General features: G+C 39.0%; 1 protein-coding gene, 5 non-coding genes and 1 pseudogene across 6 annotated transcripts; 3 read left to right on the forward strand and 4 right to left on the reverse strand.

Annotated features, from left to right (window-relative positions):
- Positions 1-44,242: 44,242 nt before the first annotated feature.
- On the reverse strand, positions 44,243-96,700 carry LOC148570901 (uncharacterized; annotated as a pseudogene).
- LOC148570902 (small nucleolar RNA R71) lies at positions 56,512-56,615 on the reverse strand. Its single transcript, XR_015908233.1, has one exon. It is a non-coding gene; the product is annotated as a small nucleolar RNA R71 (small nucleolar RNA).
- LOC148570903 (small nucleolar RNA R71) lies at positions 68,256-68,359 on the forward strand. Its single transcript, XR_015908244.1, has one exon. It is a non-coding gene; the product is annotated as a small nucleolar RNA R71 (small nucleolar RNA).
- Positions 78,349-78,452, reverse strand: LOC148570904 (small nucleolar RNA R71). Its single transcript, XR_015908389.1, has one exon. It is a non-coding gene; the product is annotated as a small nucleolar RNA R71 (small nucleolar RNA).
- A 13,743-nt stretch (positions 96,701-110,443) lies between the features above and the next one.
- Positions 110,444-116,410, reverse strand: LOC107616752 (uncharacterized). The gene is made up of 8 exons (XM_088507169.1): positions 116,407-116,410; positions 114,270-114,817; positions 113,560-113,664; positions 113,168-113,233; positions 112,815-112,874; positions 112,092-112,201; positions 111,948-111,995; positions 110,444-110,576 (listed from the first exon to the last, which is right to left on the reverse strand). The coding sequence occupies exons 1-7, from the start codon at positions 116,408-116,410 to the stop codon at positions 111,974-111,976; spliced, it is 915 nt and encodes a 304-aa protein (XP_088363295.1). The 3' UTR covers positions 110,444-110,576; positions 111,948-111,973.
- Positions 116,411-127,258: 10,848 nt separating this feature from the next.
- On the forward strand, positions 127,259-127,366 carry LOC148570905 (small nucleolar RNA R71). The gene has a single exon (XR_015908460.1). It is a non-coding gene; the product is annotated as a small nucleolar RNA R71 (small nucleolar RNA).
- A 12,753-nt stretch (positions 127,367-140,119) lies between these two features.
- LOC148570906 (small nucleolar RNA R71) lies at positions 140,120-140,227 on the forward strand. Its single transcript, XR_015908843.1, has one exon. It is a non-coding gene; the product is annotated as a small nucleolar RNA R71 (small nucleolar RNA).
- Positions 140,228-144,179: the final 3,952 nt, after the last annotated feature.

The raw sequence follows: 144,179 nt of genomic DNA on the forward strand, positions 1-144,179 counted from the left end.
ACGGTGATCCACCAACACACAGCTTGCCGTAGGGGGACGTGCGTGCGTGAACAAGAAGACAGAGGAAAGCAGAGATTCAGAAGACAAAGCATCTCCAAAACTCCAACATATTCTCCATTATTGCACAACAAGTAACTTCTAATTTATGCTCTACTGGTTACTCACAATTCAATTGATAAACATAATTGACTTCCTGACTAAGATTTACAAGATAACCATAGATTGCTTCAAACCAACAATCTCCGTGGGATTCGACCCTTACTCACGTAAGGTATTACTTGGACGACCCAGTGCACTTGCTGGTCAGTGGTACGCGTTGTGAAAAGTGTGATTCGTAATTTGTGCTACCAACTACTTAATTCATTCCCCCTTCAATCCTTGGGTTCAATAGCATCAGAAATGGGTTGGATTGGGCCCAAAATGAGCTGCAAAATCGCTGGGGGCGATTTCATTAAAGTGGGCCACGGACAGCATCGGCGCGCGCGCGCAGAGTGCGTGTGCGTGCCCCTGAACGCGAAGCAACATATGGCAAAATTTATATCATTTCGAAGCCCCTAATGTTAGCTTTCCAACGCAACTAGAACCGCCTCATTTGGACCTCTGTAGCTCAAGTTATGGTCATTTGAGTGCGAAGAGGTCAGGCTTGACAGCTTTACGGTTCCTTCATTTCTTCATTTGTTCTCCCACTTTGCATGCTTTTCTCTTCACTTCTTCCATCCAATACTTGCCTTATGAACCTGAAATCACTCAACAAACACATCAAGGCATTGAATAGAATTAAAGTGAATTAAAATCATCAATTTTAGGGCCTAAAAAGCATGTTTTCACATTTAAGCACAAATCAAGGGAGAATTTCAAAACCATGCTATTTCATTGAATAAATGTGGGAAAAGGTGATAAAATCCCCCAAAATAAGCACAAGATAAACCACAAAATCGGGGTTTATCAAATCTCCCCTCACTTAAATCAAGCATGTCCTCATGCTAAGAATAAAGAAGGACAAGAAAAGGGGTATGAACATTTATTCAATGCAAATAAACTATATAAACCTATCTACATGAATGTAACTAAATGCAATATGACTCTATCTACTTGGTCAAAAGTAAATCAATCTCCAAGAGCATGTATGAACAAGTAGGGCTAAGATCATATGATGATTTATGAATCCTACCAATTCAAATATCAAAATGAGGTACAAATAGACTTGCAAGAAGAAAAGCTCACGAAAGTCGGGAACAAGGAATTGAGCATCGAACCCTCACCGGATGTGTATCCGCTCTAGTCGCTCAAGTGTATAGGGTCGATTCACTCAATTCTATTCTACTCATGCTTTCCAAGATTTGTTTTTCTTCTAACAATCAACAATTATTCAATGCATGCATACATTCATCATGAGGACTTATTCATAGGTTGTAATGGGGTTAGGGTAAAGGTAGGGATTCCTTTGGCAAGTGAGCTTGAAATTTGAATCTTTGATTAACCTAAGCTCTCACCAAACACATATGAAAACCTATACAATTCTAATACACAACCTAGCTACCCATGATTCCCACTTTTTCACATGCTCATGCATTCTTTTTAATTCACATTCCATATGCATTGATTTTTATTGATCTTTACTTTGGGGCATTTTTGTCCCCTTTTTATTTCTTTTTCTCTTTTTTTTTATATTTTTTTTATACATATATATATGTTCTTTTTCTTTTTTTTTTTCTTTTTTTTTTAAAGTATATACAAACGTATCAATGCATATGGTTTTACATATAGTGCATGAATATGTACCCAATTCCCAATATTTTTAACAAAAATAAAAATTACACTTTTACCTCAACCAATGTCCCAAGTTTCCCATACCCAAATGATACACACCCTCACTAGCCTAAGCTAATCAAAGATCCAAATTAAGGATATTTATTGTTTTTCACTTAGCGGTAGTGATGTGCTAAAATTAAGAACAAAAGGGATTAAATAGGCTCAAAATTTGGCTAACAATGGTTGATGAAAGGTAGGCTATTTGGGTAAGTGAGCTAAATGAAATGATGGTCTCAATCATATAAATATATGTATACATGGAATAATGGACATAAAGAATCAAACAAACCAAAGATTACAATCATAGAAAGAGAATAATGCACACAAGAATGAAAATAAGTGGTTATAAAATGTAACCACACAATTAGGCTCAAATCTCACATGCTTGTGTTCTTAGCTCAAAAACCATGTTCCAAAATAAATTCTTCAAGCAAGTTTGTCACAAATTTTTTTTAAATGGTAGGGTGCCCTAAAACAATTTTTCTTGGAAAAGAAATCATCACCCTAACCAAGTAGTCCTGACATAAAAAGAAATGATAGAATATGTACAAATTCTAACTAACATGCAACCTATCATGAAATGCAACAACTGATCTAAAAATTGGTGTTGAAAAAAAAAAGTTGTTACCCATGGAGATCGGTCGGACGACCTCCCCACACTTAGAAATTTGCACCGTCCTCGGTGCATGCAAAGAAGAGCAAGGTGGACGGGTTGCTACAATTGATGAGCTCCTTCAAAAGGTTGTGTGGGTGAACTTGTTTGTTACCCCATTTAGAAGTCTTCCCATTCCTTTCCTTCTTGGTGGCCAACCTAAAAGGAAAGAGAAAGAAGGATAATTAAGCCTATATCAAAGATATCAGAGCAAGTAGAATATAGGCGGGGGCTAATGCCAAATAAGAGTAAGGTTCTCATTACATGTTAGCTACGCATGTAAGTGAGAAAACAATTCAATCAAAGGCATATCAATTAATACTCGATGCAAGAGTAAAGTCAAAGCATGGGTACTTGACATGAAGAGCATGTCGCATCAAGCTTAATCAATAATTGACACAAACAAGATTAGTGATAAGCATGGGAGCATTTGGTCCCATCCTAACTCAATGATGATGAAGTATAAAAACAAGGGGTCATGAGTCAGGAAGGACTAAAGCACTAATCTAGTGTGTAGAGCAAATATTACAATTAATGTCAAACAAGTCACAAAGCACCAAGATTAACCAAGAAATCCTCAACAATTGAATATAAGAATCTAACACCATTATTAAAACAAGAACTTAGAAAAGAAAATAAGAACAAGCTATAAAAATAAAATTAAAATGCAATGAATGATAATATGCAAATGCAACATAATAAAGAAGATGAAAATAAGAAAAATAAAAAGTGGAACTTTTGAAAAGAAAAGAAGAAGGGAAAGAAAGTAAGAAAGGAAGAAAGAAGAAGAAAGAAGAAGGAAGAAAGAAAACAAGGGAGAAACAAGGCCCGGAAGGCGACGCGTACGCGTCACGCACGCGTGCGCGTGGGTGGGCAGACGGGACAAGCGACGCGTACGTGCATAGCACACATATGCGTGGGTGTGAAGATGGCGACCGACACGGACGCGTCATGTACGCTGCTGCGTCAGGTCGCGGCGCAAAGTGGGCACAACTTTGGCACAACTCTCTGGTTTTTGTACCAGGAGTGCGATATGCATCACCGGCGCGCGCGCGTACAGTGCGCTTGCACGCGGATGCCCTTTTTTTTTTAAAGAATCACAAAAATAGAATTTAATACTCTTCTAATCTATAAACATTCTAAAGCAACCAAAATTCAAATTTAACAACAAATCTTTTTGGTTTTTGAAAAATTTTCAAATACACTAAGAACAAAACTTATACTACAAGCAAAACACTACTCAACAACAACTAAACTACAACTTAAGGCATAAATCTAAGCAAACAAACCAACAACCAAAATATTAAAACAAGAGTATGCAAAGAAGAAAACTACCTAACAATGGCAACCCAATTCGTCCATTGATTATATTTACAAGAGAATGGAAAGAGTTCACCATAGTAGGGTGTCTCCCACCTAGCACTTTTAGTTTAAGTCCTTAAGTTGGACATTTGGGAAGCTCCTTGTCATGGTGGCTTATGCTTGAACTCATCTTGAAACTTTCACCAATGCTTGGACTTCAAGTAAGCTCCAAAATTCAAGATCAATGGCACCAAACTTTGATGAAGTTCCACACAAGCTAAGGGCTTCCAAAATTGGTCTTCATATATTCCCGGATCCCAAATCTTGTTTCTACACCCATTTTCAAGTTGATCATCACAATTCCAATTGGGTGAGAAGTGATCCGAATCCTCAACTAAACACCAAAGGATCTTCCTAGACCCCTTTAGTTGAGAATTATACCAATCATTGCACTTATACTTTAAGCTTTCAACCATAAGGAACCTTGATTAGAATTTCCACCCACTACTCAATTTCCTTTTGTTGTTAACCCCACAAAGAGCTCTAAGTTGCCCATCCGTCTCAATCAAACCATATTCAAGTGGGAAAGTAAAGATTAGAGATAAGGATTTTACCCACTTGAATGTTGTGTTGGATGGTGACTTAGGAAGGGACGTCTCCAATGGTCTTGTAAGTTCCATTCCCTTGTGCTCTTCTTTGAATACCTCCACCTCTTGGCAAGCTTCTTCCATGTTCACCTCTTGACAAGGCTCTTCATGTCCAATTACTTCCTCACCAACCTCTTCTAGCTCTCCTCCATTCTTCATATCACAACTTGGAGGTAATGTAGAACTTGTCTCAACATCCACCTCAATTTCAAGAGGAGAAGATTCTTCAAATACCAAAGGATCATGTGTTGGTGTGGGCTCATCTTTAAGAGGAAGATTTGTTGCTTGCTCACCTTCTTCCAATTCTTCATCATTCATTATATGCTTAGGAGGTTGCGCACCCTCCTTAACATCGCCTTCAAGCTCAATGGAAGAAGGTTCAACAACTCCCACAAAATCATCAACAATGTTACTTGGTGTGGAAGTGTTCTCAAACTTGGAATCCACCTCTTGTTCAACTTCCTCTAACACTTCAACCACTTCTTCTTCTTCAACAATCTCTCCCTCCTCCACTTGTTGCAAGACATACCCCATCTCTTTATCCTCATATTGAGATTCTAAAATCTCCTTCATGCTCCTTTCTTCGGTTGATTTCTCACATTCATCCGTGGAGATGCTTTGCTTATTGCATGAGTCCCATGAGTCCAAGTTGGCTTTGATTTTGGCAAGGTTAGCCTCAATAGCTTCATAATTCCTCCTTTGGGCTTCCTCTTGCTCCTTTTGACGGATTATTGCTTGAAGCCGATCCATTTCTTCCTTGAGACGATCCATTAACTCTTGGATGGATAGATGTGGGTGTTCTTCCTTGGAGGGTTATGGTGGAAAGGGAAATTCATTATGTGGTTGAAAGTTATCATACATGGGAGGTGATTCATCTTGGTAAGGGTAGTGAGGTGGTGGTTCTTGAGGGTATTGGTGGTGGAATTGGGGTGGTTCTTCATATGGTTCATATGGTTCACAAGGTGGTTGGTATGGTAGATATGGGATGGGGTCATATGGAGGTGGTTGGTGAAAAGGGGCTTGTGAGTAAGGTGGTTCAAAATTATGTTGAGGAGGTAGTTCATAGGCATATGGTGGTGGTTGTTGACAATCATAATAAGGGTCACCATATCCATTAGATTGATATGCATTAGGATGAGAGTTATATCCATAAGAATCCGGAGGGGGTTGTTGCCAAGAAGGTTGATCAATCCCTTGAGGCTCCTCCCATCTTTTATTGTTCCATCTTTGATGCACATTCTCATTGTAGTTCCCATTTCCTACAACATAATTTAAACCAAACTCATAGCCAAAGTGATGAGAATTCATAGTAGCAAAATATAGTTTCTAAACCAACAATAGTCCTCTCATGCAAAAATTTAGGTTGTCACTAGTAACAAACCCCAAATGAATTTATAACCGGAGTATTTGGACTCTGGGTCGTCTCACAAAGAGTTGAAATGAAGTGTTTAATTATTGGCTATGAAAATGCAAAGGGGGGGTTGATTTGATATTTGACAAGAAAATATAAATGACAAGAAAGTAAAACAACAAGAACTAATAAAAGAAATAGTAAGAACTCTTGGCTAAGACTTAGGTAATTGAGATCATCATCCTTGTCTACATACCAAATATTGACAATTATGAGAGGCCAAGCTCATTAAGTCTACTTCCAAAAGTCTTAAGTACGTAATATCTACTCCTAGACTTGAAGTACGTTAAATGGCTTTGATCACATCAACCCATAAGTCCCAACCTACCTACTAATTAGATTAGTAGTGGGTTGGCGTCAATGAGTATCAAATTGATCACCAAGGGTTCTCAAATCACCAATTCAATGAGACCCAATGACTCAAGGTCACTCAATTCCCTTAGCCTAGGCCAAGAGTCAAGAAAACTACCCAAAAACTAGTGAAAGAATTTTAACAAACACTTAGAGTGCAAGAAAAGTAAACATCATAAAATGAAAAAATTAGAGGAAACCCATAACTATCAATAGCAAGAATTCAATAATAACAATGAAGATGAACATAAAAGAGCATGGAAACATAAAATTGCATTAAAGAAAAATAAGATCCAACAATTGTTCTTAAACATAAAAGAGAGCAAAACAAGAAATTAACAAGAGAAACTACAAGATCAAAGATAATAGAACACTAAAACATAAAGAGAATTGAAATCAAAACAAGAATTAAAAGAGAAATTTGAGAGTGATTATCATAACTCTATCCTAATTTCTATCCTAAATCTAGAGAGAGGAGAGAGCTTCTCTCTCTAGAATTCTACTCCTAAAACATGATGAAAACTAAGCTATGACTACTTGGTTTATTCCCCCTTCAATCCTTGGGTTCAATAGCATCAGAAATGGGTTGGATTGGGCGCAAAATGAGCTGCAAAATCGCTGGGGGCGATTTCATTAAAGTGGGCCACGGACAGCATCGGCGCGCGCGCACAAAGTGCGCATGCGCGCCCCTGAACGCGAAGCAACATATGGCAAAATTTATATCATTTCGAAGCCCCGGATGTTAGCTTTCCAACGCAACTAGAACCGCCTCATTTGGACCTCTGTAGCTCAAGTTATGGTCATTTGAGTGCGAAGAGGTCAGGCTTGACAGCTTTACGGTTCCTTCATTTCTTCATTTGTTCTCCCACTTTGCATGCTTTTCTCTTCACTTCTTCCATCCAATACTTGCCTTATGAACCTGAAATCACTCAACAAACACATCAAGGCATCAAATGGAATTAAAGTGAATTAAAATCATCAATTTTAGGGCCTAAAAAGCATGCTTTCACATTTAAGCACAAATCAAGGGAGAATTTCAAAACCATGCTATTTCATTGAATAAATGTGGGAAAAGGTGATAAAATCTCCCAAAATAAGCACAAGATAAACCACAAAATCGGGGTTTATCATTCTCCCATAGAAGTCGAGAGTAGGTGCAGTAAAGTCACCAAGCACCTTCCTTGCATTGTTAGCATTGTTGTTTTCGGCTGCCATGGTTTCTTCTTCTTTGAAGAGCTCTGTTAGGCCCTCTAAAGAGAATTGTTCTTTAGCTTCTCTTAGCTTTCTCTTCAAGGTCCTTTCAGGTTCAGGATCAGCTTGAACAAGTATGCCTTTATCTTTGTTCCTACTCATATGAAAGAGAAGAGAACAAGAAAGTAGGGAATCCTTTATGTCACAGTATAGAGATTCCTTGAGATGTCAGAGGAAAAGAAGAATAGAAGGAGGAGGTGGAGAAGAGGGAATTTGAACTTATCAAGAGGGACAGAGTTCGAATTGCACCTTGATGAGGAGTCTTAGTCCTTTAAATAAAAGGATGTGAGAAGAGGGGAAGAATTTTCGAATTAAAGTAAAAAATTTTGAAATAATTAAAAGAAATTTTGAAAATTTGATTGATGATTTTTGAAAACTAAAATTGGGAAAGAAATTAAGTGATTTTTGAAAAAGATTTTGAAATTAGAAAGCAAAAAAGATATGATTGAGAGTTAATTTTGAAAAAGATGCGATTGAGAAGATATGATTGAGAAGATATGATTGAAAATTAAAAAGAGAAAGTTTTAAAATTAAAGTTGATTACTTGACTAACAAGAAATTAGAAGATATGATTCTAAAATTTAAAATTTGATCCTTTCTTAATAGTCAAGTAACAACTTGAAAATTTTTGAAGTAAATCTTGAATTGAAGCAAGGATTTTTGAAAATAGTAAAAATAAATATAAAATGGAAAGAAATTGATTTTGAAAGAGATATGATTGAAAAGATATGATTTGAAAAAGATTTGATTTTGAAAAATTATGAAAACTTGAAAAAAAATGTGAATTAAAAACAAAATCTTCCCTCTAGTGTCATCCTGGCGTTAAACGCCCAGAATGGGCATTTAACGCCCAAATCTCTACCTTTTTGGGCGTTAAACGCCCAGCCAAGTACCCTGGCTGGCGTTTAAATGCCAGTTTTCTTTCTTCACTGGGCGTTTTGAACGCCCAGCTTTTTCTGTTTGATTCATCTGCTGAATGTTCTGAATCGTCAATTCTCTGTATTATTGACTTGAAGAGACACAGTTTTGAAAATATTTTTGAATTTTTGATGATGAGAAACAACAATAAAAAATGCAACTAAGATCAAATAAACAATGCATGTAAGACACCAAACTTAAAAGTTTGTATACTAAGGACTATAACAATGTAAAAATGCATGTAAGAAACAACAAAACATACAAAACAAGAGAATTTGAAGATCAGAGCAATGAAATCACCAAGAACAACTTGAAGATCAATGAAGAACAATATGTATAAATTTTCGAAAATTAGAAGGATAAAGACATGCAATTGACACCAAACTTAAAATTAGACAATAGACTCAAAAAAGAAACATAAAATATTTTTGGTTTTATGATTTTATAATTTTTTTGTATTTTTTTTTTCGAAAATTATATAGAAAAGAAAATAAAGAGGATCAAAACTTTTAATGAGAATTCCAGGAATCATGCAATGTTAGTTTAAAGCTTCAGTCTAAAAAGGATTAGACATGTTTGGCCAAGCTTCAGCAGGACATTACATTCAATAGCTAAATTGATGAGAATCAATCAGCTTTTGTGATGGTGGGAACATCACCTTGAAACTCTAAAATTCATTCTTAAAAATTATGAAGAAAAGATACCTAATCTAAGTAATAAGATGAACCGTCAGTTGTCCAATCTCGAACAATCCCCGGCAACGGCGCCAAAAACTTGGTGCACGAAATTGTGATCATCAACAATGGCGCCAAAGGACTTGGAGCTCTCAAACGTGAATCACACTTTGTCACAATTCCGCACAACTAACCAGCAAGTGCACTGGGTCGTCTAAGTAATAAACCTTACGTGAGTAAGGGTCGATTCCACGGAGATTGTCGGCTTGAAGCAAGCTATGGTCATCTTGTAAATCTCAGTCAGGCGGATTCAAATGGTTATGGAGTTTAAGGTGATGAAAATAAACATAAAATAAAGATAGAGATACTTATGTAATTCATTGGTGGATTTCAGATAAGCGTATGAAGATGCTTTGTTCCCCTTGAACCTCTGCTTTCCTATTGCCTTCTTCCAATCATTCATACTCCTTTCCATGGCAAGTTTTATGTTGGGCATCACCGTTGTCAATGGCTACATCCCGTCCTCTCAGTGAAAATGGTCCTGATGCTCTATCACAACATCGGCTAATCAGCTGTCGGTTCTCGATCATGTTGGAATAGGATCCATTGATCCTTTTGTGTCTGTCACACGCCCCACAATCGCAAGTTTGAAGCTCGTCACAGTCATCCCTTCCCAGAATACCACAGACAAGGTTTAGACGTTCCGGATCTCAGGAATGGCCGCCAATAATTCTAGCCTATACCACGAAGGTTCCAATCTTAGATTAGAAACCCAAGAGATACGCATTCAAGCCATTGCAAGTAGAACAGAGGTGGTTGTCAGGCACATGTTCATAAGTGAGAATGATGATGAGTGTCATGGATCATCACATTCATCAAGTTGAAGAACGAATGAATATCTTGGAGAAGAAATAGACTTGAGTTGAATACAAAAACAATAGTACTTGTATTAATTCATGAAGAACAGCAGAGCTCCACACCTTAATCTATGGTGTGTAGAAACTCCACCGTTGAAAATACATAAGAACAAGGTCTAGGCATGGCCGTGAGGCCAGCCTCCAAACGTGTCTAAGATAGCATAAGACTTATCAAAGATCAAAAGTACAATAGCAAAAGGTCCTATTTATAGAGAACTAGTAGCCTAAGGTTTACAGAAATCAGTAATTAATGCAGAAATCTTCTTCCGGGCCCCAATTGGTGTGTGTTTGGGCTGAGCATTGAAGCTTCCATGTGTAGAAACTTTTCTTGGAGTTAAACGCCAGCTTTTGTGCCAGTTTGGGCGTTTAACTCCAGCTTTTGTGCCAGTTTTGGAGTTAAACGCCAGAATTCTTGAGCTGACTTGGAACGCCTGTTTGGGCCATCCAATCTCGAGCAAAGTATGGACTATTATATATTTCTGGAAAGCCCAGGATGTCTACTTTCCAACGCAATTGAGAGCGCGCCAATTGGGTTTCTGTAGCTCTAGAAAATCCACTTTGAGTGCAAGGAGGTCAGAATCCAACAGCATCTGCAGTCCTTTTTCAGCCTCTGAATCAGATTTTTGCTCAGGTCCCTCAATTTCAACCAGAAAATACCTGAAATTACAGAAAAACACACAAACTCATAGTAAAGTCCAGAAAAGTGAATTTTAAATAAAAACTAATAAAAATATAATAAAAACTAATTAAAATATACTAAAAACATACTAAAAACAATGCCAAAAAGCGTATATAGATTTTCCGCTCATCAGTAAGGTAAACTATAAATAACATCCACCTTTGCTGGATCTACAGAAATGCCAGTATTAGACACAACATGTCCTAGTACAATACCTTGTCTTACCATAAAGTGACATTTTTCAAAATTCAATACAAGGTTTGTACTGACACATCTATCTAATACTCTAGATAAACTATCCAAGCAAAGGCTAAAGGAATCACCATAAATGCTAAAATCATCCATAAAAACCTCCATACAGTCCTCAATAAGGTCAGAGAAAAGACTCATCATAACCTTTGGAAAGTAGCTGGTGCATTGCACAAGCCAAAGGGTATTCTCTTATAAGCATAAGTCCTAAAAGGACATGTAAAAGTAGTCTTTTCCTGATCTTCAGGAGCTATATGAATCTGGAAATAGCCTGTGTAACCATCTAAAAAGAAATAATGTGATTTACCTGACAGGCAATCCAGCATTTGATCAATGAATGGAAGAGGATAGTGATCCTTACGAGTGGCCTGGTTTAGGCGCCTGTAATCAATGCAGACCCTCCAGGTGTTTTGTACTCTGGTTGCTATGAGCTCTCCATGCTAATTCTTCACTGTAGTGACTCCAGACTTCTTGGGCACCACTTGTACTGGGCTTACCCATTCACTGTCTGATAAACCCATAATTTATGATATATTTTGTGCCTAATTTAAGTGATTTATTCAATCCTTCACTCACTTATTCATGTTAATAGCATGGTTTTACTTTCCCTTTCCTTATTATGTGATGTATGTGAAAAAAATGTTTCCTATGCTTTAAAAGTAATTATTTTAATTACCCTTTATTTCCATTCGATGTCGTGATTCGTGTGTTGAGTAGTTTCAAATCTTCTAAGGCAGGAATGACTTAAAGGATGGAAAGGAAACATACAAAAATGGAAGGAAAGCATAAAACGGAGTTTTTGGAGAAACTGGCAATGACGCGATTGCATGGACGACGCGGCCGCATGCCAGCGCAAAATGGCAGTGACGCGACTGTGTGATTGACGTGGATAAATGACTGAAGCGACCGCGTGATAAGGAAAACTCCAGATGACGCGAACGCGTGACCCACGCGGACGCGTGACAAAGGCCACGCACCAAAAATTACAGAAAATGCTCCCAGCAATTTTTGAAGCCCTTTTTGGCCCAAATCCAAGTCCAGAAGGCACAGATCAGATGTTATGAAGTGGGGGAATGCATTCATTCAGAGAGAGTCTCCAATTAGTTACTTTTCTTGATTTAGATGTAGTTTCTAGGGAGAGGTTCTCTCCTTTCTCTTTTAGGATTTAGAATTAGGATTTCTTTTGCTTACAAGATTATCTCTTTTTATCAGGTTCAATATTCCTTTTTACTTATTTTCTCAATTTAATTTATGAATTCTTCTATGTTACAGATTATTCTTTGAATTAATGTTATTTGAGGTATTTCAGTTTATGATTGCTTTCTTTTATTTATATTACTGTTGCTTCCAATCTGAAGACATTTTTATTCAAGTAGATTTACTTTTTCCCTTTTGGTCTTGGTTAAGAAATCAGTAACTCAGGAGTTATCAAACTCAACATGATTGATAATTGTTATCTTTGCTAATTGAATTGAACTTCAATAATCCCAATCTTTCCTTAGGGATTAACTAGGATTTGAAGATCAAACTAATTAGTCACTTAACCTTTCTTTGCTTTAAGTAAAGGCTAACTAAGTGGAATTAAGATTCAACCTTCATCATCATTGATAAGGATAACTAGGATAGGACTTCCAATTTCCCATACCTTGCCAAAAGTTTATTTTACAGTTATTTATTTATTTCACTTGCCATTTAAATTACTTGTTCCTCATCTTCAAAACCCCAATCTACAATCTTCATAACCAATAATAAGAACATACTTCCCTGTAGTTCCTTGAGAAGACGACCCGAGGTTTAAATACTTCGGTTATCAATTTTTAAGGGGTTTGTTACTTGTGACAACCAAAACGTTTGTACGAAAGGATTTCTGTTGGTTTAGAAACTATATCTACATCGCGACTATTTTTATAAAATTCTTTACTAGCAAAAATCCCAACGTCAAAATGACGCCGTTGCCAGGAAACTGCAATCATGTGCCTTATTATTGGTTATTGTAAATATTTTTCTTTTACTTGTTTATTTGTCTTTATTTTCTCCTTTTATTTCCATTAGCTACTATGAATTCTCACTCCTATCGCTTTGAGTTTGGTTTTAATATTGTTGAAAGGAGTGAAAGTTATAACAGGAACATGCATCAAGGTCAGAGCAATCAAAGATGGATGGAGCCAAGAGGATCTGATCAACCCTTTAGGCAATAACACCCTCCAAGATATCATGGACAAAGACCATTCTACAATGCATACCAAGCCAATAGACATGGTGGACAACCTTGTAGTTACCAACAAGCTCCACCCTGTGCTTATAGGCCATCCTCTCAACATAACTTCGAACCACCACACTCACAAGCTCTTTTTCACCATTTACCACCCTATGATCCTCATTTACCCCAATTCCAATCTAATTACTCCGAAACACCACCACTTCCCCATGTACCACGTCCAAATCCATCACCCCGAGAATCAGAGGTTCGCCTAAAAGAAATAGCAGATCAACTTCAAACAACCCTTCATCAACTGGAGCAAGCAGTAAGTCAATTATCTTCTAGACGTTCGAACATTCAAAGACCTCCCACAGCCCCATGTGGACAATCTAATGAAGAGCGTAGTATGAAGGAGATACTAGAAACTCCAGTGGACAGAACAGGGCATGACTTCGTACTGGAACAAGTAGAGGAAGCTGTCATTATAGAAGAAGAAGAGTTGGTTGAAGACTTAGGAGAAGCTGAACTTCCATGGGAATCCAGAATTGTGGAAAATTCTGTCAAGGACATCACAATTGATGTTAAGGAGGATAGTGCACAACTCCCACAGAAACTCTTTTATGAAGAACTAGACGGAATAATCCAAGAAGCAAGTTTCCTTAATGATGATAATCTCAAGTCAAGTTCTCCTAGTAATGAACTTGCATCCGCAAGTGAGTTCTTTGAGATCGAAGAATCTTCCCCAAGTGAATATGAAGATGATGCGGAGATAGATTTCTCTCAACCTCCCGTTTATGACTTAAGTGACGAGGAAGACATAGAAGGCTTTGATCAGGACATGGATGCATTCGAAGAAGTCTGCAAGGAAGTGAAGAAATTCACAGAAGAGCACAAGGGAGTAGAACTTACAGAACCACTGGAAACACCCATCCCAAGGCCATTACCACCCAATACAAGCTTCAAGTGGGTACAATCCTTAACCTTTAGCTTTATTTTTCTACTTGAATATGGGTCGCTTGAAACAGATGGCCAGCTTAGAGCTCTCTGCGGCTTTAAGAGTAAGAGGGAAATGGCTTGTACTTAGAGCTGGTGCACAAGGTTCAATAAGGTTCCACGCTTCAACTCGAAGTGCACGGATTGGCATCATGATCAATCGAATGGATCTCGGAAAATGTTTGGTCATCTTGGTGAGAATCTAATTTTTAAACCGCCCGAATGGAAAAATATAGATCAATACAAAGGCGGATTTAAAAGCAAAGTTTGGGATCCTGGAATCTATTATGACATTTGTCACCCCGGGAGCCTGAGAATCTGTTTGAAGCTGCTCAGAAGCTTTACATGCCTAGTTTGGGACCCCGGAGGCTATTGGCATTCCAAGCATTGGTGGAGATTTTTGGATGAATTTAAATATAAGCCACCATAATAGGAAGCTCATCCAATGTCCAACTTAAGGACTTTAACTAAAAGTGCTAGGTGGGAGACAACCCACCATGGTATGGTCGTTTCTTTTTCAGTTTTATTTCGTGTTATTTATTTTTATTTCCTTTTCAATTGAACCTGAATATTATTCACTCGCATTGCATACTGCATAATTGCATACCTGCATAAAAAAAAAAGAGAAAGGGCGCGCAACGCGACCGCATCACTCATGCGATCGCGTCAGTTGCGAAAAACACTTCCCACGCATCCGCGTCATTCACGCGGCCGCGTGACCTGGAAATCGGCGTAAGATTTCAACGCCCAGAAAGTTTTGCTAGAATCGTGCGGCCGTTGTGCGTTTCGCACAAAACGACCCACGCGGTCACGTCCTTGACGCGATCTGTAACAACCCTAGTTTTTGAAAATCAAATAATTAGTTAGTTGTGATTTATTTTATTTGTTGATAATTTTATTTTAAGAAAATTATTTTGCTAAAGGTAATTAAATGGAGTTTCATGACAATTGAAGTTTAAATTAATTAGAATTTTTATATAATCTTTATTAGATATTTGGTATAATTGAAATTATAATTTTGATAATTGAAAAATAAGAAGAATTGTATAATTTAATTTAAATAAATTCTATTTTGAATGAATTATGTTATTAATTTGAACTCTTAGGAATTAATTTATTAGAAATGATTAGATAAATTTTTATAAATACTTAAAGTTTAAGTCAATTAATATTTATGTACAATGTTATTATAATTAATTATTTTATAAATTGAAATTAAAGTTTCGGAGATAGAAAAATAATCGAGATTTGTATGATTTAATCTAGAAAATTGATATTTGAATTTAAATTGTACTTTACAAAATATAATTAACTTGTTCATTTTATAATTTAAATTAGAAATAATTGATTGAACTTAGCAATATGATGATAAATAATGATCCTAAATATTTTTAATAGAGCATATTTGATTTTAAAATTACTCTACCCTCCAATTTTATCAAAATATCTATTCATATCTATCCATATTCTTTTATAAAATCCCTAATTTCTAACCCTAATTCCCAAATTGGAAACCCTAAGTTACTAATCAGAAACCCTAACCCTCCCCCACTTTCTTTAGTGCCGTCACCCTCATCACAAGCGTACAGACTCCCCTTCTCTTCCTCAGCTTCACTGCGGCACACATACACACTCAGGACACCACACTCATTCAGCCCACACCCCTTCTGTCACACACCCACACCTTGAGAACGAAGCTGCACCACGTCCAGCCCGCCTCGCCATCGCCGCCGTCATTATTGCCAACGAAGAGGACGCCGTCGTCGCTGTTCAAGGAGGAAGGAAGAACCGCGCGAGAGCCAAGGCAGGAGGGAACCTTTGCTGTGTCGCCGCCATGCCTCCATTGCCACCGAACGCCGTCAAGCGCAGAGAAAGAGCTAGACACCACGAGGAAGAAGCCCGCGACCAGCCTTGTCGCCATCAGTACTGTGGGTTACCGTCGCCATCCACGCGAGCTGCCACCGTGTCGCCGTTACTGAGCTGCAGCGCCGCCGTTGCTGCACCCTGCTGCTGCCGCGTCTCACCAAGCCATCGCTAGAGGAGGAAGTTGCTCTATCACCCTCCGAGCTTGCTGTTGTAGTTGCCTATACCGCTGCTGTAGCTTCTTCGTTCTGTTATTACCTTCTAATAGTTTTAAGACATTCGTGTTCTGAATCATCACTTGATGTTTTTGTTTATTCCATTGCCATTTTATTAGCCTTGCTCTTGTTATCAATTTGATTTTGCCCTGAACTTCCAGAATTGAACTTCTAGAATTGTTACTCTTATCCGATTTGAATTCATGGTTTTTGCTTGCTGTCGTGGCCACCTCACGTCGCTGCTGGCTCTGTTTGAAAATGGCTGCTACTTCTAGAATCTCAGATCGGAGAGGAGAGGAGGCGTTTAACCTTGTCATTGTTGCTGCCCCAGAAGAAGTGAGGCTGCTGCTGCTGTTCCGGCCGCATTGGCTGTTGAAAACTAGGAAAAAGAAAGGAATCGTTGCATTTAAATTTGACGGTTTCGACTAATTGAGGTAGGGGATTTAACGTTTTTAATTTAGAATGCCTAAAAAGTTAATTAGTTAAGTGCAAATGGTTAATAATAGTTAAGGACTTCTTAATTTACATGAATGACTTGAAATGTGTTTGAGAATGGTTAGCTATTGCAATTTTTCTGAGTTATGATTTGAATTAAATATGGTAGTGAATGGTGATTAAGCTTGTGTTACTTACTAAATTGAAAATATGCTGAGTTACTTATTGAGAAAAACTGACATGTTGATGATTGATGAGTTGAGTTTGAATTGTGATTGGTTAATGCTATGACTGATATTGGTTTTATGATTTTAATGGATTTGTTGACAATTCTGATTTCATGTGATATTGCTGAATTGGTTGAAATGTGGTTGTGGTTATGACAAACCCATATTTTATGATGTATTTTGTGCTTAATTTGAGTGATTTATTCAATCCTTCAACCACTTATTCATGTTAATTGCATGGTTTTACTCTCCTTCCTTATTATCTGATGTATGCGAAAAACATGTTTCCTATGCTTTTAAATTAATTATTTTAATCACCTTTAATTCCATTCGATGCCGTGATTAGTGTGTTGAGTAGTTTTCAGATCTTCTAAGGTAGGAATGACTTAAAGGATGGAAAGGAAACATACAAAATTGGAAGGAAAGCACAAAACGGAGCTTCTGAAGAAATTAGCATCCACGCGATCGTATGGGCGACGCGGACGCATGCCAAGCGCAAAGAAGCAGTGACGCAGTCGCATGACTGACGTGACCGCGCGCCTAAAGCAGAATGTATATGACGCGGTCGCATGACTGACGCGACTGCGTGGCAAGGAAAAGCTCCGAATGACGCGACCGCGTGACCCATGCGGACGTGTGACAGAGGCCACGCACCAGAAATTGCAGAAAATGCTCATAGCAAATTTTAAAGCCCTTTTTGGCCCAAATCCAAGTCCAGAAGGCATAGACCAGAGGTTATGAAGTGGGGGAATGCATCCAATCAGGGAGAGCTCGCCAATTTTCACTTTCCATGATTTAGATTTAGTTTGAGAGAGGTTCTCTCCTTTCTCTCTTAGGATTAGGATTTAGGACTTCTCTTAGTTTTTAAGAGTGACTCTCGATCCAGGTCTAATATTTACTTTAATCTATGTTTCTATTCTACTTTTACTTTAATGCTTTTATTCGTATCTATAAATGTTGCCAAATTGGCTTATGAACCGTTTCCATGTTATGATTTGAATTAATGATTATTTGAGGTATTTCAGTTTATTATTGTTCTTTTTGAATTAAGATATTTTTGCTTCCCATCTAAGGACATTTTTATTCCAGCAATTTTACTTTTTCCCCTTTTGGTCTTGGTTAAGAAATCAGTAACTCAACATTATCAAACTCAGCATAATTGATAATCGTTATCTTGCTAATTGAACTGAACTTCAATAATCCAAACTTTTTCTTAGGAAATAAATAGGATTCGAAGGTCAAACTAATTAGTCCCTTGACTTTCCTTTGCTTTAAAGGTTAACTAAGAGGAATTAAGATTCAACTTTCATTACTGTTGAGAGGGATAACCAAGTTGGACTTCCAATTTCTCTTACCCTGCCAAAAGTTGCTTTACAGTTATTTATTGATTTTAATTGCCATTTAAATCACTTGCTTCTCATCTTCTAAACCCCGATTACAACCTTTATAGCCAATAATAAGAACATACTTCCCTGCAGTTCCTTGAGAAGACGACCCGAGGTTTGAATACTCGGTTAACAATTTTTAAGGGGTTTGTTACTTATGACAACCAAAACGTTTGTATGAAAGGACTTTTGAAGGTTTAGAAACTATACTTGCAACGAGGATTCATCCGCAATTTTCTAGACCATGCAAAAGTTCTCTCATCAAAATGGCGCCGTTGCCGGGGAACTGCTAACGTGTGCCTTATTATTGGTTATTGTAAATATTTTTCTTTTTCTTGTTCATTTATTTTTGTCTTTCCTTTTTATTTCTATTTGCTACCATGAAATCTCACCCCTCTCGCTTTGAGTTTGGTTCTAACTTTGTTGAAGGAAATAGAAGTTACAGCAGGAATATGCATCAAGGTCAGACCAATCAAGGATGGATGGAGCCAAGAGGACCTAATCAACCCTTTAGGCAACAACACCCTCCAAGATATCATGGACAACGACATTCTACAATGCACACCCAGCTGATAGATATGGTGGACAGCCTTGTAACTACCAACAAGCTCCACCCCGTGCCTATAGACCATCCTCTCAACATAACCTCGAACCACCACACTCACAAGCTTTTTTTCACCATTCGCCACCATATGATCCTTTTCCACCCCAGTTCCAATCCACTCACTCCCAAGCACCACCACTTCCCCGTGTTTCATATCCAAATCTAGCACCCCGAGAATCAGAGGTTTGCCTCAAGGAAACAGTGAATAAACTTCAAACAACCATTCGATAACTGGAGCAAGCAGTAATTCAATTAGCTTCTAGACGCGCGAACATTTAAGGACCAACCACAACCCCATGTGGACAATCTAATGATGAGCGTAGCATGAAGAAGATATTAGAAACTCTAGTGGACAAGACAGATCATGAATTCATACTAGAACAAGTAGAAGAAGCTGTCATTGTACAAGAAGAGGAGTTGGTTGAAGATCTAGGAGATGCTGAACCTCCATGGGAATTCAGAGCTGAGGAGAACTCTGTCAAGGACGCTACAGTTAATGCTAAGGAGGATAGCGCACAATCCCCAAGTGATGAACTTGCATCCGCAAGTGAATTCTCTGAGATCGAAAAATCTTCCCCAAATGAATACAAAGATGATGTAGAGGTGGATTTCTCTCAACCTCCAATCTATGACTCGAGTGATGAGGAAGATATAGAAGACTTTGACCAGGGTGCAGATGCATTTGAAGAATCTTGCGAAGAAGTGGAGAATTTAACAGAAGAGCACAAGGGAGAAGAACTTACAGAACCTCCAGAAACACCTACCCCAAAGCCATTACCGCCTAATACAAGCTTCAAGTGGGTACAATCCTTAACCCTTAACTTCACTTATTCACTTGAATATGGTTTACTTGAAACAGATGGCCAGCTTAGAGCTCTCTGCGGCTTTAAGAGTAAGAGGGAAATGGCTCGTGCTCAGAGCTGGTGCACAAGATTCAATAAGGTTCCACGCTTCACCTCGAAGTACACGGATTAGTATCAAGCTCAATTGCATGGATCTCGGAAAATGTTTAGTCACCATGGTGAGAATCTACTTCCTAAACCACCCGGATGGAAAAAATATAGATCAAGACGGAGGCGGATTTAAAAACAAAGCTCGGGATCATGGATTCTATTCTAACATTCGTCATCCCGGAGGCTAGTTTGGGACCCCGGAGGCTATTGGCATTCCAAGCATTGGTGGAGATTTCTGGATGAATTTAAACACAAGCCACCATAACAAGAAGCCCTTCCAATGTCCAACTTAAGGACTTTAACCAAAAGTGCTAGGTGGGAGACAACCCACCATGGTATGATCGTTCTTATTACACTTTTAATTTTATTTAGTTTTGTTTTTGAGATTTATTTTGTTTTATTAAACCTGGGATCATGCATAGCATTCACATTAATCACTGCATTCTGCATTTTTCATGCGTAAAAAAAAAAGAGGGATGCGCGACGCGACCGCATCACCCATGCGATCGCGTCAAATGGCGAACTACACTTCCCACGCGACCGCATCATCCACGCGACCGCGTGATCTGGAGATCGGCATAAAGATCCAACGTCCAGAAAGTTAGGCTGGAATCATGCGGCCCTGGTGCGTTTAGCACAAAATGGACCATGCGACCGCATGCCCCATGCGATCGCGTCACATGCACACAACCAATCCCACGCGACCGCGTGAGCGATGCGATCGCGTCGCATGAATTGCACATCACCCCAGAAGGAGACAGAGAGTTGCGCTGAAACAACACTGGAGTCGTGCGTTTAGCACAATTTCCAGCGACGCGATCGCGCGGCCCACGCAATCGCGTCATCCCCTCTTCTATCCCTTTCATGCGATCGCGCGACCCACGCGATCGCGTCCCCTCCATTTTCACCTCCACCATGCGACCGCGTCCCCCACGCGATCGCGTGGATTTGAAAATATAACCCCCCAAGCCACACAAACCCTATCAGTCGCGCAGCCCCCCAACCCTCTTCTCCCTCTCTTCTTCTTCTACTCTCAACCACCACTCATCCACCATTCCCGCCGCCCTGACCACCGCCTGACACGGCCGACCACCCAAACGCCACCGCCACCCAACCCTTTCTTTTCCCTCCCTTTCTTTCTTCTTCTTTCTTCCCCTTTCCCCCCCCTCTCTGCCACTGCCCTCCGCGAACTACCACCCAACGCCACCGTCCGTCCCAGCCACACCCACCCCCTTCCTATCTTCCCCTACCCCCCATTATCCCATCCCCTCCCCCCTGCCCCAAACAGCCGTGCCAGCAACCGCCATGCCCACCGCCGCCAGCCGCCGCGCCAGACGTCACCGCCACTACCCCCAGCCACCTCTGTACCCCAACCTCCTTCTTTCGCCTTCCAGGTTCCGCAACATGCAATCCTTTTTTCCGTTTGTAGTTTTTCTTATTTTTTTTCCGTTTATGATCACGTTAGGATAGTTAGATATGCATGTTGTAGTGGATTTTAGGGTGTTAGGTAGCCTAGGACGTGGTTAGTGGATTTAGGTCTGTTTATTTGCACTGTTCTTGTTTCTGTTTTATCATATTTGCAAATCTGCTGTTGCTGTAATCTTGTTCATATGCTGTATTTCTTGTATATTGCTGCTCTTTACATTGATTTTCATGTTTATATTCATTATATGTACCTGCAGCTTGATTTTTTTTCATATGAACTATTTGTTTGCTGTTTATTTTTCGGATAAATCCAATTTTAGCCGGAATGCTGCCCAAATTTTTATAAATCTTTTTGACTTCCATTCATGTTTTGATTTTGGGATCTTGAACTCTGTTTTCCACTGCTTTAACCAAACCATTCATGAATGCCAGGGCATGCATTCTTATCCTCTTTGATTTCTTGGTTCCTAAACTGCAATTTCGATGTTTGATTCCTATTTTTGCCTTCTTTATCTCTATTTGAATCATCATCAAACTGTCTTACTTGTTTGAATATGAGTTACCTATAGCTTCTACTTGTGATTACTTGTTACTTGAACTATTTTCATTATGCCTCTTACTTTAACACATTTTTCACTAACTCACTAATTTTAACTCTAACCAACCTAACCTTTCTTTCACTTTCTTTTAACATTCTACCAAAGGCATGATGTTAATTTTTTCTATTTAACTTGCATTCAATAACATTTTGGATTGTGATTTCTTCTTTTCACTCCTATACCAATCCTAAATGCACATTTTACTTAACTCATATTCCTTATCCTATTGCTCCCTTGCCACTTTGCACTTTCTTTGATTATTTGTCTATTTGCTTTCCCATTTTTATTATATCCCGGTTTTCTGCTTTTCAGGATGTCGGATTCCCATAGAAAGAGAAAAGGCATTGCCACTACTGGCAAAAGGAAAAGAGGAGAAGCCTCCGTGTCTATCATCGACCTCATGCATGATGCCTCCTTGCGGGAGAAAAATTTTACCCAGCAGGAAAAGGCTGACCAGCTGCTCCCTGCTACTGATCCAACAAAATTTGCAAACCGATACTGTGAGCTGAGGTATCCGGTGTTTGCAAACTCTAAGCGCCTATACCTGGAGCGGACTTTGAAGATCCCAGAAGAACTCTAGCAATACACCTCTGATCAGATCAAACAAAGAGGCTGGTTCTTTCTAGAGAGACCTCTGACTGAGGTTAATACATCTTGGGTTAGGGAATTCTTCTGCAACTACTTCAAAACTTCCCTAGATGCAGTGAACCTCAGAGGGAAACAAATTTTAGTTACTGAGGAGGCAACAGAAGAGGTTCTGAAGCTTCTGCCTAAGACTGATCAGACAGATGGCTATCAGAAAGCTGAGGAGGACATGCGCTATATGCGTTTTGACTGGGATGCAGACAAGGCCCGGATTGCCCTTGACCCGTCAGTTCCTTGGATCATGGGTCAGAACAACACTATGCCCAAAGGGATCAAGCGGATTTACCTGAACGATGAGGCTCGGCTATGGCATCAGATATTCAGCAATTACATTATTCCAAGTACTCACGAGACTGAGATACCTGCCGCTATGATCACCCTCCTTTGGTGTGTGATGGAGGGTAAGGACCTGTACCTGCCACGCTTTATTCGACACTATATGGCCAGGGTCCACATCCGAGGCACTCTTCATTTCCCATACTTGGTTACACAGCTGGGCCGTCGAGCTGACGTGCCATGGGAGGATGTTGATGAGAGGCCACCCGCCGCAGACTGCAGGAAGATCATTCCTCACAGCAGGAACTTCCTGGCCTTGGGTTTCAGACCTCTTTTCCTGACTACCACTGCTGATGATACAGCTACACCATCTGCCGGTCCCTCTTCCTCCACTGCACCACCTACCCCTGCCACCACTATTGCACCTCCACCTGCCACAGAGCCTGTCTATCATCTGGTGCACCGCTTGTTTCAACGACTTGACTAAATGGAGCGTTGCAACAAGCGACGCTATGAGCACCTGAAGCTGATGATTCGATCCGGCGACATCCCCTCCGAGCCCGACACACCATCTGAGGCATCTGAGGAGGAGGCGGATGAGCCTGAAGCAGAGACCCATCCCCAGGGAGAGGCAGAGCAGGCAGACACCCAGCAGGCAGCACCCCAGCAGATCCAGGCTGCAGATCCTGAGATCCCCATCCAGACAGCCCCTCCTCCGCAGCTGTCAGACCCTCAGCCAGTCACCACCACAGAGACACCAGCTACCATTCCTACCAGTGATGATACCCCTTCACACCCGGCTTGACTGAGCATCAGGGACGATGCTTCATTTTAAGTGTGGGGAGGTCGCCATCTCTGGCATTTTATTTTGGTGAACCACTACATACTCTTTTCTTTTATTTTGGATATTTTTTTTGTATTTTTCTTTTTATTGTTACTTTCTGAGTACTTATACATTGCTACTTTTATGTATTTTTACTCTATTTCTGCATTTTGCATTTTAGTCATATCTTAGTTATTTAGTTTAGTTTGCAATTCTAACTTATTAGTGGATTAACTAGTATAGCTTACCCTTTTTAGCATAAGACAGCTTAGTTTAAATTGAAAAATATAAAAAGGAAGTAAGCTAGGAAATTGAACATAACAGATTTAAATCCATAAACCTTGTATATATAGCATTACATCACATAGTTAAGTTAACAACATTTCATCAAGGAGAAACACTAAAACTTTAAAGCCATTCAATATAAGTTTTACATTGAGAATAATGAGAATTTTTAACTAAACCTGCATGACATACATAGTGATAAATGATTTTTTAGCTAGAGAACACATAGCCTGTGAGTTTTGAGCTTAATTGTATGGTTACATTTAAACCATAATTTTTATTCCTGTGTGTTCCGCCCTTCTTTTACATTCTGATATTCTTTACTTTGTTTTAATCTATATGTCCAATTATAGAATATAGAATATAGAATATAGATACATACCAAAAGAGTGATTGAGGCCATCATTTGATTTTAGCTCACTTATCCCAAAACAACCTACCTTTCACATTACCCTTGTTAGCCCCCTTGAGCCTTTAAATCCCCTTTTATTCTATCAGCCACACTACTAGCCTTAAGCAGAAAAACAAAATAAAATCCCAAGTTGAATCCTTGGTTAGTTTAAGATAGAAAATTATGAATAGTTTAAATGTGGGAAACCTATTGGGAACATGGATGATAAAAACAAAAGGTAGAAGAATTGAAAAGAATAAAATAACTCAACTAAGAAATTTTTGGGAAGCATGCTCACGAGAAATCAAAGTGATTAAGTTACCATGTGCATTAAAAAAATTTTTTTTTTCAGTATTTAATAAAAGGGATACAAAAGAATTCTCCAAATGCAAAAATAAAAACAATGCACATGGAATAAGAACAAAAGTTGAAACATGAGCATGTAACATCCAAAAGTGGGAAAAGTATGGGAAAATAGGTAAAGAAATTCTGTTTTACTAAGTATGTATGTTAGGTGAGATCTTAGTCTAATTAAGGATTCACTTATTAGCTCACTTAGCCTTATACATATACCCTTACCTTTACCTTGGCCCCATTACAACCTTAATTAAAGACCTCATGATTTTTGGTATGACTGTATTCTATAATTGTTGATTGGTTAGATAAAGAACAAAGTTATAGAAAGGAAGAATAAAAAAGGAAGAATAGAGTGATTAACCCAATAAACACTAAGTGACTAGAGAGTAAACACAAATCCAGTGAGGGTTCAATAGCTCATTAACATTTATCTCTGTTTGAATTATCTAATTGTCTTGCAAGTCCATAAAATGCTTTTTCTCCCATCTCAATTGTAAAAGTGCTTATTGATTATCTAAGGCTTGGCTATATATACATATATGACTCCTTGAAAATGTGAATTAATTTAACTACCTGTAAGCTTTATATATGAATGAATAAATTGGAATTGCATGATGCATCATTCATTTAGGTAGTTGCATTTAGATTAGATTACATTGCATGACATTCCATCACTTTAACCTTACTTATTACCTTGGATTTAGCATGAGGACATGCTATTGTTTAAGTGTGGGGAGGTTGATAAACCCATATTTTATGATGTATTTTGTGCTTAATTTGAGTGATTTATTCAATCCTTTAACCACTTATTCATGTTAATTGCATGGTTTTACTATCCTTCCTTATTATGTGATGTATGTGAAAAACATGTTTCCTATGCTTTTAAATTAATTATTTTAATCACCTTTAATTCCATTCGATGCCATGATTAGTGTGTTGAGTAGTTTTCAGATCTTCTAAGGTAGGAATGACTTAAAGGATGGAAAGAAAACATACAAAATAGGAAGGAAAGCACAAAACGGAGCTTCTGAAGAAATTAGCATCCACGCGATCACATGGGCGACGCGGACGCATGCCAAGCGCAAAGAAGCAGTGATGCGGTCGCATGACTGACGCGACCGCGTGGCAAGGAAAAGCTCTGAATGAAGCGACCGCGTGACCCACGCGGACGCGTGACAGTGGCCACGCACCAGAAATTACAGAAAATGATCATAGCGAATTCTGAAGCCCTTTTTGGCCCAAATCCAAGTCCAGAAGGCATAGACCAGAGGTTATGAAGTGGGGGAATGCATCCAATCAGGGAGAGCTCGCCAATTTTCACTTTCCATGATTTAGATTTAGTTTGAGAGAGGTTCTCTCCTCTCTCTCTTAGGATTAGGATTTAGGACTTCTCTTAGTTTTTAAGAGTGACTCTCGATCCAGGTTTAATATTTACTTTAATCTATGTTTCTATGCTACTTTTACTTTAATGCTTTTATTCGTATCTATAAATGTTGCCAAATTGGCTTATGAACCGTTTCCATGTTATGATTTGAATTGATGATTATTTGAGGTATTTCAGTTTATTATTGTTCTCTTTGGATTAAGATATTTTTGCTTCCCATCTAAGGACATTTTTATTCCAGCAATTTTACTTTTTCCCCTTTTGGTCTTGGTTAAGAAATCAGTAACTCAACATTATCAAACTCAGCATAATTGATAATCGTTATCTTGCTAATTGAACTGAACTTCAATAATCCAAACTTTTTCTTAGGAAATAAATAGGATTCGAAGGTCAAACTAATTAGTCCCTTGACTTTCCTTTGCTTTAAAGGTTAACTAAGAGGAATTAAGATTCAACTTTCATTATTGTTGAGAGGGATAACCAAGTTGGACTTCCAATTTCTCTTACCCTGCCAAAAGTTGCTTTACAGTTATTTATTGATTTTAATTGCCATTTAAATCACTTGCTTCTCATCTTCTAAACCCCGATTACAACCTTTATAGCCAATAATAAGAACATACTTTCCTGCAGTTCCTTGAGAAGACGACCCGAGGTTTGAATACTCGGTTAACAATTTTTAAGGGATTTGTTACTTGTGACAACCAAAACGTTTGTATGAAAGGACTTTTGAAGGTTTAGAAACTATACTTGCAACGAGGATTCATCCGTAATTTTCTAGACCACGCAAAAGTTCTCTCATCAGGTTATTTTTAATTATAATTGAAATTAGATGCGGTTGTGAAATGTGACTGTATTATTGATTCTGCGATGAATTGGTTGAGATTATGATTTTGAGTGAATTATTGTCTTGTTTGATGTTGAATTGGATATTTGATGTATGGGAATGGCTGTGAAGTTTACTTGTGACTAGTTGAGATTGGTTTTGGTGGTTATTGAAGGATTGGAACTAAGGGATTAAACTGCTTTGAGAACCTGTGTTTTTCTGAAATAATATAGTAACCTTTAAGAGTATATAAATAATTTATTAATGGTTAGGCTAATTTTCTGTGTCATGATTTATTGATCCTGACTTGGCTGTGATTGTGACTGGTTTCATTGTTGTAAGCGATTAATTGATGAGGTTGATTTTGGTTTGAGGCTATGCTTGTTACCTAAATTTCGGGTTACATTGATTTCTTAATTTGGTTGCTATTGTTGATTTAAGGTTAACTAGAGTTGATTTTGAGAACGGTTAAAGGATTAGAGCATGATTACTGAAATATTTTCCTAAAGTGTGATCTTTAGAATAAAACGGTAACTTTGCTAATAACTAAATAACTTTAAAAATAACAAGAAATATGAAGAGTTGATGTTGGGGTATTTGTTATGAATCCTTGAAATTGGACCGGTTTACTTTTAAAGAATGGTTTATAGAAATTCTGATTTTAATTGATGAAAGGATGTTAGTTCTTAAACTGAATTGTGATGAGATAATTATTGAGAATCTGTCATGATAGTTGCTGATAAATGGATGGAGAATTGATTGAGTTTAATTTGAAAGGATTCTATGACTTATGAATTTAATTGTAAATTGATGAGATGAAAATTAGATTTTTGGATTATGTGAGAATTGCGAATTGTGGATTTTCTGGTTGCTTGAGAATCTTGTATTTGATAATTGTTGAGAAAGGATTATTGAATTGTTGAGAAAGAGGGAACCCATAAGGGTGGCTAAGTCCGAGTTTTAGGGTAGGTGCTGCCGAAATTTTATAAAATCTGAGATTTTATTTGAAAAGTTATTTTAGAAGATTTGGATTTGGAAAATGATATTATTTAAGTTTTATTTAGTTAAGAAAATAATTATTCTATTTTGAAGTCGATTTACCAAGAAAAGGTTTATACTTTCAAAATAAATTATTTAAAAAAGAAACCATATTATGAGATTGAATTAATATGAAAAGAATTATGTTTTGGGTTTAAAATAAAGGATTGCTTTTTAGAGTCTGATGAATTTATAATATTTGAATTTGAATAGTAAAGAGAGATGATTTTTGAATCTTTGGGAAATTAGTAAACTTGAAAAAGAGTTTTATTTGATTACTTCTAATGAAAGGTTATGTTTTGAAAAGTGTTTAATGCATTTAAAATAAATGATTTTCTTGAGTCTTTGATATAGAATTAAAATGAAAGATAGTTTTAAAGTTGGCTTTACTCAAGATTGCTAAAGTAGAGATTATGACTGGCTTGATGGTTAAGATTTTTATGGATAAATGCCTGAGAAAGTTAAGAAAGGTTTAAAGAAAAATGTGAAGAACTCAAAGGGAAAAAGAGAATGACGAATTGATATGTGGATTGTTGCGTTTTAGAAAGGATAGTGAAAAGTGATAAAAGGCGAAAAAACCCCACGAACTGTTAGTTGTTTAACTACGGGGAAAAGCCCACGAATTGATAATTGGTTAAAATCGGGAAGTACCCACGAACTGAATGATCATTGATCTCGGGGAAACCTATAGATTGTTATTTGTTTTATATGCGGGAAAAACCCACGGACTGATAATCATTGATTACGGGAATAACCCATGAATTGTTGTATGTTGATCTCGGGTATAGCCCATGAACTGAAGATCACTGTTTGCTGTGTATTGATTACGGGTATAACCCACGAATTGAAGATCACTATGTTATTGTGTATTGATCTCGGGTATAACCCACGAACTGAAGATCTCTGTTTTGTTTGTGAATTGATCTCGGGGACGCCCACGAACTGAGGATCACTGTTTCCCCTTGTGCATATATAATGGTGTCGGGCTTCGCGCCGACTGCCGGTAGTCACGAAGGAGTGGTATTCTTACCACAAACACATATGCACTAAGGACACAAAGAGAAGCCATATCTGGGACTTGTTCCTAGGTAATGTTGGGCTGTAGGGTGTAAACCGACACGTGAGCTCATGGCCTGCTTAGGATAGACATGCATCATATTGGTTGTGCATTTACATTTGGTTGTGTTTGCCTGTATTACTTCTTTGTGCTGTTTGTCTTATTATGATTCCTTTGCGTGCTGAATTGAGTTTCTTACTTGTGCTAGTAGTTTGTGAATGGGAAGAGATGATTAATATCTGTCGTTATGATTGAGAATCAATTATGTGGCTGAAAGATATTTAATATGACAAGTTTTGCGATTGAGATCTGTTTTGGGTTTAGAGATTTAAAGAAAGTAATTATTTATCTAAGGTAAGATTAAAAAGTATTTCAAGGGATTTAACAAAGATGGTTTATTAAGCAAAGTTAATTATTTGCATGTTAATCATTACTTTTACGGCATTCCCATTCCCTACTGAGAACGTGTGATTTGTTCTCACCCCAAAATCTTCCACCCTTTCAGTGACACAGGTACGAAGATTCAGTTGAAGCTGCGGGCGATTCTAGAATTTATTTACGAGTTAAGTTTATGACTTGAGATTCTTTCATAGAATTCCCTCGCCCTTACTGCTTAAGGTTTTTATTTTATGCAGAGGGATAGGATTTGTACCTGAATTTTATTTAAATTCTTTTGTATAATATTACTATTATTAATAATTATGTGATTATTATTACTTGGTGATGTTTGCTATATGATTTTAATTAATAAAAACAAAAATTTCTGGTATTTTTACTAAAATTGAATCGCGATATCGAACTAAAGGCTTAATAGTAAATAGTTAATAAGGAAAACAGGTCAGTAACGACTTACTTTTGGTACGATCATGACGTATTGGAAGTTGAGTCGTTACAATATGGTATCAGAGCAGTTTGTTCCTGTTAGAGCCTTGGGAATGGACTGACTATGCTTCATTGCATACTCTGAGTGTCTGTCATGCTTTGTGACTTGTTCTGATAACAAGAGTTTGTGTTTTATTTACATGACTGTCTGATGATTAACACTGTTGGTTTACCATTGCATACCTCATGGTATTAGGTCTGGCCAACTTAATACTAATGATTTATGTATATGGGAAAAACTAATGGGTTATCATAGACGAAATAGAAGAATAGGTAATTCGATTCACGGGGTTTGGGAGCGTTAGAAGTTATGAAGCTAGCTTCGATTCGACGTATAATCTTTATTCGTGCCTGTTGCACGAAATTGTGATCTCAGGCATCGGTGCCAGAAACTCTGAACGCACATCTTAATAAATTGTTTTTCATTCACAACTTCGATACAACTAACCAGCAAGTGCACTGGGTCGTCCAAGTAATAAACCTTACGTGAGTAAGGGTCGATCCCACAGAGATTGTTGGTATGAAGCAAGCCATAGTCACCTTGTAGATCTCAGTCAGGCGGATATAAAATAGTTATGGAGTTTTCGAACATAAATAATAAATAGATAGAAAATAAGGATAGAAACACTTATGTAATTCATTGGTGAGAATTTCAGATAAGCATATAGAGATGCTTTTGTTCCTCTGAATCTCTGCTTTCCCGCTGTCTTCATCCAATCAGTCTTACTCCTTTCCATGGCTGGCTTTATGTAAGGACATCACCGTTGTCAATGGCTACTTTTAATCCTCTCTGGAAAATGGTCCGATGCGCTGTCACTGCATGGCTAATCGTCTGGAGGCATCACCCTTGCCAATGGCTGTATCCTATCCTCTTGTGAAAATGGTCCAAATGTTCTGTCACAGCACGGCTAATCATCTGAGGTTCTCGATCATACTGAAATAGGATTCACCCTCCTTTTGCGTCTGTCACTATGCCCAGTACTCGCGAGTTTGAAGTTCGTCATAGTCATTCAATCCCAGAGTCCTACTCGGAATACCACAGACAAGGTTTAGACTTTCTGGACTCTCATGAGTGCCGCCATCAATCTAGCTTATACCACGAAGACTCTGATTAAGAGATCCAAGAGATACTCATTCAATCTAAGGTAGAACAAAAGTGGTTGTCAGGCACGCGTTCATAGGGAATGATGATGATTGTCACGTTCATCACATTTAGGTTGAAGTGCGAATGAATATCTTAGAAGAGGAATAAGTTGAATTGAATAGAAAAACAGTAGTACTTTGCATTAATCTTTGAGGAACAGTAGAGCTCCACACCTTAATCTATGGAGTGTAGAAACTCTACCGTTGAAAATACATAAGTGAAAGGTTCAGGCATGGCCGAATGGCCAGCCCCCATGATCTAAGAACAAAACATCCCAGGATGATCAACAAGATGTCTAATACAATAGTAAAAAGTCTTATTTATACTAAACTAGTTACTAGGGTTTACAGAAGTAAGTAATTGATGCATAAATCCACTTCCGGGGCCCACTTGGTGTGTGCTTGGGCTGAGCTTGAATGTTACACATGCAGAGGCTCTTTCTGGAGTTGAACGCCAGGTTGTAACATATTTCTGGCGTTCAACTCTGGCTTGTGACTTGTTTCTGGCGTTTAACTCCAGACAGCAGCGTAGAACTGGCATTCAACACCCTTTTACAACGTCTAAACTCGGCTAAAGTATGGATTATTATACATTTCTGGAAATCCCTGGATGTCTACTTTCTAACGCAATTGGAAGCGCGTCATTTTGAGTTCTGTAGCTCCAGAAAATCCACTTTGAGTGCAGGGAGGTCAGAATCCAACAGCATCAGCAGTCCTTCTTCAACCTCTGAATCTGATTTTTGCTCAAGTCCCTCAATTTCAGCCAGAAAATACCTGAAATCACAGAAAAACACACAAACTCATAGTAAAGTACAGAAATGTGAATTTAACATAAAAACTAATGAAAACATCCCTAAAAGTAACTAGATTCTACTAAAAATATACTAAAAACAATGCCAAAAAGCGTATAAATTATCCGCTCATCACAACACCAAACTTAAATTGTTGCTTGTCCCCAAGCAACTGAAAATCAAATAGGATAAAAAGAAGAGAATATACTATAAATTCCAAACTATCAATGAAACATAGCTCCAATCAGATGAGTGGGACTTGTAGCTTTTTGCCTCTTGAATAGTTTTGGCATCTCACTTTATCCATTGAAGTTCAGAATGATTGGCATCTATCGAAACTCAGAGTTTAGATAGTGTTATTGATTCTCCTAGTTCAGTATGATGATTCTTGAAGACAACTATTTTATGAGTCTTGGCCGTGGCCCTAAGCACTTTATTTTCCAGTATTACCACCGGATACATAAATGCCACAGACACATAATTGGGTGAACCTTTTCAGATTGTGACTCAGCTTTGTTAAAGTCCCCAATTAGAGGTGTCCAGGGTTCTTAAGCACACTCTTCTTTTGCTTTGGACCTTGACTTTAACCGCTCAGTCTCAAGTTTTCACTTGACACCTTCACGCCACAAGCACATGGTTAGGGACAGCTTGGTTTAGCCGCTTAGGCCAGGATTTTATTCCTTTAGGCCCTCCTATCCACTGATGCTCAAAGCCTTGGGATCCTTTTTATTTACCCTTGCCTTTTGGTTTTAAGGTTTATTGGCTTTTTGCTCTTGCCTCTTGGTTTTAAGAGCTTTTGGCTTTTTCTGCTTGCTTTTTTTTTTATTTTATTTTATTTTTTTTCGCCTATATTTTTTTTCCCTTTTTTTTCTGCAAGCTTTGTTCTTTGCTGCTTTTTCTTGCTTCAAGAATCATTTTTATGATTTTTTAAATTATCAAATAACATGTCTCCTTATCATCATTCTTTCAAGAGCCAACATATTTAACATTCTTAAACAGCAACTTCAAAAGACATATGCACTGTTCAAGCATTCATTTAGAAAACAAGAAGCATTGTCACCACATCAATATAATTAAACTAAGTTCAAGGATAAATTCGAAACTCACGTACTTCTTGTTCTTTTGAATTAAAACAGTTTTCATTTAAGAAAGGTGATGGATTCATAGGACATTCATAACTTTAAGACAAAGTTACTAAATACTAATGATCATGTAATGAAGACACAATCATGGATAAGCACTTAACATTAAGAAAACGAAAAACAGAAAATAAGAACAAGGAATGAGTCCACCTTAGTGATGGTGGCATTTCTTTCTTGAGGAACCAATGATGTCCTTGAGCTCTTCTATGTCTCTTCCTTGTCTTTGTTGCTCCTCCCTCATTGCTTTTTGATCTTCTCTTATTTCATGAAGGATGATGGAGTGCTCTTGATGTTCCACCCTTAATTGTCCCATGTTGGAATTTAATTCTCCTAGGGAGGTGTTGATTTGCTCCCAATAGTTTTGTGGACGAAAATGCATTTGAGGCATCTCCGGGATCTCATGGTGATGAGCTTCATGCGTCTCTTGAGATCCATGAATGGGCTCTCTTGCTTGCTCCATCCTTTTCTTAGTGATGGGCTTCTCTTCCTCAATGGGAATGTCTCCTTCTATGAAAGCTCCAGCTGAGTAACATAGATGGCAAATAAGATGAGGAAAAGCTAGCCTTGCCCCAGGAGAGGGCTTTTCGGCTATTTTGTAGAGTTCAAGGGAGATGACTTCATGAACTTCTACTTCCTCTCCAATCGTGATGCTATGAATCATGATGGCCCGATCCACAATAACTTCAGATCGGTGGCTAGTGGGGATGATGGAGCGCTGGATGAACTCCAACCATCCTCTAGCCACAGGCTTGAGGTCCAGTCTTCTTAGTTGAACCGGCTTGCCTTTGGAGTCAATCTTCCATTGAGCTCCTTCCACACATATGTCCATGAGGACTTGGTCCAACCTTTGATTAAAGTTGACCCTTCTAGTGTAGGGGCGTGCATCTCCTTGCATCATAGGCAAGTTAAACGCCAACCTCACATTTTCTGGACTAAAATCTAAGTATTTCCCCCGAACCATTGTAATATAATTCTTTGGGTTTGGGTTCTTACTTTGATCATGGTTCCTAGTGATCCATGCATTGGCATAGAACTCTTGAACCATTAGGATGCCGACTTGTTGGATGGGGTTTGTTAGAACTTCCCAACCTCTTCTTTGGATTTCATGTCGGATCTCCGGATACTCATTCTTCTTGAGCTTGAAAGGGACCTCGGGGATCACCTTCTTCTTGGCCACAACATCATAGAAGTGGTCTTGATGGGCTTTGGAGATGAATCTTTCCATCTCCCATGACTCGGAGGTGGAAGCTTTTGTCTTTCCTTTCCCTTTTCTAGAGGATTCTCCGGTCTTGGGTGCCATCAATGGTAATGGAAAAACAAAAAGCTTATGCTTTTACCACACCAAACTTAAAATATTGCTCGCCCTCGAGCAAGAGAAGAAAGAAGAGATGAAGAAGAAAAAAAAATGGAGGAGAGGGAGAGAGATGTGTTTCGGACAAGAAGGGGAAGAAAGGGTTGTGTTGTGTGAAAATGAGGAGGAATGGAGGGCTATATATAGGGAAGGGAGGGGGGGTTAAGGTTCGGCCATATAGGGTGGGTTTGGGTGGGAAATTGATTTTGAATTTTGAAGGTAGGTGGAGTTTATGAGGTAGATTTATGGGGAAGAGTGGATGGATGTGAGTGGTGAAGTGGTGATAGGGAAGAGAGATTGAGGTGATTGGTGAAGAGTTTTGGGAAAGAGTGTTTATGGGATTGTGTGAAAGAGGGGTGAGAAGAAGTGAGTAGTGGAGGTAGGTGGGGATCCTGTGGGGTCCACAGATCCTGAGGTGTTCAAGGATTTACAACCTTGCACCAAATTGGGCATGCAAAATGCCCTTGCACATAACTCTGGGCGTTCAGCGCCAGATTGGTGCTTGTTCTGGGCGTTGAATGCCCATTTGTTGCCCATTTCTGGCGTTGAACGCCAGAACCATGCTTGTTCTGGGCGTTCAGCGCCAGCTCTTCTCCAGGGTGCAATTCTGGCGTTCAAACGCCCAGATGCTTCCCATTTTAGGGGTTCAGTGCCAGAACCATGCTCTGTTCTGGCGTTGAACGCCAGCCAGATGCTTCTTACTGGCGTTTAAACGCCAATAAGGTCTTCCTCCAGGGTGTGATTTTTTCTTCTGCTGTTTTTGATTCCGTTTTCAATTTTTATATTTATTTTGTGACTCCACATGATCATGAACCTAATAAAACATGAAAGAACAAGAAAAACAAAATTAGATAAATAAAAATTGGGTTGCCTCCCAACAAGCGCTTCTTTAATGTCAATAGCTTGACAGTGGGCTCTCATGGAGCCTCACAGATGTTCAGAGCATTGTTGAGACTTCCTAACACCAAACTCAGAGTTTGGATATGGGCGTTCAACACCAAACTTAGAGTTTGACTGTGGGGGCTCTGATTGACTCTGTTTTGAGAGAAGCTTTTTATGCTTCCTCTCCATGTTTACAGAAGGGTAACCTTGAGTTGTAAACACAAGGGAGTCCTCATTCAATTGAAGGACTAATTCACCTCTGTCAACATCAATCACAGCTCTTGCTGTGGCTAGAAAAGGTCTTCCAAGGATGATGGATTCATCCTCATCCTTCCCAGTATCAAGGATTATGAAATCAGCAGGGATGTAAAGGCCTTTAACCTTTACTAACACGTCCTCTACTTGTCCATAAGCCTGTTTTCTTGAATTGTCTACCATCTCTAATGAGATTTTAGTAGCTTGCACCCCAAAGATTCCCAGTTTCTCTATTACAGAGAGGGGCATGAGGTTTATCCCTGAACCAAGGTCACACAGAGCCTTTTCAAAGATCATGTTGCCTATGGTACAAGGTATTACAAACTTTCCAGGATCCTGTTTCTTCTGAGGCAATGTCAGTTGATCCAGATTACTTAGTTCATTGGTGAACAAGGGAGGTTCATCTTCCCAAGTCTTAATACCAAATAATTTGGCATTCAGCTTCATGATTGCACCAAGGTACTTGGTAACTTACTCTTCAGTAACATCCTCATTCTCTTCAGAAGATGAATACTTGTCAGAGCTCATGAAGGGCATAAGGAGGTTCAATGGAATCTCTATGGTCTCTAGATGAGTCTCAGATTCCTTTGGTTCCTCAAAGGGAAACTCCTTATTGATCACTAGACGTCCTAGGAGGTCTTCCTCACTGGGATTTACGTCCTCCCCTTCCTCTCCAGGTTCGGCCGTGTTGACTATGTCAATGGCCTTGCACTCTCCTTTTGGATTTTCTTTTGTATTGCTTGGGAGAGTACTAGGAGGGATTTCAGTGATCTTTTTACTCAGCTGGCCCACTTGTGCTTCCAAATTTCTAATGGAGGACCTTGTTTCATTCATGAAACTCACAGTGGCCTTTGATATATCAGAGACTAAATTTGCTAAATTAGAAGTATTTTGTTCAGAGTTCTCTGTCTGTTGCTGAGTGGATGATGGAAAAGGCCTGCTATTGCTAAACTTGTTTCTTCCACCATTATTAAAGCCTTGTTGAGGCTTTTGTTGATCCTTCCATGAGAAATTTGGATGATTTCTCCATGATGAGTTATAGGTGTTTCCATAAGATTCACCTAAGTAATTTACCTCTGCTATTGCAGGGTTCTCAGGATCATAGGCCTCTTCTTCAGAAGATGCCTCTTGAGTACTGTTGGATGCAGCTTGCATTCCATTCAGACTCTGAGAAATCATATTGACTTGCTGAGTCAATATTTTATTCTAAGCCAATATAGCATTCAGAGTATCTATTTCAAGAACTCCCTTCTTCATAGGCGTCCCATTATTCACAGGATTCCTTTCAGAAGTGCACATGAACTGGTTATTAGCAACCATGTCAATGAGTTCTTGAGCTTCTGCAAGCGTTTTCTTTAGGTGAATGGATCCACCTGCAGAAGTATCCAATCAGTCTTACTCCTTTCCATGGCTGGCTTTATGTAAGGACATCACCGTTGTCAATGGCTACTTTTAATCCTCTCTAGAAAATGGTCCGATGCGCTGTCACTGCATGGCTAATCGTCTGGAGGCATCACCCTTGCCAATGGCTGCATCCTATCCTCTTGTGAAAATGGTCCAAATGCTCTGTCATAGCACGGCTAATCATCTGAGGTTCTCGATCATACTGGAATAGGATTCACCCTCCTTTTGCGTCTGTCACTACGCCCAGCACTCGCGAGTTTGAAGTTAGTCATAGTCATTCAATCACAGAGTCCTACTCGGAATACCACATACAAGGTTTAGACTTTTCGGACTCTCATGAATGTCGCCATCAATCTAGCTTATACCACGAAGACTCTGATTAAGAGATCCAAGAGATACTCATTCAATCTAAGGTAGAACGGAAGTGGTTGTCAGGCACGCGTTCATAGGGAATGATGATGATTGTCACGTTCATCACATTCAGGTTGAAGTGCGAATGAATATCTTAGAAGAGGAATAAGTTGAATTGAATAGAAAAACAGTAGTACTTTGCATTAATCTTTGAGGAACAACAGAGCTCCACACCTTAATCTATGGAATGTAGAAACTCTACCGTTGAAAATACATAAGTGAAAGGTTCAGGCATGGCCGAATGGCCAGCCCCCATGATCTAAGAACAAAACGTGCCAGGATGATCAACAAGATGTCTAATACAATAGTAAAAAGTCTTATTTATACTAAACTAGTTACTAGGGTTTACAGAAGTAAGTAATTGATGCATAAATCCACTTCCGGGGCCCACTTGGTGTGTGCTTGGGCTGAGCTTGAATGTTACACGTGCAGAGGCTCTTTCTGGAGTTGAACACCAGGTTGTAACGTATTTCTGGCGTTCAACTCTGGCTTGTGACTTGTTTCTGGCGTTTAACTCCAGTCAGCAGCGTAGAACTGGCGTTCAACTCCCTTTTATGTCGTCTAAACGCGGCCAAAGTATGGACTAGTATATATTGCTGGAAAGCCCTGGATGTCTACTTTCCAACGCAATTGGAAGCGCGCCATGTTGAGTTTTGTAGCTCCAGAAAATTCACTTTGAGTGCAGGGAGGTCAGAATCCAACAGCATCAGCAGTCCTTCTTCAACCTCTGAATCTGATTTTTGCTCAAGTCCCTCAATTTCAGCCAGAAAATACCTGAAATCACAGAAAAACACACAAACTCATAGTAAAGTCCAGAAATGTGAATTTAACATAAAAACTAATGAAAACATCCCTAAAAGTAACTAGATTCTACTAAAAACATAATAAAAACAATGCCAAAAAGCATATAAATTATCCGCTCATCAGTGCCACATGAACTTGTGCCATTTTTTTTCTTCATTGCTTTCATTGGAATTCTCTAGTTTGAATTTTCTCCTTAGAATGTGATTTGATTGTTTCCCAACCATACCTTGTCATTCTTGTACACCTTTACTTGCCTATGAATCTGATTGCTTACATAATTCTTTGAATATTCATCCTTGACAATGCCTATACTTTTGTCTATATATTCTGCATTCTTTGATTTCATTTTGAACTTATCTTATTCTAGCAATCTTCGAGGGCGAAAATTTTTCTAAGGTGGGTAGAATGTAACAACCCTATTTTTTGAAAATCAAATAATTAGTTAGTTGTGATTTATTTTATTTGTTGATAATTTTATTTTAAGAAAATTATTTTGCTAAAGGTAATTAAATGGAGTTTCATGACAATTGAAGTTTAAATTAATTAAAATTTTTATATAATCTTTATTAGATATTTGGTATAATTGAAATTATAATTTTGATAATTGAAAAATAAGAAGAATTGTATAATTTAATTTAAATAAATTCTATTTTGAATGAATTATGTTATTAATTTGAACTCTTAGGAATTAATTTATTAGAAATGATTAGATAAATTTTTATAAATACTTTAAGTTTTAGTCAATTAATATTTATGTACAATTTTTATTATAATTAATTATTTTATAAATTGAAATTAAAGTTTCGGAGATAGAAAAATAATAGAGATTTGTATGATTTAATCTAGAAAATTGATATTTGAATTTAAATTGTACTTTACAAAATATAATTAACTTGTTTATTTTATAATTTAAATTAGAAATAATTGATTGAACTTAGCAATATGATGATAAATAATGATCCTAAATATTTTTAATAGAGCATATTTGATTTTAAAATTACTCTACCCTCCAATTTTATCAAAATATCTATTCATATCTATCAATATTCTTTTATAAAATCCCTAATTTCTAACCCTAATTCCCAAATTGGAAACCCTAAGTTACTAATCAGAAACCCTAACCCTCCCCCACTCTTTTCAGCGCCGTCACCCTCATCACAAGCGTACAGACTCACCCTCTCTTCCTCAGCTTCACCGCAACACACATACACACTCAGGACACCACACTCATTCAGCCCACACCCCTTCTGTCACACACCCATACCTTCTGAACGAAGCTGCACCACGTCCAGCCCGCCTCGCCATCGCCGCCGTCATTATTGCCAACGAAGAGGACGCTGTCGTCGCTGTTCAAGGAGGAAGGAAGAACCGCGCGAGAGCCACGGGAGGAGGGAACCTTTGCTGCGTCGCTGCCATGCCTCCATTGCCATCGAACGCCGTCAAGCGCGGAGAGAGAGCCAGACACCGTGAGGAAGAAGCCCGCGACCAGCCTTGTCGCCGTTAGTGCTGTCGGTTGCCGTCGCCATCCACGCGAGCTGCCACCGCATTGCCATTACTGACCTGCAGCGCCGCCGTTGTTGCACCCTGCTGCTGTCGCGTTTCACCAAGCCGTCGCTGGAGGAGGAAGTTGCTCTGCCACTCTCTGAGCTTGCTGTTGCATTTGCCTATACCGCTGTCGTAGCTTCTTCGTTCTGTTATTACCTTCTAATTGTTGTAAGACATTCGTGTTCTGAATCATCACTTGATGTTTTTGTTTATTCCACTGCCATTTTATTAGCCTTGCTCTTGTTATCAATTTGATTTTGCCCTGAACTTCCAGAATTGAACTTCTAGAATTGTTACTCTTATCCAATTTGAATTCATGGTTTTTGCTTGCTGTCGTGGCCACCTCACGTCGCTGCTGGCTCTGTTTGAAAATGGCTGCTACTTCTAGAATCTCAGATCGGAGAGGAGAGGAGGCGTTTAACCTTGTCATTGTTGCTGCCCAAGAAGAAGTGAGGCTGCTGCTGCTGTTCTGGCCGCATTGGCTGCTGAAAACTGGGAAAAAGAAACGAATCGTTGCGTTTAAATTTGACGGTTTCGACTAATTGAGGTAGGGGATTTAACGTTTTTAATTTAGAATGCCTAAAAAGTTAATTAGTTAAGTGCAAATGGTTAATAATAGTTAAGGACTTCTTAATTTACATGAATGACTTGAAATGTGTTTGAGAATGGTTAGCTATTGCAATTTTTCTGAGTTATGATTTGAATTAAATATGGTAGTGAATGGTGATTAAGCTTGTGTTACTTACTAAATTGAAAATATGCTGAGTTACTTATTGAGAAAAACTGACATGTTGATGATTGATGAGTTGAGTTTGAATTGTGATTGGTTAATCCTATGACTAATATTGGTTTTCTGATTTTAATGGATTTGTTGACAATTCTGATTTCATGTGATATTGCTGAATTGGTTGAAATGTGGTTGTGGTTACTTTGAATTATAATTGAAATTAGATGCGGTTGTGAAATGTGACTGAATTATTGATTCTGCGATGAATTGGTTGAGATTATGATTTTGAGGGAATTATTGTCTTGTTTGATGTTGAATTGGATATTTGATGTATGTGAATGGCTGTGAAGTTTACTTGTGACTAGTTGAGATTGGTTTTGGTGGTTATTGAAGGATTGGAACTAAGGGATTAAACTGTTTTGAGAACCTGTGATTTTCTGAAATAATATAGTAACCTTTAAGAGTATATAAATAATTTATTAATGGTTAGACTAATTTTCTGTGTCATGATTTATTGATCCTGACTTGGCTGTGATTGTGACTGGTTTCATTGTTGTAAGCGATTAATTGATGAGGTTGATTTTGGTTTGAGGCTATGCTTGTTACCTAAATTTCGGGTTACATTGATTTCTTAATTTGGTTGCTATTGTTGATTTAAGGTTAACTAGAGTTGATTTTGAGAACGGTTAAAGGTTTGGAGGATGATTACTGAAATATTTTCCTAAAGTGTGATCTTTAGAATAAAATGGTAACTTTGCTAATAACTAAATAACTTTAAAAATAACAAGAAATATGAAGATTTGATGTTAGGGTATTTGTTATGAATCCTTGAAATTGGACCGGTTTACTTTTAAAGAATGGTTTATGGAAATTCTGATTTTAATTAATGAAAGGATGTCAGTTCTTAAACTGAATTGTGATGAGATAATTATTGAGAATCTGTCATGATAGTTGCTGATAAATGGATGGAGAATTGATTGAGTTTAATTTGAAAGGATTCTATGACTTATGAATTTAATTGTAAATTGATGAGATGAAAATTGGATTGTTGGATTATGTGAGAATTGCAAATTGTGGATTTTCTGGTTGCTTGAGAATCTTGTATTTGATAATTGTTGAGAAAGGATTGTTGAATTGTTGAGAAAGAGGGAACCCGTAAGGGTGGCTAAGTCTGAGTTTTAGGGGAGGTGCTGCCGGAATTTTATAAAATCTGAGGTTTTATTTGAAAAGTTATTTTAGAAGATTTGGATTTGGAAAATGATATTATTTAAGTTATATTTAGTTAAGAAAAGAATTATTCTATTTTGATGTCGATTTACCAAGAAAAGGTTTATACTTTCAAAATAAAGTATTTAAGAAAGAAACCATGTTATGAGATTGAATTAATATGAAAAGAATTATGTTTTGGGTTTAAAATAAAGGATTGCTTTTTAGAGTCTGATGAATTTATAATATTTGAATTTGAATAGTAAAGAGAGATGATTTTTGAATCTTTGGGAAATTAGTAAACTTGAAAAAGAGTTTTATTTGATTACTTCTAATGAAAGGTTATGTTTTGAAAAGTGTTTAATGCATTTAAAATAAATGATTTTCTTGAGTCTTTGATATAGAATTAAAATGAAAGATAGTTTTAATGTTGGCTTTACTCAAGATTGCTAAAGTAGAGATTATGACTGGCTTGATGGTTAAGATTTTTATGGATAAATGCCTGAGAAAGTTATGAAAGGTTTAAAGAAAAATGTTAAGAACTCAAGGGGAAAAAGAGAATGACGAATTGATATGTGGATTGTTGCGTTTTAGAAAGGATAATGAAAAGTGATAAAAGACGAAAAAACCCCACGAACTGTTAGTTGTTTAACTACGGGGAAAAGCCCACGAATTGATAATTGGTTAAAATCGGGAAGTACCCACGAACTGAATGATCATTGATCTCGGGGAAACCTACAGATTGTTATTTGTTTTATATGCGGGAAAAATCCACGGACTGATAATCATTGATTACGGGAATAACCCATGAATTGTTGTATGTTGATCTCGGGTATAGCCCATGAACTGAAGATCACTGTTTGCTGTGTATTGATTACAGGTATAACCCACGAATTGAAGATCACTATGTTATTGTGTATTGATCTCGGGTATAACCCACGAACTGAAGATCTCTGTTTTGTTTGTGAATTGATCTCGGGGACGCCCACGAACTGAGGATCACTGTTTCCCATTGTGCGTATATATTGGGGTCGGGATTCGCGCCGACTGTCGGTAGTCACGAAGGAGTGGTATTCTTACCACCGACACAAATGCACTAAGGACACAAAGGGAAGCCATATCTGGGACTTGTTCCTAGGTAATGTCGGGCTGTAGGGTGTAAACCGACACGTGAGCTCATGGCCTACTTAGGATAGACATGCATCATATTGGTTGTGCATTTACATTTGGTTGTGTTTGCCTGTATTACTTCTTTGTGCTATTTGTCTTATTGTGATTCCTTTGCGTGTTGAATTGAGTTTCTTACTTGTGCTAGTAGTTTGTGAATGGGAAGAGATGATTAATATCTGTCGTTATGACTGGGAATCAATTATGTGGCTGAAAGATATTTAATATGACAAGTTTTGCGATTGAGATCTGTTTTGGGTTTAGAGATTTAAAAAAAGTAATTATTTATCTAAAGTAAGATTAAAAAGTATTTCAGGGGATTTAACGAAGATGGTTTATTAAGCAAAGTTAATTATTTGCATGTTAATCATTACCTTTACAGCATTCCCATTCCCTACTGAGAACGTGTGGTTTGTTCTCACCCCAAAATCTTCCACCCTTTCAGTGACACAGGTACGAAGATTCAGTTTGAAGCTGCGGGCGATTCTAGAATTTATTTACGAGTTAAGTTTATGACTTGAGATTCTTTCATAGAATTCCCTCGCCCTTACTGCTTAAGGTTTTTAATTTATGCAGAGGGATAGGAGTTGTATCTGAATTTTATTTAAATTCTTTTGTATAATATTACTATTATTAACAATTATGTGATTATTATTACTTGGTGATGTTTGCTATATGATTTTAATTAATAAAAACAAAAATTTCTGGTATTTTTACTAAAATTGAATCGTGATATTGAACTAAAGGCCTTACTTTTGGTACGATCATGACATATTGGAAGTTGGGTCGTTACACGATCGCGTCACTTGCACAACACCAATCCAACGCGACAGCGTGAGCGACGTGATCACGTCATGTGGATTGCACAACACCCCAAAGGAGACAGAGAGTTGTGCTGAAACGACGCTGGAATTGTGCGTTTAGCAGAAAATCCAGTGACGCGGTCGCATGCCTCACGCGACCGCGTCATTCATCCTTTCACCCATTCCATGCGATCGCATCACTCATGCGATCGCGTCAACCTCTATTCCACCCTAGCCACGCTACCGCGTGCCCCACGCGATCGCGTGGATTCAAATTTATTAACCCCCTGTGACGCGAACCTTACCCCATCGCGCCCCCCAACACCTTTCTTCTTCCTCTTCTCTGCAACCCTTGCTGCTCCTCCACCACCCGTGCCACCCTACGCCACCGCACCACCGTCAACCACCCAGACACCACCGCAACGCCACCCCCTTCTCCTTTCTCTCTCTTTCTTCTTCTTCTCTCCTCTTCTCCCCCCACCACTACTGCCCCCCTCCACGACCACCTCCCCCACCGTGCCGCTGTCACCGCCGTACCCACCACCCACCACCCACGCCCCCTTCCCTTTTCCCCCCCCCTTTAACCCCTACCCCATTAACCTACCCGAACACCCCCTGCCTCTGAACAACCACCGCCGCGCCAACCACCCTCAACCGCCGTGTCAGCCGCCACCATCACCATCCCCCAGCTATCTCTCTGCCCCACTTTCATTCATACGCCTACCAGGTTCTGCCGAACGCCACCCTTCTTTCAATTCCTAGCTAATTACATATTTTTCTATTTATGTTCATAATTAGTCTAGTTAGATATGCATGTTGTAGTGGATTCTAGGTGGTTAGGTAGCCTAGGATGTGGTTAGTGGATTTAGGCCTGATTAATTGCGCTGTTCATGCTACTTGCTTTATACTTTTTGCAATTCTGTTGTTTCTATGCTCTACGTATTGTTCATATGCTGTTCTTACTATGCATGCTGCTACTGCAAAATGTTCCTTTATGTTCATCTTATTTATATCTATTTGCAGTTTGTTTTATTTTATATGAACTATTCTGTTGCTGTTTATTTTCCGGGAACATCCAATTTTAGCCAGAATGCTACCCAATTTTTTGTAAACTATTTTGTTTCCATTCATGTCTTGGTTTTGGCACTTTGAACTCTGCTTTTCTCTACTTCTACCAAACCAATTCATGAATACCAGGGCAAGCTTTCTTATTCTTTTTTATTTCCTGGTTCATAATCTCTATTTTTGATGTTTAGATTCTAATTTTTGCTATTTCTATATCTATCTGAATCATCATTAACCTGATTTCCTTGTTTGGATATGAGTTAACTGTAGCTTCTAATTGTGAATGCTTGTTACTTAGAAAATGATCATCATGCCACTTACTCTGACTTTCTTTTTTCTACCTCACTAATTTCAAACTTCCTTACCTCTTTTTCATTCCTAACCTACTTACTTTTCAAAACATCTCTTCTGGTTTTTCACTATTCTCTTTAACCTTTTGACCAAGGCATGATGATAATTTTTCCTAATTAACATGAATTCTAATACATTTTGGTTTGTGAATTTTTCTTCTCAGACTTTTAACTCCTATACAATCCTTAATGCACATTTACTTAACTCATTTTCATCATTCTACTGCTCCTTTGCCATTATGTGCTTCCTTTATTATTTGCCTACTTGTTTTCCTGTTTTTATTATATCCTTGATTTCTGTTTTTCAGGATGTCTGACACCCAAAGAAAAGGAAAAGGAAAGGCAACAACTGGCAAACGAAAAAGAGGAGAATCCTCTATGTCCATCCTGGACATCAGGCATGATGACTCCTAGCGGGAGAAACACTTCACCCCGCAGGAGAAGGCTGACCAGCTACCCCTGCTACCACCACTGCACCTCCACTTGCCTCAGAGCCGGTTTATCACCTAGTACACCGCCTGTTTCATCAGCTAGACCAGATGGAGCGCCGCAACTGGCGCCGATATGAGGGATCTGAGCGTCGCAGCAAGCGACGCTATGAGCACCTGAAGCTGATGATACGATCTAGCGGCGAAATCCCCTCCGAGCCCGACACGCCATCAGAGTCATCTGAGGAGGAGGCGGATGATCACGAGGTGGACACCCATCCACAGAGAGAGGCTGCACAGGCAGGCACGGAGTAGGCTGCATCACAGCAGGAGGCCCCGCCTCAGATTCAGGCTGCAGACCCAGAGATCCCTATTCAGTCAGCACCTCCTCTGCACCAGGCAGATCCTCATACCACCACCACAGAGACTCCGGCTGCCCATCCTTCCAGTGATGACACCCCTTCACACCCTGCTTGAGTGAGCATCAGGGACGATGCTTCATTTTAAGTATGGGGAGGTCGCCATCTCTGGCGTATTTTTTTTGGTGAACCACTACAGACTCTTTTACTTTATTTTGCTACTTTTCTGTATTTTTCTTTTTATCTTTTATTTTCTCAGTATTTATACATTGCTATTTTCATGTATTTTTACTATATTTCTGCATGTTGCACTTTAGTTCATATTTTAGCCATTTAGTTTAGTTGCAATTCTAACTTATTAGTTATAGAAAATGTGGATTAATTAGTATAGTTTACCCTTTTTAGCATAAGATAACTTAGTTCAAATTGAAAATATAAAAAGGAAGTAAACTAGAGACTTTAGCATAATATAAACAATCCACACACCTTGTATATAGCATTATAGTTAACAACATTTCATCAAGGAGAAACACTAAAACTTTAAAGCCACCTTAAGATTTACATTGAGAATAATGGGAACTCTTAATTTTTACTTGCATGACATATATAACTGATATATGATTTTTGTGTTGGAGAACACACAGCCTGTGAGTTTTGAGCTTAATTGTATGGTTACATTCAAACCATAATTTTTATTCTTGTGTGTTCTGCCCTTCTTTTTTTATTCTGGTGTTCTTTACTTTGTTTTAATCTATATGTCCGATTATAGAATATAGATACATACCAAGAAAGTGATTGAGGCCATTGTTTGATTCTAGCTCACTTATCCCAAATTAACCTACCTTTTACATCACCCTTGTTAGCCCCCTTGAGCCTTTAAATCCCCTCTTATTCTATAAACCACAATACTAGCCTTAAGTAGAAAAACAAAATAAAAATCCCAAGTTGAATCCTTGGTTAGCTTAAGATAGAAAGTATGTATTGTTTAAGTGTGGGAAACCTATTGGGAACATGGATGATAAAAACAAAGGGTAGAAAGTTAAAAAGAATAAAATAATTTAAAATAAAAATTTTGGGAAGCATGCTCATGTGAAATCAAAATAATTGAATTACCATCTGCATTAAAAAAGTTTATTTGAATAAAGGGGATACAAAAGAATTCCCCAAATGCAAAATAAAGCAATGCACATGGGACAAAATTAAAACTAATTCATGAGCATGTAACATCAAAAGTGGGAAAATTTGGGTGAATAGGTAAAGAAATTCTTGCTTTACAAAGTATGTATGTTAGGTGAGATCTTAGACTAATCAAGGATTCACTTATTAGCTCACTTAGCCTTATACATATACCCTTACCTTTACCTTGGCCCCATTACAACCTTAATTAAAGACCTCATGATTTTTGTATGCCTATATTCTATAATTGTTGATTGGTTAGATGAAGAACAAAGTTATGGAAAGTAAGGATAAAAAGAAGAATAGAGTGATTAACCCAATAAACACTGAGTGACTAGAGAGTAAACACAAAATCCAGTGAGGGTTCAATAGCTCATCAACATATATCTCTGCTTAAATTGCTAATTGTCTTGCAAGTTTGTAAAATATTTTTCTTTCCCATCTCAATTGTAAAAGTGCTCTATCATTATCTAAGGTTTGGCTATGCATATATGATTCCTTGAGAATGTAAATTAATTTAACTACATGTAAGCTTTATATACAAGTGAATAAAATTTAGAATTGCATGATTCATTTAGGTAGTTGCATTTAGAATAGATTGCATTGCATGAAATTCCACCACTTCAACCTTACCTCACTCTTTATCTTGGATTTAGCATAAGGACATGCTATTGTTTAAGTGTGGGGAGGTTGATAAACCCATATTTTATGATATATTTTGTGCCTAATTTAAGTGATTTATTCAATCCTTCACTCACTTATTCATGTTAATTGCATGGTTTTACTTTCCCTTCCTTATTATGTGATGTATGTGAAAAACATGTTTCCTATGCTTTAAAAGTAATTATTTTAATTACCCTTTATTTCCATTCGATGCTGTGATTCGTGTGTTGAGTAGTTTTAGATCTTCTAAGGCAAGAATGACTTAAAGGATGGAAAGGAAATAAACAAAAATGGAAGGAAAGTATAAAACGGAGTTTTTGGAGAAACTGGCAGTGACGCGATCGCATGGACGACGCGGCCGCATGCCAGCGCGAAATGGCAGTGACGCGACCGTGTGATTGACGCGATCGTGCGCCTTAAGCGAAACGCATATGACGCGGACGCATGACTGAAGCAACCGCGTGATAAGGAAAACTCCAGATGACGCGACCGCGTGACCCACGCGGACGTGTAACAAAGGCCACGCACCAGAAATTACAGAAAATGCTCCGAGCGATTTCTGAAGCCCTTTTTGGCCCAAATCCAAGTCCAGAAGGCACAGATCAGATGTTATGAAGTGGGGGAATGCATCCATTCAAAGAGAGTCTCCAATTAGTTACTTTTCATGATTTAGATGTAGTTTTTAGGGAGAGGTTCTCTCCTCTCTCTTTTAGGATTTAGAATTAGGATTTCTTTTGCTTTCAGGATTATCTCTTTTTATCAGGTTCAATATTCCTTTTTACTTATTTTCTCAATTTAATTTATGAATTCTTCTATGTTACAGATTATTCTTTGAATTAATGTTATTTGAGGTATTTCAGTTTATGATTGCTTTCTTTTATTTATATTACTGTTGCTTCCAATCTGAAGACATTTTTATTCAAGTAGATTTACTTTTTCCCTTTTGGTCTTAGTGAAAAAATCAGTAACTCAGGAGTTATCAAAATCAACATGATTGATAATTGTTATCTTTGCAAATTGAATTGAACTTCAATAATCCCAATCTTTCCTTAGGGATTAACTAGGATTTGAAGATCAAACTAATTAGTCACTTGACCTTTCTTTGCTTTAAGTAAAGGCTAACTAAGTGGAATTAAGATTCAATCTTCATCATCATTGATAAGGATAACTAGGATAGGACTTCCAATTTCCCATACCTTGCCAAAAGTTTATTTTATAGTTATTTATTTATTTCACTTGCCATTTAAATTACTTGTTCCTCATCTTCAAAACCCCAATCTATAATCTTCATAACCAATAATAAGAACATACTTTCCTGTAGTTCCTTGAGAAGACGACCCGAGGTTTAAATACTTCGGTTATCAATTTTTAAGGGGTTTGTTACTTGTGACAACCAAAACATTTGTACGAAAGGATTTCTGTTGGTTTAGAAACTATATCTACAACGCGACTATTTTTATAAAATTCTTTACTAGCAAAAATCCCAACGTCACTGTCTGAGATGGGGTAGATGATATCTGCCTCCAATAGTCTGTGTAACAACCCAGATTTTCGAGTACATGAGATCTTTTCTGAAAGTACGGATTTCTCTGGAAGATCAGTAAAGGGAACACCTCTGTTATATCATCAAGCATCTCAATCCTCATTATCATTATGTCATCCTTAAGCTAGAACCTTTTCCGGGGAAAGCTCGATAACACGGTCGCGAAGAACCTTGTTTTTGAATCGTATCGGTTGGCAGTTTTGATTCTGATGTTCGTAAATAGTCTCTGTTTGACAAACCGGACTCTATTCATGAGAGGAGAGAGATAATAGTATAATATTATCATTATATTAGTATTAGAAAATTCTTGAATAATATTATAAGGTTACCTGGTCTGTTTTAGTTAAAAACAGGAAATCAGTTTAACCGGGTTCACAATTTACTGGTGCAGCTTAGCACCGGCACTCTTTGATGAATTTAGCAATGCTAAGGCCTCATTATACATGTTTTATTCTCATAATAAATATGTTACGTGTCATTTATGCTAGTAGCTCAGAAAATAATTTTTAGAGATGTTTTTGCAAGTGTTCCGATACATCTAGTTTTAGTAGTTATACACCTGAGATATTTTAATATTATTTTAATCCACCTCCAAGCCAACCAATCACAACTCATCCTACACCCCCAAAACCCTCAAGGCTGGCTCATTTTCACTTTGTGGCCGAAAATAGGTAGAGAGAAAAAGAGAGAAAAGTTCTTAGTTCCAAATCTTCAAAGCTTGATTTCTGCTGAACTAAAACTCAAATCAAAATTCCAATTTGACCAAAATGATCCTCTCTTCTTTCTCTACATGATCATATGACTTATCAAGGCTGGAATCAAGGTGAGTTGGCTGCACCATCTCTCTTTTGATTTGGTTTCAAAGAAACATGGTTAAATATGTGTCTTCTTGATGTGATTTAGGAGGAAAAAGTGCTTAAGGACCACCTGAAAGTCTAACTGAATTAGGAGCAGCAAAACCAGGTAGGGTGTCACGAAATTAATCTTGATTATTTGTGTTTGAGTTGTGTGAATGTTGTATAAATTGGCTGTGCTAAAAATTGGTTGCATATATGATTGATTCTTGGTGAAAATTTGGTGAAATTTTGATGAAATTTGATGAAATTCAAGCTTTAAAGTTCATGTTCTTAGGAAGCTGGAAAAACGAAACCCTAAACTTAAATTGAGGTTCAATTTGTGTTGAAATCATGTAGAAAAGATGGGGTTTTAGTGGCTGCTAATTTATTATAAATTATAGTAAAAATCGGTTGCTGAAAAGACTGAAAAACGGGTAAAAACAGAGAAGGAATCTGAAGAATTTATGAAGAACATGAAGAACACTTTGAGTGTGATGAAGAACAATGAAGAACACCTTTTTTATTCATAAAAGGGCAAGGAAGTAATTAATTTGGTGTTTGGGGAGTTATTTTGTAATTTCTGAAAGTTAGGGTGGTTAAAGTAGAAATATTAAAAGTTATGGGTGGTAAAAAGTGAATTTTTAAAGGTTAAAAGTTAAAGTGGGGTAATTTTCGAAAATATATTAATAAAATAATAAATAATAATAAAATATTAAATAATAATATTTAATTAAAAATAAAATTTTAATAAAAATAATAAAATAATACAGAAAAGGCAGTTTTCTGTAAAAGCTTTAGAAAGACAACTTTAAGCACAGAATCTCATAATTACTTTCATAAAACACTTAGAGAGTGGTAAAAACATATTAGTGATGCAAAGATAAATAAAATATAAAAAGTTGAAGAAAAGATAAAAATCAAAGAAAAAGTCTTTAAAGTTTTAATGACAGAAAAACAGACAGAGACTAGTGAACGAACTAGGGCAACATAGTTAGTCCTGGAATTGCGAATAGGGTTAGGTATTATATGAAAAGTCAAACTGTTTTAGTATAGACTTAATGAACTTATACTTGGGATAGACTAACTATTCATACCGAAATTTACATAAGCTTTAAATACATACGTTAAACCGAGAAATCAGAGCAGAGTAAAGAAACACAGAGAACAGAGTAACCAGAGCAGAATAAAGGGATACAGAGAAAAGAGTAATCAGAGCAAAGTAAAAAGACAAAGAGAAAAGATTAATGTGATAAAGAGAAATGGTTTGAATTAAGATGTTGTAAAAGTAAAAGCTGTAGAGTTTATATAGCATGATTGAACAGAGAAAGAAAGAAGTACTGTATAAGAATGTGAAAGTGATGATGAATAATGAGAATTTTAATGAATGATGATAATGAGAATGATTATGTAAGAATCTGCTACAGAGAGTCAGTCAGATAGATGGTGGTACGACCACTGAGAACGCTTTCCTGGGATACCTTGCTATAATGTTTTGCTGTAAGACAGAGGTTGCTTACAGAGGTATCGAGATGAGTGTGCTCCTGTAAGACAGAGGTTGCTTACAGTGAGTGCGTTGTTGCTCCTGTAAGACAGAGGTTGCTTACAGTGAGTGTGTTGTTGCTCCTATAAGACAGAGGTTGCTTACAGTGAGTATGTTGTTGCTCCTGTAAGACAAAGGTTGCTTACAGTGAGTCTGTTGGGCGTATATCGGCTAATAAGTGCCGCCCTGCAAGACAAAGGTTGCTTGCAGTGGATACCCTGCAAGACAAAGGTTGCTTGCAGTGGATATTGCCAACATGAAAGCCTTATCCAGACAGAGGTTGCTGGGTAACGTTGGGAGCGGGTATGTAACCGACAAATAAGCTCATTACCTGCACTAGGGCTAGACATGCATCATACTTGGCTGTGCATTTTCCTCTGTTATGATTGTTGTATGAATGTATGCTTTCCTTGTTTGTATTCTATTCTCGGTGTCTGTGTTGTACTTTCTTGTATTTTTCTGTTTGTGTTCTGTTTTCTATTTTTTCTATTTCCTCTATTTATATGTATCTTCTATTTACTGCTTCTTGTATTCTGCTATTTGTCTGCTAAACAACACGGAATTAATGAACTTAACTAATAACCTCGACCCTACTAAGAACTCCCCAGTTCTTACCCCTTCTCTCTCCCTTCCCCCTTCAGATGGAGGCATGAGTACCCTTCTGTAGTTCGTTGACGATGGTTCTGCAAAGAGGATCTCGCTCTAGATAGTCTTCTGAGTCTAGGGTGAATCTCGTTCTCTGTTTACATGTATATAATGTGAGACCAGCTAATATCTGTACCCCGTTTGTACGTGAACTTTAAGCTAAATCCTGTGTACGAGACTCCTGTTGTGTGACTACTTGATGAGGTACCAGATAGACGTCCTATGGCAATGTCTGATCGTGCAGAGGTGTAGCAGATGATGTTCTACCTTTTGGTGACGTTCCACCTGACTTAAGTTTTGAAGACCTAGAACGTACTTTCCCTTGCTTTAGTAGTTTAGAGGGACTAGGTGAGTATAGAGTCTAGGCTAGCCTGGGCGCCAGCTTAGGGACTTCTTGAATAGGTCAGGACTTGGGATGTTGTATATATATATATATATATATATATATATATATATATATATATATATATATATATATATATATATTATTTAGCTATATCTAGGGGTGTTCTAACTAAAAGGCTATACTCTAATAAAGTTGGATCACGGAGTGTTATCAACTGCTTGAGATGTATTTATGTGTGGTTGTTTATAACCGTTTTATCTATTATTATTTGTGAATTGCTTATGAATGATTCTATTTATTAATCCAAACGTTTTAAAAAAAAAAAAGTACCTCGCAAACTAATTACGCTTTTAACAATGACTCAGGCTCATATAATAAATAATAGATAATAATTAGGAAGACAAGTTGGTAGCGCTCAGTTTCTAGTATGATCATGACGTACTAGAAATTGGGTCGTTACAGTCTGGTCACTTCCTTCTCGACAACCTCTAAGATAGTGGGGTTCAGTCTTCTCTAGGGTTGACGAACAGGTCTTGCTCCCTCTTCTAAAAATATCATGTGCTCACAAACTTGAGGGTTGATGCCTACTATGTCTGCCAAACTCCACCCAATTGCCTTCTTGTGCCTCCTCAGCACACCAAGTAACTGCTCTTCTTGTTGAGAAGTGAGTTCCCGTGCAATGATAACTAGAAACTTCTGCTTGTCCTCAAGGTAAGCATATTTGAGGTGTGGAGGGAGGGGTTTCAATTCTAACTTCTGCTCATGGTCAGGCTCTGGATTGTCTAGAGCTGGTGGCAATGGTAAAGTACTTTCATTGTCCTCAGAAAGTGCCCCCACACTCGGACCTTGTCCTATGTACTTCTCTTCGAACTCCTCCTGGTGAACTTCAGCCACGGTTTCATCTATGATGTCACACTGGAGGATAGAATGATCTTCCGGAGGGTGCTTTATAACTCCATTCAGATTGAAGTTTACTACTCGGCCGTCTTTTTCAAAAGAGTATGTTCCTGAAAAAGCATCCAATTTGAACTTCGAGGTCTTCAGGAATGGTCTTCCGAGTAGGATTGATGATGGCTTCTCTGATTCATTTTGGGGCATCTCCAGGATATAAAAGTCAATGGGAAATGTGAGCCCCTTAATGCCCACTAATACATCTTCAGCAACTCCAAACACTATAATAATGCTTTTATCTGCTAACACAAAACGAGCTGCCGACCTTTTTAAGGGAGGGAGCCTTAAATTATCATATATGGACAAAGGCATTATACTCACACATGCTCCTAAATCACACATACAGTCAGAAAATACCACACCACCAATAGCACAATTATCCATACATGGACCTGGATCACTACATTTTTCAGGTATACCTCCCATTAAAGCAGATATAGAACTACCTAAAGGAATAGTTTCTAATTCATTAATTTTTTCTTTATGTATACATAAATCTTTTAGAAACTTTGTGTATTTAGGTACCTACTGAATAACATCAAAAAGGGGAATAGTTACCTCAACCTTTTTGAATATTTCTACCATTTTGGGATCAGGTTCTAACTGCTTCCTTGGCTTCCTTGCAAGTTGTGGAAATGGAATAGGAATGGCATTTTCTACAGTGTCTACACCCTTTAGTGCTTATTCCTGTGATTGAGCTTCTTCTTCTTCAGCCATGTCCTGTGTGTCTTCTTCCTCCTCAACATCTTTTATTTCTACTACCTCTTCAGCTGAGGTGTGTTCTGGTGGGCTTGGCTCCTCCTGATTCCTCTCTTGCAATGTGGTTCCGGACCTTAGGATAATGACATTGATGCCACCCTTTGGATTGGGTAAGGGTTGAGAAGAAATTCCACTGGAGCTTGCCTGTTGAGTGTTTGAAGTATTGGGTGGTGCCAGCTGAGAGATGAGAGCTTGTATAGTGGATGCTAGGCCATTAAGTGAACTTTCCATGTTCCTTTGTCCTTGTGCAATGGATTGAAGAGCATCGTCACTCAGAGAGGAATTAGATTGAGTGATTTGCAGAAATTGTTGTTGGTTGTGTTGTGGTCCTTGGGACTGCCTCAGATGAGGTGCTCTGTAAGGCTGGTTCTGGTTCTACTGCCTGTTGTTGTTATTATTCCACCTCTGATATCCTTGATTGTCTCTGCCTCCTCTGTTATTGTTGTCCCTCTAATTCTGGTTAGAAGTATCTCTCCAACCTTGGTTAGAACTGTCCTGCCATCCATGGTTGTAACTGCCACTTTGATTGTACCCTTGGTTGGGGCGGTCATAGAAGTTATGAGTGGCTGCCACATTGTTGTCTTCCTGTTGGAGTTACAGACATTCATCAGTATAATGGCTGTAATCAGCACAGATCCCACACACTCTCTGTGGGATTAACTGTTGGCTTTGCTGTGCTTGTTATTGACTCAACTGCATCTGCTTTAGTAAGTTGGTCATTTCACATATACTCTGAGCCAAAGCAGTAGTTTCCTTGCTAGAAGATACCTCTGCAACAGCCTTTGACCAGCCTTATTTCTGCCTGTGATTCCTTGTAGATTCAGCTAAGTTGCTGATCAGTTTCCATGCCTCATCAGTGGTCTTGTACTTTTTCATAGACCCATTGCTAGCACTTTCCAATGTGGTCTTATCTTGGGGCCTCATGCCCTGTGTTACATAGCCGAGCAACACTATCTTGTCAATCATATGGTAGGGGCATGCTTCCAGAAGATTGTTGAAGTGCTTCTAATATTCATAGAGAGTCTCGGATTCGTCCTGGACAATCATGGAAATGTCTTTCCTCAGTTTGTCAGTAACTTTAGCTGGTAAGAATTTTTTCGAAAATTCTCTTCTAAGCGTATCCCAGTTAGAAACAGTTGCTGCGGGTTGAGTATAGTACCACTCTCTCGACTTTCCCTCAAGAGAGAACGGGAAAGCTTTCAACAGAATAGAAATTTCATCTGCACCATCACGCCTAACAGTAGAACAGGCTGCTTGGAAATCTCTCAGGTGCTTGATAGGCTCTTGAGCAGGTAAGCCATGAAACTTAGGCATCAAATTGAGCAGTGCAGTCTTTATTTCAAACTCTGTAGCCACTGCTGGGTGATGCGCTTGAAACAGTTACATTGTGAAATCAGGGGCTCCAGCCTCCTGGATAGTAACTCTCCTAGGTTCTGCCATGTCACCTACACGTAAATCAACCGAATCAGCAGAAAATGAGCTTATTTCTTCCTCAAGTGACGTTTCAGATTTGCCCTTAGAGAGGACTAACCGACGCCGAACTTGCCTTATTCGTGAGATAGTTCTTAGGAGGAATTTTGCCGATCGTGCAATTTCCTAAATCGTAGCATATCAAGTTTATGCACATCAAGTTTATGGCGCCGTTGCCGGGGATTGGTTTTCGATTGACAATTCTCAAATTGGAAGTTAACTAGATTGAGCATTTTTCTTGCTTTGTTAATTCAGTTCAAGTTACTTGTTGAATTTTAATTTCTGCACTCTGTTACATGCTTTCTTTCTTTATGCCTTTAAATTCAAGCAACTAACTCACTGACTCACTAACTATTTGAATTAATTCCTCAACTGCTCTAACCATACTCTTCCATTAACCAAGAGTATTTCACTTGTTTGTTGCCTGTGCTGTGTTCTTGTATGACAGGTAGGAGAGGAGAGACATCAACTCCTCATTATACCGAACCAGAGCGGACCCTTCATAAACTTAGAAGGGAAGCAAGAGGGAAGAGAGTACTGGGAGAAGAAGAATCTGAAGGAGAATCTGAGGACAATTTTGAGGAAGCTCTAGATCTCAACATGGATAGAGAAGTTCACAACCATGAGAGGGCTGATGGAAACAATGCCATTCCTGAGAGGAGGGTTCTTGGTTCATACATAAACCCAACCTCTGGGAATTGTGGTAGCAGCATTCAGAAACCACCCATTCAGGCCAACAATTTTGAACTCAAACCACAGCTAATATCACTTGTGGAGGATCATTGTTCATTTGGTGGGAGTGCTAATGAAGATCCAAACCAACATCTCACAAAATTCCTGAGAATTTGCGACACTGTGAAGTCCAATGGAGTCCAGGAAGATACCTATAAACTGCTCTTGTTCCCATTTTCACTTAGGGACAAGGCAGCTAAGTGGCTGGAATCATTCCCAAAGGGGAGCCTAACAACCTGGGATGAGGTGGAAAGCAAGTTTCTGGCACGTTTCTACCCCCCACAAAAGGTCAATAGGCTTCGATCTGAGGTTCAGACTTTTAGACAACAAGATGGTGAAACTCTCTACGAGGCATGGGAGAGATTCAAGGATTTGACAAGGAAATGCCCACCAGACATGTTCCATGACTGGGTGCAATTGCATATTTTCTATGATGGACTTTCTTATGAATCAAGGAAGGCTGTAGACCATTCATCAGGAGGTTCATTGAACAGGAAAAAGACTGTGGAAGAAGCCATTGAAGTGATTGAGACAGTGGCTGAGAATGAGTACTACTATGCTTCAGAGAGACACAACACTAAGGGAGTCATGGAGCTGAACCATGTTGATACAATCTTAGCCCAAAACAAGGTGTTTGCCAAGCAACTAGCAGAGCTCACCAGGAAATTAGAAACAAAGCAAGTGGCTGCAATACACACACAAGATCAAGAGGAAGTAAGCACTGAAGGAGGTGATTGGGAAGAGGCCAATTATGTAGGAAATCAACAAAGGCAACCATATGATCCACATTCTAACACTTACAACCCAGGCTGGAAAAACCACCCAAACTTTGGGTGGGGAAACCAGCAAAACCAACATAACAAGTCCACATACCAAAACTCCAACCAAAGATCATACCAAGCCACACAAAACACTTACTCCCAACCATCATATCATGGCCAAAATAATCAACCTACCCAACCTAATCCGAACCAACAATTTCAAGATCAACTAAACAGGATAGAAGGAATGCTGGCAAACATGGGTCAGGACATAAGTGAGTTGAAAAGCTTTAGGGATGATGTGAGATCTACCTTAAGGAACCATGGTGAAAAACTCAAGAGGATGGAGTCTCAAGTAGGAGAGCTATCTCAACAGGCCCCCAAATCAACTGCAGTGTTCCCTAGTGACACAGAAAAGAATCCTAAAGGGGAACAAAAGGGAGTGAGATGGGAAGAATGCAAGGCCATCACCATATTGAAGGAAGTCTCAGAAGAAGAAGGAATCAGACCCTCAGAACAGGAGCCAGAAATCTTGAAGGAAGGTGTGGAAGAAGCTAAGCAGGAAAGTGAAACTGAGCAAGCCAAGGAACTGCAAAAAGGCATGCTGGAAACATACCAACCAAAAGCACCATTTCCTCAGAGGTTAGGAGGAGGTGAAAAAGGGAAAACCTATTCAAGGTTTTTAGAGACATTTAAGTCTCTCCATATCAATATTCCCTTCCTTGAGATTCTCCAGCAGATGCCTACACATATCAAGTATTTAAAGGAATTGCTGAGCAAGAAAAGAGTTTTGAAGGGAGGACAAACTGTAATAATGAACAAAGAATGCAGTGCCCTCATCAAGAAGGACATAGTCTCTAAGAAAACAGACCCAGGAAGTTTTCATATCCCCTGCATCATAGGGGAAACAAAAATTGACAAAGGATTCTGTGATCTAGGAGCTAGCATAAATGTGATGCCTCTGACTCTTATGAAGAGGCTACAACTGAATGAGGTGAGATCCACTGATGTAATCATACAACTGGCTGACAAAACTCAGAAGCAAGCTGAAGGGGTAGTTGAGAATGTGCTGGTGAAAGTGGGAAATTATTTCTTCCCCGCAGACTTTGTCATTATGGACATGGAGGAAAGCTACCTACACCCTATCATTCTGGCAAGGCCATTTCTAGCCACTGCTAGAGCGCTCATAGATGTAGAACAAGGAGAGCTAATTTTGAGAATACATGATGAACAGCTCATTTTCAATGTTTTCAAACCTGCATCTGAGCCTGAACCAAAACCTGAAAAGCCTAAGGATGATAGTAGCCATCTGTGTTTGGAGGAAAGCAATCCAGCAGCTGAAACTCTGAAACAGTCCTTGGAAGGCAAACAAGAATTGCAAGAGTTAAAGCCACAAGAATCAATAGAAACAGATCAGAAGGATCCTCCTGGCATAAGGGTCAATGAAGAAATCCTCAAGAGAAAGGGAAGAATTGTAAAGAAATTGCCAAGAGGGTGGAGAAACAAGAAAATTCCCACTGAAGGTTTCTCTCCGGGAGATAAAGTGATATCAAGTCATTATCTGCCAATCCCACCTGGCCTCAAAACCATTCCTTCCCAGCTCCCTCAAGTGTTCACAATCAGGAAAGTTCTTTCTATGGAACATTTAGAAGTCATGAAGGAATCAAATGGGGACGTTTTCATAGTGAGAGGAGAAGACATCAAGCACTACAATCCACCCTAACAAGGGACAACCGTCAAGCTAGTGACGTTAAAGAAGCGCTTGTTGGGAGGCAACCCAACCTGAGGTAATACCCCTTTGCTGTTTCTTTTATTTGTTTCAATAAAAAGGGTGAAGTAGTTTCTGTGCATTGCAAAGAATTAAGTTTGGTGTTTCACACCAAACAATGAATTCGTGGATCAATAATTCAAAGGGGAATGTGTGACTCTAAGTTTGGTGTTCCACCATAAAGATCAACTGAACACAACAACCTTTGAATTATATGAAAGGAACAACCATTCTAAGCAATCACAGGAATGCTTAAAATCCTTAGCAGCAACTTCATTCCAAGGAGAATTCAAGGACTCAAAGAGCAGAGGAGTAAGTAGGAGACTAAGTTTGGTGTTCACACACCAACTTAAGACTCAGACACTTACCCATACATAGTTGAGCTAACCACTCAAGTGCTTGAGAAGCAAGCAACTTCATCACTCTTTGCAGGAAAGGAAACAAGGATCTGAGAAAGAACATGAAGCAACAACTAGGAGAAGAAGGAGAAATCAAATTGTTTCCTGGCAACAAAGAGAAAACAAGAAATTTCACAAGGTGGTGGTGTTCCTTGACCATTCTTTAAAAGGCAAACAAAAGCATGCTTGTTCTGGTTTAAACTGTAATTGTTGAATCTTTCTGGAATGTGAAGTTTCTAGTATGTTTGTCTGTTTATTGCTTTGAATAAAGTGAATGCCTAGATGTTTGGATATAACTTCACCTTCTTAAACAAATGCTTGCCATGCTTGTTCTGTTTCCAAAAATAAAAGAAAAGTTTGAACAAAAGTAACTTGGCTCAATTAGTGACAAATCAAGTAGAATTAAGTGGTGGTATGCATGCTTGATTGTTTAGTCAGATCACTGGAAATAGAGTGTAGAATTATCATTTTTTGTGTAGAAATTGAAAACTGTCTATGGATCTTGATGAATAAATGTCTTTGGCCATGAAAAAGAAAGAAAAAGAAGAAGAAAAAGCCACTGAAAAAGGGCAACCAAAAAGCAAAAAAATTGAGAAAATAAGCTAGGCACCAATGGTTTGAACTTCTGAGACAAATGCCTGTGGTGTTTATGTATTAAGGATATGCTTGGATGAATAGGTTCTGAGGAGTGTTTCAACACTTGGTAACATGGGTTAACTAACCCGGGATTATCAACCAAAAGTCCATTATCAAGAGCAACCTAAATACAAAACATTTAGTCACACAAAGAGGTGCTGGGCACCAATGTCTCAAGAAGAAATGTGAACTAAAATGCCTGTAGTGGATATGTGTAGTGCACTGATAAGAAAAAGAAAATGCCAAAGGCTTGTGCAACACATGACACTAAGCAAACAAGGAGCAAAGGAGCTCTAAGAAAAAGAAAAGAAAAACAAAGAAGAGAAAAGTGCCAAGGACATAAGAATAACAAGAGGCCATAGCAGTGTTTGATGGATGCAATGAAAAAGTGATAATCGTACCTAATAAGAATGAAAAAGTGATGCTGCAACTTTCTGCATAAAACCTTCTTGATGAACTTCAAATGCTTGCTAATATAGCCAATGTAATTGCTTTCTGTTTCATACTTTCCTCTCAAATAACTCAGGACTTGCTTAGGGACAAGCAAGCATTAAGTTTGGTGTTGTGATGCCAAGGCATCTTAGGCTAGTTTTACTAGCATTTTTCTGTTAGTTTTAGTTGTTTTATGCATTTTCTTGAGCTTAAAGTAACCAAGAATGGTTAAATGAATAACAAAGCAATGAACCATCCAAACAGTATGATTTTGATGCAAATTCCATGAGTTTTTAGTTATATTACTTGAATGCTATGAATGGAAGATTTCTCATGAAATGTTGCAAGACTTTGATGCAGTTGTTTGGATGATTTCAGGGAAGAAGAGGCTAGGCAAGGAAGCAACAAAATCAATAAAGGAAGCTTGAATATCACATGTGGAGTTTAAGTTCCAGTTTAAGCTTAAACTGGAACTCAAACTACCAAGCCATATAATGCTGGGAACTATCAGTGGCGTTTAAGCTCCAGTTTAAGCTTAAACTGGAGCTTAAACGCCAAAATCATGAAAGCTGAGGAAAAGCTGAAAGTGGCGTTTAACCTCTAGTTTAACCTTAAACTGAAAGTTAAACGCCAGAAATGAGAAATGCACCAGGGAGCCATTTCCACGTTTAAGCTCCAGTTTAAGCTTAAACTGGAGCTTAAACGTGTTCGACCATTCTCCTCCAGGGTTGCTTTCTTCATTTCCACGTTTAAGCTTCAGTTTAACCTTAAACTGAAGCTTAAACGTGTTCGACAACTCCACACTCCAGACTTGCCTTCTTCCATTTCCACGTTTAAGCTTCAGTTTAACCTTAAACTGAAGCTTAAACGTGCTTGAATTATACCACCTCCAGGAGTGTCCAACGTTTAAGTTGCAGTTTAAGCTTAAACTGCAACTTAAACGCCACTAATTGAAAAGGTTTCTGGGCCAAAGATATTGCAGTTTAAGTTAGCATTTGAGCACAAACATTAACTTAAACGTACTCTGGTATGAAACCCAATTGAATATCATGGTTTATGGGATTGGGCCTGAAGAATTGATGAGTCTGGAATTTCAATTTGTTGAGTCATGTGTCATTACTTGATTATCACTAAGTTGGCTCAATGAATGTTACAGAATTGGATCAGCAGCCTCATCAGGATTATGGATCATAAACCCAAAGCAAAAGAAAATCAGGGAAAGGCCTCAAAGCCCAAGAAACACAATAGAAGCTCAATTTAGAAAGTGTATAAATAGGATAGAATTTAAGTTGGTTGGCACTGGGGGAATTTGGGGGGATCACTTTTTCTAGTTTTCATACTTTTTGTAATTGAATTCAGAGCTATGACTCACTAAACCCCCTTTCATTGGGTTAGGGAGCTCTATTGTAATTCAATGAATCAATAATAGTTTTTATCTTATTCTTCAATCTTTTCTCTTGAATTTTGTTAGAAAACTTCTCGATCTAATTCCATTGGTTAGTTGTCTTGGGAAAGAAACTATCCATAATTGGAATCCTTCGGAACCTTGGGAAAGGAATGGAGGATTCATGCTAGAGAAGCTTTCTCACAGTGAATTGGATTGGGGTTTGGATGGATATTGTGACATGTAATCCTACCAAATTGTGGTTCATGAAACTGTGTGGTATAATCAGTGATCGAGCATCATCTCTTCTTATGAACATTTAAACCAAGGGATTGGGAATTTGTTTGTTTTTAGAGAGAATTGGTAAGCCAAGGGATTGGGATCCAATCATATAAGATTGCCAAGCAAAATTCAATGAATGCATTGGTTGAGGAAGGGATAAAAAAAGTGTTTGATTCGGAGATCTCAATATCTCCTGAAACCCAATGAATTCCCCATTTCTGATCTATCACTTCTCTTTACATTCTGCAATTAAATTCATGCAATCACCCCGATCCCTTTTTAATTTCAGCAATTTAGCTTCTCGCTCTTTAATTCATGCAATTTTACATTTCGCAATTCTCATCTAAATCTTGATTCCGCTCAACTAGAACACACTTCTAATCCGAATTGCTCACTCAACCAATCCTTGTGGGATTCGACCTCACTCTATTGTGAGTTTTTACTTGACGATAACCGGTGCACTTGCCGGAAGGAATTTTTGCCGATCGTGCAATTTCTTAAAATCGTAGCATATCAAGTTTATGCACGATTTAGGAAATTGCACGATCGGCAAAATTCCTTCCGGCAAGTGCACCGGTTATCGTCAAGTAAAAACTCACAATAGAGTGAGGTCGAATCCCACAAGGATTGGTTGAGTGAGCAATTCGGATTAGAAGTATGTTCTAGTTGAGCGGAATCAAGATTTAGATGAGAATTGCGGAATGTAAAATTGCATGAATTAAAGAGCGAGAAGCTAAATTGCTGAAATTAAAAGGGATGGGGGTGATTGCATGAATTTAATTGCAGAATGTAAAGAGAAAGTGGTAAATCAGAAATGGGGAGTTCATTGGGTGTTAGGAGATATTGAGATCTCCGAATCAAAACAACTTTTATCCCTTCCTCAACCAATGCATTCATTGAATTTTGCTTGGCAATCTTATATGATTGGATCCCAATCCCTTGGCTCACCAATTCTCTCTAAAAACAAACAAATTCCCAATCCCTTGGTTTAAATGTTCATAAGAAGAGATGATGCTCGATCACTGATTATACCACACAGTTTCATGAAACACAATTTGGTAGGATTACATGTCACAATATCCATTCAAACCCCAATCCAATTCACTGTGAGAAAGCTTCTCTAGCATGAATCCTCCATTCCTTTCCTAAGGTTCCGAAGGATTCCAATTATGGGTAGTTTCTTTCCTAAGACAACTACCCAATGGAATTAGATCGAGAAGCTTTCTAACAAAATTCAAGAGAAAAGATTGAAGAAGAAGATAAAACTATTATTGATTCATTGAATTACAATAGAGCTCCCTAACCCAATGAAAGGGGTTTAGTGAGTCATAGCTCTGAATTCAATTACAAAACTAAAAGAAAATGATCCAAAGTTCTCCGCGTAAAAGTTCCAACTAACTTAAATTCTATCCTATTTATACACTTTCTAAATTGAGCTTCTGTTGTGTTTCTTGGGCTTTGAGGCCTTTCCCTGATTTCCTTTTGCTTTGGGTTTATGGTCCATAATCCTGATGAGGCAGTGATCCAATTCTGTAACATTCATTGAGCAAACTTAGTGATAAACAAGTAATGACACAAGACTCAACAAATTGAAGCTCCAGACTCATCAATTCTTCAGGCCCAATCCCATAAACCATGATATTCAATTGGGTTTCATACCATAATACGTTTAAGTTAATGTTTGTGGTCAAATGCTAACTTAAACTTCAATATATTTGGCCCAGAAACCCCTTTCAAAAAGTGGCGTTTAAGTTGAAGTTTAAGTTTCAGTTTAATGTTAAACTGAAACTTAAACGTGGAAATGGAAGAAAGCAACCCAGGAGTGTGAAATGTCGAACACGTTTAAGCTTCAGTTTAAGGTTAAACTGAAGCTTAAACGTGGAAATGAAGAAAGCAACCCTGGAGGAGCAATTGGGTCGAACACGTTTAAGCTTCAGTTTAAAGTTAAACTGAAGCTTAAACGTGGAAATGAGAAAGCAACCCTGGAGGAGAGAAATAGTCGAACACGTTTAAGCTCCAGTTTAAGGTTAAACTGGAGCTTAAACGTGGAAATGCTCCTGGTGCCTTTCTTACTTCTGGCGTTTAGCCTCCAGTTTAAGGTTAAACTGGAGGTTAAACGTGGAAATGCTTCCTGGTGAGAGATTGTGTCGAACATGTTTAAGCTCCAGTTTAAGGTTAAACTGGAGCTTAAACGTGGAAATGCTCCCTTGGTGAAATTCTCATTCTGGCGTTTAACTTCCAGTTTAAGGTTAAACTGGAGGTTAAACGCCAATTCCAGCATTTCTTAGCCTTCATGATTCTGGCGTTTAAGCTCCAGTTTAGGCTTAAACTGGAACTTAAACTCCACATGTGATATTCAAACTTCCTTTATTGATTTTGTTGCTTCCTTGCCTAGCCTCTTCTTCCCTGAAATCATCCAAACAATTGCATCAAAGTCTTGCAAAATTTCATGAGAAATCTTCCATTCATAGCATTCAAGTAATATAACTAAAAACTCATGGAATTTGCATCAAAATCATACTGTTTGGATGGTTCATTGCTTTGTTATTCATTTAACCATTCTTGGTTACTTTAAGCTCAAGAAAATGCATAAAACAACTAAAACTAACAAAAAATGCTAGTGAAACTAGCCTAAGATGCCTTGGCATCACAACACCAAACTTAATACTTGCTTGTCCCTAAGCAAGTCCTGAGTTATTTGAGAAGAAAGTATGAAACAGAAAGCAATTACATTGGCTATATTAGCAAGCATTTGAAGTTCATCAAAAGGGTTTTATGCAGAAAGTTGCAGCATCACTTTTTCATTCTTATCAGGTAAGATTATCACTTTTTCATTGCATCCATCAAACACTGCTATGGCCTCTTGTTATTCTTATGTCTTTGGCACTATTCTCTTCTTTGTTTTTCTTTTCTTTTTCTTAGAGCTCCTTTGCTCCTTGTTTGCTTAGTGTCATGTGTTGCACAAGCCTTTGGCATTTTCTTTTTTTCTTATCAGTGCACTACACATATCCACTACAGGCATTTTAGTTCACATTTCTTCTTGAGACATTGGTGCCCAGCACCTCTTTGTGTGACTAAATGTTTTGTATTTAGGTTGCTCTTGATAATGGACTTTTGGTTGATAATCCCGGGTTAGTTAACCCAAGTTACCAAGTGTTGAAACACTCCTCAGAACCTATTCATCCAAGCATATCCTTAATACATAAACACCACAGGCATTTGTCTCAGAAGTTCAAACCATTGGTGCCTAGCTTATTTTCTCAAATTTTTTGCTTTTTGGTTGCCCTTTTTCAGTGGCTTTTTCTTCTTTTTCTTTCTTTTTCATGGCCAAAGACATTTATTCATCAAGATCCATAGACAGTATTCAAACTTCTACACAAAAATGATAATTCTACACTCAATTTCCAGTGATCTGACTAAACAATCAAGCATGCATACCACCACTTAATTCTACTTGATTTGTCACTAATTAAGCCAAGCTACTTTTGTTCAACTTTTCTTTTATTTTTGGAAACAGAACAAGCATGGCAAGCATTTGTTTAAGAAGGTGAAGTTATATCCAAACATCTAGGCATTCACTTTATTCAAAGCAGTAGACAGACAAACATACTAAAAACTTCACATTCCAGAAAGATTCAACAATTACAGTTTAAACCAGAACAAGCATGCTTTTGTTTGCCTTTTAAAGAATGGTCAAGGAACACCACCACCTTGTGAAATTTCTTGTTTTCTCTTTGTTGCCAGGAAACAATTTGATTTCTCCTTCTTCTCCTAATTGTTGCTTCATGTTCTTTCTCAGATCCTTGTTTCCTTTCCTGCAAAGAGTGATGAAGTTGCTTGCTTCTCAAGCACTTGAGTGGTTAGCTCAACTATGTATGGGCAAGTGTCTGAGTCTTAAGTTGGTGTGTGAACACCAAACTTAGTCTCCTACTTACTCCTCTGCTCTTTGAGTCCTTGAATTCTCCTTGGAATGAAGTTGCTGCTAAGGATTTTAAGCATTCCTGTGATTGCTTAGAATGGTTGTTCCTTTCATATAATTCAAAGGTTGTTGTGTTCAGTTGATCTGTGTGGTGGAACACCAAACTTAGAGTCACACATTCCCCTTTGAATTATTGATCCACGAATTCATTGTTTGGTGTGAAACACCAAACTTAATTCTTTGCAATGCACAGAAACTACTTCACCTTTTTATTGAAACAAATAAAAGAAACAACAAGGGAGTATTACCTCAGGTTGGGTTGCCTCCCAATAAGCGCTTCTTTAACGTCATTAGCTTGACGGTTGCCCCTTGTTAGGGTGGATTGTAGTGCTTGATGTCCTCTCCTCTCACTATGAAAACGTCCCCATTTGATTCATTCATGATTTCCAAATATTCCATAGAAAGAACTTTCCTGATTGTGAACACTTGAGGGAGCTGGGAAGGAATGGTTTTGAGGCCAGGTGGGATTGGCAGATAATGACTTGATATCACTTTATCTCCCGGAGAGAAACCTTCAGTGGGAATTTTCTTGTTTCTCCACCCTCTTGGCAATTTCTTTACAATTCTTCCCTTTCTCTTGAGGATTTCTTCATTGACCCTTATGCCAGGAGGATCCTTCTGATCTATTTCTATTGATTCTTGTGGCTTTAACTCTTGCAATTCTTGTTTGCCTTCCAAGGACTGTTTCAGAGTTTCAGCTGCTGGATTGCTTTCCTCCAAACACAGATGGCTACTATCATCCTTAGGCTTTTCAGGTTCTGGTTCAGGCTCAGATGCAGGTTTGAAAACATTGAAAATGAGCTGTTCATCATGTATTCTCAAGATTAGCTCTCCTTGTTCTACATCTATGAGTGCTCTAGCAGTGGCTAGAAATGGCCTTCCCAGAATGATAGGGTGTAGGTAGCTTTCCTCCATGTCCAAAATGACAAAGTCTGTGGGGAAGAAATAATTTCCCACTTTCACCAGCACATTTTCAACTACCCCTTCAGCTTGCTTCTGAGTTTTGTCAGCCAGTTGTATGATTACATCAGTGGATCTCACCTCATTCAGTTGTAGCCTCTTCATAAGAGTCAGAGGCATCACATTTATGCTAGCTCCTAGATCACAGAATCCTCTGTCAATTTTTGTTTCCCCTATGATGCAGGGGATATGAAAACTTCCTGGGTCTGTTTTCTTAGAGACTATGTCCTTCTTGATGAGGGCACTGCATTCTTTGTTCATTATTACAGTTTGTCCTCCCTTCAAAACTCTTTTCTTGCTCAGCAATTCCTTTAAATACTTGATATGTGTAGGCATCTGCTGGAGAATCTCAAGAAAGAGAATATTGATATGGAGAGACTTAAATGTCTCTAAAAACCATGAATAGGTTTTCCCTTTTTCACCTCCTCCTAACCTCTGAGGAAATGGTGCTTTTGGTTGGTATGTTTCCAGCATGCCTTTTTGCAGTTCCTTGGCTTGCTCAGTTTCACTTTCCTACTTAGCTTCTTCCACACCTTCCTTCAAGATTTCTGGCTCCTATTCTGAGGGTCTGATTCCTTCTTCTTCTGAGACTTCCTTCAATATGGTGATGGCCTTGCATTCTTCCCATCTCACTCCCTTTTGTTCCCCTTTAGGATTCTTTTCTGTGTCACTAGGGAACACTGCAGTTGACTTGGGGGCCTGTTGAGATAGCTCTACTACTTGAGACTCCATCCTCTTGAGTTTTTCACCATGGTTCCTTAAGGTAGATCTCACATCATCCCTAAAGCTTTTCAACTCACTTATGTCCTGACCCATGTTTGCCAGCATTCCTTCTATCCTGTTTAGTTGATCTTGAAATTGTTGGTTCGGATTAGGTTGGGTAGGTTGATTATTTTGGCCATGATATGATGGTTGGGAGTAAGTGTTTTGTGTGGCTTGGTATGATCTTTGGTTGGAGTTTTGGTATGTGGACTTGTTATGTTGGTTTTGCTGGTTTCCCCACCCAAAGTTTGGGTGGTTTTTCCAGCCTGGGTTGTAAGTGTTGGAATGTGGATCATATGGTTGCCTTTGTTGATTTCCTACATAATTGGCCTCTTCCCAATCACCTCCTTCAGTGCTTACTTCCTCTTGATCTTGTGTGTGTTTTGCAGCCACTTGCTTTGTTTCTAATTTCCTGGTGAGCTCTGCTAGTTGCTTGGCAAACACCTTGTTTTGGGCTAAAATTGTATCAACATGGTTCAGCTCCATGACTCCCTTAGTGTTGTGTCTCTCTGAAGCATAGTAGTACTCATTCTCAGCCACTGTCTCAATCACTTCAATGGCTTCTTCCACAGTCTTTTTCCTGTTCAATGAACCTCCTGATGAATGGTCTACAGCCTTCCTTGATTCATAAGAAAGTCCATCATAGAAAATATGCAATTGCACCCAGTCATGGAACATGTCTGGTGGGCATTTCCTTGTCAAATCCTTGAATCTCTCCCATGCCTCGTAGAGAGTTTCACCATCTTGTTGTCTAAAAGTCTGAACCTCAGATCGAAGCCTATTGACCTTTTGTGGGGGGTAGAAACGTGCCAGAAACTTGCTTTCCACCTCATCCCAGGTTGTTAGGCTCCCCTTTGGGAATGATTCCAGCCACTTAGCTGCCTTGTCCCTAAGTGAAAATGGGAACAAGAGCAGTTTATAGGTATCTTCCTGGACTCCATTGGACTTCACAGTGTCGCAAATTCTCAAGAATTTTGTGAGATGTTGGTTTGGATCTTCATTAGCACTCCCACCAAATGAACAATGATCCTCCACAAGTGATATTAGCTGTGGTTTGAGTTCAAAATTGTTGGCATGAATGGGTGATTTCTGAATGCTGCTACCACAATTCCCAGAGGTTGGGTTTATGTATGAACCAAGAACCCTCCTCTCAGGAATGGCATTGTTTCCATCAGCCCTCTCATGGTTGTGAACTTCTCTATCCATGTTGAGATCTAAAGCTTCCTCAAAATTGTCCTCAGATTCCCCTTCAGATTCCTCTTCTCTCAGTACTCTCTTCCCTCTTGCTTCCCTTCTAAGTTTATGAAGGGTCCGCTCTGGTTCGGTATAATGAGGAGTTGATGTCTCTCCTCTCCTACCTGTCATACAAGAACACAGCACATGCAACAAACAAGTGAAATACTCTTGGTTAATGGAAGAGTATGGTTAGAGCAGTTGAGGAATTAATTCAAATAGTTAGTGAGTCAGTGAGTTAGTTGCTTGAATTTAAAGGCATAAAGAAAGAAAACAAGTAACAGAGTGCAGAAGTTAAAATTCAACAAGTAACTTGAACTAAATTATCAAAACAAAAAAAAATTGCTCAATCTAGTTAACTTCCAATTTGAGAATTGTCAATCGAAAACCAATCCCCGGCAACGGCGCCATAAACTTGATATGCTACGATTTAGGAAATTGCACGATCGGCAAAATTCCTTCCGGCAAGTGCACCGGTTATCGTCAAGTAAAAACTCACAATAGAGTGAGGTCGAATCCCACAAGGATTGGTTGAGTGAGCAATTCGGATTAGAAGTATGTTCTAGTTGAGCGGAATCAAGATTTAGATGAGAATTGCGGAATGTAAAATTGCATGAATTAAAGAGCGAGAAGCTAAATTGCTGAAATTAAAAGGGATGGGGGTGATTGCATGAATTTAATTGCAGAATGTAAAGAGAAAGTGGTAAATCAGAAATGGGGAGTTCATTGGGTGTTAGGAGATATTGAGATCTCCGAATCAAAACAACTTTTATCCCTTCCTCAACCAATGCATTCATTGAATTTTGCTTGGCAATCTTATATGATTGGATCCCAATCCCTTGGCTCACCAATTCTCTCTAAAAACAAACAAATTCCCAATCCCTTGGTTTAAATGTTCATAAGAAGAGATGATGCTCGATCACTGATTATACCACACAGTTTCATGAACCACAATTTGGTAGGATTACATGTCACAATATCCATCCAAACCCCAATCCAATTCACTGTGAGAAAGCTTCTCTAGCATGAATCCTCCATTCCTTTCCCAAGGTTCCGAAGGATTCCAATTATGGGTAGTTTCTTTCCCAAGACAACTACCCAATGGAATTAGATCGAGAAGCTTTCTAACAAAATTCAAGAGAAAAGATTGAAGAAGAAGATAAAACTATTATTGATTCATTGAATTACAATAGAGCTCCCTAACCCAATGAAAGGGGTTTAGTGAGTCATAGCTCTGAATTCAATTACAAAACTAAAAGAAAATTATCCAAAGTTCTCCGCGTAAAAGTTCCAACTAACTTAAATTCTATCCTATTTATACACTTTCTAAATTGAGCTTCTGTTGTGTTTCTTGGGCTTTGAGGCCTTTCCCTGATTTCCTTTTGCTTTGGGTTTATGGTCCATAATCCTGATGAGGCAGTGATCCAATTCTGTAACATTCATTGAGCAAACTTAGTGATAAACAAGTAATGACACAAGACTCAACAAATTGAAGCTCCAGACTCATCAATTCTTCAGGCCCAATCCCATAAACCATGATATTCAATTGGGTTTCATACCATAATACGTTTAAGTTAATGTTTGTGGTCAAATGCTAACTTAAACTTCAATATATTTGGCCCAGAAACCCCTTTCAAAAAGTGGCGTTTAAGTTGAAGTTTAAGTTTCAGTTTAATGTTAAACTGAAACTTAAACGTGGAAATGGAAGAAAGCAACCCAGGAGTGTGAAATGTCGAACACGTTTAAGCTTCAGTTTAAGGTTAAACTGAAGCTTAAACGTGGAAATGAAGAAAGCAACCCTGGAGGAGCAATTGGGTCGAACACGTTTAAGCTTCAGTTTAAGGTTAAACTGAAGCTTAAACGTGGAAATGAGAAAGCAACCCTGGAGGAGAGAAATAGTCGAACACGTTTAAGCTCCAGTTTAAGGTTAAACTGGAGCTTAAACGTGGAAATGCTCCTGGTGCCTTTCTTACTTCTGGCGTTTAACCTCCAGTTTAAGGTTAAACTGGAGGTTAAACGTGGAAATGCTTCCTGGTGAGAGATTGTGTCGAACACGTTTAAGCTCCAGTTTAAGGTTAAACTGGAGCTTAAACGTGGAAATGCTCCCTTGGTGAAATTCTCATTCTGGCGTTTAACTTCCAGTTTAAGGGTAAACTGGAGGTTAAACGCCAATTCCAGCATTTCTTAGCCTTCATGATTCTGGCGTTTAAGCTCCAGTTTAGGCTTAAACTGGAACTTAAACTCCACATGTGATATTCAAACTTCCTTTATTGATTTTGTTGCTTCCTTGCCTAGCCTCTTCTTCCCTGAAATCATCCAAACAATTGCATCAAAGTCTTGCAAAATTTCATTAGAAATCTTCCATTCATAGCATTCAAGTAATATAACTAAAAACTCATGGAATTTGCATCAAAATCATACTGTTTGGATGGTTCATTGCTTTGTTATTCATTTAACCATTCTTGGTTACTTTAAGCTCAAGAAAATGCATAAAACAACTAAAACTAACAAAAAATGCTAGTGAAACTAGCCTAAGATGCCTTGGCATCACCGAACTTGCCTTATTCGTGAGATAGTTCTTTCAATCTCAGGACCAAATACTGGCAAGCTTGGATTGGGAAGTGAATGCGTCATTTAACGAAAGAAACATGCAGCTCATAGTAGCAAAAATAAAATAAAATGCAAATAAATAAATTTCAATCAATAACTTAGCACTCTATTGCAACTCCCTGGCAACGGCACCAAAAATTGACGTGGCAAAAATTGGCGAGTTGAGAAATTGTTATAAAAGATACGTTGCAAGTACAGTTCTTAACCAACCAAAAATCTGCTTATCAATTTAGAAGGGTTGTCACAAAATTAAAATTAAAATACTGGGAGTATGAATCCCAGGTCGTCTCCCAACGAGTTGCAGAAAGATGTGCTATTTTATTAATCAGATGTTTTCTAAAATGGTTTGAGTTGATAAACAGGAAATTAAATCAGAGAAATTATATAGTTTTAATAAAAACCTTGACTGGGAGTAGATTAGTTAGAAGCCCTATTCTTATTGGAGTACTCTCAAGATTAATTGATGATTGAAGGTTGTTCTGCTTAGTTGTCCCTTACTAGGTAGGGGAAAGTCAAGCAAGTTGGAAAGCTATTTCTATTCACAAGTTCCAATCCTCTCTCTTGGAAAGAATTAGTGTCAGTGACTAGAGGACAATCCAACAATAAACCCAATTACAATTTTTCTCTTGAGCATTCCAACTCAAGGTCCTCCTTTCAATTAACTCCCAATCAAGTTATGGAACTACTCGCTCATTATGAATGTAAACTTCACAACATAAGAAAGGGAAATAAAGAAGGACATGATAAATAATAGTCAAAAAGATCAATTAAAAATAAAAGTGGTTCTTGTATTAATAAATTCTAAAAATAATCTAATAGTAATTCTGAATAAATTGAAGACATGGAAGAGTAAGAGACAAGTAAGGAAAATAAACTAGAATAATGAAGTTTTGGTGGAGGTAATAGCTCTTCTCAATATCCCAATCCAAAAAGCAATGAAAACAAAATCCTAAGAATTATCAATGTGTAGAGAGAAAACCTAGAGGAGGAGTAAAATCAGATCTAAAACTAAAATTATGCGGAATGAATGTATGCTCTGGTCTCTGCATGTTCCCCGGCTCTAATCAGCCTTTTTGGGCCGAAACTGGGTCAAAACAGAGCCCAAAATCACCCCCAGTGAATTCTACAGATTCTGTATATCGCGCACGTCACGCGATTGCGTCATCAAGGCATTCGCGTCATCCAGCGTTTTGCCTTGCCACGCGTGCGCGTCGTCTACGCCTTCGGGTCACTGGTGCAGTTTCCAATCCGCACGGTCACGTGAGCCATGCGTCTGCGTCACTGCAATTTCCTCTATGTCGCGCGGTCGCGTGAGCCATGCGCCCGCGTCACTTCTCGCTGGTCATCTCCCTAATTTCTTGTGTTCCTTCCATTTTTGCAAGCTTCCTTTCTAATCTCTAAGTCATTCATGCCCTATAAAGCCTAAAACACTTAAGACACAGATCACGGCATCGAATGGAATAAAGGAGAATTAAAATACAAAATTAAAAGTTTCTAGGAAGCAAGTTTTCAACCATAAAGCATTTTTAGGAAGGAATTATAAATGCATGCTTATTTAATGAATAAGTGGGTAAAGATTTGATAAAACCACACAATTAAACATAATATAAACCATAAAATAATGGTTTATCAGCGCGTGTCCGCGTCGTCCATGCGTACGCTCGCTGCCGTTTTGTGCTAGGCACGCGTCCACGTCGTCCACGCGTGCGCGTCACTGCCTTTTCTTCAAAACTCTATTTTTGTGCTTTTCTTCCATTTTCGTATGTTTCTTTTCTATCTTCTAAGCCATTCCTACCCTATGAAGCCTGAAAATACTTAACACACAGATCACGGCATCGAATGGTAATAAATTTAATATTTTCAAAGCATAGGGAACATGTTTTCAAATATATTATAAAATAAGGAAAAAATAGTAAAACCATGCAATTTACATGAATAAGTGGGTGAAGAATTGATAAAAACACTTAATTGAGCACAAGATGAATCATAAAATATGGGTTTATCAACCACAGAGCAAATCAAACAGAGAGGCTGGTTCTTTCTAGAGAGGAACTTGACTGAGGTTAATGCATCCTGGGTCCGAAAATTCTACTGCAACTACTACAAGATGACCCTGGATGCAGTACAGCTAAGAGAGAAACAGATTTTAGTTACTGAGGAGGCCATTGAAGATATCTTCCATTTCTAGCCTAAGTCAGATGAACCAGATGGTTATCAGCAGGCTGAGGAATCCATGAGGTTTATGAGCTTTGATTGGGAGGTAGTGAAGCGCACCATAGCCATTGATCCTGCTGTTCCCTGGGTTTTGGGTAAGTCAACAGTAAATCCAAAGGGCATCAAGATTATTTATCTTAATGATGAGGCTCGGCTATGGCAACAAATTCTGAGCAACTATGTTATGCCGAGCACTCACGAGACTGAGGTGCCAGCTGCCATGATCACTCTCATCTGGTGCGTCATGGAAGGCAAGAACCTGTACCTTCCCCGATTTATCCGGCACTACATGGCCAGGGTTCATATTCGAGGCTGCTGCATGAAATTGTGATCATCAATGGCGCCAACAACTTGGTACGCACAATTGTAATCTCAACTCTTTATCACAACTCCGCACAACTAACCAGCAAGTGCATTGGGTCGTCCAAGTAATAAACCTTACGTGAGTAAGGGTCGATCCCACGGAGATTGTCAGCTTGAAGCAAGCTATGGTCATCTTGTAAATCTCAGTCAGGCAGATTCAAATGGTTATGGAGAATTGATAATTAAAATATGAATAAAATATAAAATAGGATAGATACTTATGTAATTCATTGGTGAGAATTTCAGATAAGCGTTTAAAGATGCTTTGTTCCTTCTGAACCTCCGCTTTCCTATTGCCTTCTTCCAATCATTCATACTCCTTTCCATGGAAAGCTTATGTTAGGTTTCACCATTGTCAATGGCTACCTCCCGTCCTCTCAATGAAAATGGTCCAAATGCGCTGTCATCGTGATGAGCAGATAATTTATACGCTTTTTGGCATTGTTTTTAGTATATTTTTAGTAGGATCTAGTTACTTTTAGGGATGTTTTTATTAGTTTTTATGCTAAATTCACATTTCTAGACTTTACTATGAGTTTGTGTGTTTTTCTGTGATTTCAGATATTTTCTGGCTGAAATTAAGGGACTTGAGCAAAAATCAGATTCAGAGGTTGAAGAAGGACTGCAGATGCTGTTGGATGCTGACCTCCCTGCACTCAAAGTGGATTTTCTGGAGCTAAACAACTCCAAATGGCGCGCTCTGAATTGCGTTGGAAAGTAGACATCCAGGGATTTCCAGCAATATTTAATAGTCCATACTTTGATTAAGGATAGACGATGTAAACTGGCGTTGAATGCCAATTCCATGCTGCATTCTAGAGTCAAACGCCAGAAACCGGTTGCAAAGTGGAGTTAAACGCCAGAAACAGGTTACAAACTGGCGTTCAACTCCAAAAGAAGCCTCTACACGTGTAAAGCTCAATGCTCATCCCAAGCACACACCAAGTGGGCCCAGAAGTGGATTTCTGCATCAATTACTCATTCTGTAAACCCTAGTAACTAGTTTAGTATAAATAGGACTTTTTACTATTGTATTTGCATCTTCGGATCAGATCTTTGATTAGTTTTATGCTATCTTAGACTTTTGGGAGGGGTGGCCATTCAGCCATGCCTGGACCTTATCACTTATGTATTTTCCATGGTAGAGTTTCTACACTCCATAGATTAAGGTGTAGAGCTTTGCTGTTCCTCATAAATTAATACAAAGTACTACTGTTTTTCTATTCAATTCAACTTATTCCGCTTCTAAGATGTTCATTCGCACCCAAGAACATGATGAATGTGATGATTATGTGACGCTCATCATCATTCTCACCTATGAATGCGTGCCTGACAAACACTTCCGTTCTACATGCAAACAAGCTAGAATGAGTATCTCTTGGATATCTAATACAGGGGACCGAGTCCGAGTTATTAGTATCTTCGTGGTATAAGTTAGAACCCATGGAGGACCATTCTTGAGAATCCGAAAAGTCTAAACCTTGTCTGTGGTATTCCGAGTAGGATTCAGGGATTGAATGACTGTGACGAGCTTCAAACTCGCGAGTACTGGGCGTAGTGACAGACGCAAAAGGATAGTAAATCCTATTCCAGTATGATCGAGAACCGACAGATGGTTAGCCATGTAGTGACAGCACATTGGACCATTTTCACTGAGAGGACAGGTGGCCATTGACAACGATGATGCCTAACATACAGCTTGCCATGGAAAGGAGTAGGACTGATTGGATGAAGACAGTAGGAAAGCAGAGGTTCAGAGGAACGAAAGCATATCTATACGCTTATCTGAAATTCTCATCAATCATTTACATAAGTATCTCTATCCTATTTTAATTATCTTTTAGTACGCTATAATCTCTTAATACTTTTGAATCCGCTTGACTGAGATTTACAAGGTGACCATAGCTTGCTTCAAGCCGACAATCTCCGTGGGATCGACCCTTACTCACGTAAGGTTTATTACTTGGACAACCCAGTGCACTTGCTGGTTAGTTGTACGAAGTTGTGAAACAGAATTAAGAACACGAATGTGCGTATTGAGTTTTTAGCACCGTTACCAAGGAAGGAATGATCACGATTTCGCACACCAAGTTTTTGGCGCCGTTGTTGGGGATTGTTCGAGTTTGGACAAATGACGGTTCATCTTGTTGCTCAGATTAGGTAATTTTCTTTTTGATTTATTTTCAAAAATTCTTCAAAAATCTTTCAAAAAAAAATTTTTTTCCTTTTGTTTTCGAAAATCATTCTAAAATTTTAAGAATGAATTCTAAAGTTTCAATATGGTATGTTGAATCTTGGCTGGCCATCAAGCTTTAGACTAACCTGGTATGATTCCTGGAATCTTGATTGAGGACTTTGAATTCATTACTTCCTTTTTCCTATATGTTTTCGAAAAAAGTAAAATAAAATACAAATATATATATATATATAATCATAAAAATAAAAAATTATTTTGTGTTTCTTGTTTGAGTCTTGAGTCAATTTTTAAGTTTGGTGTCAATTGCATTTTTTCTAAAAATTTATGCATTTTTCGAAAATTCATGCATTCAAAGTTTTCTTCATGATCTTCAAGTTGTTCTTGGTAAGTCTTCTTGTTTGATCTTGATGTTTTATTGTTTTGTGTCTTTTCTTGTTTTTCATATGCATTTTCAATTTGTTAATGTCTTAAGAATAAAAATTTTTAAGTTTGGTGTCTTGCATGTTTTCTTTTCTTGAAAATTTTTCAAAAACAAGTTCTTGGTGTTCATCTTGACATTCAAAGTGTTCTTGGTGTTCATCTTTGCATTCAAAGTATTCTTGCATATTTTTCTTGTTTTGATTCATAATTTTCATGTTTTGGGTCATAATTGTGTTTTTCTCTCTCATCATTAAAAATTCAAAAATAAAAAAAATATCTTTTCTTTTTTTATCTCAAAATTTTGAAAATTTGGATTGACTTTTTCAAAAATTTTTAAAATCTAATTGTTTCTTATGAGTCAAAACAAAATTTCAATTTTAAAAATCTTATCTTTTTCAAAACTTTTTCAAAAATCAAATCTTCTTCAGTTTTTTTTATGATTTTCGAAAATTTCAAAAAAATTATTTTCAAAATCTTTTTCTTAATTTTATTTCAAAATTTTCGAAACTTAACAAACAAGTAATGTGATTAGTTCAAAAATTTGAAGTTTGTTACTTTCTTGTTAAGAAAAGTTCAATCTTTAAATTCTAGAATCTTATCTTTTAGTTTCTTGTTAATCAAGTAATCAATTTTAATCTTAAAAAATTAAATCTTTTTAATTATATCTTTTTAATCATATCTTTCTATCATATCTTTTTAAATCATACTTTTTCAAAAATTTGATTTTAAAATATCTTCTCTAACTTCTTATCTTCTTATCCTTTCAAAATTGATTTTCAAATCTTTTTCAACTAACTAATTGACTTTTTGTTTACTTCTTATCTTTTTCAAAACCACCTAACTACTCTTCCCTCTCTAATTTTTGAAAATACCTCCCTCTTTTTCAAAAATTCTTTTTAATTAATTAATTATTTTAAATTTTAATTTTAATTTTATTTCCCCTTTAATTTTCGAAAATCATCAACTCCTTTTCAAAAATTATTTTCGAAAACTTCTTTCTCTCATCTCCTTCTATTTATTTAATTACTTACTAAGTCTTCTCTTCATCTCATATCTCTGCTCCTATCCTCACCCTTGTGTCTGGATTATCCATTCTTCTTCACTCTACTTCCCTTTCTTCTTCTACTAACAATAAGGAACCTCTTTACTGTAACATAGAGGATTCCTCTTCTTTTCTTGTTCTCTTCTCTTTCATATGAGAAAGAACAAGGAAAAGGGCATTCTTGTTGAAGCTGATCCAGAACCTGAAAGGACTATAAAGAGAAAACTAAGAGAAGCTAAATTACAACAATCCAGAGACAACCTTACTAAAATTTTCGAACAAGAAAAGGAGATGGCAGACGCACCTAACAACAATAATGCAAGAAGGGTGCTTGGTGATTATACTACACCTACTTCTAAGTTTGATGGAAGAAGCATCTCAATCCCTACCATTGGAGCAAACAATTTTGAGATGAAACCTCAATTAGTTGCTCTAATGCAACAGAACTGCAAATTCCATGGACTTCCATCAGAAGATCCCTATCAGTTTTTAACTGAGTTCCTGCAGATCTGTGAGACTGTTAAGACTAATGGAGTAGATCCTGAAGTCTACAGGCTCATGCTTTTCCCTTTTGCTGTAAGAGACAGAGCTAGAACATGGTTGGACTTACAACCTAAAGATAGCCTGAACTCTTAGGATAAGCTGGTCACAGCCTTTTTGGCTAAGTTCTTTCCTCCTCAAAAGCTGAGCAAGCTTAGAGTGGATGTTCAGACCTTCAAGCAAAAAGATGATGAATCCCTCTATGAAGCTTGGGAAAGATACAAGCAGATGACCAAAAGGTGTCCTCCTAACATGTTTTCAGAATGGACCATTCTGAATATATTCTATTATGGTCTGTTTGAGTTCTCCAAGATGTCACTAGACCATTCTGCAGGTGGATCCATTCACCTAAAGAAAATGCCTGCAGAAGCTCAAGAACTTATTGACATGGTTGCAAATAATCAATTCATGTATACTTCTGAGAGAAATTCCGTGAATAATGGAATGCCTCAGAAGAAGGGAGTTCTTGAAATTGATACTCTGAATGCCATATTGGCTCAGAACAAAATGTTGACTCAGCAAGTCAACATGATTTCCCAGAGTCTGAATGGAATGCAAGTTGCATCCAACAGTACTCAAGAGGCATCTTCTGAGGAAGAAGCTTATGATCCTAAGAACCTTGCAATAGCAGAGGTGAATTACATGGGTGAACCCTATGGAAATACCTATAATCCCTCATGGAGAAATTACCCAAATTTCTCATGGAAGGATCAACAAAAGCCTCAACAAGGCTTTAATAATGGTGGAAGAAACAGGCTCAGCAATAGCAAGCTTTTTCTATCATCTTCTCAGCAATAGACAGAGAACTCTGAGCAAAATACCTCTAATTACCAAACTTAGTCTCTGATCTGTCCAAGGCCACTCTAAGTTTCATGAGTGAAACAAGGTCCTCCATAAGAAATTTGGAGGCACAAGTGGGCCAATTGAGTAAGAAAATCACTGAAACCTCTCCTAGTACTCTCCCAAGCAATACTGAAGAAAATCCAAAAAGAGAGTGCAAGGCCATTAACATAATCAACATGGCCGAACCTAGAGAGGAAGGAGAGGACGTGAATCCCAATGAGGATGACCTCATGGGACGTCTCTCATGCAAGAAGGAGTTCCCTATTAAGGACCCAAAGGAATCTGAGGCTCAAATAGAGACCATAGAGATTCCACTAAACCTCCTTCTGCCGTTCATGAGCTCTGAAGACTATTCTTCCTCCGAAGAGGATGAAGATGTAACCGAAGAGCAAGTTGCTCAATATCTAGGAGCCATCATGAAGCTGAATGCCAAGCTGTTTGGTAATGAGACTTAGGAAGGTGAACCTCCCTTGCTCATTAGTGAACTGAATACAGGGGTTCAGCAAACTTTACCTCAAAAGAAACAAGATCCTGGAAAATTCTTAATACCCTGTACCATAGGCACCATGACCTTTGAGAAAGCTCTGTGTGACCTAGGGTCAGGTATAAATCTTATGCCACTCTCTGTAACGGAGAAGTTGGGGATCATTGAGGTACAGCCTGCCATATTCTCATTACAATTGGCAGACAAGTCAGTAAGACAAGCTTATGGATTAGTAGAGGACGTGTTAGTAAAGGTTGAAGGCCTTTACATCCGTGCTGATTTCATAATCTTAGACACTAGGAAGGAGGAGGATGAATGCATCATCGTTGGAAGACCCTTCCTAGCCACAGCAGGAGCTGTGATAGATGTTAACAGAGGAGAGTTAGTCCTTCAATTGAATGGGGACTACCTTGTGTTTAAGGCCCAAGGCTATCCTTCTGTAACAATGGAGAGGAAGCATGAAAAGCTTCTCTCAGTACATAGTCAAACAAAGCCCCCACAATCAAACTCTAAGTTTGGTGTTGGGAGGCCTCAGCCAAACTCTAAGTTTGGTGTTGAATCCCCACATCCAAACTCTAAGTTTGGTGTTGGGAGTCTACAAAATTGACCTGATCACCTGTGTGGCTCCTTGAGAGCCCACTGTCAAGCTATTGACATTAAAGAAGCACTTATTAAGAGGCAACCCAATTTTTATTTATTTAATTTTATTTTTTCTTTTATTGATCTTTTATATTTTATTAGGTTCATGATCATGTGGAGTCATGAAAAAAAAATACTAAAATTAAAAATAGAATGAAAAACAGCAGAAGAAAAATCACACCCTGGAGGAAGGGCTTACTGGCGTTTAAACGCCAGTAAGGAGCATCTGGATGGCATTCAACGCCTGAACAGAGCATGGATCTGGCGTTGAACGCTAAAAACAAGCAACATCCAGGCGTTCAAACGCCAGGAATACACCCTGGGAAGAGCTGGCGCTGAACGCCAGAAACAAGCATGGAACTGGCATTCAACGCCAGAAACATGCTGCACATGGGCGTTGAATGCCCAGAACAAGCATCACTTCGGCGTTTAAGCGCCAGAATTGCATGCAAAGGTGTTTTACACGCCTAATTGGTGCAGGGATGTAAATCCTTGACACCTCAGGATCTGTGGACCCCACAGGATCATCTCAGGATCTGTAGACCCCACAAGATCCCCACCTACCTCCACTCACCTTCTCTCCTCTTCACACAATCCCATAAACACTCTTCCCCAAAAACCCTTCACCAATCACCTCAATCTCTCTTCCCCATCTCCTCTCCACCACTCACATCCATCCAACCTTCCCCATAAACCCCACCTACCTTCAAAATTCAAAATCTCTTTCCCACCCAAACCCTCCCAATATGGCCGAACCTACCCCCTTTCCCTTCACTATATAAACCCCTCCATTCTTCTTCTTTTTCATACAACACAACCCTCTCTTCTCCTCCTTGGCCGAAACACAACCCTCTCTCCCTCTCCTCCATATCTTCTTCTTCTTCATCTATTCTTTTTTCTTTTGCTCGAGGGCGAGCAATATTCTAAGTTTGGTGTGGTAAAAGCAAAGCTTTTTTGTTTTGCCATTACCATTGATGGCACCTAAGACCGAGAAACCTCTAGAAAAGGGAAAAGGAAGACAAAAGCTTCCACGTCCGAGTCATGGAAGATGGAAAGGTTCATCTCCAAATCCCATCAAGACCACTTCTATGATGTTGTGGCCAAGAAGAAGGTGATCCCCGAGGTCCCTTTCAAACTCAAGAAAAATGAGTATCCGGAGATCCGACATGAAATTCAAAGAAGAGGTTGGGAAGTTCTAACCAACCCCATTCAACAAGTCGGAATCTTAATGGTTCAATAGTTCTATGCCAATGCATGGATCACTAGGAACTATGATCAATGTAAGAACCTGAACCCAAAGAATTACCTTACAATGGTTCGGGGGAAATACTTAGACTTTAGTCCGGAGAATGTGAGGTTGGCGTTCAACTTGCCCATGATGCAAGGAGATGCACGCCCCTACACTAGAAGGGTCAACTTCAATCAAAGGTTGGACCAAGTCCTTATGGACATATGTGTGGAAGGAGCTCAATGAAAAAGAGACTCCAAAGGCAAACTGGTTCAATTAAGAATACTGGACCTCAAGCCTATAGCTAGAGGATGGTTGGAGTTCATCCAATGCTCCATCATTCTCACTAGCAACTGGTCTGAAGTTACTGTAGACCGGGCCATCATGATTCATAGCATCATGATTGGAGAGGAAGTAGAAGTTCATGAAGTTATCTCCCTTGAATTCTACAAAATAGCCGAAAAGCCCTCTACCTTGGCAAGGCTAGCTTTTTCTCATCTTATTTTCCATCTATGTTACTCAGCTGGAGCTTTCATAGAAGGAGACATCCCCATTGAGGAGGAGAAGCCCATCACTAAGAAAAGGATGGAGCAAACAAGAGAGCCCATTCATGGAGTTCAAGAGACGCATGAGGAAGCTCATCATCAAGAAATCCCTGAGATACCTCAAGGGATGCACTTTCCTCCCAACAACTATTGGGAATAACTCAACACTTCTCTTGAAGATTTGAGTCACAACATGAATCAATTAAGGGTGGAACATCAAGAGTACTCCATCATTCTCCATGAAATTAGAGAAGATCAAAGAGCAATGAGGGAGGAGCAACAAAGACAAGGAAGAGATATAGAAGAGCTCAAGGACATCATTAGTTCTTCAAGAAGAAAACGCCACCATCACTAAGGTGGACTCATTCCTTGTTCTTAAATTTCTTCTGTTTTTCGTTTTCTTTATGTTAAATGTTTATCTATGTATACTTCATGATCATTAGTATTTAGTAACTATGTCTTAAGGCTATAAATAATTCCATGAATCCTCCACCTCTCTTAAATGAAAAATGTTTCTAATTCAAAAGAACAAGAAGTACATGAGTTTTGAATTTATCCTTGAATTTAGTTTAATTATATTGATGTGGTGACAATACTTTTTGTTTTCTGAATGAATGCTTGAACAGTGCATATGTCTTTTGAAGTTGTTGTTTATGAATGCTAAATATGTTGGCTCTTGAAAGAATGATGAACAGGAGACATGTTATTTGATAATCTAAAAAATCATAAAAATGATTCTTGAAGCAAGAAAAAGCAGTGAATACAAAGCTTGGAGAAAAAAATTGGCGAACAAAAAAAAAGAGAGAAAGAAAAAAGAAAAAGCAGGCAGAAAAAGCCAGTAGCCCTTAAAACCAAAAGGCAAGGGTAAATAAAAAAGGATCCAAGGCTTTGAGCATCAGTGGATAGGAGGGCCTAAAGGAATAAAATCCTGGCCTAAGCGGCTAAACCAAGCTGTCCCTAACCATGTGGTTGCGGCGTGAAGGTGTCAAGTGAAAACTTGAGACTGAGCGGTTAAAGTCAAGTTCCAAAGAAAAAATAAGAGTGTGCTTAAGAACCCTGGACACCTCTAATTGGGGACTTTAGCAAAGTTGAGTCACAATCTGAAAAGGTTCACCCAGTTATGTATTTGTGGCATTTATGTATCCGGTGGTAATACTGGAAAACAATGTGCTTAGGGCCACGGCCAAGACTCATAAAGTAACTGTGTTCCAGAATCAACATACTGAACTAGGAGAATCAATAACACTATCTGAATTCTAAGTTCTTATAGATGCCAATCATTCTGAACTTCAATGGATAAAGTGAGATGCCAAAACTATTCAAGAGGCAAAAAGCTACAAGTCCCGCTCATCTGATTGGAGCTAAGTTTCATTGATAGTTTGGGATTTATAGTATATTCTCTTCTTTTTATCCTATTTGATTTTCAGTTGCTTGGGGACAAGCAACAATTTAAGTTTGGTGTCGTGATGAGCGGATAATTTATACGCTTTTTCGCATTGTTTTTAGTATATTTTTAGTAGGATCTAGTTACTTTTAGGGATGCTTTTATTAGTTTTTATGCTAAATTCATATTTCTGGACTTTACTATGAGTTTGTGTGTTTTTCTGTGATTTCAGGTATTTTCTGGCTGAAATTGAGGGACTTGAGCAAAAATCAGATTCAGAGGTTGAAGAGGGACTGCAGATGCTGTTGGATTCTGACCTCCCTGCACTCAAAGTGGATTTTCTGGAGCTACAAAACTCCAAATGGCACTCTCTTAATTGCGTTGGAAAGTAGACATCCAGGGCTTTCCAGCAATATATAATAGTTCATACTTTGATTAAGAATAGATGACGTAAACTGGCGTTGAACGCCATTTCCATGCTGCATTCTGGAGTCAAACGCCAGAAACAGGTTGCAAAGTGGAGTTAAACATCAGAAACAGGTTACAAACTGGCGTTCAACTCCAAGAGAAGCCTCTACACGTGTAAAGCTCAATGCTCAGCCCAAGCACACACCAAGTGGGCTCCGGAAGTGGATTTCTGCATCAATTACTCATTCTGTAAACCCTAGTAACTAGTTTAGTATAAATAGGACTTTTTACTATTGTATTTGGATCTTCGGATCAGATCTTTGATTAGTTTTATGCTATCTTAGACTTTTGGGAGGGCTGGCCATTCGGCCATGCCTGGACCTTATCACTTATGTATTTTCCACGGTAGAGTTTCTACACTCCATAGATTAAGGTGTAGAGCTTTGCTGTTCCTCATAAATTAATACAAAGTACTACTGTTTTTCTATTCAATTCAACTTATTCCACTTCTAAGATGTTCATTCGCACCCAAGAACATGATGAATGTGATGATTATGTGACGCTCATCATCATTCTCACTTATGAACACGTGCCTGACAAACACTTCCGTTCTACATGCAAACAAGCTAGAATGAGTATCTCTTGGATATCTAATACAGGGGACCGAGTCTGAGTTATTAGTATCTTCGTGGTATAAGTTAGAACCCATGGACGGCCATTCTTGAGAATCTGGAATGTCTAAACCTTGTCTGTGGTATTCCGAGTAGGATTCAGGGATTGAATGACTGTGACGAGCTTCAAACTCGCGAGTGCTGGGCGTAGTGACAGACGCAAAAGGATAGTAAATCCTATTCCAGTATGATCGAGAACCGACAGATGATTAGCCATGCAGTGACAGCGCATTAGACCATTTTCACTGAGAGGACATGTGGCCATTGACAACAGGGATGCCTAACATACAGCTTGCCATGGAAAGGAGTAGGACTGATTGGATGAAGACAGCAGGAAAGCAGAGGTTCAGAGGAATGAAAGCATCTCTATACGCTTATCTAAAATTCTCACCAATGATTTACATAAGTATCTCTATCCTATTTTAATTATCTTTTAGTACACTATAATATCTTAATACATTTGAATCCGCCTGACTGAGATTTACAAGGTGACCATAGCTTGCTTCAAGCCGACAATCTCCGCGGGATCGACCCTTACTCACGTAAGGTTTATTACTTGGACGACCCAGTGCACTTGCTGGTTAGTTGTACGAAGTTGTGAAACAGAATTAAGAACATGAACGTGCGTATTGAGTTTTTACCACCGTTACCAAGGAAGGAATCATCACGATTTCACACACCACACTACACGGCTAATCAGCTGTTGGTTCTCGATCATGTTGGAATAGGATCCATTGATCCTTTTGCGTCTGTCACTACGCCCAACACTCGCGAGTTTGAAGCTCGTCATAGTCATCCCTTCCCAGATCCTACTCAGAATACCACAGACAAGGTTTAGACTTTCTGGATCTCATGAATGATGCCAATTGATTCTAGCCTATACCACGAAGACTCTGATCTCATGGAATGGAAGGCTCGGTTGTCAGGCAAGGCAACCATGCGTCATGAACCAGGAGGCTAAGAGATACGCACTCAAGCTATTGCAAGTAGAACGGAAGTGGTTGTCTGGCACGCGTTCATAGGTGAGAATGACGATGAGTGTCACGGATCATCACATTCGTCAGGTTGAAGAACGAGTGTATATCTTAGAGAAGAAATAGGTTTGAGTTGAATAGAAAAACAATAGTACTTTGCATTAATTCATGAGGAACAGCAGAGCTCCACACCTTAATCTATGGTGTGTAAAAACTCCACCGTTGAAAATACATAAGAACAAAAGGTTTTCAGGCATGGCCGAATGGCCAGCCTCCCAAAGAGGGTTCAATCATCAAAACATGACTAAAGATGTAAAGGTCTTTTTAGGATGAAAATACAATAGCAAAAGGTCCTATTTATAGAAAACTAGTAGCCTAGGGTTACAGAAATAAGTAATTAATGCAGAAATCTTCTTCCGGGACCACTTGGTGTGTGCTTGGGCTGAGCATTGAAGCTTTCACATGTAGAGACTTTTCTTGGAGTTAAACGCCAGCTTTTATGCCAGTTTGGGCATTTAACTCCAGCTTTTATGCCAGTTCTGGCGTTTTGACGCCAAAATTTTTATGCTGACTTGGAATGCCAGTTTGGGCCATCAAATCTCGGAAAAAGTATAAACTATTATATATTGCTGGAAAGCCCAGGATGTCTACTTTCCAACGCAATTGAGAGCGCGCTAATTGGGCTTCTGTAGCTCCAGAAAATCTACTTTGAGTACAGGGAGGTCAGAATCCAACAGCATCTGTTGTCCTTATTCAGCCTCTGAATCAGATTTTTGCTCAGGTCCCTCAATTTCAGCCAGAAAATACCTGAAATCATAGAAAAACACACAAACTCATATTAAAGTCCAGAAATATGATTTTTATTTAAAAACTAATAGAAATATAAGTCTTGGCCGTGACCCTAAGCATTTTGTTTTCCAGTATTACCACCGGATACATAAATGCCACAGACACATAACTGGGTGAACCTTTTCAGATTGTGACTCAGCTTTGCTAGAGTCCCCAATTAGAGGTGTCCAGAGCTCTTAAGCACACTCTTATTATTTTGGACCACGACTTTAACCGCTCAGTCTCAAGCTTTTCACTTGACACCTTCACGCCACAAGCACATGGTTAGGGACAACTTGGTTTAGCCGCTTAGGCCAAGATTTTATTCCTGTAGGCCCTCCTATCCACTGATGCTCAAAGCCTTGGATCCTTTTTATTTTACCCTTGCCTTTTGGTTTAAAGGGTTACTGGCTTTTTCTGCTTGCTTTTTTTTCTCTTTTTTTTTTATTTTTTGCATATATTTTTTCTGCAAGCTTTTCACTGCTTTTTCTTGCTTCAAGAATCATTTTTATGATTTTTCAGATTATCAATAACATTTCTCCTTTTCCATTATTCTTTCAAGAGCCAACAATTTTAACATTCATAAACAACAAATTAAAAAATATGCACTATTCAAGCATTCATTCAGAAAAACAAAAAAAAGTATTGCCACCACATCAAAATAATTAATTTGTTTTAAAATTTGAAATTCATGTACTTCTTTTTCTTTTTGCAATTAAAAACACTTTTTATTTAAGAAAGGTGATGGATTCATAGGACATTCATAGCTTTAAGGCATAGACACTTAGACACTAGTGATCATGTAATAAAGACACAAACATAGATATAACATAAAGCATAATTTTCAAAAAAAAGAAAATAAAGAACAAGCAAATTAAAGAACGGGTCTACCTTAGTGATGGCGGCTAGTTCTTCCTCTTGAAGATTGACGTGGCGGAAATTGGCGAGTCAAGAATTGTTATAAGATATGTGTTGCAAATATAGTTCTTAACCAACCAGAAATCCGCTTATCAATTTAGAAGGGTGTCACAAAAATTAAAATTAAAATACTGGGAGTATGAATCCCAGGTCGTCTCCCAACGAGTTGCAGAAAGGTGTGCTATTTTATTAATCAGATGTTTTCAAAATAGTTTGAATTGAATAACAGGAAATTAAATTAGAGAATTTATGTAATTTAAATAAAAGCCTTGACTGGGAGTAGATTAGCTGGAAGCCCTATTCTTGTTTGGGTACTCTCAAGATTAATTGATAATTGAAGGTTGTTCTGTTTAGTTATCCCTTACTAGGTAAGGAAAAGTCAAACAAGTTGGAATGCTACTTCTATTCACAAGTTCCAACCCACTCAATTAAAAGGGATTGGTGTCAGTGACTAGAGGGCAATCCAACAATAAACCCAATTACAATTCTTCTTTTTGAGCATTCCAACTCAAGGGTTCCTTTCAATCAACTCCCCATCAAGTTAGGGAACTACTCGCTCATTGTGAATGTAGAATTCATAACATAGGAAAGGGAATTAAAGAAAGACATGATAAATAGAAATCAAAGAAATTAATTAAAAATAAAAGTAATTCTTGTGTTAATAAATTCTAAAATAATCCAATAGTAAAATTGAGTAAATTAAAGGACACGGAAGAGTAGAGCAAAGTAAAGAAAACAAACTAGAATGACGAAGTCTTGATATGGTAATAACTCTTCTCAATATCCCAAAAAAGCAATAGAAATAAAAATCCTAAGAACTATGAATGTGTAGAGAGAAAACCTAGAGGAAGAGTAAAACTAGATCTAAAAACTAAAATTGTGTAGAATGAATATTGTTGTTGGTTTCTGCATGTCCTCTGGCTCTAGTCTGCTTTTCTGGGCCGAAAACTGGGTCAAAACAGGGCCCAAAATTGCCCCCAGCGAATTCTGCAGATTATGCAGATCGCGCACGTCACGCGATCGCGTCATTCATGCGGCCTCGTCATTCGGCGTTTTGCCCTGCCACGCGAGCACGTCATCCACGCCTCCGCATCACTTGTGCTATTCCAATCCGTGCGGTCGCGTGAGCCATGCGGCCGCATCACTGCGATTTCCTCTCTTTCGCGCGGTCGCGTGAGCCATGCGGCCGCGTCACTTCTCGCTGGTTATCTCCTCAATTTCTTGTATTCCTTCCATTTTTGCAAGCTTCCTTTCCAATCTCCAATTCATTCATGCCCTATAAAGCCTGAAACACTTAACACACAGATCACGGTATCGAATGGAATAAAGGAGAATTAAAATACGTAATTAAAAGTCTCTAGGAAGCAAGTTTTCAATTATGTAATAATTTTAGGAAGGAAATATAAATGCATGCTAATCATATGAATAAGTGGGTAAAGATCATGATAAAACCACATAATTAAACACATTATAAACCATAAAATAGTGGTTTATCAACCTCCCCACACATAAACATTAGCATGTCCTCATGCTTAGTTGAAGGAGATAAAATAAATGAGTAGGAACATGTAAGACTCATGCAATGCAATGCAACCTATATATGTGAATGCAACTATATGATTCTTGTCCACTTGATCAATAGTAAATAAGCTCTTCAAAATAATTACAAATCAAATTCCACTAATTCAATTCTTATACAGTAAGAACAGATAAAAATGCAAGAAGGTAGCTCATGAAAGCAGGGAACACAGAATTTTAAGCATTGAACCCTCACTGATGATGTATGTACGCTCTAATCTCTCTAGTGTATAGGGCAATCACTCTATCCTTCTCTAATCATGCTCTCTAATTTTTGTTCTTCTCCGAACCAATCAACAACATTTAATATACCAATGCAAACATCATGAGGTCTTTTCAAGGTTGTAATGGGGCCAAGGTAATGGTAAGGATACATATGTAGCTAAGTAAGCTTATAAACTGAATCTTTAATTAACCCAAGCTTTAACATAACCTATATATATTCTTTATAACTTTAGAATTCATGCCTAGCTACCCAGAATTTCCCTTTCATATTCCATACTCGTGTATCAACTTTTTATTTTAATTTTATCATACATGCACTGATCTTTGAATTCTTAACTTAGCATTGGGGTAATTTTGTCCCCTTATTTATTTATTGAATATTTTTAGTTTTTTTTTTCATAAACATAAAAATAAACATAGTTTATCAATGCACATAGATTTTTTTAATTCTTATAGTTTCACATGAGTAGGTATCCAAATTGCCATTATATTATCATGACACATTCCCTTATTATCTTTTGTTCCCACAATTTCCCATACTTAATTAGCACACACAATTCTATCTTAAGCTAACCAAAGATTCAATTTGGGATATACAATTTTTTTTTCCGCTTAAGGCTAGTAATGTGGTAAAATATAGAACAAATGGGATTTAAAGGCTCAAAGTGGCTAACAAAGGTAATTGAAAGGGTAGGTTTAATTTGGATAAGTGAGTTTAAACAAATAATGGCCTCAATCGTATGCAAGCATACAAATATAATAAACATTGGACATATAGGATGAAACAAAATATAGATTACAATCATAGAGAAGTAAACACACAAGAATAAAATAATTATGGTTAAATAATGTAACCATGCATAAAGGCTCAAATCTCACAGGTTGTGTGTTCTTTAGCTTAAAAATCATGTTCCAAATACAACTTCAAGCAAATTTAACATAAAAGTTTTAATTAAAGTTAGTGAAATTTTGTTCCAAAAATAGGGTCTTAGAGGAAAACTTATTGTCTTTTCAATCAAGTAGAACATGCATGCAACTAACCTATTACTATGCAATTTATCCTATTCTACAAAAGAAAAACTAACTAAATATCCTAATTTATTGGTGTTTAGGGAAGAGAAATTACCTTCGTAAGTCAGGTACTGACCGACCTCCCCACACTTAAGGCTTTGCACCATCCTCGGTGTCATCTGTCACGAACAAAGGTGGGCTGGTAGTAGTATCTCCACAGTCGGGACCATCATGGCTTCCTGTGCTGGTAAAGGAAGTGGAGTCCGAGGTGTCGGAATCCTTGAATTTTCCCATAATCAGCTCCTTGAGGTATGTGAATCGGCGCTTGTTACGACGCTCTCTCATCTTAGCTTTGTGTTCCTGCCGATCCAACCTTTTGAGTATCTGATGCAGAAGTTTCTCTGTTGTAGGTGCTTGTGGTGTTGAAGAAGGAGTATCTTCAACCAGTTCAGTAGGATGGCTTCTGGCGGCTGATGGAGGTCTGATGTATTTCCCGTTAGGGACATACTGATCATCCCGTGGGAGCATGGCTTTGGTGTCCCCAGTTCTGTAGGAAATTCCGGCTGCTGAGACAAGATCTGAGACCAAGGCGGGAAAAGGTAAGTTTCCCGCAATTTTCACGTGTCCCATGGCATTCCGGATGTGTCTTGGTAGGTTCAGAGGTTGGTCTATAAGGATGCACCATAGTAGAACGGCCATGTCCGCAGTGAAGGAGGACTCGTAAGTGCTCGAAAAGACGTAATGGGACATGATCTGTGCCCATACGCGAGCCTCCATGGTAAGTGCTGAAGCCGATATTCCCTTAGGGCGGGTACGATGGTATCTGTAGATCCAACGGCTACCAGGTAGTGCGATAACTCTGAGAACGGCGTCCTAGTCAAATTGGTACATCTGGCGCTTGAGTGCGGCTTCTTGAAAGGCGTCCAATCCTTCTGGAACAGGGGGAAGACCTAGAGCTTTTTGAATGGCCTCTTCTATAATGAGAACTTGCTTCTGACGGACAAAGACAGACTGCAGGGTTGGCAGGTGGAAGTTGGAGTAGAACTCGACTACCCAAGAAAGATTGACCTGCCTCGGCTGTCTTTGTAGGAAACCCTATTGTCTTTGTGCAATTTGCGGCTCAACAAAGGTAGCAATATGGTTTGGGAGGAGAAGAAGGTATTCGTTGTTGTAACTCCTTTCTGCCAGGATGGGAAACATCTGCTCACAGTAGCGATTGGGAAATCGCGCAGTGTCCTTTGCTGGGAAGGCCCTTTCTTTATCATCAACCTTTATAATCCTCTTAGTTCTTTTTGTTGAGGGTTTAACCGCAGTTGAAGAGGGCTCTGCCACTAATGCTCTTTTTGTTCCCCTTCTTGCTGGTGGTTTGGGAGTAGCTTTCTCTTTTCCTTTCTTAGTGCCCATCCTGAAAAAGGAAAAAAGAAAGTAACGTAAATTCAAAGAGATAGAGCAAGGAAAGAGGGTTGTATAAGTGATAAACAATGCACGGTAAAGAGGATGTTATTAACACATGGTCATGACTACATGTAAAAAGTTCATCAATGGAAATATAGCAAGTGCATTGGAGGATAATTAAATGCAAGGGATTTATTGACATGCAGGCAAAGGCATGAGTAGCATAGATCAAGCATTTAATTAGTTGAATGTGTTATCACTCGTAACAAACTAGCCATCACGTTTGTATTGACAATTAAATTCAATTAATATAATAGTAAAGGGAATTTGTGAAAAGCAAGCATTGAATAGTAGAATAGAATAATGTAGAAAAATGCATGATGCCATATGGGCTTTTTCACAAACACATAGCACGTATGGTAAATAAGGTATAGAAAGTATTAAAGTGAACATGCAAGCAACCCTTTAAAAAAAAGTAATATATAATTGCCAAACAATTTTACAACAATCCACAAGCATATAATGAGAAATAATGACTCAAATAAATTTCCAACACCAAGTAAAAAGGAAAAAGAAAGAAAAAGAAAATATGGATAATGAAAATAAAAAGAAAAGAAAAGAAGATAACATATAAAAATAAGGAGAATAATAGAAAAGTAAGGGGGGAAGAAGAAAAGAAAACCTTGTTAATGGAGGTGAGAGGGAGAGAGAGAGTAGAAAGTGAGAAAGAAGGAAGAAGGAAGAAGGAAGAAATAAGGAGGAAAAAAGAAAATAGGATTTGGGGAAAAGAAAGATAAGATAATTGGCAAATCAGGGAAGTTGTGCGGCGCAAGCGACGCGGTCGCGTGGGGCACACGGTCGCGCGACTTGCACTTATACTAATTGACGCGGTCGCGTCGGTCGTGCGTTCGCGTGACCCGTTTTATGCTACTGGCGCGAGGGCAGCCTCGCACTTGCACAACTCTCTGTTCAAACTCTTATTGCGCCAAATGTTGGGTGACGCGATCGCGTGGGGCATGCAATCGCGTGAGTGGCCATTAGAAGGATATGACGTGGACGCGTGAGCCATGCGTCCGCGTGGGAAGAATTGTGCATTCAGCGCCAATCCAGCACCACTCTAGCACAACTTTCGGTCGTGCACCCTTTTCACGTCGAATTCCAGTGCACACGGCCGCGTGAGTGACGCGGTCGCGTGGGAGGCCAAAGTTCCCACCCGACGCGGACGCGTCGGCGACACAGTTGCGTGGGGCGATTTGTGCCACAGGCACGCCTCCAGCCATGCTCTCGCGTGACTCTCTGTTCGTTTTGTTATTCCCTCCAATCACTTGCGGCGCGGACGCGTCAATGATGCGGTCACGTCGCGTGAAATTTTTTTTTAAATAAAAGTATGTAAATGAAGATGCGCAAAATGTATTGTACTAATAAAGAGAAGAGTTATGGAATAGGAAAACTAAGAATAAAGAAAAGAACGATCATACCATGGTGGGTTGTCTCCCACCTAGCACTTTGCTTTAACGTCCGTAAATTGGACGCTCCACTAGCTCAGTCTTCGGCTCTGTGGGGATCTTCCAAGAGGAAGATCTCGAGCTCCTTGTTTTTTTTTCATCCTCTCTCCATGGTACAGCTTTAAACGTTGTCCATTAACTTTGATAAGTTCAGAGCTTGAAGGATGACTTAGGTGAAAAACTCCGTACGGTTCGGCCTTCTCTACTCTGTATGGACCTTTCCATCTTGATCTCAACTTGCTTGGCATGAGCCTCAGTCGAGATTTGTAAAGGAGGACTAAATACCCAGGTTGGAACTCTTTTCTCTTGATGTGCTGATCATGTACAGCCTTCATCTTCTCCTTGTATAGTCTTGAGTTCCCATAAGCTTCTAGGCAAAGACTTTCCAATTCTTACAGTTGCAACTTTCTTTCAGCTCTGGCTTTCTCAATTCCCATGTTGCACTCCTTTAGTGCCCAAAAGGCTTTGTACTCTACTTCAACAGGGAGATGACAAGCTTTTCCATAAACTAAGCGGAAAGGACTCATCCCAATGGGTATTTTGTATGCTGTTCTGTATGCCCAGAGTGCATCTTGTAGCCTGATGCTCCAGTCTCTTCTATGAGGTTTGACTATCTTCTGCAAGATATGCTTTATCTCTCTGTTTGACACCTTGGCTTGCCCATTAGTCTGAGGATGGTAGGCTGTTGCAACCTTATGAATTATCCCATGATTCTTCATTAATCCTGTTAGTCTCCTGTTACAAAAATGGGTTCCTTGATCGCTCACGATTGCTCGTGGTGATCCAAAGCGACAAATAATGTGGTTTCTTACAAAAGAAACAATAGTGTTAGCATCATTAGTGCGGGTAGGAATTGCTTCCACCCATTTGGAAATGTAATCCATAGCTAACAATATATAAAAATAACCATTAGAATTTGGAAATGGAACCATGAAGTCAATGCCCCAAACATCAAAAATTTCATAGAAAAGCATAATTTGTTGAGGCATCTCATCCTTCTTGGATATATTACCAAATTTTTGGAATGGGAAACAAGACCTACAAAATTCAGCAGCGTCTCTAAAAAGAGTAGGCCACCAGAATCCACAGTCTAAGATTTTTCTAGCTGTTCTTTGAGGGCCAAAATGTCCTCCACTCTCAGATGAGTGACAGGCCTCTAAGATGGACTGGAATTCTGATTGAGGCACACACCGTCTAATTACCTGGTCAGCGTCACATCTCCATAAATATGGGTCATCCCATATATAATATTTAGACTCGCTTTTCAGCTTGTCTCGTTGATGCTTAGAAAAGTTTGGAGGAAAGGTGCAGCTAACTAGATAATTAGCTACAGGTGCATACCAAGGGACTACCTCAGATACTGCTTGCAGCTTATCAAATGGGAAATTATCAGCTATAGGAGTGGGGTCATCTGTAATGTGCCCAAGGCGACTCAAGTGGTCTGCCACTAAATTCTGGTTACCACTCCTATGCTTAATTTCCAAATCAAATTCTTGTAACAGCAGTATCCAACGTATAAGCCTTGGTTTGGACTCTTTTTTAGCTAATAGATACTTTAGAGCTGCGTGGTCTGAGTACACTACTACCTTCGTACCAAGTAAATAGGCTCGGAATTTATCCAAAGCAAAAACAATAGCAAGAAGCTTTTTCTCAGTAGTAGTGTAATTGGACTGAGCGGCATCTATAGTTTTAGACGCATAAGCAGTAACAAAGGGGTCCTTACCTTCACGCTGAGCCAGTGCTGCTCCTACTGCATGGTTGGAGGCGTCGCACATTATTTCAAATGGCTGGCTTCAGTATGGTCCTCTGACAATTGGAGCTTTAGTCAGGGCGGTCTTCAGCTTATCAAACGCTTGTTTGCAATCCTCACTGAACTCAAACTCAATATCCTTCTGTAGTAGTCTAGATAAGGGAAGTGCTACCTTACTGAAGTCCTTAATGAATCTTCTGTAAAAACCTGCATGGCCAAGGAACGAACGGACTTCCCTCACAGAGAAGGGGTAAGGTAAACTAGAAATAACATCCACCTTTGCTGGATCTACAGAAATGCCAGTATTAGACACAACATGTCCTAGTACAATACCTTGTTTTACCATAAAGTGACATTTTTCAAAATTTAATACAAGGTTTGTACTGACACATCTATCTAATACTCTAGATAATCCATCTAAGCAAAGGCTAAAGGAATCGCCATATACACTAAAATCATCCATAAAAACTTCCATACAGTCCTCAATAAGATCAGAGAAAAGACTCATCATGCACCTTTGGAAGCTAGCTAGTGCATTGCACAAGCCAAAGGGCATTCTCTTGTAAGCATAAGTCCCAAAAGGACATGTGAAAGTGGTCTTTTCCTGATCCTCGGGAGCTATATGAATCTGGAAATAACCTGTGTAACCATCTAAAAAACAATAATGTGATTTACCTAACAGGCGATCCAGCATTTGATCAATGAATGGAAGAGGATAGTGATCCTTACGAGTGGTCTGGTTGAGGCGTCTGTAGTTAATGCAGACCCTCCAGGTGTTCTGAACCCTGGTTGCCATGAGATCTCCATGCTCATTCTTCACTGTAGTGACTCCAGACTTCTTGGGCAACACTTGTACTGGGCTTACCCATTCACTGTCTGAAATGGGGTAGATGATATCTGCCTCCAGTAGTCTGGTCACTTCCTTCTTGACAACCTCTAAGATAATGGGGTTCAGTCTTCTCTGGGGTTGACGGACAGGTCTTGCTCCCTCTTCTATAAATATCCTATGCTCACAGACTTGAGGGTTGATGCCTACTATGTCTGCCAAACTCCAACCAATTGCCTTATTGTGCCTCCTCAGCACACTAAGTAACTGCTCTTCCTGTTGAGAAGTGAGTTCCCTTGCAATGATAACTGGAAACTTTTGCTCGTCTTCAAGGTAAGCATATTTGAGGTGTGGAGGAAGGGGTTTTAATTCTAACTTCTGATCATGGTGAGGCTCTGGGTTGTCTGGAGCTGGTAACAATGGTAAAGCACTGTCATTGTCCTCCGAGAATGTCCCCGTACTTGGACCTTGTCATATGTACTTCTCTTCAAATTCCTCCTGGTGAACTTCAGCCACAGTTTCATCTATGATGTCACACTGGAGGATAGAATGATCCTCCGGAGGATACTTCATAACTCCATTCAGATTGAAGATTACTACTCACCCATCTATTTCAAAAGAGTATGTTCCTGAAAAAGCATCTAATTTGAACTTCGAGGTCTTCAAGAATGGTCTTCCGAGTAGGATTGATGATGGCTTCTCTGAGTCATTTTAGGGCATCTCCAGGATATAAAAATCAATGGGAGATGTGAGCCCCTTAATGCCCACTAATACGTCTTTAGCAACTCCAGCCATTGTAATAATGCTTTTATCTGCTAACACAAAACGAGCTGCCGACCTTTTTAAGGGGGGGAGCCTCAAAATATCATATATAGACAAAGGCATTATACTCACACATGCTCTTAAATCACACATGCAGTCAGAAAATACTACACCACCAATAGTACAATTAACCATACATGGACCTGGGTCACTACACTTTTCAGGTAAACCTCCCATTAAAGCAGATATGGAACTTCCTAAAGGAATAGTTTCTAATTCATTAATTTTGTCTTTATGTATACATAAATCTTTTAGAAACTTTGCATATTTAGGTACCTGTTGAATAACATCAAAAAGAGGAACAGTTACCTCAACCTTTTTGAATATCTCTACTATTTTGGGATCAGGTTCCAGCTGCTTCCTGGGCTTCCTTGCAAGTTGTGGAAATGGAATGGGAGTAGTGTCTTCTACAGTGTCTGCACCCTTTGGTGCATTCTCCTGTTGTTGAACTTCTTCTTTTTCAGTCATGTCCTGTATGTCCTCTTCCCCTTCAACATCATCTATTTCCACTACCTCTTCAGTTGAGGCATGTTCTGGTGGGCTTGGCTCCTCCTGATTCCTCTCCTGCAGTGTGGTTTTGGACCTTAGGTTGATGGCATTAATGCCACCCTTTGGATTGGGTAATGGTTGAGAGGGGATTCCACTGGAGCTCAAAGGCTGGTTATTGGATTCATCCTGAACAATCATGGAAATGTCTTTCCTCAGTTTATCAGTAACTTCAGCTGGAAAGAACTTTTCTAAAAATTCTCTTCTAAGTGTATCCCAGTCAGATACAGTTGCTGCGGGTTGAGTGTAGTACCACTCTCTTGCCTTTCCCTCAAGAGAAAACGGGAAAGCTTTCAACAAAATTGTAGTTTCATCTGCACCATCACGCTTGACAGTAGAACATGCTGCTTGAAAATCTCTCAGGTGCTTGATAGGCTCTTGAGCAGGTAAGCCATGAAACTTGGGCATCAAATTGAGCAGTGCAGTCTTTATTTCAAAGTCTATAGCCACCGCTGGGTGATGCGCTTGAAACGGTTACATTGTAAAATCAGGGGCTCCAGCCTCCTGGATAGTAACTCTCCTAGGTGCTGCCATGTCACCTACACGTAAATCAACCGAAATCAGTAGAACGGGGGCTGGTTTCTTCCTCAAATGATGTTTCAGATCCGCCCTCAGAGAGGACTAATCGACGCCGAGCTTGCCTTATTCGTTAAATAGTTCTTTCAATCTCAGGATCGAATACTGGCAAGCTTGGATCAGGAAGTGAATGCATCATCTAACGAAAGAAACAAGCAGCTCATAGTAGCAAGATAAAATAAAATGCAAATAAATAAATTCCAATCAATAACTTAGCACTCTATTTGCAACTCCCCGGCAACGGCGCCAAAAATTGACGTGGCAGAAATTGGCGAGTCAAGAATTGTTATAAGATATGCGTTGCAAGTATAGTTCTTAACCAACCAGAAATCCACTTATCAATTTAGAAGGGTGTCACAAAAACTAAAATTAAAATACTGGGAGTATGAATCCCAGGTCGTCTCCCAACGAGTTGCAGAAAGGTGTGCTATTTTATTAATCAGATGTTTTCAAAATAGTTTGAATTGAATAACAGGAAATTAAATTAGAGAATTTATGTAATTTAAATAAAAGCCTTGACTGGGAGTAGATTAGCTGGAAGCCCTATTCTTGTTGGAGTACTCTCAAGATTAATTGATAATTGAAGGTTGTTCTGTTTAGTTATCCCTTACTAGGTAAGGGAAAGTCAAACAAGTTGGAATGTTACTTCTATTCACAAGTTCCAACCCACTCAATTAAAAGGGATTGGTGTCAGTGACTAGAGGGCAATCCAACAATAAACCCAATTACAATTCTTCTTTTTAAGCATTCCAACTCAAGGGTTCATTTCAATCAACTCCCCATCAAGTTAGGGAACTACTCGCTCATTGTGAACGTAGAATTCATAACATAGAAAAGGGAATTAAAGAAAGACATGATAAATAGAAATCAAAGAAATCAATTAAAAATAAAAGTAATTCTTGTATTAATAAATTCTAAAATAATCCAATAGTAAAATTGAGTAAATTAAAGGACATGGAAGAGTAGAGCCAAGTAAAGAAAACGAACTAGAATGACGAAGTCTTGATGAGGTAATAACTCTTCTCAATATCCCAAAAAAGCAATAGAAATAAAAATCCTAAGAACTATGAATGTGTAGAGAGAAAACCTAGAGGAGGAGTAAAACTAGATCTAAAAACTAAAATTGTGTAGAATGAATGTTGTTGTTGGTTTCTGCGTGTCCTCTGGCTCTAGTCTGCTTTTCTGGGCCGAAAACTGGGTCAAAATAGGGCCTAAAATCGCCCCCAGCGAATTCTGCAGATTATGCAGATTGCGCACGTCACGCGATCGCGTCATTCATGTGGCCGCATCACTGCGATTTCCTCTCTTTCGCGCGGTCGCGTGAGCCATGCGGCTGCATCACTTCTCGCTGGTCATCTTCTCAATTTCTTGTGTTCCTTCCATTTTTGCAAGCTTCCTTTCCAATCTCCAATTCATTCATGCCCTATAAAGCCTGAAACACTTAACACACAGATCACGACATCAAATGGAATAAAGGAGAATTAAAATACGTAATTAAAAGTCTCTAGGAAGCAAGTTTTCAATCATGTAATAAATTTAAGAAGGAAATATAAATGCATTCTAATCATATGAATAAGTGGGTAAAGATCATGATAAAACCACACAATTAAACACATTATAAACCATAAAATAGTGGTTTATCAAAGATCTTATGTAGTCCTTGAGCTCCTCAATGTCTCTTCCTTGCCTTTGTTGCTCCTCCCTCATGACTCTTTGGTCTTTTCTAATTTCATGGAGGAGGATAGAATGCTCTTGGTGCTCCACCCTTAGTTGTCCCGTATTGGAACTTAATTCTCCTAGGGAGGTGTTGATTTGCTCCCAATATTTTTGTGGAGGAAAATGCATCCCTTGAGGCATCTCAATTCCAGCTGAATTACAGAGGTGACAAATGAGATGAGGGAAGGCTAACCTTGCCAAAGTAGAAGACTTGTCCTTCACCTTGTAGAGCTCTAGGGATATAACCTCATGAACTTCTACTTCTTCTCCAATCAAGATGCTGTGGATCATGATAGCCAGGTCTATAGTAACTTCAGACCGGTTGCTAATGGGAATGATTGAGTGTTGGATGAACTCCAACCATCCCCTAGCCACGGGCTTGAGGTCATGCCCTTCTTAGTTGAATCGGCTTCCCTCTTGAATCTCTCTTCCATTGAGCGCCCTCTTCATAAATGTCTGTGAGGACTTGGTCCAACCTTTGATCAAAGTTGACCCTTCTAGTGTAGGGGCGTGCATCTCCTTGCATCATGGGCAAGTTGAATGCCAACCTTACATTTTCCGAACTAAAATTTAATCATTTCCCCCGGACCATTGTAAGCCAATTCTTTGGGTCCGGGTTCACACTTTGATCATGGTTCTTGGTGATCCATGCATTGGCATAAAACTCTTGAACCATTAATATCCCGACTTGTTGGGTTGAGAACTTCCCAACCTCTTCTTCGAATCTCATGTCGGATCTCCGGATATTCACTCTTTTTGAGCTTGAAAGGGACCTGATGCACAGAAACTTGTCTCTCAATAGATTTCCTTTGGCAAGTATACCGAATTGTCATCAAGTAAAAACTCACAATAGAGTGAGGTCGAATCCCACAGGGATTGATTGGTCAAGCAACTTTAATTGGAGGAATGTTCTAATTGAGCTAAGCAGAATTTGATTGGAGAATTGCAAGAAATTAAATGGCGGGAAAGTAAATGGCAAAAAATGTAATTGCTGGAAATAAAAGACTGAATGTAAATGACGGAAAGTAAATTGCAGAATCTTAAATGGGGAATGGGGAAGATGAACATAAAAGTAAAAAGGCAGAAAGTAAAGAGAATGGGTAAGATCAGAAATGGGGGATTCATTGGGCTCAGGAGATCAAATTCATTCTCATCTCTTCCTTAATCAATGCATTTATTGATCTCCTTGGCAATCTTAAGTGATTGGATTCCAATTCCTTGGCAACCCAATCTCTCAAATCTTGATCAATAGCCAATTCCTTGGTCTAATTGCTCATGAGAAGAGATGAAGTATGGTCACTGATTATACCACATGTATTCCCAAATCAAAGTATTGGTAGGATTATATGTCACCATATCCATCCAAACCCCAATTTGGTCCAACATGAGAAAGCATTTTTAGCATGATCTCTTCATTCTTCTTCCAAGGTTTGAAGAGATCCAAGTATGAATAGCTTCTTTTCCAAGATAACTACTCAATAGGATGAAGATTGAAAGCTTTCTAGTAAAATCAAGAGAAAAGAAAGAAGAAGAATAATGAAAACTATTATTGATCCATCAAATTACAACAGAGCTCCCTAACCCAATGAAAGGGGTTTAGTTGTTCATAGCTCTGGGAATGGAACGTGTAAGTGTAAAGTACATTATGAAAACTAAAACTAGAAGTTGCAGAGAAAGTAAAATATACAGAGTGTAGTTCTCCAAAATGCCAAAAGCTCCCTTACTAGTTCAAAACTACTCCTATATATACTACTCTTCTGATCTTCTAGTTGGCTCTTCAAGTCTTGGATATGGGCCTTTGGATCTTTTAGTTGAAGCAGTTGCAGTCTTCCGTGGGCTCAGCTTTGCTTGCAGAGAAAGTGTGAGTTAGGCATGGACATTAGTTAGGACGTTAGTGGTGTTAATGTTAAGTGAAAATATGGGTTCGAGAACGTTAGTGATGATCAGCTTTTTCACTAACGTTCCTAACCCAAGATGGTCCATGTTAACTTCAACGTTAGTGGCACTAACATGACCACTAACATTGCCTCTTGGTCCTTCGCAAACGTTATTGGCATTCACCTTTTCCAATAAAGTTTGCTTGTTGCCCTTTCTCCCTACGTTAGAGTCCACGTTAGTGTAGCTAACGTGACTCCTAACGTGGGCATGCCTCAGCCTCAAGAGCGTTAGTGACACTTACCTTTGTCACTAACGCTCCAAATGCCCCTCCTCACGTTAGTACCTCACGTTAATTGTATTTAACGTGGTGGTGATTGCCATCTCCAACGTTAGTGACAAAGGTGAGTGTCACTAACGTTGGCTCATCAATTCTTTCCTCCACGTTAGCTTCCACGTTAATGTAACTAACGTGGCAACTAACGTGGCTAATGGTGGCTTGGTCCAACGTTAGTGACAAAGGTGAGTGTCACTAACGTTGGCACTTCTTTGTTCCTTCCACGTTAGAGTTCACGTTAATGTAATTAACGTGACTCTTAACGTGGCTAAGTGTGCCCTTTTTTTCCAATGTTAGTGGCATTCACTTTTACCACTAACGTTGGAGCTTTACTTTTCCTCCACGTTAGCTTCCACGTTAATGTAGTTAACGTGGCAACTAACGTGGGTTATGATGGCTCACGAAGGCGTTATTGGCGATCACTTTTCTTATTAACGTTGTAAGTTAGCTCCCATTCCACGTTAATGGTCACATTAGTTAGACTAACGTGGCATCTTTCTTGCTTCCTTTGTCCTGAAATCAAGCAAGTAAAGTGCATCAAAGCTAGGTTCTAACTCATGAGATCATGCATCATCTATTTTATCACTCAATTCATGCATAATTCTCATAAAATCATATAAAATTCACAATGTTTACTTGAATCAAGATGTAAGTGATTATTTACCCAAAACTTGCTTATTAACTAAGAAAATGCATGAAACTACCCTAAAACAGTAAAGAAAAGGTCAGTGAAACTGGCCAAAATGCCCTGGCATCACAACACCAAACTTAAAGCTTGCTTGTCCCTAAGCAAGTACTGAAACATGAGAATGATGAATGAAATGACAAGAGAAATGAGTCATTATTGTGGAAGTTATGTCCTTGGTTTTATTGGGTTTCATGCATAGTGGTGCACGAAATCGTGATTGTTCATTCCTTGGTAATGGCGCTAAAAACTTAATACGCACGTTCATAATTTTAGTTCTCTTCACAATTTCGATACAACTAACCATCAAGTGCACTGGGTCGTCTAAGTAATAAACCTTACGTGAGTAAGGGTCGATCCCACAGAGATTGTCGGCTTGAAGCAAGCTATGGTCACCTTGTAAACCTCAGTGAGGCGGATTCAAAAGGTTATAGAGTTTTAATAATTAAAAAATAAGTAAAACATAAACTAGGATAGAGATACTTATGTAATTCATTGGTGAGAATTTCAGATAAGCATATACAGATGCTTTCGTTCCTCTGAACCTCTGCTTTCCTGCTGTCTTCATCCAATCATTCTTACTCCCTTCTATGGCAAGCTTTATGTAGGGCATCACCGTTGTCAATGGCTATATCCCATCCTCTCTGTAAAAATGGTCTAATGCACTGTCACTGCATGGCTAATCATCTGTCGGTTCTCGATCATACTGGAATAGGATTTACTATCCTTTTGCGTCTGTCACTACGCCCAGCACTTGCAAGTTTGAAGCTCGTCACAGCCATCCCTTCCCAGATCCTACTCGGAATACCACAGACAAGGTTTAGACTTTTCGGATCTCAAGAATGGCCATCCATGGTTTCTAACTTATACCACGAAGATTCTAATATCTCGGACTCGGTCCTCTGTATTAGATATCTAAGAGATACTCATTCTAGCTTGTTTGCATGTAGAACGGAAGTGTTTGTCAGGCACGCGTTCATAAGTGAGAATGATGATGAGCGTCACATAATCATCACATTCATCATGTTCTTGGGTGCGAATGAACATCTTAGAATAGGAATAAGATTGAATTGAATAGAAAAACAATAGTACTTTGCATTAATTCATGAGGAACAGCAAAGCTCCACACCTTAATCTATGGTGTGTAGAAACTCTACCGTTGAAAATACATAAGTGATGAAGGTCCAGGCATGGCCGAGAGGCCAGCCCCCAAACGTGATATAAGGATGAAACTAAAGATGTTCCAAAGATGTAAATACAATAGTTAAAAGTCCTATTTATACTAAACTAGTTACTAGGGTTTACAGAAATGAATAAATGAAGCAGAAATCCACTTCTGGGGCCCACTTGGTGTGTGCTTGGGCTGAGCGTTGAGCTTTACACGTGTAGAGGCTTCTCTTGGAGTTGAACACCAGTTTGTAACCTGTTTCTGGCGTTTAACTCCACTTTGCAACCTGTTTCTGGCGTTTAACTCCACTTTGCAACCTGTTTCTGGCGTTTAACTCCAGAATGCAGCATGGAACTGGCGTTGAACGCCAGTTTGCATTGTCTAAACTCAGGCAAAGTTTGGACTATTATATATTGCTGGAAAGCCCTAGATGTCTACTTTCTAACGCAATTGAGAGCGTGCTATTTGGAGTTTTGTAGCTCCAGAAAATTCACTTTGAGTTCAGGGAGATCAGAATCCAACAGCATCTGCAGTCCTTCTTCAACCTCTGAATCTGATTTTTGCTCAGGTCCCTCAATTTCAGCCAGAAAAACACACAAACTCATAGTAAAGTCCAGAAATGTGAATTTTAATTAAAAACTAATAAAACTATACTAAAACTAACTAAATTATACTGAAAACTATGTAAAAACAATGCGAAAAAGCGTATAAATTATCCGCTCATCACAACACCAAACTTAAATTGTTGCTTGTCCCCAAGCAACTGAAAATCAAATAGGATAAAAAAGAAGAGAATATACTATAAATTCTAAAATATCAATGAAATTTAGCTCCAATCAGATGAGCGGGACTTGTAGCTTTTTGCCTCTTGAATAGTTTTGGCACCTCACTTTATCCATTGAGGTTCAGAATGATTGGCATCTATAGGAACTTAGAATTCAGATAGTGTTGTTGATTCTCCTAGTTCAGTATGTTGATTCTTGAACATAGCTACTTTATGAGTCTTGGCCGTGGCCCTAAGCACTTCGTTTTCCAGTATTACCACCGGATACATAAATGCCACAGACACATAACTGGGTGAACCTTTTCAGATTGTGACTCAACTTTGAGAAAGTCCCCAATTAGAGGTGTCCAGGGTTCTTAAGCACACTCTGTTTTTGCTTTGGACCTTGACTTTAACCGCTCAGTCTCAAGTTTTCACTTGACACCTTCACGCCACAAGCATATGGTTAGGGACAGCTTGTTTTAGCTGCTTAGGCCAGGATTTTATTCCTCTAGGCCCTCCTATCCACTGATGCTCAAAGCCTTGGATCCTTTTTATTACCCTTGCCTTTTGGTTTTAAGGGCTATTGGCTTTTTGCTCTTGTCTTTTGGTTTAAAGAGATTTTGGCTTTTTCTGCTTGCTTTTTCTTTTTCTCTCTTTTTTTTTTCTGCAAGCTTTTGTATTCACTGCTTTTTCTTGCTTCAAGAATCATTTTTATGATTTTTCAGATTATCAAATAACATTTCTCCTTTTTCCTTATTCTTCAAGAGCCAACATATTTAACATTCATAAACATCAAATTCAAAAGACATATGCACTGTTCAAGCATACATTCAGAAAACAAAAAGTATTACCACCACATCAAAATAATTAAACTAGTTTCAAGGATGAATTCGAAACCATGTACTTCTTGTTCTTTTGTAATTAAAACATTTTTCATTCAAGAGAGGTGATGGATTCATATTCATAACTTTAAGGCATAGACACTTAGACACTAATGATCATATAATAAGACACAAATATAAATAAACATAAAGCTCAAAAATTGAAAAACAGGAAAATAAATAAACAAGGAGATTAAGGAATGAGTCCACCTTAGTGAGGGTGGCGTCTTCCTCTTCTTGAAGAACCAATGGTGCTCTTGAGCTCCTCTATGTCTCTTCCTTGTCTTTCTTGCTCCTCCCTCATAGCTCTTTGATCTTCTCTAATTTCATGGAGGATGATGGAGTGCTCTTGATGCTCCACCCTTAGTTGTCCCATGTTGGAACTTAATTCTCCTAGGAAAGTGTTGATTTGCTCCCAATAATTCTGTGGAGGAAAGTGCATCCCCCGAGGCATCTCAGGGATTTCATGGTGAGGAATTTCCTCATGCTCATGTTGAGGTCCATGATCTCTTGTTTTCTCCATCCTTTTCTTAGTGATGGGCTTATCCTCTTCAATGAGGATGTCTCCCTCTATGTCAATTCCAGCTGAATTGCAGAGGTGGCATATGAGGTGAGGAAAGGCTAACCTTGCCCAAGTGGAGGACTTGTTAGCCACCTTGTAAAGTTCTTGAGGTATAATCTCATGAACTTCCACCTCCTCTCCAATCATGATACTATGGATCATGATGGCCCGGTCTATAGTAACTTCAGACCGGTTACTAGTAGGAATGATTGAGCATTGAATGAACTCTAGCCATCCCCTAGCCACTGGTTTGAGGTCATGCCTTCTTAGTTGAACCGGCTTGCCTCTTGAGTCAATTTTCCATTGAGCTCCTTCCTCACATATGTCTATGAGGACTTGGTCCAACCTTTGATCAAAGTTGACTCTTCTTGTGTAGGGGCGTGCGTTCTCTTCCATCATTGGCAAGTTGAACGCCAGCCTTACATTTTCCGGACTAAAATCTAAGTATTTCCCCCGAACCATGGTAAGCCAATTCTTTGGATTCGGGTTCACACTTTGATCATGGTTCCTAGTGATCCATGCGTTTACATAGAACTCTTGAACCATTAGGATCCTGACTTATTGAATGGGTTTGTGAGAACTTCCCAACCTCTTCTTTGGATTTCAAGTCGGATCTCCAGATACTCATTCTGCTTGAGCTTGAAAGGAACCTCAGGGATCACTTTCTTCTTGGCCACAACTTCATCGAAGTGGTCTTGATGGACCTTTGAGATGAATCTCTCCATCTCCCATGGCTCAGAGGTGGAAGCAATTGCCTTCCCTTTCCTCTTTCTAGAGATTTCTCTGGCCTTAGGTGCCATTAATGGTTATGGAAAAACAAAAAGCTATGCTTTTACCACACCAAACTTAAAATGTTTGCTCGTCCCTGAGCAAAAGAAGAAAGAAGAGAGTAGAAAAAGAAGAAATAGAGGAGATGGAGGGGGGTTTAGTGATTCGGCCAAGTGGTGAGTAGTGTGTATGGTGTGTGAAAATGAAGGAGTGAAGATGGGTTTATATAAGAGTGGAGAGAGGGGTAGGGTTTGGCCATGTATGGGTGGGTTTGGGAGGGAAAGTGGTTTGAATTTGAATGGTGAGGTAGGTGGGGTTTTATGATGGATGGATGTGGATTGGTGAAGAGATTATGGAGAAGAGGGTAGGATTTGATAGGAGAGGGATTTTTGGGAAAGAGGTATTGAGGTGATTGGTGAAAGGTATTCGGGGAAGAGAGAGAGAGATGAGGTAGGTGGGGATCCTGTGGGGTCCACAGATCCTGAGGTGTCAAGGATTTCTCATCCCTGCACCATGTGGTGTGTAAACGCCCCTTGCTAGCCAATCCTGGCGTTAAACGCCAGGTTGCTGCACATTTCTGGCATTTAACGCCATCTCTGTGCCCATTTATGGCGTTAAACGCCAGCTCTATGCCCCTTTCTGGCGTTAAACGCCCAGAATGATGCCAGACTGGGCGTTTAATGCCCATTCTGCTACCCTTACTGGCGTTTAAACGCCAGTAAGCTTCTCCTCCAGGGTGTGCTATTTTTAATACTATTTTTCATTCTGTTTTTTCTTTTTCAGTTGTTTTTGTGACTTCACATGATCATCAACCTACAGAAAACATAAAATAACAATGGAAAATAAATAGATATAATAAAATTGGGTTGCCTCCCAACAAGCGCTTCTTTAATGTCAGTAGCTTGACAGTGGGCTCTCATGGAGCCTTATAGATACTCAGAGCATGATGATGGCCTCCCAACACCAAACTTAGAGTTTGAATGTGGGGGCTCTATTTGACTCTGCATTGAGAGAATCTTTTCATGCTTCCTCTCCATGGTTATAGAGGGATATCCTTGAGCTTTAAACACAAGGGAGTCCTTATTTACTTGAAGGACCAATTCTCCTCCGTCAACATCAATCACAGCTTTTGCTGTGGCTAAGAAGGGTCTGCCAAGGATGATGGAGTCATCCATACACTTCCCAGTGTCTAGGATTATGAAATCAGCAGGGATGTAGTGGCCTTCAACCTTTACTAAGACATCCTCTACAAGTCCATAAGCCTGTTTCCTTGAATTGTCTGCCATCTCTAGTGAGATTCTTGCAGTTTGTACCTCAAGGATCCCCAACTTCTCCATTACAGAGAGTGGCATGAGGTTTATACTTGACCCTAGGTCACACAGAGCCTTCTCAAAGGTCATGATGCCTATGGTACAAGGTATTGAGAACTTTCCAGGATCCTATCTCTTCTGAGGTAATCTCTGCCTAGTCAAGTCATCCAGTTCTTTGGTGAGCAAGGGGGATTCATCTTCCTAAGTCTCATTACCAGATAACTTGGCAGTTAACTGCATGATTGCTCCAAGGTACTTAGCAACTTGCTCTTCAGTAACATCTTCATCCTCTTCAGAGGAAGAATACTCATCAGAGCTCATGAATGGCAGAAGTAAATTCAATGGGGTCTTTATGGTCTCAGTGTGAGCCTCAGATTCCCATGGTTCCTCATTAGGGAACTCCTTGGAGGCCAGTGGACGTCCATTAAGGTCTTCCTCAGTGGAAATCACTGCCTCTTCCTCCTCTCCAGGTTTGGCCGTGTGGGTTATGTTAATGGCCTTGCACTCTTTTTTTGGGTTCTCTTCTGTATTACTTGGGAGAGTACTAGGAGGGAGTTCAGTAATTTTCTTACTCAGCTGACCCACTTGTGCCTCCAAATTTCTAATGGAGGATCTTGTTTCAGTCATGAAACTTTGAGTGGTTTTAATTAGATCAGAGACTACAGTTGCTAAGTCAGAGTGGCTCTGCTTAGAATTCTCTGTCTGTTGTTGAAAAGATGAAGGAAAAGGCTTGCTATTGCTAAACCTAGTTCTTCCACCATTACTGTTGTTGAGGCTTTGTTGAGGCCTCTGTTGTTCCTTCCATGAGAGATTTGGATGATTTCTCCATGAAGGGTTATAGGTGTTTCCATAGGATTCTCCCATGTAATTCACCTCTTCCATTGCTGGGTTCTCAAGATCATAAGCCTCTTCTTCAGATGAAGCTTCTTTGGTACTGCCTGTTGCTGCTTGCATGCCAGACAGACTCTGAGAAATCATATTGACTTATTGAGTCAATATTTTGTTCTAAGCCAATATGGCATTCAGAGTATCAATCTCAAGAACTCCTTTCTTCTGATTTGTCCCATTATTCATAGGATTCCTTTCAGAAGTGTACATGAATTGATTATTTACAACCATTTTAATGAGCTCCTGAGCTTCTGCAGGCGTCTTCTTCAGATGAAGAGATCCTCCAGCAGAGCTGTCCAATGACATCTTGGACAGTTCAGACAGACCATCATAGAAGATACTGTTCCGAGGGTTACCTGAAACTGTAGGTTAATCTCGGATGAGATCTTTTGTACTGGTCGGAGATGACGTGTCCGGCTGGCTGCTGGCGGCCGGAGCTGTTGTGTCTGACTTGTTGGGCTGGCTGCACTTCTGATCCTTGGTCACCGGAGGGTGGGGGTACCTGCAAGAGACTCCGATGCTTAAGTTAGCACGGGTATTAAGCAGGTTTATTGTAGAATCGGAGTATGAGTTATACCTGGGTGCTCCAGTGTATTTATAATGGTATGGAGTGACCTTTTTAGATAAGATAAGTTAGTTATCTTATCTTATCTTTATCTTTGAGTTGAGGTCAGCTTATCTTCAAGGGAACCGCCCTTATCTCTATAGGCTTGGACTGCCTTTAGATTTGGGTCGTGTTCCTCTATTTGGGCCCTTTACTGGGCTTTCCTGTCGATTTGGCCGACCTCTTTTGAGAAGAGGTTGGATAGCCTGACCTGAAGAGGTCAATCGCTTTGTTACTGAACATCCCGGGTCGGATAGCTCGACCCAGGGTGTGAACAGATACCTATGATGCTCCATTCTGAAAGCATGTCAGAAGGACACCTTCTGATCAATTGCTTGTATCTTTCCCAAGCTTCATAGAGGGATTTACCTTCCTGCTGTCTGAAAGTTTGGACTTCCACTCTAAGCTTACTCAGTTTTTGAGGTGGAAAGAACTTTGCCAAGAAGGCATTGACTAGCTTTTCCCAAGAGTTCAGGCTTTCTTTAGGTTGTGAGTCCAACCATGGACTTCCTGTTGTTTGATACTTTTAGGGCTTTTGCATGTTATCACCGTTTTCTGTTTTGATGATGGTTTTGTTTGATTTTGAAAAAGGTTGCGCCTTTGATGATTTCCGCTTAGCATGTTTGATGTTGGCGATGCTTTTTGCTGATAGACTGTAAAAAGATAGTGGCTTTGATGACCTTTTATGTTTTATCTTTCTCCTATGAAAATGTTTGCTGTTTGAAATCTTATTTTCTTGTTTGAGAGATGCCGGGACGTAAGCTGTGGATTTTTCCTGAAACCTTGTTTTCACTTCAAGAAAATACGCTTTTTGCCACGCTTTAAAAGCGTGCCGAAAAGTGCAAAAAAGCGTGCCGATAGCTTTTCGCCACGCTTTTTGAGCTATCGGCACGCTTTTGAAAGGGTCACATCTGCCAGCGTGCCAGTTGCTCTATCGCCACGCTTTTGTGGATCTATCGGCACGCTTTTTTTGTTGGCACGCTTTCTTTTCTTGCCACGCTTAAAAGCGTGGCCATAGGCCTTAACCTTTCGGTACGTTTTATAAGCGTACCGAAAATGCACGTATCGCCACGCTTTTAAAACGTCCTAGAATGTATGCTTTGGGTACTCTTTAAAAGCGTACCAATAGGGGAAGATATGGCTACACTTTTTAAACGTGCAAATAGGGTAAACGTATGAGGATATGGGTACGCTTATAAAACGTGCCAGTAGATGAGGATATGGGTACGCTTTTAAAGCGTGCCGATTGCGAAGTTATGGCCACGCTTATTAAGTGTGCTTGTTGAGCCCAAAATTAAGGTATAGCTACCCTTTTTAAGCGTGCCCATAAGTTTGGTCAGAATTTTTTTTTTTTTTATTAATCTTCCTAATATTTCGTGCAAAATTCATATAAAATTTTAAAATTATAGACAAAAATAAAATTATATATATTGAACTAATCCAACAAATATAAACTTTCCCATAAAAAAGACATACATATAAAATTGTCACCATAAAAGTAGGTTTTGATGACAAAGTACCAAAAAATAGTCATAACAAGTAAATAAGAATTGTCATTCCAACAAGTGTCACATATCTACTTCTATATACTTAGTTACAAAATATCAAATTTCATGAGTAGTGTGATCATCCATTATGAGCTCCATTATTTTTATCACTGCCCTGCAGAATTTTAAATAATCTTGTGTTAGTACATGTTATAAAATCGACTTCAATTAAGTCCAACAAATCCAATTCCAAATCCAAATTGATTAAACATGAAAATGGCAAAGCAACTTTAATTATATCCCACAACATTGCATATTCAGCCATTAGAATAAAAAACACATATCAAACACAAAAGAAATAGTCCCCTATACATGGTCACAAAAGGAGCTGTTCACACAAATTTCAAATTATTGGAGCAGAGGAACAAACATTTACATGAGTAAAAAATTTTCAGAATTCTGGTTACATTTTGTTTTTTATTATTATCCATTAGCAGATTTGGTGTGTGGAGTCAAAATTGAGTCAGCTAGAAATGAAAGAGGCGAGGAATAACAAGCAAGTCGGAAGATGTTGAGATGGTGTAAAATGGACTCACAGGTAACAAGTAATTAAAAGCTAAAAAGAATGCTACAATTCACAAGTGCATCATCATCATGCAATTGGTTTAGCTGAATGGTAAGCAACCCATCTATAACTAAAATCCATATTCCTTTTCCCTAATTAATGCTACACTACCTCAGGATAGTAGTAATTAAATTTAAATGACAAGAAAGAAAAGGGAAAAACCGAGCAAGAGAAAATGACAAAGGAGAATATATGGTCAAAACTCAACAAAAAAAAGGGTTGTGGGCATGTTAGAGCGCTTTATTCCCAACCGCGATCAACGGCTTCCGCCGAAAATGAGATTAAATTGCCAAATCTCTTTCTTTCACACACCCTCTATCTCAATTCTCAATTCTCAATTCTCAATCAACAGTAATTCAATTCAGCCAGCTACATAAATTCTCAATCAACAATAATCAACAGTTCTCAATTCTCAATTCAGCCAGCATAAATTCTCATTCGTGGGAATTAGTAACCTCTTGAGGCAAAAAAAGATTGTGAGTATGATATTTAACAACTTAATTATACATAGGACAGCCAAATCATGAAAACAAGGGGACCAGTAGTAGGCCACATCTCTTTACTTTCCCATTAATTCAAAGAAAAAAAACTCTTGAATCAAGAAAAAACCACTGGCTAGATACCACATCATGATAGATCATACATCTCTAATATCTCTCACGAAACAATAACTACAGATTCTTCCAAAGTTTTGTGAATAAATATTCTAACACTATAGACAAAACAAAAACAATGTTTCAAATCCCAAGTCCCAATCTGCTACAATTTCTTCCATGTAAGGCATTAGCCATTATTTGTTAGGCTAAACTCTCAAGCAGAAAAAGAAGCAAACTTTTTCAACAATGAGCAAACCAAAACCTTTTAAACCAATAGTGACTAAGCATATTAAAATATTAAAGTTGAAGAGGGCAATAATCATACCTGTTCACTAGTAGGTACTTTCCTCTTCAAGCAGTTTTCATGCAGTAGCTACATAACCGAAAAGTAAAACAAATTAAAATGAGAATGTAATAAACCATGTTCAACTTTTTGGCTTTTTACAATTAGTAAGAAATAATGGCAAACCTGGTAAGCAACTTCAGATTGGTTATATTCACATCTTCTTCCCCAATCACCAACCACCAAAAAATCAAGAGAACCGTCACTTTTACATGTTTGTGTAAATCTCTGAAGCTCTGCAGATGCATAAAGAACCCACAAACCAAAGCTAATAACAACAATAATCGTGAAGAGAAGAAAAGATTTAGACATGGTTATTGTGAGTCTTGAAACAAATGCAAAACCAAAGAGGAAAGATCACTCTGTTTTTGAAAAACGGTTGCTGTTTTCCTACATTTATATATATATAACCAATCCTCAATGTAACCTCCTTAGAAGAATATTAATAATCAAGGTACTAAGTAACACAAATTAATGTTAGATCTTGTGAAACTGTGAAAGCGACAGCAATTGTAAGCCACTGGAATTTTTCTATTAACAGTTAATTCCAACTCAATTTTCAAGGAGCATATCTTAGTAACATTTTAATTTTACTATATTTGGCAATTGACATTAGAATCAACTTGAGAGAAACTTGTAATATTTTAATTTCACTTTTAATGGCAACTGCAAAAACCAAACAAGTGGTGCGGTTGATCAGGAAAATAACATGGGTTTGCGAATTGGGAGGCATTAGTTGGTTATATCTGAGGGAATATGCCCAGCATAACTCTTTGCAAATGGATATTCCAACGAATATCCAATAACATATTCGCATATCTATATATAATTAATATATAATATTCTTACAGAATGTTGTTGATGCCTTGTGTTCCCTGATCCATTGCTCAAGTATGGTAAACTAAGGGCCTGAAATAATATCCAAGGAATTTTTTTTAATAAAAAATAAATAATTTAACATAGTTTTAGAACTTCAATAAATAATAAAGAGTGTGTTGTAGAAAAAAAAGTAAAGTGAACCTTTAACAGCGTGCTATATACACACACACACTATATATATATATTATATATATATATATATATATATATATATATATATATATATATCACTGACTCATCATAGTTGTTTGGGAAAACTGATTATTAGTAAAGGAATGTGTATGTGTGGTACAAATATGTGAGAATTGAAGGAACATAATGACCTCAATTTGACTCTGAAGGAATCTGATATACCCAATAGCTTTTAACAACACTGAGGTTGTGTCAGTCTGCAAAAAAAGTAAAATATAAATACCACACACCATAAAATTTAAATCCTCCATAGTCATATAATAAAGCATCATTTGAGTTTTCATAACCTGTATTCAGTCAGTTTAAATCCTCTAATTAAATGTTAAGATGTTTCAGAGCTCATCTTAACACAACATTTAATTTGCTTTGCAAAAGATCTCTTCATAACCCCAATTTTCAATCTCAGATCAGATCAGCCCAGATACATTTTTAATCGATTGAACATTCAGGAAACAGTAACATTGATAATTCACATACATGTAAATGCAAGAGAAAAGGTTTACTAGAACTTTCAAAGAATTACCTCTTCTACAAGATCCCCAGCAATTCCTCTAACAAGTTCACACAGAATGTTTTCAGTAAATGATTCCTTGATCCAGAAACTGATGTCCTTGTAACAAGGAGGATACTGTAGAAGAAAAAGAGAGAGAAAAGAATTAAAATTCACAGTTAGAATTTAGTAAGCACATGACATGATATGTGTATTTGTTAACAAAAATAAAAAAGATCAATAGATCCATAGTGCATACTTAGGAGCTTCAATTTATCTCCGAATTGTAATGTATCTTCCTTGTTCTATATAACAATACAAGCAAAAAATACCCTTCAAATACCCCAATAAAAATGTGCAATTTTGCCTTAAAATTTATAACAGGCAAGATCAAATTAAAGTAGGATATCAGGCATGAAGAACAGAAAACCACCATGCTCATCATTGCTCCTATGAGAAAAGCTATACTCATCATGAACAGGTTAAATGCAAAATGCTTTCCAGAGATGTTTAAATTTGAAAATCAAAATTGCTATCTCAGGTAGATGTAAGAGCGGTTTTCTTTTCCATACAATTCTAAACTCCTAAAGTAAAAGCAATAATGCAGCACCAATGACCAATCACCATCCAGAAAGTAACAGAAAATGATCCGCAATGGAATAATAAGCAGAGAATTAACATTGAAAGAACGCATCAAGCATAATCCCAAGTAAACAAAATCAATAAAGCTAGAAAAAATAAACCTTGATGCTAGATGCGGGATGAGAGGCGAGCAGAACCGCGACATAGAGAGAGGCGAGCAGCACCACGACCAGGGCTGGGTTGGAGATGATGAGGCTGAGCAGAACCGCGACAGAGAGAGGCGAGCAGGACCACGACCATGGTTGGGTTCGAGAAGATGAGGCGAGCAGCACCGCGACAGAGACAGGCGAGGAGCACCGCGATAGAGAGAGGCGAGCAGAACCACGACCAGGGTTGGGTTCGAGAAGATGAGGCGAGCAGCACCGCGACAGAGACAGGCGAGGAGCACCACGACCAGGGCTGGGTTTGAGAAGATGAGGCGAGCAGCACTGCCACAGAGACTGGCGAGGAGCACCACGACCAGGGCTGGGTTCGAGAAGATGAGGCAAGCAGCACCGCGATAGAGACAGGCGAGGAGCACCGCGACAGAGACAGGCGAGGAGCACCACGACCAGGGCTGGGTTCGAGAAGATGAGGCGAGCAGCACCGCCACAGAGACAGGCGACCAGGGCTGGGTTCGATCGCGACGATGAAGCTGACAGCGCCTTAGCTTTTAGGGTTCAAGAGGGTTCGAGCCAAAGAAGATGAATTTTTAGGGTTTCTTTGTTTTAGTGTGTAAGTTATTAGTGTGGGTTGTTGGGTAGTAAAAATTGATAACTTACAAAAAAAAAAGGTTAAGTGTGGGAAAAATAGGTGGGAAACTAAATTTTTGAGGAGGGAACTCTATCGGCATGTTTTTTTGGGGTGACAAAATACACAAGGTATAGCCACATTTATTAAGCGTACCGGTTTCTTTCTATGGCCACGCTTTTTAAGCGTGGCCAAAAAAAAGCGTGGGGAAATATCAAATCAGTGGCCACTCTCGTAAAGCGTGCCGATTTCTCTCTATGGGTACGCTTTTCAAGCGTGGCAGTAAAAAAGCGTGGCCAAATTTCAAATAAATGGCCACCCTTAGGAAAGCGTGCCGATTCCCTCTATGGCCACGCTTTTTAAGCGTGGCAAAAAAAAACGTGGCCAAATCACAAATCAATGGCCACCCTCGCAAAAGCGTGCCCATAGACCACTTTTGGGCACGCTTTTAAAGCGTGGCAAGAAAAAAGGGTGCCGATAGGCCTTTTTTCTTGTAGTGTTTGTTACTGCCTCCAAAGGATGCCCAGGACTTTGGTTTGAGTCTTGGGGTTTTCCTTTTCTGTTTGTTCTTCTAGTCGAGTTATTTTGCCCCTCGTCCGAGATGTTTTTTGGTAATCCCATCTTCTTTTCTTATTGTAGGATTAGTTGGCCTCATGTCTTCTCGCAATAACATTGTAGAGATGTCTTCTAAAGTTCCCGAGGGGATGTCTGATTGGTTGGACTCCCTTGTCTTGATGTGTGTCTCTGTGGTGAATACTAATTTTTGTGTAGAGTTGAGGAAACGTCATAGGATTTGTGGTAGCAGCACCCGGGAGAGGGATTATGAGCTTGTAGCGCCCGATTCTGATGAGAGGGTTTGTTTTCCTACTTCGGTCGAGGGGGAGCGTCCCTTTTTCTATGCCTATGAATATTTCTTCAGCCAGTTGGACATTACCTTTCCTTTTACTGCTTTCGAAACCGATTTGTTGTGGTCTTGTAATATTGCCCCATCCCAGCTTCATCCGAATTCCTGGGGTTTTATTAAGATTTTTCAGCTGCTTTGCCAAGAGTTAGGCATAACACCTTCTCAGACTCTTTTCCTCTATCTTTTTGTTTCTGCCAAGCCCGGAGGGTCTTCCAAAAAGAAAGCTTCCTGGGTTTCTTTCAGGTCGGCCCAAGGGCATAAAGTTTTTGCCATGTATGATGAGTCTTTTAAAGATTTTAAGAATTATTTCATCCGAGTCCGTGCTGTTGAGGGGGCCCGCCCCTTTTTTCTCGATGAAAATGATGAGCCTGCCTTTCCTCTAGAATGGCAAAAGAATGTGAGAGTGTCTCGCTATACCTGGGAGATGCTTGACGAGGTTGAACGAGCTTTTGTAGTTGTTCTTGAAGATTTATGGGGGAAACCACCCCATCTTGATACAAAAAATTTTTTGAGTGACCCGTGTTTGGTTTAAACTGTTTTAGGTACTGTCGGACTTGTTTATATACTTGCTTTTTAGTTTTACTTCTTCTTTTTGTGATTGTAACCCATTGCTGTGGTCGATTCTGTATTTTCGGAGATGTCAAAAAACAAAGATTCTATGAAGGCCTACAAGAAGGCAAAGAAGACTGCAGCTGCTCAAAATATCTCGGCCAAGGTGGCGGGAGAGGGATCTTCCCAAGTTCCGGTGAAGCCACCTGTGCCTAGTTCTCCTGGCCCGAGGAGGGTAATTCCCACTCCTAGGGTTCACCTGCCCGAGCCACCGCAGTCTTCCGCAGCTACTTTTGGTGCTCCTCCCAACAAGAAACAAAAAACAATTGAGCCTTTCAACCTTGATGCCACTGATTTTGACGTGGTCGAGTTTGTAGATCAGCGGATCGGTCCATACGGTGTTGATGAGACACAGAAGTTGGTGAATTAAAAATTATCAAAATAGTTACGTTGCAAGTATAGTACTTAACTCACCGAAAATTTGCCTATCAATTTAGAAATATGTCACAGAGAGTTTAAATTAAAAATTACTGGGAGTTTAAGTCCCAGGTCGTCTCCCAACGAGTTGCAGAAAAGTGTGCTATTTTATTAATCAGATGTTCCAAGAAGTTGAGTTAAGTAGGTGGAAAATTAAATTGAGAAAATTTAAATAATATGAATAAAACCCTTGACTGGGAGTTGATTAGTTGGAATCTCTATTATTGATGGAATGATCTCAAGATTAATTTATAATTAATGGTTGTTCTGTTTAGTTATCCTTTACTAGGTAAAGGAAAGCCAAACAGGTTGGAATGCTAGATCTATTCACGAGTTGCAACCCACTTAGTTCAAAGGGATTGGTGTTAGTGATTAGATAATAATCCAACAGTTAACCCAATTACAAATTTTCTTTCAATCCTTCCAACTCAAGAGTTCCTTTCAATCAACTCCCCATCAAGTGAGGGAACTACTCACTCATTGTAAATAATAAATCCATAACACATGAAAGGGAATTAAAAGAAGACATGATTATTGGAATGGAAAATAAATTAAAATGGAAGAAATAATCCTTGTACTAAATAATCATGAAAGTATTCAAATGACAAAATTGAACAAAGCAAAGAACATGGAAGAATAAAACCAAGTTAAGAGAACGAACTAGAATGACGAAGTCTTGATGAGGAAATAACTCTTCTCAATGTTCCAATGCTAAGACTAATTGAAAATTAAAATTCTTAAAACCTAGAGAAAGAAACCTAAGGGAGTAAAACTAGATCTAAAATTGAAAACTATGTAGAATGAATGTTGTCTTTTGTTTCTGCATATTCTCTGGCTCTAGTCTGCTGTTTCGGGCCGAGAACTGGGTCGAAATAAGGTCCAAAATCGCCCCCAGCGAATTCTACAGATTATGCAGATCGCACATGTCACGCGATCGCGTCATCCATGCGGACGCGTCATTCGCGCTTTTTTTCTTTGCCACACGTTCGCGTCGTCCACGCTTCCGTGTCGCTTGAGCTTTTCCAATCCGCGTGGCCGCGTGAGCCATGCGGCCGCGTCACTGCGATTTGCTCTCCTTCGCGCGGTCGCGTGAGCCATGCGACCGCGTCACTTCTCGCTGGTTATCTCCTCAAATTCTTGTGTTCCTTCTATTTTTGCTAGCTTCCTTTCCAATCTCCAACTCATTCATGCCCTATAAAGTCTGAAACACTCAACACACAGATCACGGCATTGAATGGAATAAAGGAGAATTAAAATTACATAATTAAAGTCTCTAGGAAGCAGTTTTCAAACATGTTATAAATTCAGGAAGGAATTATAATTTCATGCTAATTTAATGAATAAGTGGGTAAGGATCATGATAAAACCACACAATTAAACACAATATAAACCATAAAATAGAGGTTTATCAACCTCCCCACACTTAATCATTAGCATGTCCTCATGCTTAATTGAAGGAGATAAGGAAATAAGTATGAACATGTAGAAACTCATGAAATGCAATGCAAGCCTATACATATATAAATAAATGCAACTATATGATTCTTGCCCACTTGATCAAAAGTAAATAAGCTCTTCAAAACAATTACAAATCAAATTCCACTAATTCTATCATTATACAATAAAACAGATAAAAGTGCAAGAAGATAGCTCATGAAAGCAGGGAACATGAAAATTCAAGCATTGAACCCTCACTGATAGTGTATGTATGCTCTAATCTCTAGTGTATAGGGTAATCACTCTATCCTTCTCTAATCATGCTTTCTAACTTTTGTTCTTCTCCTAACCAATCAACAACAGTTAATATACCAATGCAAACATCATGAGGTCTTTTCAAGGTTGTAATGGGGCTAAGGTACAGGTAGGGGTATACATTTTGTCAAGTGAGCTAATAAATTGAATCTTTAATTAACCCAAGCTTCAAGCCAACCTATATATTTTTAATGTAATCTTAAAGTTCATACCTAGCTACCCATAATTCCCTTTTTCTATCCATACTCATGTATCAACTTTATATTTGGTTCTATCATATGTGCATTGATCTTTGAATTCTGAATTTAACATTGGGGTAATTTTTGTCCCCTTATTTATTTATATAAATTTTTTTTGACATTAAAATAAATATAGCTTATCAATGCACATAGATTTTTAATTCTTATAGTTTCACATGAGTAGGTATCCAAATTCCCATTAAATTCTCATGACACATTCCCTTAACAACTTTTGTTCCCACAATTTCCCATACTTAACTAGCACACACAATTCTATCTTAAGCTAACCAAAGATTCAATTTGGGATATGCAATTATTTTTCAGCTTAAGGTTAGTAATGTAGTAAAATATAGAACAAATGGGATTTAAAGGCTCAAAGTGGTTAACAAAGGTAATTGAAAAGGGTAGGCTTAATTTGGATAAGTGAGTTTAAACAAATAATGGCCTCAATCATGTGCAAGCATGCAAATATAATAAATATTGGACATATAAGATAAAACAAAATATAGATTACAATCATAGAGAAGTAAACACACAAGAATGCAATAATTATGGTTGAATAATGTAACCATACATAAAGGCTCAAATCTTTCACAGGTTGTGTGTTCTTTAGCTCAAATGTCATGTTCCAAATACAACTCAAGCAAATTTATCATAAAAATTTTGAAAAATTAGTGAAATTTTGTTCTAAAGATAGAGTCTTAAAAGAAACTTATTGTCTTTTCAATCAAGTAGAACATGTATGCAACTATCCTAACCAATACAATTTATTCTATTCTATAAAAGAAAGAAAATCTAACTAAAATATCCTGATTATTGGTGCTAGGGAAAAGAAATTACCTCCGAAAGTCAGGTACTGACCGACCTCCCCACACTTAAGGCTTTGCACCGTCCTCGGTGCTGTCTGTCAGGAACAGGGGTGGGCTGGTGGCAGTATCTCCACAGTTGGAATCATTATGGCTCCCTGTGCTGGTAAAAGAAGTGGAGTCCGGGGTATCTGAGTCCCTAAAGTGTCCCTTGAGTAGCTCCTTGAGGTGTTTGAATCGGCGCTCGTTACGGCGCTCTCTTATCTTTGCTTTCTGTTCTTGCCGATCCAACCTTTCGATTATCTGCTGGAGCAATTCATCAGTTGTAGGTGCTTGTGGTGTTGAAGAAGGATTATCTTCAACTGGAGTAGTAGGAAGGCTTGTAGTGGCTGCTGGGAGTCTGAGGTATTTCCCATTAGGGACATACTGATCATCCCGTGGAAGCACCGCTTTGGTGTCCCCAGCTCTGTAGGAGACTCCGGCTGCTGAGACAAGATCTGAGACCAAGGCGGGGAAAGGTAAGTTGCCTGCAATTTGTACGTGTCCCATTGCAATCCGGATATGTCTTGAGAGATGCAGAGGTTAGTCTGTAAGGATGCACCATAGTAGAACAGCCATGTCCGCAGTGAAGGAGGACTCATGAGTGCTCGGAAGGATGTAATGGAACATGATCTGTGCCCAGACGTGAGCCTCCAAGGTAAGTGCTGAAGCCAAGATTCCCTTAGGGCGGGTACGGTGGTATCCGTAGATCCAACGGCTGCCAGGTAATGCGATAACTCCGAGAACGGAGTCCCAGTCAAATTGGTACCTCTGGCGCTTAAGTGCGGCTTCTTGGAAGGCGTCCATTCCTTCTGGAGTAGGAGGAAGGCTCAGAGCTTGCTGAATGGCTTCTTCTGTGATGGGGACTTGCTTCTGCCGGACATAAACAGACTGCAGGGTTGGCATGTAGAAGTTAGAGTAGAACTCAACTACCTAAGAAAGATTGACCTGCCTTGGCTGTCACCATAGGAAACCCCATTGTCTTCGTTCAATTTGCGGCTCAACAAAGGAAGCAATATTGGACGGGAGGATAAGAAGGTATTCATTGTTATAGTTTCTTTCTGCCAGGATAGGGAACATCTGCTCACAGTAGCGATTGGGAAATCGCACAGTGTCCTTTGCTGGAAAGGCTTTTTTCCTTCTCATCAACCTTTATTATCCTCTTAACTCTTTTTGTTGAGGGCTTGACTGTGGTTGAAGAAGGCTCTGCCACTAATGCTCTTTTAGTTCCTCGTCTTGCTGGTGGTTTGGAAGTAGCTTTCTCTTTTTCTTTCTTGGTGGCCATCCTGAAAGAAGGGAAGAGAAAGTAAATTAAATTCAAAGAGATATACAGCAAGGAAGGAAACGGAAAAGAGGGTGATGGATGCACATTAAGATATACTGACATTATCACATGCTCGCGAGTACATGTAAAAAGCCAACAATGGAAAATAGCTAGTGCATATAAAGACAAGTGACTGCAAGGTGTTTATTGGCATGCCGGCAAAAGGCATGAGTAGCGTAGACCAAGCAATACTTTGTAACAAACCATCACGTTTGTATTGACAATTAAATTTAATTAATAAAATAGTAAAGAAAAGTTGTGAAAAGCAAGCATTGAATAGTATATCAACATAGAGAAGTGCATAATGCCATTTGAGCTTTTTCACAAACACATAGCATGCATGTTGAATAAGGTATAGAAAATATGAAGGTGAACATGCAAGCAATCCCTTAAATAGAATAAAAATAATTGTCAAATAATTTACAACAATCCACAAGCATATAATGAGGGATAATGACTCAAAAAAGAAAAACAAGTAAATTTCTAACACCATGTAAAAAGGAAAAGAAAAAGAAAGAAAATATGAATAATGAAAAGAAAAAGAAAAGAAAAGAAAATACATATAAAATAATAAGAATGATAGAAAAAGAAAGAGGGAGGAAGAAAGTAAAACCTTGTTAATGGAGGTGAGAGAGATAGAGAGTGAAAGGTGAAATAGAAGGAAGAAGGGAGAAGGAAGAAATAAGGAAGGAAAAGAAAAATTAGGGTTTGGAGGAGAGAAAGATAAGATATGTGGCAATTTTTGGTTGAGCTGTGCGGTGCATGCGACGCGGCTGCGTGGAGCACGCGTTCGCGTGGATGCGCTTCAAGTATGGTGACGCGATCGCGTCGGTCACGCGGTCGCGTGACCCATGTTATGCTTCTGGCGCGAGTGCAGCCTCACACCAGCACAACACTGTGTTCAAATTAATTTATTTGCCAAAATTGGGATGGCGCGATCGCGTGGATCACGCGATCGCGTGAGTGTGCGCCAGAAAATGGATGACGCGGCCGCGTCGGCGACGCTGTCGCGTGATAAGGATTTTGCTTCCAGCACCAATCCAGCATCACTCTCGCACAATATTTCATTGTGCACCCTTTTATGTCGAAAACTCAGGGCACGCGGCCGCGTGGGGCATGCGGTCGCGTGGGAAGCCATGATTCCCATGCGATGTGAATGCGTCAGCGACGCGGTCACGTGGGTTGATTTGTGCCATTGGCACGCCTCCAGCCACACTCCAGCGTGACTTTCTGTTCATTTTTATTTTTCTTTACTCTCCCTGTGACGCGGACGCGTCGCTGATGCGATCGCTTCGCGTAGCAAAAAAATTTTTTTTTTTAAATAAAAACATGTAAATGCAGATGCACGAAAGTACTAGGAAAGAGAAGAGTTATTGAATAGCAAAAACTAAAAATAAAGAAAAGAACGATCATACCATGGTGGGTTGTCTCCCACCTAGCACTTTGCTTTAACGTCCGTATGTTGGATGCTCCACTAGCTCAATCCTCTGCTATGTGGGGATCTTCCAGGAGGAAGATTTCAAGCTCCTTGTTTCTCTGTATCTTCTCGCCATTGTATAGCTTCAGGCGTTGTCCATTAACCTTAATAAGTTTAGAGCTTGAAGGATGGCTTAGGTGATAAACTCCGTACGGTTCGGCCTTCTCTACTCTGTATGGACCTTCCCATCTTGATCTCAACTTGCCTGGCATGAGCCTTAGTCGAGATTTGTAAAGGAGGACTAAATCCCCAGGTTGGAACTCTTTCTTCTTGATGTTTTGATCATGTACAGCCTTCATCTTTTCCTTGTATATTCTAGAGTTTTCATAAGCTTCTAGGCGAAGGCTCTCCAGTTCCTGCAGTTGCAACTTCCTTTCAGCTCCGGCTTTCTCAATTCCCATGTTGCACTCCTTAACTGCCCAAAAAGCTCTGTGTTCTACTTCAACTGAGAGATGACAAGCTTTTCCATAAACCAAGCGGAAAGGACTCATCCCAATGGGTGTCTTGTATCCTGTACTATATGCCCAGAGTGCATCTTGTAGCCTGGTGCTCCAGTCTTTTCTATGAGGCGTTACTATCTTTTTCAAGATACGCTTAATTTCTCTGTTTGACACCTCGGCTTGCCCATTAGTTTGGGGATGGTAAGCTGTTGCAACCTTATGAATTATCCCGTGCTTCTTCATTAATCCTGTTAGTCTCCTGTTACAAAAATGGGTGCCTTGATCGCTCACGATTCTCGTGGTGATCCGAAGCGACATATAATATGGTTTCTCACAAAGGAAACAACAGTATTAGCATCATAAGTGCGGGTAGGAATTGCTTCCACCCATTTGGAAACATAATCCACAGCTAATAATATATAAAAATATCCATAGAATTTGGAAATGGACCCATGAAGTCAATGCCCCAAACATCAAAAATTTTACAGAAAAGTATAATTTGTTGAGGCATCTCATCTCTCCTGGATATATTGCCAAATTTCTGGCATGGGAGACAAGATTTACAAAACTCAGCAGCGTCTCTAAAAAGAATAGGCCACCAGAATCCACAGTCTAAGATCTTTCTAGTTGTTCTTTGAGGACCAAAATGTCATCCACTCTCAGATGAGTGACAGGCCTCTAAAATGGATTGGAATTCTGATTGAGGCACACAATGTCTAATTACCTGATCAGCGCCATATCTCCATAAATATGGGTCATCCCATATATAATATTTAGACTCGCTTTTCAGCTTGTCTCTTTGATGCTTAGAAAAATTTGGAGGAAATGTGCGGCTAACTAAATAATTAGCAACAGGTGCATACCAAGGGACTACCTCAGATACTGCTTGCAGGTTATCAAAAGGAAAATTATCATCTATAGGAGTAGAATCATCCTTAATATGCTCAAGGCGACTCAAGTGGTCTGCCACTAAATTCTGATTACCACTCCTATCCTTTATTTCTAAATCAAATTCTTGTAATAACAGTATCCAACGTATGAGTCTTGGTTTGGATTCCTTTTTAGCTAATAGATACTTTAAAGCTGCATGGTCCGAATACACTACTACTCTAGTACCAAGTAAATAAGCTCGGAATTTATCCAGAGCAAAAACAATAGCAAGAAGCTCTTTCTCAGTAGTAGTATAGTTGGATTGGGCAGTGTCTAAAGTCTTAGACGCATAAGCAATGACGAAAGGATCCTTACCTTCACGCTGAGCCAGCGCTGCTCCTACTGCATGGTTGGAAGCATCGCACATGATTTCAAACGGCTGGCTCCAGTCTGGTGCTCTCACAATTGGAGCTTGAGTCAGAGCAGTCTTCAGCTTATCAAACGCATGTTTGCAATCCTCATTGAACTCAAACTCAATATCCTTCTGCAGTAATCTGGATAAGGGAAGTGCGACCTTACTAAAGTCCTTAATAAATCTCCTGTAAAAACCTGCATGGCCAAGGAACGAACGGACTTCCCTCACAGAAGATGGGTAAGGTAGACTAGAAATAACATTCACCTTTGCTGGGTCTACAGAAATGCCATTATTAGATACCACATGTCCTAATACAATCCCTTGTTTTACCTAAAGTGACATTTTTCGAAATTTAATACAAGGTTTGTATTAACACATCTATCTAATACTCTAGATAATCCATCTAAGCAAAGGCTAAAAGAATCACCATAAACGCTAAAATCATCCATAAAAACTTCCATACAATCCTCAATAAGATCAGAGAAAAGACTCATTATACACCTTTGGAAGGTAGCTGGTGCATTGCACAAGCCAAAGGGCATTCTCTTGTAAGCATAAGTCCCAAAAAGACATGTAAAAGTAGTCTTTTCCTGATCCTCAAGAGCTATATGAATCTGGAAATAACCTGTGTAACCATCTAAAAAGCAATAATGTGATTTACCTGACAGGCGATCCAGCATTTGATCAATGAATGGAAGTGGGTAGTGATCCTTACGGGTAGCTTGGTTGAGACGCCTGTAATCAATGCAGACTCTCCAAGCATTCTGAACTCTAGTTGCTATGAGCTCTCCATGCTCATTCTTCACTGTAGTGACTCCAGACTTCTTGGGCACCACTTGTACTGGGCTTACCCATTCACTGTCTGAAATGGGATATATGATACCGGCTTCCAACAGTCTGGTCACTTCCTTTTTGACAACTTCCAAGATAGTGGGATTCAATCTTCTTTGGGGTTGACGGACAGGTCTTGCTCCCTCTTCTAAAAATATTCTGTGCTCACATACTTGAGGGTTGATGCCTACTATGTCTGCCAAGCTCCACCCAATTGCCTTCCTATGCTTCCTCAGCACATCAAGTAACTGCTCTTCTTGTTGAGAAGTAAGTTCTCTTGCAATGATAACTGGAAACCTCTGCTCATCCTCAAGATAAGCATATTTGAGATGTGGAGGGAGGGATTTCAATTCTAACTTTTGATCATGGGTAGGCTCTGGATTATCTGGAGCTTGTGAAAATGACGAAGTGCCCTCATTGTTAGTAAAAAGGGTCCTCACACTTGGACCTTACACTTTCATCTATGACATCACACTGAAAGATAGAACGATCTTCTGGGGGGTTGTCAATGACTCCATTCAGATTGAAGATTACTATGCGGCCATCTATTTCAAAGGAGTATGTTCCTGAAAAAGCATCCAATTTGAATTTTGATGTCTTCAGGAATGGTCTTCCAAGTAGGATTGATGATGGCTTATCCGAGTCATTATGGGGCATTTCCAAGATATAAAAGTCAGTGGGAAATGTAAGCCCTTTAATGTTCACCAAAACATCTTCAGCAACTCCAGCCACTGTAATAATGCTTTTATCAACTAACACAAAATGAGCTGCCGACCTTTTTAAGGGAGGGAACCTCAAAATATCATATATAGACAAAGGCATTATACTGACACATGCTCCTAAATCACACATGCAATCATAAATTACTACACCACCAATAGTATAGCTAACTATACAAGGACCTGGATCACTACATTTTTCAGGTAATCCTCCCATTAAAGCAGATATAGAACTGCCTAAAGGAATGGTTTCTAATTCAATAATTTTGTCTTTATGGATACATAAGTCTTTTAAAAACTTTGCATATTTAGGTACCTACTAAATAACATCAAAAAGAGGAACAATTACCTCAACCTTTTTGAATATTTCTACCATTTTGGGGTCGGGTTCCAGCTGCTTCCTGGGCTTCCTTGCAAGTTATGGAAATGGAATAGGAGTAGTTTTTTCTGTGGTGTCTGCACCCTTTGGTGCTTCCTCCTGTGGTTGAGCTATTTCTTCTTCAGCTATGTCCTGTATGTCATCTTCCTCTTCAACATCTTCTATTTCTACTACCTTTTCAGCTGAGGTGTGTTCTGGTGGGCTTGGTTCCTCCTGATTCCTCTCCTGCAGTGTGGTTCCAAACCTTAGGGTGATGGCATTAATGCCTCCCTTTGGATTGGGTAATGGTTGAGAGGGGATTCCAGTAGAGCTTGAAGGTTGGTTACTAGAATTTTGCGTTGATCCAATCTGTGACATAAGAGCTTGCAAAGTAGAGGTGAGACCATTCAGACTGGCATTAATACTATTCATGATGTTACTTTCCATGGTCTGTTGTCTTCGCTCAAAAGATTGTAGTAGCTCTTCATTAGGAGATACAGAAGAATAAGTAAATTGAGAGGTCTGCTGTTGATTGTTCTGTGGTCTTTGGTTTTACCTCAAGTGAGGTGCTCTGTAAGGTTGATTCTGCTACCTGTTGTTGTTATTATTCCATCTCGGATTTCCCTGATTATCTCTGCCTCCGCTATTATTGTTGTCCCTCCAATTCTGGTTAGAATTGTCCTGCCATCCATGATTATTATTTCCACTTTAATTGTACCCATGGTTGGGGCGGTCATAGAAGTTATGAGTGGATGCCACCATGTTGTCTTCTTGTTGGAGCTGCGGGCATTCATCAGTGTAATGGCTGTAATCAGCACAGATTCCGCAAACTCTCTATGGGACTAGTTATTGGTTTTGCTGTGGCGAGGGAGGTTGAGCTTGTTGTTGATTCAATTGCATTTGCTTCAGCAAGTTGGTCATCTCACATATACTCTGAGCTAGAGCCGCAGTCTCTCTGCTAGAGGATACTTTTGCAACGGCTTTTGAACGGCCTTGCTTTTGCCTGTGGTTCCTAGTAGATTCAGCTAGATCACTGATCAGTTGCCAAGCCTCATCAGTGGTCTTGTACTTCTTCATAGACCCATTGCTAGCACTTTCCAATGTGGTCTTATCTTGGGGCCTCATGCCCTGTGTGATATAGCTAAGTAACACTATCTTGTCAATCATGTGGTGGGGGCATGCTTCCAGAAGATTATTGAAGCGCTCCCAGTATTCAAAGAGAGTCTCATTGTCATCCTGAACAATTGTAGAAATATCCTTCCTCAGTTTATCAGTAACTTCAGATGGAAAGAATTTCTCCAAAAACTCCTTTCTGAGTGTATCCCATTTGGATACATTTGCTAGAGGTTGAGTGTAGTACCACACTCTTGCTTTTCCCTAAAGAGAAAACGGGAAAGCTTTCAGCAAAATTGAAGTTTCATCAGTACCATCACGCCTGACAGTAGAACAGGTTGCCTGAAAATCTCTCAAGTGCTTGATAGGCTCTTGAGCAGGTAGGCCACGAAACTTGGGCATCAAATTTAGCAGTGCGGTCTTTATTTCAAAATCTGTAGCTGCCGCTGGATGATGCGCTTGAAACGGTTGCATTGTAAAATCAGGAGCTCCTTCCTTCTGGATGGTAACTCTCCTAGCTGCCATGTCTTCTGCACGTAAAACAACCGAATCAGTAGAATAGGGGCTGGTTTCTTCCTCAAGTTCACTTTCAGATCCGCCCTCAGAGCGGACTAACCGACGCTGTTCTCGCCTTATTCGTGAAATAGTCCTTTCAATTTCTGGATTGAATATTAGCAAGCGCGGATCAAGAAGTGAACGCGTCATTTGACGAAAGAAACATGCAGCTCATAGTAGCAAAATAAAATAAAATGCAAATAAATAAATTCTAATAAATAACATTAGCACCCTATTGCAACTCCCCGGCAACGGCGCCAAAAATTGATAAGACACAGAAGTTGGTGAATTAAAAATTATCAAAATAGTTACGTTGCAAGTATAGTTCTTAACTCACAGAAAATCTGCCTATCAATTTTGAAATATGTCACAGAGAGTTTAAATTAAAAATTACTGGGAGTTTAAGTCCCAGGTCGTCTCCCAACGAGTTGCAGAAAAGTGTGCTATTTTATTAATCAGATGTTCCAAGAAGTTGAGTTAAGTAGGTGGAAAATTAAATTGAGAAAATTCAAATAATATGAATAAAAGCCTTGACTGGGAGTTGATTAGTTGGAATCTCTATTATTGATGGAATGATCTCAAGATTAATTTATAATTAATGGTTGTTCTGTTTAGTTATCCTTTACTAGGTAAAGGAAAGTCAAACAGGTTGGAATGCTAGATCTATTCACGAGTTGCAACCCACTTTGTTCAAAGGGATTGGTGTTAGAGATTAGATAACAATCCAACAGTTAACCCAATTACAAATTTTCTTTCAATCCTTCCAACTCAAGAGTTCCTTTCAATCAACTCCCCATCAAGTGAGGGAACTACTCACTCATTGTAAATAATAAATTCATAACACATGAAAGGGAATTAAAAGAAGACATGATTATTGGAATGGAAAATAAATTAAAATGGAAGAAATAATCCTTGTACTAAATAATCATGAAAGTATTCAAATGACAAAATTGAACAAAGCAAAGAACATGGAAGAATAAAACCAAGTTAAGAGAACGAACTAGAATGACTAAGTCTTGATGAGGAAATAACTCTTCTCAATGTTCCAATGCTAAGACTAATTGAAAATTAAAATTCTTAAAACCTAGAGAAAGAAACCTAAGGGAGTAAAACTAGATCTAAAACTGAAAATTGTGTAGAATGAATGTTGTCTTTTGTTTCTGCATATTCTCTGGCTCTAGTCTGCTGTTCCGGGCCGAGAACTGGGTCGAAATAAGGTCCAAAATCGCCCCCAGCGAATTCTGCAGATTATGCAGATCGCACATGTCACGCGATCGCGTCATCCATGAGGACGCGTCATTCGCGCTTTTTTTCCTTGCCACGCGTTCGCGTCGTCCATGCTTCCGCGTCGCTTGAGCTTTTCCAATCCGCGCGGCCGCATGAGCCATGCGGCCGTGTCACTGCGATTTGCTCTCCTTCGCGCGGTCGTGTGAACCATGCGACCGCGTCACTTCTCGCTGGCTATCTCCTCAAATTCTTGTGTTTCTTCCATTTTTGCTAGCTTCCTTTCTAATCTCCAACTCATTCATGCCCTATAAAGTCTGAAACACTCAACACACAGATCACGGCATCGAATGGAATAAAGGAGAATTAAAATTACATAATTAAAGTCTCTAGGAAGCAATTTTCAAACATGTTATAAATTCAGGAAGGAATTATAATTTCATGCTAATTTAATGAATAAGTGGGTAAGGATCATGATAAAACCACACAATTAAACACAATATAAACCATAAAATAGTGGTTTATCAGGTGTCCTTCCTATGGATGATGTATCACTTCTTCGTCATTTGGACTTTATAACTTGGAGTAGTGTAAAAATGGCACATATGGGAGCTGCCTTGTACCGAACTGCTCAAAATCTTCCTCTCCATGCCACCAAAGCCTTCATGGAGGAGGAAAAATAGGAATTCGACCGGATGAAGGGCTTGAAAGAGGAGCTTGAAGTGAAAGTAGCCAAACTGGAGAAGGATCTGGAGAATGAAAAGGCTAGTTCTCTTGCTCTGGCGGCTTCTGTGAGATTGGCCAAGGACACTGTGTTGAGGCATAAAGATAGTTATTTCACGTCTTATCGGGACGTGATACGTCTGAGGGAGGAGTTGGAGTCTGCCCGGGTTGACTATTCCGAGCTCCAAGGTCACCTTATCGGCAGTGTAAACGCTGCTTATGATAATTTGAAGGAGCAGGTTCAAGTTCTCTCTCCTGAGGTTGATCTTACTCTTTTTAGCTTGGACAATATTGTGAGGGATGGTAAGATTGTTCCTGACGACCAAGATGATGATGATATCGAACCTCTCTCTGTGCCTGCTGCTAAAGTGTCGACCTCTATAGTTCCTCCTGCTGGGATTGCTCGTCCAGAATTAGATCCTGATTATCAAATTCTGAATAGGGACGACGGTATGGTGGATGCAGTGCCTCTCCAAACTCGCCCTCCTTCACCCCAGACTGATGCTACCGAGAAGGCTCCCAATCTTAACTAATTTTTCTTGGATGTTTGTGTAGATAGCCCGACTTGTGGGCTTTTTAAATTCTTTATTTCTGTAATTTGAATATTTTGCTGACTGTTGATACTCCTTTTGGTTGCTTGTTTAGCAACTTTCTGGGTTTTGAGAATGCCGAAGCCTTGCTGCTCGGCCTCTTTGGATTGCTTTGTACTTATTGCTTGTAGCTTGGATCCTTTGCGGATGTGTGGATCCAACTCGTGTTTCGGTTTTCTGGCTCTTACTTGTATTCATTTCTGGCCATCCGTAACCGATTTCTTTACGTTGGTCCTCTTTCCAGTTATTTTTGTAGTCCTCTTTTTTGGACCTTTGTCAGGTCTCTTTCAGGGACTACTTTTATAACTTGTCTGTTGTAGGAGACCGACTTCTTTGCGTCGTCCTTTTCTAAGTTATTTTTGTAGTCCTCTTTTTTGGACCTTTGTCAGGTCTCTTTCAAGGACTACTTTTATAACTTGTCTGTTGTAGGAGACCGACTTCTTTATGTCGACCTCTTCTAAGTTATTTTGTAATCCTCTTTCTTGGACCTTTGTCAAGTCTCTTTCATGGATTACTTTTATAACTTGTTTGTTGTAGGAGACCGACTTCTTTGCGTCGTCCTTTTCTAAGTTATTTTTGTAATCCTCTTTCTTGGACCTTTGTCAGGTCTCTTTCAGGGATTACTTTTATAACTTGTTTGTTGTAGGAGACCGACTTCTTTATGTCGATCTCTTCTAAGTTATTTTGTAATCCTCTTTCTTGGACCTTTGTCAGGTCTCTTTCAGGGATTACTTTTATAACTTGTTTGTTGTAATCCTCTTTCTTGGACCTTTGTCAGGTCTCTTTTAGGGATTACTTTTATAACTAGTTTTTCGTAGGAGACCGACTTTTTTATGTCAATCTCTTTTAAGTTATAGCAATTCCTCTTTTATAGGGTTGGCCAGACCTCTTTCCAGGGATTTGCTGATAACTTGGGTTGACTTGGTCCAACTTCTCAACGTCCGCCAGTCTTTAAGTTATTATTTAGCAATCCGTAAGACCTCGTCAGGTTCTTTTTTCAGATCACTTTCGATAACTTCTTGCATTATTCTGTGTTCATCTTTGCCGATTTGTAGAAGGTGGTTTCTGTCTTTCTTTGGTCGACCTTTAGATGAATCGCGTTTTCATCTTTATTGTTCTTTTATCGTGATCGTGCAGTGAATCTGTTTTTCACTTTCTGCTGATTTGTTGCTTTATAATCGGATGATGAATACTTCAGATTAATGCGTCTTGAGAATTTGTAGAATATCTAAAATATATTTTATTCAAAAGAAAGTGCAAATATATACATGTTGGAGTTTTTCATCCTTTTAAGTCGAATAATATCTGGATCTCAACTTGGTGCCTCATTAAAAAACCTTTTCAGGAAAGAGAGTGCATCCTATGATGAGATCTTTTACCTTCTCTAGCTATAGTACCTTCTTAGATTGCAGGCGTGCCACGATCTGGGAAGCTCTCGTCCATCGAGTTCGGACAGTCTGTAGTAGCCCTTCCCAAGTACTTCTATGACTCGGTAGGGTCCTTTCCAGTTTGCTGCAAACTTTCCTTCTCCGGGTTGAGTTGTTCCAATATCATTTCGGATTAGGATGAGATCATTCTCCGCAAAACCTCTTGGCACTACCTTTTGATTATATCTTGAAGCCATTCGACGCTTTAGCGCTTCTTCCCTGATCCGAGCTCTTTCTTGGATTTCCGGAAGTAGGTCGAGTTCTTCTCTTTGAAGTTGAGAGTTGGCTTCTTCATTGTAGTGGACTACTCTAGGCGACCCTTCCTCGACCTCTACTGGGATTATTGCCTCCACTCTGTATGCTAATCGGAACGGTGATTCGTTTGTGGTGGAATGTGGCCTAGTTTGATATGCCCATAGGACCTGTGGAAGTTCTTCAGCCCAAGCTCCCTTCGCATCTTGCAGTCTCCATTTCAACCCAGCCAATATGACTTTGTTGGCAGCTTCGGCTTGCCCATTGGCTTGAGGATGTTTGATGGAGGTGAACTGGTGCTTTATGTTCAAGTCAGCTACTAATTTCCTGAAGCCTGCATCTGTGAATTGAGTGCCATTGTCTGTGGTGATGGAGTATGGAACCCCGAACCTCGTGACAATGTTCCTATATAGGAATTTCCAGCTTCTTTGAGTAGTGGTGTTGGCTAGGGGCTCTGCCTCAATCCACTTTGTTAAATAATCTACTCTGACTATGAGGAATTTGACTTGTCCTGATCCCTGGGGAAAGGGTCCGAGAAGATCGAGTCCCCATTTTACAAATGGCCAAGGCGAAGTTACGCTGATGAGCTCTTCTGGCGGGGCGATGCGAAAGTTGGCATGTTTCTAGCATGGGGGACATGTCTTTACGAATTCTATAGCTTCTTTTTGTAGAGTTGTCCAGTAAAATCCCGCCCGAAGTACCTTTTTGGTGAGAGCTTGTGCCCCGAGATGATTGCCACAAATGCCGCTGTGTACTTCCTCTAAGACTTTCCTTGTGTTAGAGGTCGGCACACATTTTAACAATGGTATTGAAATCCCTCTTTTGTATAGGGTGTTGTTTTTGATGGTGTAGTACTGAGCCTCCCGTTTTAACCTCTTTGCTTTCTTCTCATTTGTGGGGAGTGTTTCTTTTTTGAGGTAATTAATTATAGGGGTCATCCATCCTTGATCCTGACTTGTTATAGCTAGGACTTTTTCTGCTTCCGAGATTGACGGGTTCTGTAGCATTTCCTGGATGAGGCTTCTATTGTTGCCCCCTGGTTTGGTGCTGGCTAGCTTTGAGAGTGCATCAGCTCGGGCATTTTGTTCGCGGGGTATGTGGTAGATCTTATATTCCCCGAGTTGTCCGAGTTGTTCCTTGGTTATATCCAAATACTTTTTCATGGTGGGATCTTTGGCTTGGTAACTCCCTGTTATCTGTGAGGTGACTACTTGTAAGTCGCTGAAGATGTTGAGTTTTTGAGCTCCAACCTCCTTAGCCAGCTTCAAACCAGCTAGTAACGCTTCATATTCTGCCTGGTTGTTTGAGGCCGGGAACCCAAATTTGAGGGAAAGCTCAACTTGGGTTCCTTGGTTGCTTTCTACTATCACACCTGCGCTGCTTCCAGTCTTATTTGAGGACCCGTCCACGTAGAGATTCCATTCTGTGGGGGTTTCCAGGGTATCTGTGAATTCTGCAATGAAGTCGGCCAAGTATTGTGATTTGATGGCCATCCGAGCCTCATATTGGAGGTCGAACTCGGATAACTCGACTGCCCATTGTAAAATTCTGCCTGCTAGATCTGTTTTCTGCAGTATCCCTTTTATGGGCTGGTCGGTCTGGACCTTAATGGTGTGAGCCTGGAAGTACGGGCGTAGTCGTCGAGATGTCAGTATGAGAGCAAAGGCAAATTTTTCTATTTTTTGGTAGTTCAGCTCGGATCCTTGCAGCGCTTTACTAATGAAGTATACAGGTTGTTGCCCTTTGTCGTCCTCTCGAACTAGTACTGAGGCTACTGCCCGACTTCCTACCGCAAGGTACAATACGAGTGGTTCTTCCTTTCGTGGTCAAGTTAGGATAGGTGGTCATCCCAGGAAACTTTTTAAATCCTGGAAGGCTTGCTCGCATTCCATTGTCCATTCGAAGTTCTTTCCTTTCCTTAGAGTGGCATAGAAAGGAAGAGATCTTATTGCTGATCCCGCTAGGAACCTGGACAAGGCTGCCAACCTCCCATTGAGTTGTTGTACTTCTTTGACACAAGTTGGGCTTTTCATGTTGAGTATGGCCTGGCATTTATTCGGATTTACCTCAATTCATCTTTGTGTGAGCATAAAACCCAAGAACTTGCCTGCTTCTATTGCAAAAGTGCATTTTGCGGGATTGAGGCGCATGTCATGCTTCCTTATAGTGTCGAACACTTGGGCCAGGTCAGACAATAATGTCTCTTCACTTTGTGTCTTTATTAACATGTCGTCCACGTAGACTTCCATGATCTTTCTGATATGATCTGAAAAGACTTTATTCATTAGCCTTTGATACGTAGCTCTCGCATTCTTGAGACCGAAAGGCATTACAATGTAGCAGTAATTTGTTTTTGGCGTCAAAAATGAGGTCTTTTCTTGATCTGGTGGATACATGGAGATTTGGTTGTATCCGGAATATGCATCCATAAACGACAGGTATCTATATCCGGATGAAGCATCTACCAGAGCGTCGATACTTGGGAGTGGGTAAGGATCTTTTGGGCAGGCTTTGTTGAGGTCGGTGTAGTCGGTGCACATTCGCCATTTCCCATTTGATTTTTTCACCAAGATGACGTTAGCTAGCCATAGTGGGTACTTGACTTCTCTTATGAATCCTGCCTCCAGTAGTGCTTGTACCTGTTCTTCCACAGCTTGGGATCGTTCTGGCCCAAGTTTTCTTTGCCTCTGCTGTACCGGCCGAGATCCTGGATAGACCGCCAACTTGTGACTCATTAGCTTAGGGTCTATGCATGGCATGTCTGCAGCTTTCCATGCGAAGAGATCGACATTATCTCGTAAGAACTGTACTAGTAATTCTTTTGCGTCTTGGTGCACAAAATTGTGATCTCAGGCAACGGCGCCAGAAACTCTGTACGCACGTCTTAATAAATTGTTTTTCATTCACAACTTCGATACAACTAACCAGCAAGTGCACTGGGTCGTCCAAGTAATAAACCTTACGTGAGTAAGGGTCGATCCCACGGAGATTATTGGTATGAAGCAAGCTATGGTCACCTTGTAAATCTCAGTCAGGCAGATATAAAATAGTTATGGAGTTTTCGAACATAAATAATAAATAGATAGAAAATAAGGATAGAAGCACTTATGTAATTCATTGGTGAGAATTTCAGATAAGCGTATAGAGATGCTTTCGTTCCTCTGAATCTCTGCTTTCCCGCTGTCTTCATCCAATCAGTCTTACTCCTTTCCATGGTTGGCTTTATGTAAGGACATCACCGTTGTCAATGGCTACTTCCCATCCTCTTGTGAAAATGGTCCAAATGCTCTGTCACAACACGGCTAATCATCTGAGGTTCTCGATCATACTGGAATAGGATTCACCCTCCTTTTGCGTCTGTCACTACGCCCAGCACTCGCGAGTTTGAAGTTCGTCACAGTCATTCAATCCCAGAGTCCTACTCGGAATACCACAGACAAGGTTTAGACTTTCCGGACTCTCTTGAATGCCGCCATCAATCTAGCTTATACCACGAAGATTCTGATTAAGAGATCCAAGAGATACTCATTCAATCTAAGGTAGAACGGAAGTGGTTATCAGGCACGCGTTCATAGGGAATGATGATGATTGTCACGTTCATCACATTCAGGTTGAAGTGCGAATAAATATCTTAGAAGCGGAATAAGTTGAATTGAATAGAAAAACAGTAGTACTTTGCATTAATCTTTGAGGAACAGCAGAGCTCCACACCTTAATCTATGGAGTGTAGAAACTCTACCGTTGAAAATACATAAGTCAAAGGTTCAGGCATGGCCGAGAGGCCAGCCCCCAAAACGTGATCAAAGATGATCCGAAGATCATAAGATGTCTAATACAATAGTAAACAGTCCTATTTATACTAAACTAGTTACTAGGGTTTACAGAAGTAAGTAATTGATGCATAAATCCACTTCCGAGGCCCACTTGGTGTGTGCTTGGGCTGAGCTTGAATGTTACACGTGCAGAGGCTCTTTCTGGAGTTGAACGCCAGGTTGTAACGTATTTCTGGCGTTCAACTCTGGTTTGTGACTTGTTTTTGGCGTTTAACTCCAGACAGTAGCGTAAAACTGGCGTTCAACGCCCTTTTACGTCATTTAAACTCGGCCAAAGTATGGACTATTATATATTGCTGGAAAGCCCTGGATGTCTACTTTCCAACGCAATTAGAATCGCGCCATTTTGAGTTCTTTAGCTCCAGAAAATCCACTTTGAGTGCAGAGAGGTCAGAATCCAGCAACATCAGCAGTCCTTCTTGTTCTTTTGAATTAAAACAGTTTTCATTTAAGAGAGGTGATGGATTCATAGGACATTCATAACTTTAGGGCAAAGTTACTAAATACTAATGATCATGTAATGAAGACACAAACATGGATAAGCACTTAACATAGAAAACGAAAAATAGAGAAAGTAAGAACAACGAATGAGTCCACCTTAGTGATGGTGGCGTTTCCTTTTTGAGGAACCAATGATGTCCTTGAGCTCTTCTATGTCTCTTCCTTGTCTTTGTTGCTCCTCCCTCATTGATTTTTGATCTTCTCTTATTTCATGAAGGATGATGGAGTGCTCTTGATGTTCCACCCTTAATTGTCCCATGTTAGAACTTAATTCTCCTAGGGAGGTGTTGATTTGCTCCCAACAGTTTTGTGGAGGAAAATGCATTTGAGGCATCTCCGGGATCTCATGGTGATGAGCTTAATGCGTCTCTTGAGATCCATGAATGGGCTCTCTTGCTTGCTCCATCCTTTTCTTAGTGATGGGCTTCTCTTCCTCAATGGGAATGTCTCCTTCTATAGAATCTCCTGCTGAGTAACATAGATGGCAAATAAGATGAGGAAAAGCTAGCCTTGCCCAAGGAGAGGGCTTTTTGGCTATTTTGTAGAGTTCAAGGGAGATGACTTCATGAACTTCTACTTCCTCTCCAATCATGATGCTATGGATCATGATGGCCCGATCCATAGCAACTTCAGATCGGTTGCTAGTGGGGATGATTGAGCGTTGGATGAACTCCAACCATCCTCTAGCCATAGGCTTGAGATCCAGTCTTCTTAGTTGAACCGGCTTGCCTTTGGAGTCAATCTTCCATTGAGCTCCTTCCACACATATGTCCATGAGGACTTGGTCCAACCTTTGATTAAAGTTGACCCTTCTAGTGTAGGGGTGTGCATCTCCTTGCATCATAGGCAAGTTAAACGCCAACCTCACATTTTCCGGACTAAAATCTAAGTATATCCCCCGAACCATTGTAATATAATTCTTTGGGTTTGGGTTCTTACTTTGATCATGGTTCCTAGTGATCCATGCATTGGCATAGAACTCTTGAACCATTAGGATGCCGACTTGTTGGATGGGGTTTGTTAGAACTTCCCAACCTCTTCTTTGGATTTCATGTCGGATCTCCGGATACTCATTCTTCTTGAGCTTGAAAGGGACCTCGGGGATCACCTTCTTCTTGACCACAACATCATAGAAGTGGTCTTGATGAGCTTTGGAGATGAATCTTTCCATCTCCCATGACTCGGAGGTGGAAGCTTTTTCTTCCCTTTCCCTTTTCTAGAGGATTCTCCGGTCTTGGGTGCCATCAATGGTAATGGAGAAACAAAAAGCTTATACTTTTACCACACCAAACTTAGAATATTGCTCTCCCTCAAGCAAGAGAAAAAAGAATAGATGAAGAAGAAGAAGAAATGGAGGAGAGGGAGAAGGGTTTGTGTTTCGGCCAAGAAGGGGAAGAGAGGGTTGTGTTGTGTGAAAATGAAGAAGAATGGATGGATGTGAGTGGTGAAGTGGTGATAGGGAAGAGAGATTGAGGTGATTGGTGAAGAGTTTTGGGAAAGAGTGTTTATGGGATTGTGTGAAAGAGGGGTGAGAAGAAGTGAGTGGAAGTAGGTGGGGATCCTGTGGGGTCCACAGATCCTGAGGTGATCCTGTGGGGTCCACAGATCCTGAGGTGTTCAAGGATTTATAACCTTGCACCAAATTAGGCATGCAAAATTCCCTTGCACACAACTCTGGGCGTTCAGCGCCAGATTGGTGCTTGTTCTGGGCGTTGAACGCCCATTTGTTGCCCATTTCTGGCGTTGAATGCCAGAACCATGCTTGTTCTGGGAATTCAGCGCCAGCTCTTCTCCAGGGTGCAATTCTGGCGTTCAAACGCCCAGATGCTACCCATTTTGGGCGTTCAGCGCCAGAACCATGCTCTGTTCTGGCATTGAACGCCAGCCAGATGCTTCTTACTGGCGTTTGTAAGGTCTTCCTCCAGGGTGTGATTTTTCTTCTACTGTTTTTGATTCTGTTTTCAATTTTTATATTTATTTTGTGACTCCACATGATAATGAACCTAATAAAACATGAAAGAACAAGAAAAATAAAATTAGATAAATAAAAGGTTACCTCCCAACGAGCGCTTCTTTAATGTCAATAGCTTGACAGTGGGCTCTCATGGAGCCTCACAGATGTTCAGAGCATTGTTGAGACCTCCCAACACCAAACTTAGAGTTTGGATATGGGAGTTCAACACCAAACTTAAAGTTTGGTTGTGGCCTCCTAACACCAAACTTAGAGTTTGACTGTGGGGGCTCTGGTTGACTCTGTTTTGAGAGAAGCTTTTTATGCTTCCTCTCCATGTTTACAGAAGGATGTCCTTGAGTTTTAAACTCAAGGGAGTCCTCATTCAATTGAAGGACTAGTTCACCTCTGTTAACATTAATCACAGCTCTTGCTGTGGCTAGGAAGGGTCTTCCAAGGATGATGGATTCATCATCATTCTTCCCAGTATCCAGGACTATGAAATCAGCAGGGATGTAAAGGCCTTCAACCTTTACTAACACGTCCTCTACTTGTCCATAAGCCTGTTTTCTTGAATTGTCTGCCATCTCTAATGAGATTTTAGCAGCTTGCACCCCATAGATTCTCAGTTTCTCTATTACAGAGAGGGGCATGAGGTTTATCCCTGAACCAAGGTCACACAGAGCCTTTTCAAAGATCATGTTGCCTATGGTACAAGGTATTACGAACTTTCCAGGATCCTGTTTTTTCTGAGGCAATGTCAGTTGATCCAGATCACTTAGTTCATTGGTGAACAAGGGAGGTTCATCTTCCCAAGTCTCAATACCAAATAATTTGGCATTCAGCTTCATGATTGCACCAAGAAACTTGGCGGCTTGCTCTTCAGTAACATCCTCATTTTCTTTAGAAGAGGAATACTGATCAGAGCTCATGAATGGCATAAGGAGGTTCAATGGAATCTCTATGGTCTCTAGATGAGTCTCAGATTCCCTTGGTTCCTCAAAGGGAAACTCCTTATTGATCACTGGACGTCCCAGGAGGTCTTCCTCACTGGGATTTACGTCCTCCCCTTCCTCTCCAGGTTCGGCCATGGTGGTTATGTCAATGGCCTTGCACTCTCCTTTTGGATTTTCTTCTGTATTGCTTGGGAAAGTACTAGGAGGGATTTCAGTGATCCTTTTACTCAGCTGGCCCACTTGTGCCTCCAAATTTCTAATGGATGACCTTGTTTCATTCATGAAACTCACAATGGCCTTAGATAGATCAGAGACTAAGTTTGCTAAATTAGAGGTATTTTGTTCAGAGTTCTCTGTCTGTTGCTGGGTGGATGATAGAAAAGGTTTACTATTGTTAAACCTATTTCTTCCACCATTATTAAAGCCTTGTTGAGGCTTTTGTTGATCCTTCCATGAGAGATTTGGGTGATTTCTCCATGATGGATTATATGTGTTTCCATAAGGTTCACCCATATAATTTACCTCTGCTATTGCAGGGTTTTCAGGATCATAAGCTTCTTCTTCAGAAGATGCCTCTTGAGTACTGTTGGATGCAGCTTGCATTCCATTCAGACTCTGAGAAATCATATTGACTTGCTGAGTCAATATTTTATTCTGAGCCAATATAGCATTCAGAGTATCAATTTCAAGAACTCCCTTCTTCATAGGCGTCCCATTACTCACAGGATTCCTCTCAGAAGTGTACATGAACTGGTTATTAGCAACCATGTCAATGAGTTCTTGAGCTTCTGCAGGCATTTTCTTTAGGTGAATGGATCCACCTGCAGAAGTATCCAATGACATTTTAGCGAATTCAGATAGACCATCATAGAATATATCCAGGATGGTCCATTCTGAAAGCATGTCAGAAAGACACTTTTTGGTCAGTTCTTTGTATCTTTCCCAAGCTTCATAGAGGGATTCACCTTCTTTCTGTCTGAAGGTCTGAACATCCACTCTAAGTTTACTTAGCTTTTGAGGAGGAAAGAACTTGGCTAAGAAAGCCTTGACCAGCTTATCCCAAGAGTTCAGGCTATCCTTAGGTTGAGAGTCCAACCATATTCTAGCTCTGTCTCTCACAGCAAAAGGGAAAAGCATGAGCCTGTAGACTTCAGGATCTACTCCATTAGTCTTAACAGTATCACATATCTGCAAGAATTCAGTTAAGAACTGAAAAGGATCTTCAGATGGAAGTCCATGAAACTTGCAGTTCTACTGCATCAGAGAAACTAATTGAGGTTTAAGCTCAAAATTGTTTGCTCCAATAGCAAGAATGGAGATGCTTCTTCCATGTAAATTGGAATTAGGTGCAGTAAAGTCACCAAGCATCCTCCTTGCATTATTATTATTTTCGGCTGCCATCTCCTCTTCTTGTTCGAAAATTTCTGAAAGGTTGTCTCTGGACTGTTGTATTTTAGCTTCTCGTAGTTTCCTTTTCAAAGTCCTTTCAGGTTTTGGATCTGCTTCAACAAGAATATTCTTGTCTTTGCTCCTGCTCATATGAAAAAGAGGGACAGAAAAATAATAATAATAATAATAGGGATCCTTTTTACCACAGTATAGAGGTCCCTGTGTGAATAGAAGAAAAGAAGAAGAGAAAATCTGAACTCAGAGAGAGAGAGGGGGTTCGGATTTTTGGTAAGTGAGGAAGAGATGTTAGTAAATAAATAAACAAATAGAAGAAGATGAAAGGGGGAAGTGAATTTTCGAAAATAATTTTTGAAAAAGAGTTAGTGGTTTTCGAAAATAGTTTTTGAAAAAGGTTAGTAATTTTCGAAATTTTTAAAATCAAAAATTAAAATAATTAGTTAATTAAAAAGAAATTTTTAAAAAGGAGGGAAGATATTTTCAAAAATTAGAGAGAGAGGGAGTTAGTTAGGTAGTTTTGAAAAAGATAAGAAACAAACAAAAAGTTAGTTAGTTAGTTAAAACAAATTTGAAAATCAATTTTGAAAAGATATGATTGAAATTAGTTTTGAAAAAGATTTGATTTTTTTAAAATCACACTTAATGACTTGATTCACAAGAAATCACAAGATATGATTCTAGAACTTAAAGTTTGAATCTTTCTTAACAAGTAAGTAACAAACTTGAAATTTTTGAATCAAAACATTAATTGATGATGATATTTTCAAAAATTATGTGATAAGATTAAGAAAAAGATTTTTGAAAAATATTTTTATAATTTTCAAAAATAAATAAAAAAATGAAAAAGATTTGATTTTTGAAAAGGATTTTGAAAAAGATAAGATTTTCAAATTGAAAATTTGATTTGACTCATGAAAACAACTAGATTTTTTTTAAAAAATTTTGAAAAAGTCCAATCTAATTTTCGAATTTTTAAGAGAGAAAAGGGGAAGATATTTTTTTGATTTTTGAAATTTTAATGATGAGAGAGAAAAACATGCAAAATGATGCAATGCATGAAAGTTATGGATCAAAGCAAGGAATGCATACAAGAATGCTAAGAATGTCAAGATGAACACCAAGAACACTTTGAATATCATGAGGAACATCAAAAACATATTTTTTGAAAATTTTATATGCAAAGAAAACATGCAAGACACCAAACGTAGAAATCTTTCATGTTTAGACACTATGAATGCAAAAATGCACATGAAAAACAAGAAAAGACACAAAACATGAAAACATCAAGATCAAACAAGAAGACTTACCAAGAACAACTTGAAGATCATGAAGAACGCTATGAATGCATGAATTTTTCGAAAAATGCAAGATGAATATGCAATTGACACCAAACCTTCAACTTGACTCATGACTCAAACAAGAAACACAAAATATTTTTTTGATTTTATGATTTTATGATTTTTTTGTATTTTCTTTTAATTTTTTCGAAAATCATTTTGAAAAAGAAAAATAAGGATTCCAAAATTTTTAATATGAATTCCAGGAATCTTATGCTCTTTAGTCTAAAGCTCCAATCAAAGGGTCAGGCATGGCTTAATAGCCAGCCAAGCTTTAGTATGTAACCCAGACAAGACACGCCTGACATTCCCTATCCAGAAGAACTAGACATGGCTTTACAGCCAGCCAGGCTTCAACATGCTTCATGAAACACTAGAATTCATTCTTAAAAATTCTGAAGAAAAATATATTTTTGAAAACATTTTTATTTTAAAAATCTTTTCAAAAACAAAGGAGAAATTTTTGAAAGATTTTTGAAAATTTTTGAAGATAAAACAAAAAGAAAATTACCTAATCTGAGCAACAAGATGAGCCGTCAGTTGTCCAAACTCGAACAATCCCCGGCAACGGCGCCAAAAACTTGGTGCACGAAATTGTGATCTCAGGCAACGGCACCAGAAACTCTGTACGCACGTCTTAATAAATTGTTTTTCATTCACAACTTCGATACAACTAACCAGCAAGTGCACTGGGTCATCCAAGTAATAAACCTTACGTGAGTAAGGGTCGATCCCACGGAGATTGTTGGTATGAAGCAAGCTATGGTCACCTTGTAAATCTCAGTCAGGCGGATATAAAATAGTTATGGAGTTTTCGAACATAAATAATAAATAGATAGAAAATAAGGATAGAAGCACTTATGTAATTCATTGGTGAGAATTTCAGATAAGCGTATAGAGATGCTTTCGTTCCTCTGAATCTCTGCTTTTCCACTGTCTTCATCCAATTAGTCTTACTCCTTTCCATGGCTGGCTTTATGTAAGGACATCACCGTTGTCAATGGCTAATTCCCATCCTCTTGTGAAAATGGTTCAAATGCTCTGTCACAGCACGGCTAATCATCTGAGGTTCTCGATCATACTGGAATAGGATTCACCCTCCTTTTGCGTCTGTCACTACGCCCAGCACTCACGAGTTTGAAGTTCGTCACAGTCATTCAATCCCAGAGTCCTACTCAGAATACCACAGACAAGGTTTAGACTTTCCGGACTCTCTTGAATGCTGCCATCAATCTAGCTTATACCACGAAGATTATGATTAAGAGATCCAAGAGATACTCATTCAATCTAAGGTAGAACGGAAGTGGTTGTCAGGCACGCGTTCATAGGAAATGATGATGATTGTCACATTCATCACATTCAGGTTGAAGTGCGAATAAATATCTTAGAAGCGGAATAAGTTGAATTAAATAGAAAACAGTATTACTTTGCATTAATCTTTGAGGAACAGCAGAGCTCCACACCTTAATCTATGGAGTGTAGAAACTCTACCGTTGAAAATACATAAGTGAAAGGTTCAGGCATGGCCGAGAGGCCAGCCCCCAAAACGTGATCAAAGATGATCCGAAGATCATAAGATGTCTAATACAATAGTAAACAGTCCTATTTATACTAAACTAGTTACTAGGGTTTACAGAAGTAAGTAATTGATGCATAAATCCACTTCCGGGGCCCACTTGGTGTGTGCTTGGGCTGAGCTTGAATGTTACACGTGTAGAGGCTCTTTCTGGAGTTGAACGCCAGGTTGTAACATATTTCTGGCGTTCAACTCTGGTTTGTGACTTGTTTCTGGCGTTTAACTCCAGACAGCAGCGTAGAATTGGCGTTCAATGCCCTTTTACGTCATTTAAACTCAGCCAAAGTATGGACTATTATACATTTCTGGAAAGCCCTGGATGTCTACTTTCCAAAGCAATTAGAAGCGCGCCATTTTGAGTTCTTTAGCTCCAGAAAATCCACTTTGAGTGCAGGGAGGTCAGAATCCAATAGCATCAGCAGTCCTTCTTCAACCTCTGAATCTGAATTTTGCTCAAGTCCCTCAATTTTAGCCAGAAAATACCTGAAATTACAGAAAAACACACAAACTCATAGTAAAGTCCAGAAATGTGAATTTAACATAAAAACTAATGAAAACATCCCTAAAAGTAACTAGATTCTACTAAAAACATACTAGAAACAATGCCAAAAAGCGTATAAATTATCCACTCATCACG

This window comes from Arachis ipaensis, chromosome B3 (assembly GCF_059453495.1).
Source record: "Arachis ipaensis isolate K30076 ecotype BB chromosome B3, ASM5945349v1, whole genome shotgun sequence".
Lineage (NCBI taxonomy): Eukaryota > Viridiplantae > Streptophyta > Magnoliopsida > Fabales > Fabaceae > Arachis > Arachis ipaensis.

Bases quoted from the DNA above. Each gene is read 5' to 3' on its own strand.
- LOC107616752 (XM_088507169.1), bottom strand. The intron at 113,234-113,559 runs GTAATTCTTTGA...CTTTTTTTGCAG, and splicing joins CTGGGGATCTTGTAGAAGAG to ACTGACACAACCTCAGTGTT. The intron at 112,202-112,814 runs GTAAGAATATTA...ATGCATCTGCAG, and splicing joins CAAGGCATCAACAACATTCT to AGCTTCAGAGATTTACACAA.